Source organism: Elgaria multicarinata, chromosome 5 (genome assembly GCF_023053635.1).
Source record: "Elgaria multicarinata webbii isolate HBS135686 ecotype San Diego chromosome 5, rElgMul1.1.pri, whole genome shotgun sequence".
NCBI lineage: Eukaryota > Metazoa > Chordata > Lepidosauria > Squamata > Anguidae > Elgaria > Elgaria multicarinata.
The window spans coordinates 94,954,381-95,098,559 of record NC_086175.1 but is presented as its reverse complement, the minus strand read 5'-3'; the positions used below and the strand labels follow the sequence as shown (position 1 = coordinate 95,098,559).

Sequence of the window (144,179 nt, the reverse complement as noted above, 5' to 3'; positions counted from 1 at the left end):
CCAAATGTACCTATCAACTATGCACATCCTTGAATCAATTCATATTTTTGGTCCACATATCACATTGCAAGCTTGTACAGCCTTATTTATTATTATTACTTATTTATTTATTTATATAGCACCAACAATGTACTTGTTGGTACCTTCTACCACAGATTGTGTCCAAGTCCATGTTCAGTCCAAAAGATGTGAAATGGTTAAATCCAGAGCAAAACCATCATCTCATAGATCCCTACACTCTTGCTTTTTCCTCCATGCACATCTGCCTGGACTCTTCACCTATGAGTTTGTTGGGTTGACATGTAGAATCATAGAATGACAGAACAGTAGAGTTGGAAGGGGCCTGTAAGGCCACCGAGTCCAACCCCCTGCTCAATGCAGGAATCCACCTCAAAGCATACCTGACAGATGGTTGTCCAGCTGCCTCTTCAATGCCTGTAATGTAGGAGAGCCCATGACCTCCCTAGGTAATTGTACTGCCACAGCTGCATTACTTCCTCAGCCAATCAGAAATCTGAAGACAGGAAAAGCCATAGTAACACTTGGAGTACTTTTTGGGCATGGCCTAGAGATGGCTGCAGTCACCATGGAGATATTTTTTAATTACACATTTCTGGAGAAGCTAATGAATTATGACACTAGTGCCACCCTTTTGTTAAAAATGACTGGGCAAGATTGGACCTGGGCAGGATCTACACTACTAACAGTTTTGACAACTGTTGGGGCCCAGGACACACTGCATATACAGTTTTCAAAATGTTTTAAAAGTGCTTTAAAGCGCTTTAAAGCCGTAGTGTAGATTCCCCCAATGTTCCCCTTCTAGTCCAAGCCCATTGCATGGAGGGGATTGAGAACACACACACCCTGCCAACCCACTGATCTGCCCCACTGCTGACATCCCTGAAGGTCGCCTCTGAGATGCATAGAATCCTATGCCCATAGTCCCAAATAAGCAAATAAATAAATAAAACACAGTGTCAGTAATTCCCTAGTAACCAATCATGCAATTTTAGTCTACACTGGCTGTATTCATTTCATTTTCATTTAATTTAATTTGTATTCATTTCATGTTCATTTCATTTAATCCAGAAAATGTGCCCCAAACAGCTCACAATACCAGAGCGATACAAAAACAAGAATTCATGCTAATGCATCCATTGTAATAGTACATTATTGCAATAATAAGCAACCCTAATAAGTGATTTCACTAATACTAATATCATGACTTTTAAAATTAATTACAAAATAAGGAATATCAACAACTACAAGATAATATCAGTTATTATTTATCAGTAAAGTATAAGCCAGTGCCAAATAAAGCAAACCTTTGACATGACTTGAGGCATTACCAAACAATGTAACCTGCAACAGCTACCCCCAAACTACCAAGTGCAGGAAATAGGAAATAGATTTCTTACCACCTGCAACAGCTGATGTCTCCTGTGCCCCACTTTCTCATGGCTCCAACAGAGACAAGAATGGTGGTGGTATTTAGTCTTTCCCCCTGTTCTCTGGATGTTTCTACTACTTCTGGAGAACTTGTGGCAGCTGCAGATATATACCCAGCAACTCTAGAAAGCAGGTGTTTTCAATTTCCCCAGGCAGAACTCATCAAAGCCAACTTTCTCATTATGGTGCAGTTCTCAAGGCTCCAACATAGACGAGGTTGGTGATGGTGCACAATTCAATTGTGATGTTGCCATGTTGAGGTGCAGAGACACTCTCCTTACCATCCCCACCATGGACCAGATCAAGCGGAAAGTATCATCTAATCCAGTTGCATAATACATTGTTGGCATGGACCTGCAATGCCCTGTTCTGTGAGTGGGAGAGAAAATGTTCCTTTTTTTTACCCACACTCCTTTTTGCACTACCCTTCCTCTGGCCTTTTCTACTGCCACCAGATGGAAATCTCTTCTGTTCCCTGCTCCCATTCCTCTGGCAGCCTTCACGGAACTAGCCTTAACACTTGCTGAGTCTCGGGCATCTATTTTAGGTAGTGCGGAGCTTTGCTATTGAATTTGGGGTGGGTAACCAAAAAGGAGACCACAACATTTCAAATAACAAAATTTAAATGTTACTACAGAAACTGATAAAAGGAAAAAGTTATATGATCTGAATGGACAGACACATACTCACACACAACTAAAACTATATGAGAGCCAGGGTGATAAAATAACCAGGGATAAACACATCCAGCTAATCTAACTGGACTGTGTCCGTACATTGTCCAGGTTCTGTATCCATGCAATATCTTACTGTCTTAGGTCCAACTCTCTCAGTAAGTGTGCCAATTCCAGCAGCTCTGTTTCTTTCTTTCTTCTTGGACTCTGAACTTCTTTCCTTCCCAGTCTCACTTCTTCGTTCTGCTTCCCAGTCTCTCTCTCTTTAAACATTCTAACTAAACTTTTGACCTATAAACTATTAACTTTTTGGACATCCATTGGTACAACAGGATGTCTCCAACTTCTCCTCCCCACTGATACTTTGGAGGGTCCTCCAACCCTCTGGACCATATTTAGGGATGCATGGGTGTGTGTGAAAGGGGGAAGGGAAATCCATTCCACTAACGGATGACCAGCATTGGATCCAACCTATTGTATTGTAAAATCAAAGTAAATACAAAAAATGGAGGACAGTGCTGTTCGTCATGATTATATTGAGCATTGCATTGGCCCTTCAAAAGGAAAAAAAGCATTGACTAAGACAGTTTGCTGTGAAAACATTGTGGGAAGTCCTATGTGGAGAAAGCTAGTGGTTGTTCAAATTACAGAGTCACAAACTAGCACTGTGCCAATTTTTTTTATGTATTTCTTTTTGCCATTTGTTGGGTGGAGGAGTATAAAGAAATTGCCCCCAAAATTGTTGAAAGTGGTAAGAATTTCAGATAAATTTCTCGGGGTGCGGGTGCCAGTGCTTTCCTCACTGTAAGGGGGCAACGGGTGTGCGTGTGTGTGCACTTTTTGTTTTACAATTTTTAGTGGGTTGTTCTTTGCAGTTTCTCCTGCTGCTTGACCTTTCTGAAAAGCACCTCCCAGAGGTGCTTTTCAGAAAGAACACTTCCTCTCTTGGAGCTTTCCAGAGCTGCTGCCTGCTGAGTGCCTGAATAGCTCAGTAAGGAGGAGGTGTTGTTTGTTTGTTTTGAACAACAACAGCAAACCAAACCAAAAATGCCCGACTCAGTTTTCAGGCATTCAGTGGGCAGCAGCACTGGAAAGTAGGCATGTGCTCCGCTCCGATTAGAAGCGCAGAAGCAGGAGCGAATTGGCCTGCTCCGCCTTGCCCAGAGGCGGAGTAGAAGCGGACCACAGACCCCTAGAAGCAAGGTGAAGAGAAGCGCCCATTTTCGGAGCGCTCTGGTTTCCGCGGTCCGGTCCAATCGCCATCTTGAAACATTCCGCCCATAGGATTGCATTGCGGAAAAGAAAGGGGGATAACTGTGTTGTTTTTGAAGCTATCATTCTGAAAATTCTTGTGCTCAGAGAGTCGTGGATGGGGGTCATTTTGAGACTACTCTCAGCTCTCTGCATGGTGTGGGTCGCGCGCTAGAATTTTTTAAAAAACTGGCGGGAAATACCTTTTTCGAAGGGCTGAGGGGCAGAGTCAACTCCCGGTCATGATCACATGATCCCAAAGTTGGAGGAGGGGATAGGCAAAACGGGTAACTTGGGATTCTGGGAAACTTCTCTTTCTTAGTCTGAATGGACTTTTCCCAGTGTTTTTTAAAACAGTAGCCCCACCAAATGCACAAACACAACCTGAAATCATATACTAAGCCAATAATAAGAGATAGAAACACAGCACTGCTACCCACCCTAACTTTGGGGAACAACTGAAAAGATGTGGTGCAAGGGGATGAGCTCCCCTAGGGCATGCCATGTGGATGTGCCCCCACTCTCTCCTGTACTTGGGGGGCTATCACAGCTCTCCAAAGAGAGTAACCCGGTGGAGCAATGTCTATCATGAGTTGAAGTGAGCGTTCTACTTCTCTTAGTGGTGGAGCAATGTCTTTCATGAGCTGAACTGACAGCGTTGCTTCTTAAAAGACTGGTCAGTAGGACCAGTCAAATTGGCAGCTGCTTCCCCCTCCCCCGGGCACGTCCCCCTATTACTGGTAAAAGACAGATATAGCCTTTTTTAAAAAGTTCTTCTTCTTGTTTATTCAGCAACACTGCTGCTTTTAATTCCACCCCTCCTTTATTTATTTATTTATTTATTTATTCCATTTTATATGCATTAGTGGCTTATCCTTGGCTCACTTCCTTATGCCCCCAGAAATGTCTGCTGCCTGCCTGCCTTCCCTCCCTCCTCCCCTGCCCGCCTCGCAGGGATGTTGTGTGTGTCTGGCTTTGACTCAGGGGAGAAGTCCTTCTTGCGCTCAAGTTAGACTTTTGGAAGTTCCAAATCCATTTTTCAAGTGTGGAAGAAGATTTCATAGGTTTATCTGTACTCCCCAATTCATGGCATGTTGGGATTTCCTTTGAAATGGCCCCATTGAGATGTCTGCAGGTTTAAGCCCCGCCAAAAGACTGCCTTGAGTCTCAGCATGCGTGTGCACCCCTGGATAAGCTTTCATGGTGGCGAGTTTGAGATTTTTAACGTGCAAATTGACGGAGCTATGGAAAGGGGTGTGAATGGGGTGTTGGATTTTCATAAATTCCCCAAAAATCAGGGGATAATGGGACTGCCTTGAGTCTTGGCGTGCATATGTATCCCTGGACAAGCTATTATTGTGGCAAGTTTGAGATTTTTAATGTGCACATTGATGGCGCTATGGAAAGGGGTGTGAATGGGGTGTTGGATTTTCATAAATTCCCCAAAAATCAGGGGATGATGGGACTGCCTTGAGTGTTGGCGTGCATATGTATCCCTGGACAAGCTATCATGGCGGCGAGTTTGAGATTTTTAACGTGCAAATTGACGGAGCTATGGAAAGGGGTGTGAATGGGGTGCCCGATTTTCATAAATTCCCCCAAAATCAGGGGATGATGGGATTGCCTTGAGACTTGGTGTGCGTGTGTATACCCCTATGAGGTGTCATGGTGCCAAACGTGAGGTTTCTAACTTTCACAGAAAAAAAGTTGTATACTTTTTTAGCTTAATGCAAGCCTATGGGGGGGGGAAACGGAGCTCCGATCTGGATCCGGAGCTCCGAGCGGAGCGGAGCGAACATAGGCAGAGCGGGCCGATCCGCAAATCGCGTATCTGGAAGAGAAGCGGAGCGGGGGTCCGTGCACACCCCTACTGGAAAGCCCCAAGGGAGGAAGTCCTGGCTGAATCCTCTAGGGGGCTTTTCAGAAAGCTCAAGCAGCCGGAGGGGTGGTAGGACAGAAGGGGATAAATGGTAAAACCACCACCACCACCTTCAGCCACCTCCTGACAGTAAGGTAAGTCCTGAAGCCTTGCAACCTGAGAAAAATGCCCCCCTCTTTCCCAGGGAAACAAAGAAGTTGCGAAAGGGAAGTAGGCTTTTGGCACAACACTATCACAAACAATGTTCTTGTTGCCAAGAGGCAGATCTGAAGGTTTCTTCTAATTAGAATGAATGGGTTTCCTTTTCAATTTTCAGCTTACGGTCAGGACTTTCTTTGTGTTCAGAGAGAGGCCTGAAAACTCGTATGCACGGAATCAAATGAGGTCCTCCAGCAGAAAACCAACTTCAGCCAAGTCCACATAGTGCCCTGTTGCCAAAGCTCATTGGAAAGCTCTTTTTACTTTTTGCCCGGTGTGTCCATCCCTGTCTGGACATGCATGTTATGCTCATATTTTATTTGGGCGCGTGAAGAGCTTTGGCACACAAGGCGCAGTTTAACATGAAGCCACATTAGTACCTAGGAATAATATTTATCCCACTGAGATGCAAATTCGCTTGTCTAGCTGTTGGAAATACAAATTTAAGTTGTCCTTAATCACTACAGTGAATTCTGGGTATGTCTGTATAGCAGGTGGGCGGGGGTGGGGGGAGATTTCATGATGTGGCAAACAAAAAGATAGGGCTCAAATGGCCATATTGAAAGCAGCCCTCTAAGCTGCATTGGAACTGCCTGGGTTTATTCCTTTAATTGTTTCCTGATGCAATGAAGTTAGACAGGTTGTTCTCCTTCTGCTGCCCCATTTTAATCAAGCCAAAATGTCCACAAATCTCCTATTGTTTGCACAAACCTTATTAACAAACACATGCTCATTTCTGGACACTCATACTCTTGTCCGCAGGACTTCATGTTCAACTGGGAAATATTCCATTGGAAACAAGTGTATTATATCACCTAGAGTGCTTTTACAGATGAATCTTTCAAATGGAGTTTGCTTCAGTCATTTTATGCAAAGGTACATTTTACCTGGGCCAAGCTGTTTGTGTGCATTCCAAATACCTTTCCTCTGCAGAACAATGACCATACCCCCATCAAAGTTTATCATTGCATTACATTATCATTCCACCTTTTCACCAGGGACTTCAGAGTTGTGTGTAAGGTGCTCTAGCCAGCTATTTTATCCTCACAACAACCCTGTGAAGGAGGCTGGGCTAAGAAATGATGACTGGCCCATGACCTTCATGTCTAGCTGGGATTCAAATCGAGATATCCCAGGGCATAGTCCAGCATCTTAACTCAGCAGTGGGCAACCTACGGCCTTTGGCCTAACTTCAGACATGAGTGGTTCAGAGTTCTGGCAAGAGTGGTCCCTCTCTCCTGGCAGCTGACTGGGCATGAAAGAAGAGAGAGAAAGGGAAGGGAAGGAGAGAGAGGGAGAGAGACAGAAGGGGTTTCAGAGAGGGAGGAAAGGTGGTGGCAGAAAAGGAGAGAGAAATAGTGGTACTCTGGGCGGTTTACAAAAATTAAAACCATGCAAACCATTCAAAATATAAAACAAACAATATAAAAGCATAATATAAAGTACAACATAAAAGCACCACCAACAATAATATAGAATACAATATAAAAACACATCTTTCATGTGCCAGCGATGCTCAGAGAGATGCCCCTGTGACGTTTCTAAGCAGTTCATGGTGTAGTAACCCCATTATCTCAGGGGAGTTTTAAAATGCTCTTTCAGTGCACCTCAAGAGAGAAAATGATAGAGCAAAGATCCAATGTCCCCAGCCATCTGGTAATCAGAGGTTTAGTGTCTCTATGTCATGGATCAGCACCATTAACTATCATCCCCAGAGGATTCCAACCTCTTGTCTTCAGAAGAAGCTCCTGAGTCAATAGGAGAAGGCTCAGCAACAGAAAGAGATTTCAAGACTTCCATCTCCCAGTACTGACTTTTCCAAAGGAAGCCCAGGGGCAGCTGACCTGTGTCCAGAGGAGGCTGGATGACCGTCCTCAGACTCTGAGGACGCAGGTCATGAAAGGACTAGCATGCCACAACCACCCTCATGGCATTGCAACCTGAGATTTCTAAGATACACAAGGCCCCTTTAAGGATCAAGGTTTCAATATAGAAGCAGAACTAACCTGCCTATATGTCTTACTTAAGGTTCAGTCTTGTGCTGATCTTTGTTGGAGCAACATACTGACAATCCAATCTGGTTTCCACCCCCAGCACCACTTGGAGCTTTCTGTGGTGCTGATCTCTTCTTGCCTTGCTTTCTGAGAAATGTGATCCAACCTGATCCCTGCTCAAGGTCTGATCCCTGGCAGAATCCTGCAACCCAAGCTACATCACGGAGCCTCAACAGAGCCTCGGTCTGAAATGGTACACTCTAAAAAAATACAGATTCTGTTCTTAACTATTATGGCTAACAGCTATTGATAGCAGGGTGTTACTTTATGTATCACCCAAAAAAGAAGAAAGGTGTTACCTAAAAGAGGACACATTTGCATAACAGTTCCATATGCTGATGTATATGTATGTGTGCATATTTAGAAATAATGTACTGTGAGTTAAATAGAATACATCTCACCATAGTTGGGAAGACTGTGGCCCTGCCCAACCTTCTCTTGGTTCTTTATCTTTAAACTGAATTTGGACTGGATAGGCCTTTATTTCATTCACTTCATTCATTACATTTGTATACCACCCAATAACTGAAGCTCTGCACTGTAAGTAAAGCTTAAAATTTAAAAAAAATGCATTATACATAGTATAATTTCAAATATTTCAAATAAAAGAGAATCCCTTCAAACAAAAGATTATCCTCTGACAGCCCTTCCAATAATGGACTGTTCTCTATAAAGCAGGACACATGCCGATCCTAAATGACAGGCCTGTCTTCCATGAATTCCATCAAATCACCTAACAAAGTCATCAAAGTCATCATCCCATCTTGTGGCAATGAGTTGCTCAAGACGATTTGGCTTACTCTGTTTCAAAAAAGATAAAACAAGTAGAGTAAGGGGGTTGAGCAGCCAACAGAATGTTCCAAATTCTATGTTTCAGAGCACTTTTCTCACAAACAAATTACGATCGTGGCCATTTTCTCATTTGGTAAGTTGGTAAGTTGACAGATAACCAAGCGGAAGAGATTTAGGAACTAGATTCCTCAAAGTAATTAAGAGTATACTTTGAATGGCCTTAAGCCGATTCTAGAGTCTATATTCTGTGAGGGAAACTAACAAAAGTACTTTCATTACCATACAGTGACATTACCAAGCTTTAAAAGAGGCTTTCTTTCTTTCTTTTTAAACTGTGCTTCCTTTTAAAAGTAAGTCTTTGGGCGGATCTACACAGCGTCGTGAAGGCATCGTGAAGGCCGCCCCACCTTCTTCCGCCGAGCTCCCTGACCCGGGTGGCTCTTTCGCCGGCAGCAGGAGGCCGGCGGGGAGGTGGGCGGCGGCGGCGGCAGCAAGGATGCGCCGAGCTCGGAAACTTTTCCCCCCTTCCCCGAGAGGGGTGATGCGGGGCCGCCACCGCTGCCTTCTCCTCCGTCTCTTCTGCAGGCAGGATCTACACAAGGAGTTTCGGGGCGCCCTGCAGGCGCACGCAAGCACCTTCACGACACCTTCACGACGCTGTGTAGATCCTCTCTTGGAAAGTAAACAGTTATAGCTGTGATCACAATAAGCATGAGAGAAGATGTGTGCATATTTCCAAACAGGGCTTTCCTTCCCCTTTCCCAACAGCAATCCAGCTTCTTCCTTCCCTACCCCAGGCCTGGGTAACCTTTTCTTTCGGTTACCCAGTGAGTACGACCAAAGCCAGCAGTAGCCAAGAGTGAGTGAGGGTGCCTCTTCTCTCTCCCCTTCTTTCTTTCTGACACCCCCTTTTCCTTCTCCCTCTTTCTGACACCCTCTCTCTCTCTTTACCTTTTCTTCTCTCTTCTTAATATCCCAGTGGACTGCCAGGAGAGGGACAGATCAGTTTTGCCATTAGGTTGAGCTGATTGCTTGCAAAGGCCTTTTGAAATGTGTGGTGCAGGTTGGCCACTTCTGTGTTTTCATTACAGGCTGCAGTTAAATCTCATGAGAGTTTTCAAACGGTATTTCAGCGCCCCACAGGGAGGGAAGAAACGGGGTGGGTGGGTGTGTCTGTGTAGTCCCATGCACATACATAAAGGAGTTTGCAGAAATGTGGCTGATCTCTCAATTAAGCAACCAAATTTCCTTTACTTTTAAAGCTAAACTTAGAATAAACATGTGTTCATTTGCCAAAGGAAATGTTTTGTGACTCTCTAGAGGAAAATCAATAGTCCTACAGCAAATACAACACATCCCTTGTCTTCAAAATCTTTGTCATTTGCAATTTCTTTTTACAGTTCCCATGAGCCACATCCGCATTACCACCAGACACCCTACTAAGGGTTAGTCCATCTTGTCAATGGTCAGCTAGTGGGCATCTTCCTTTCATATAGTTCTGGAAGGACACACAGACAAGTGTCTTCATAGGAATATTTTTGTTAAAACTGCTTTATGCTACTCACCACGGTTCAAGCACATAGTGGCATTAATGTTAATCTCTGCAGATATTTGTGCCTCTCCCCTCCCTTCGGCCAGTCATAGGGAACAGCTCCAAGCTTTTCATTATGACCGCTCCATTTATATTTTCTCAGTGTGGTGTGAGCATGAGTGAGATAATTGCTCAACTCAGCAAGTTTCCAACCTTTGTGTTCTCAGACCTCAATAAAGTTGGATTTGAAACAGCTCTTGCCTCAGGCCACTGTCCCAGGGGGAATTCTGGGGTATCTTAAATGTCCCATTTCTCAGTATTTTTTTCCTTGCATATAGAACCTGTGCATGTGTGCTTCTCCCGGAAGGAGCTGAAATGCTTAGTGGACATCTTAAAAAGTATTTGGCCCCCCGTCTCTGTTTGATTCTTGAGTGAGCCTTTGATTGCACAACAATGCTGCATTAATTGTGGCATTTTGAAGAGAAGATGGTGATTAGGGACTTTGATTTTCAAATGACTTGATGTTAGAGTTGCAGCTTGTGACTGTAAAAATAGCTTGTCAGTGGGTGAAAGCTGGGGTGGCTTTAGACTGGGGTAGGAGACCTGTTGAGCTTTTGGTAGGTCATGGGTAAAGACTGGCAGGCTTTGGTTTAGGCAGGGCCTGAGTCTGAGCCATGTTTTGGTAGAAGAGAGGCAGGAGCTAGCAAATTTTGTTGCAGGATCACTGAGTCTGTTGGCTCAGGGTGTAAGTTCAATAGAAAACCCAAGCTCACAATACGCAGTTTATTCAATAAAATAGCAGATACTGAACCAGAAATGAAAGGGAGGAAGAAAAAGAAAGTATAAGTAATACAGGGCTGAGAGAAAATGCCCCCTACTTTCACAGCCCCATTACAGAATGAAAACCGAGGGGAGAGCATTTCATCCATTTAATTGAATTTGTTTGCCTGTTTTGTTTAAAGTTTTCTAGTCTGCCTTTCATCCAAACAAAAAAAAAAAAAAAAAAAGAATTCCAGGGTGGTGTACACACAAATGTTTCATACATATATATATACACACACATTTTAAAAAGATTGAAAGGCAGCAAGTTATGTAACTATACAAGTAGCAAAGGCAATACAATCAAATAAAATGCATGGGCAAATAAAAATGTCTTGACCTAGTGTCAAAAAGAGTGTGATGTTGGCACGAGCTACTTGGGATGCCATCACAAAAAAGGCCCTCTCCTTTGTACCTACATCTACATTTACTGATGGTACTTGGAGAAGGGCTTCATCTGATGATATTAATGCACGTTGTTTGAAGGATGGAGACAATTTTTAGTGTGGTGAGAGGAACTTACTGGATTCTTCAATCTCCATCAGTTGGCTTCCACCATTTTCTATATTCCAAAACATCCCATTCTAAGCAGTATTTGAGGAAGGGGGGGAGAGATGGAGGTGGGAATAGCAGCCTCAACTGGTGACCCAAATTTGGTCCAGATGTTTGAAGATCTGAAAGTAGCAGCCTTATCCATTGTGCCTGACAAAGAGTCTACATAAGCAGTGGCTGTGGAGTTTGTGTGGAATACAATAAATGGTTGTAGTCACCAAATTGGGACTGAGAGGCATGGGTCGTGCAGCTGATTAGAAGTGGGATCAGAGCTGATATGTAGGCTACAGACATAATATTGCACAGAAGCAAAGTACATAGTATTGCACAGAAGCAAAGTTAGAACTTGTGCGTCTTCTTCCAGCATATGGGAAGTCCAGGACACATGTCTCAGTGTCTGTATTTAGCAGATCTCTTTACCCCTTTCTTGTGGCAGACAGATGTGAGCAAATATAAGCCCTATTCAGGTATTCAAGAACTGTATAAATATAATATGTGATTTTCCAGCATCCTGGATTGTGTGGAGAACCTCCAGGGATTCAAGAGACTGTCCTCTTCAGACCATTGCCCTACACCAGTATAAAGTGATGAAAATACATGGTGAGGGGCAGGGATAGCATGTTACCTTCTCATGGGTTGATTCTACACAGATCTTGAATCTCTGAATAGGGCTATAATCTTGTTATTTGGTTCTGATTTTCCATGGGTTAGGGCCCAAGACCATGCTCTTACATATGTAGATGTAAAGGACAACACCACTACCTCACATATGAATCTGCCTATTCGCTAAGGTTGGTTGGTGAGCTTTATTATTTATTTGTTTGTACTATGTCTTTTTACCAAGAAAAATGGCAGTCAAGGTGACTTGAGCAGAAAGGTTGGTTGGTGGGGACATGTAAAATGGCCTTTTCTGTAGCATCCCTAAGAATGTGGAACTCCCTGCCCCAGGATACTTGTTTGACCCGTTCTCTGTCAGTCATTGTCGGCTAAAGACTTTGCTGTTCCAGCAAGCTTTTGATCTATTTGCTGGCTGACTCCATCTATTGGCCTCTGTTCTTCATCATTTTACCTGCTGCTTTTTTAGGCTTGGTTTTAAATTGTTCCAAGGCTTATTGTTTAGATTGCTTTGATGGTTCTCTTGCTTATTTGATGTGAGCTGACTTGAGGGTTTGTTTGCAAATAGAAAGTTGCAATAGAATGAAAATAAATCCATCCTACCCCATTTATTTATTTATTCATTCATTCATCCATCCATCCATTCATCTAGAACATTTCTTATCTGCTCAATAACTATTGTTCTCTGGGTTCATTATCCAATAGCGCTTCAGATGTTGGAAGCAAGGTCAGCCATACTAGTAAGTAGAGTGAGGCAGCTACCTCTGGCAGCAGTTGCTGAGACTGGGGAGCAGATGCAAGATGATGGATGACAGAGCTGTGTGTGCTACATGGATTGCTGTGACCCCCCCCCCCCCTAAGCTGCCAGGCTGTCCCCAGGTGTGGGGAAGGATTCTGTCCCATCACCAGGTTGAAATAAGATTCAACTCCTAAGCCAGTTAACTTCTGTATTTGGAGTGGGGCTGGGGAGGAAGAGGCCTTGCCCTTCAGTTCAGGCAGAAAAACATCTTGAGGCAGCCTTGGTGTGCCAGGGCTCCAGGCTGGATCAGGGCTCAACCTAAAGTGGCTCCCACCCAAACTCATTTTCTGTTGTCATCTTATTTATTTTGAAAGGAAGCGTAAAAGAGAGAGTAGACAAGGGAAGTGGTGGGGCATAGGGAGTGATATGAAGGAAGTTGATGGAGGGGAAAGAGAAAGAAGCTTGAATCTGGACATATATAGGAAAGAAAGAAAGAAAGAAAGAAAGAAAGAAAGAAAGAAAGAAAGAAAGAAAGAAAAGAAAACTGGATCCAATGTAGCAGAAGGATGGGTTTAAAGGTGACCCCAGAGTCTGAAAAGGTTGTAGGCTACTCCCTTACTTTATAAGCCTCCGAAACAAAGTTATTCTCAAGATTGCATTTCTCATGTGGTAGGCTGGCCTTTTGAAACTTTTATCAAAAGGTGAGTCGCTCTAACAGAGCCTTTTATTCTCCTAAATGCAGTAGCTTTCAGTGGGAAGAAAGCTTCCACATGATAAGGTCATCATTGCCTGAATTGGTAGCTAACGAGTTGTCTGTAATCACCATCTGTTATAATGAAAAGAGAGTGGAGTTGGTTGTATCCATCCTAAGCTAGTAAAAGCAAGGAAAAAATGCTGAATTTAGCCTAAACATTCTAGCGGAAGTAATCACAGTTTAGCTAATCTAGTCTGAGCAGGAAAAGGGAAGTGGCGGGCAAACATTCCATTCCTATTTGTTCTTGAATATTTATATTTGTCTGTTTTAAAGAAATATACTCCATCTTCTGCTCAAATTATCTCCAAGGCAGCTTACAACAGATTCTAAGAACACAAAGCAACTAACTTTGTTACCATATAACCAGGGGAGCCAATTTTGACTAGGAGTGTTGGAGAAATCCGTTTCAGGATGGAGTGCGACCTGCTTTACAAGGTTCAGCCTGTTGGACTTTGCTTCAGTTCCTGCTTTAGCGCCCAACTCAGTCTACTGTGAGTTTCACTCATGTTTTCTAGCAGGCACAAATTTCTGAGCAATCTGTGCAGATTCAGTTGTAATTTCCACACATTTGGCTGTAATTTACACAACTTGCTCAGAATTTTGTACAAATTACAGAACATGTAAAAATGTGCCAAAACAGTTCCTGGAGTTCAAAGAAAAGACCATAGTTCAGCTCACAAACACAAATTGAGCTGTACATGTTGCAGAACTCCATCAAGTTAAAAAAGAACTGGAATTCTCAGCAGCAGACATGCCTAATAGCAGCAGACATGCTCTGTTGGCCTTATATAAGAGATCTCCTAGCAGGCATTGGGCCTGTTCAGACGATGTGCTAACCATGGTTAGGCCACTAACCCTTTTGCAGCAAATGGTTAGTGAGCATGTTTAAACCTTGGTTATGTAACAACCATGGATAGGAATGGTTTACGTGACACGCTAAGTCATTGTTCACATGACAAGCTAAGCCATAATGTTTAGCTCAAAATGTTTAACCACCATAGCTTAGTGTGTTGTCTGATCAGGTCATTTGTGAGGCACCTAAAATTCTTAGGCAACTGCCAGTATCTCAGTACTCTGGTACACTGTTGATGCCACTCTTGCCCTCATTTTATTTTTCTGGCATAGTACTCCAAGTACCACCATCTGTCTCAGCTTTGACACCCTTTTAATTTTAATGCGCTTGACCTAGTGCCACTCTGGTGTATTATGGGATATTATAAGTGTGATTAGATCTAGGCACCCAGTGATGCTTGGAACATTACCACCACTGCAAGCTAAGCGTGCCTGGGCTCACCAACAGAAGAGGTGGCCCATGAGAACACACTTGGCCTACCTCCTCCTTAGAACTAGAGCTGGCTATGGTCTCCTAGGCTGTTATTTTGTCTAGCAGATGCAAAACAAACACCTCCCATCTTCCCCGTTCCTGTCTGCTCTGGAACCTCAATACCGCCAGCACATCTGGTACCCTGCCACCCATCTCTGGCCTTTTGGATCCTGTTGTGCAACCACTCTGCTGGACTGTTTGGATCACACCATTTGCCTCTGATCCTGTAGACTAATGTAGGATGGCTATGTAAGACATTGCCATGACCCATCAGTCTGGTGTTCCTGCCATTGCCACTGTTGTGGGGCCTGTGTTTAGCAACAGGAGTAATAGGTCTCCTCCAAGAACATTGCTGCTGGCTGGGAATTATGGGAGTTCTAGTCAAACACATGTGGGGAACACCAGTTTGGAAAGGCTACTTTTGGACAGATTATAAGCAGTGGTCCTATACACAGTGAAATGCACATTTTATTTTTTATTGAGCACATCCATATTTCACTTTTCTTCCATCATGGCCATCAAGGTAGCATACATGGGGTTCCCAACAGGCAGCTTCTCACCCAGGTATTGATCTGACCCACATCAGCTTAACTTCAGCAATGGGGATGCAACATGAATCCCCAGAACATGGGTTTTTTGTTTTTTTGTTTTTTTCTGCCAGCTCCCTTGGTTTTAATGGAACTTGAAGAAGCATTGAATTAAGGCTTTCAGAGGAGAGATTTCCAGGTGAACATGCCTCTGGAACATAATGTTCCTGAAGGTACTACCCTTAATACAAGACAATGGCTTCCACTTTTAACATCATGTCTAAAGCTGTTTGTTCAGGATCTTGTCCCAAAGTAAAGCAAAGATTTAACAACGTTTATCAGTCGTCATCCCCCGCTTTCAAAATCATATGTCAAAAATGCTTTTCTCCCTGATAGTAGCTTTTGTGTCTCAAGTAAATGCTGTTTTATTTAAGCATTATCGCTTTATCTGCTGTACTCTGCATAGCGGATTTCACATAAAAAGTGTCTCATTAATGATCTACTTTTCATGTCTGCACCAAAAGATTGGAAATTGTAAGATGGGAAAAGTCTTCAAGGAACTCAAAAACATCAAGGTGCAATAAAAACCATAAAGCTACTAAGTGAGTGTCTTGTTTTTTAAGGGAGAAAACAGAGCACTGGAGGATTTCCTTTCAAGTAAAACAACAACCTGTTTCTGTATCCTGTGCAGGGAGTTAATGGGAACTTGAAAGGTCAATTTAAAAAATTCTGATGTGGATCACTGTTTCAGTCTTGAAAGAAATCAGTTCAGAGTGCAAGCCCCACAGCACTTTGTCAGACAATTGATCATGTGATGACTGTGTGAGCATCCATATGATCTTCCGAAATTCAAGGCTGCTTGAAGGTCATTGCCTCAAAATGTTAGATCTTGTTTTGGCTGCAGCTGAAGCTCAGCAAGGTATGAAGCTCTTCTATGTTAAGGTAAACTATGACATGTAAGATCCTATGGCAGACTGATAAATGTAAGGAAAAGAATCAACAATAAATCCGACAGTGTTATAATGCCTTTATAACATAACTATGGTGTGATCACCACTGTGTACAGTTCTGGTCATCACATCCCAAAGAAAGATATTGTAGATAGGGATGGATAAGAAAGTCGCTCAGTTTGTTCCTTGATGTGAACTTATGTAATTTTGCACTTTTGAAACACTATGTGTTTCAACTCAATTATCTTTCGAAATTCACACTCTTCCAAACTTTGCATATCCAGTTCTCTCCATTTTTGTATGCCAAAACTACATATATCAGGGAGGCTAACATAAACAAATGCATTGTATTAGAAAAATGTGTATAATAGGCAAAAATGAATGCAAGCATGCATTACAAAAAAGCATGTATCAGGACAAATTGCACAAAAATGCTTATGAATTTTCATGAAAACTTAAAAATAAACAATTCTCAAAGTTTGGGAATCAGTGAACCTAAGCCTGGAGAAATTCCCAAAGTTCAAGATGAACCAAACATGAGATTCAAAAAATGAGAAACATCAAGAAAGCAAAATCGACAGACTGTTCAGAAAGGGGGAACCAAAATGATCAAGAGGTTGGAGAAATGCCCCAATGAGGAAAGGGTACAATGTTTGGTCTTTAGCTTAGGAAAAAGATGGATAAGGGAAAACATGATAGAAGCATGGTGTAGAGAAAATGGAGTCTGGAGTCATCCAATGAAGCTGAGCGGAGTGAGATTCAGGACAGAGAAAAAGAAGTACTTCTTCACACAGTGAAACTGGAATGAGCTTGGTATTATAAAGATATACTTTAATTATGATCCTGCATGTTCAGTGTCTCTATTTTAATAATCTAAGAATTAATTTGTTAATGAAATATGGTCAGGCAGGTATAGAAGTGTAGCTGAGGAAGTAGGGTAAAGGTAGTGTGAGGAACATTCTTTCTATAAAGAAAGTTTTTAATTAGGGGCCTGGGTGCTCAGTGACTGTTCTCATATCAAGTCTGAGGGATTAGTGCCGACAGGTTGGGCATACTGTATTTATTTTATGGCTCATGGGGGGATGCAAGTGAGATGCCAGTTCAGCCTCTTGTTTACTGCCCCCTTTGAGTGTGAACAATGGGTCACTGTCCTTGCGGTGGAAGACAAATTTAATGCTATTTTGCGTCCGTTATTGCCTATTTGTTACGCACTGCAATCATTTGGCAGAAGCTCAGCCTTCCATCTGTGAAATCGCTATTTGGCTGGCTGATGATTATGTGGCATGCAGCTTCATGGTTCTTTACGACTGCTAAATAGATGTGCTTCAGTATACGTTGCCTTATTCAGATTAGGCCTTTTGAATACTTACATACACACTGGTCTTTTCAGTGTGGAGTCTTTACTTTCCATCTTTGCACAGTCTCTGGCAAACATGTCCTGAGATGAGATGCCATTTAGGGTCATCGGGGGAAAATGTTAGCAACAAGAACTATTTCTACTGCTTGGATCACGGCAGGCCCTACCATTAGGCAGAGTGAAGCAGTCACCTCAGGTGGCACATGCTGGGACGTAGCAGCAAGGTGTGTGCCATGAGGCCTGCTGTTCACCCCCTAAGTTAGTTAGCTTGATGTCTAGCTAACATTCTCCAGCAGTGGAGAATGTTGTCCCAAGATCAGGATTGAAGAAAGATTCATGTGCCAATCTGGTTGGGGTTTGTATATGGAATAGGTGGAGGTGCCATCTTGTACTTTGACCCAGGCAGCCAATTGACTTGCACTGGCCCTAGCTTGGATCACCAAATTATGTTGCTCGTTGGATCCTGGATCTACATTCCATGGAGATAAGGGCTCCACTCACACAAGGTGCCTCTGCCCGATTTGGGGGGATTCCCCCCTCGCCCCCACAGCTCACCTCATTCTGCAGGGTCCCTTCTCTCTGTAGCATATGAAGGGGGCTGGAGAGGCAGTCGTAGCATTCCACCCCGAATGATGTGTGACCCCCTTGATTTTTTTTAAAAAAAAATCCTGTACTGTAATCAGGCATTTAAAAAGCCTCCATTGGTGCCCAATTGCTATGTGAAGAAGGAATTTTGGGGACACTTTATGTGTGAGAAATAGAAAGATGGGGAGGGATGTATTGACTGTGTAAAATGGATTCTGCATTTCATGGATTGCCATGTGCCTTTCATTCCATCAGCGGCTCCTTGGTGGAATTGGATATTTTCAAAATTCCTGAATTTGCACAAATCCACACTTGCAAAATGCACAGATATCTTCCAAAATACGCAAGTCTCCCCCCCCCAATTGAACACACACACACACTGAAAAAAAATGTGTATTCACATTTTTTAACCTATGGGGGAAATGCAAATTTGTGGCTTTTTTTAAAAAAAAAATACCGTTTTTAATATTTTTCTATGACTAAATTTGTATAAAATTTGAGAAAGTAAAAAATAAATAAATCCATGCAACTCTAGAATAATTGATCTGCTGCAGAATCCATGGGTCAGATTCATAGAAATCTGAACCCATTTGATTCCATTGTGGATTTCTCTAACATCACTAGTTGTGTGAGTGTGTGGTAAATTGTGTCTAGGGCCAGATCTACACTACTGCTTTAAAGCACTTTATAACAGTTTTGAAAACGGTATATGGAGTGTGTCCTGGGCCCCAACAGTTGTCAAAACTGATAAAATGTGCTTTAAAGCAGTAGTGCAGATCCTGCCTATGTAATCATGTTTGGGGAGGAGGACATACCAGCAGTAGGTGGCCGTGCCCACTGTGGGCATGTGACCTCTGACTTGTTTGCCCAATATACTCTCATAATGCCAGGCAGTCAATTTGGCTCTCAGGCTAAAAACAGTTTCCCACCCCTCATATAGAGCATTCCTGCATGCTCTCATTTCTGGATCACATTCACCACCAGGTCATCTGTGACAAACACAAAAACACATCACTGAAAATCTGACACCAACTTCCTTGTTTTGCAACCAAAACTACATGTTGGTGAACAGCTGAAGATCCAAAATGTTGAGAAATTTACCACATTACAAATCTATATACCCCGATCCATCTCAGGTTTATTCAGAAGTAAATCTCACTGATTTCAAAATGAGAGTTTCAAGTAGGTAAACTTGAGACTACAGTCTTAGCTACAATATACTTGCTTACTCTAGGGCAGAGTTGAATCCAAATGGCCCCTCAATTCTGTGGACCCATTTGTGGGACGCAAATGAAAGAGGGTAATTCAGGCAGAGTAAATTCTCCATCAGGTTCAGAGGGTGCCTCAGGTGCAAATTAAATGATACTTTAATGTGATTTTTCCCCCTTTGTTTTTGTGATGGCTGCGATTTCCCACTGGAATGATGGTACATTATGGGGAAAACAAAATGGCTGCTGGGCCACTGAAACAATAGCTCTGCTGTTGTTCCCACCTTCAGTGTTGCAAAGGAAAAGGAAAAAGAAGAACACACTCATGGCTATTGCTAATAATGAACTGGGGGGGGAATACAGTGTCCTCCCCAGTGGTTAATACTACATGCCCTGGAAAGTTCGGAGATAACTGTTGGGAGGGGAACTCAAATTTTGTCAAAAGTGCTCACTTTCAGCTCAATGCTCACCTGGGGAAACTGTTCCTGGAGCCATTCCTATCTATAGTAGGTTTCCACTAGAAGAGAGAGTCCATGATTCTAGCTCAGGAAATGCAGAGCTGTTGTCAAGACTGGGAAGCTCAGGATAAGCCCCCAATTTAGATTACCATGAACAAGTCTTAGAAGATCACTTTTTGTTCTCCAGCCAAATAGTTGGTTAAGTGGTTTGTAGCTATAACCTTGTCGTGAACTCTGTATCCCAGCTGGAATCTATTCTGTCCGTATGAGCTATGAGCGTGGTACGGGCATTTGCTTCAGGTTAAACCTGCTAGCAACATGAGACCCGCCATGCATCTGTTTTGCAGGAAGCCAGGCATGACCTCCCTTGCTGCTTGTCCTGGTGGGGAGATGTCAACAACAACTGTCAGAAACTGAAAATGTAGAGATGATTAAGGCCAAAGAAAATTTAAAAGTCTTGTTGCAACTGAAATCTGGAAAAATACATTCCAAAGTGGATACTGAATGTTTGGGACTGAATCACCCTGATAAAATTTTAATGGGGGTATTTTCAAATCCTTGAAATGAGTACAAGTCCACCTAGTGTGAAGGTGAAGGAAGCTATGCCATCAATTTATTGTCTGTCTGTTGGTTTCATAGAAAACCTTGCTTTTGATAACAGTTCTAATAACTGTGCTAGTTTATACTGCAAAATTCTGAACATGTATCGAGCTAAAAAAATAAGTGCAGATTTGTCTGAATGTGTAAACATGAATTTTCAAGGTAGGGTGGAAAGGAACCTTTTAAAGTTAAGCTCACCATTCTCTTAACATAAGAACTTTGCTGGATCAGTTCCCAGAGTTCATCTGGTCCAGTATTCTTTTTCCAGCATCAGCAAGCAAAGTGTCCCTGGAAACTCTGCTTTTATATATGACAGGCCTGGCATGTTTGAGGTTTAGATGACTTTGTATAATGTATAGATCTGTAACAAGCTGCAGAAATGAACTTTTTTGAAGTGTGCATTCAATAAAGACTTAACTACAAAACCAATATCAATAAGAAACCACTTCCGAAATTAAAATGTTCAGAAATGCATTCCTCTTACAGTGACTCCTACTAGATTCACATTTGAATATACACAGGGGGGGGGGGAATTAAAATCTGACTCTGTTTAAATCACTTCTGAAAGCTTCATTCTGACACCATGGGAAATACTAATACTACCAATAATACTGCTCTTAGGAGTTAGAAAAAACAATCCCATAGAAATAAATAAAGAGAAGCTCTATGACAGTTTTTAAAACTTGTAAACATTGTGAGAATATTAATCAAATTTCAGTAGCAGACAGAATGGCCAAAGCAGTTACTCTTGTGCCCATCCAAAATGTCACAGAGCCAATTTTTCTGATCATGATTCCATGATTATATGAGCTTCATCAGGTCTATGTCTATTTTTAGTCCACTTCAATTGCTGGTTAATACCTTTGAAGCCCTAAGAGATTCAGAACCAAAATACTTAAGAAGCACCTCCTCCTGAATGATTAGGGAGACCACCAGGTGAAATACTTTGCAGAGGATAGTCCTCCATTTTGGAGTACTGGCAGAGGACAGCCCTTTATTTGAAGATGAGTTATATTTGACGTCCTCTTCAAGTCTGGTTTAAAGTCAAAGAACCAGAAGGAGCCAGAGCATGGAGCTTGAAGTCGTCCCTCAGGTGTTAGCCCATGGACAGCAGATTGAGCTGGCACACAGGCCATCTGGCCAGTCTTCTCAAATACAATGAGATGTATTGTGTATCTATATAAATTATAGTAATTATTTTTAAGTTTGCTCCAATGTCTATAAATTCACACATGCAAAAGTTGTACAAATTGGGGGTCTCTTTCTGGGGTGATGAAATTCCTCATTGGGGGCAACATGTAAATAGTTGCCCTGTGTGTGATCTTGCTCCTATCCCCACTCAGGTCATCTGCTGAATGTCCCACCATTGTCAGAGGAATATTTGGTTGGTCAATAAGCAAAAGAGGGCCTTCTCCATAGTGGAATCCAGACTCTCGAGCACTTTATGCTGGGAGAATTTGCCAACTCTCTGATGCTTTTTAGACACCAAGCAAAGGTCATTTTGTTTAGTAGACTTGTGGCATGTTGGATTCCTGAGCTTTCCTACAAATCTGTCTCCTTTGTGAACTGCTCACATAGATCCATATCATAAAATATTTATAAGTTCTGTTACATTTTAAATTATATTGATTGCAAGTTGCCCTGGAGCATCTCCATTATGGGATGGAAGGGCAGTATATAAATGCTGAATTTCTTTCAGCCCAAAGGCCAAATTTCATTAGGGACCACAATTCCAGTGGTGGGTGGGCCAAAGGCAAAGAGGGAAAGGCAAAAATATGAATGCCTTCTAGCTTCACATTCTTCCTGCCAGCAACTAAGCCTTAGGAGAAGCATTTCAACATTTTAGAATGGGGAAAATGGCACAAAAGATCACCAAATGATTGGTGATCAAGAAAAGGGGGAACCCTAGAAGAGCCAGATTGTGACCTCAGGTTCTGTATCCATGATATCAATATTTGAAATAAATAAAGCTTTACACAATAAAGTGGATTTTCCCAGCTGGAAGTGGAGGGGAGGGAAATTAAGCATACAGCTCTCATGCACGCTCCTGTTCATTCAGGACTAGAATTAGAACTTTCTGACAGCTGCCTCCTATCCAATTTTAGTAGCCCACCTCTGAGTCAGTAATAAGAAAATTGACAGAAGCCCTGTCATGTTATAGTGCTTCATACATTCCCTTGTTTTGCAAATGTGGACATGCAGGCTCTGATGGATGCCTTTGCATGACTCCTCAGATTTTAATGGCTTCCTGTGAACCACTTCCAGGTGTGATCCCTCTCACCCATTTAGATGGATTCCCCCCCCCCCTAGACTTTTTCAGATTTTGCTATCTCCACATTTTTTCCCATTGACACACAGCCAGAGCTCACCCACCCACCCCCGCTTCCCCAGCGTTTGAAATATTCTACAAATATAAGATGTAAACAGGCACACGACAGATAGAAACAATATTCATCATGTCTCCAATTTCTCCTCCTTTCCTATCCCAGACTGCAACTCCATGTAGCACTAGACACTATTCCAAAGGATATCCTGATCTTGAGGAGTAGCTTTTAGGAGGGTGCAAGAAACTTCAGTAGGAAGGAGATGGCAGATAATCCCCACTGAGCAAGTAGACCTCTGTGCACAGTTCTTAGGATGCAAGGCATGGTTAACCTTCGAGAATGATGTTCAGTGCTGTGTATGTCCTGCACCTCAGTGAGATTGCTACAAAAGCTCAGAATTTCCCAGACACCTTGGCTGAACCCTCGGAATCTCAGATTTCATTTGATACTAGACATGTGTCTAATCCTGATTGAGGAAGATAAGCATGTATCAGGAAAACCACCAAAGTCAGAGGCTCAGACACTTGGTGAATGTGAAAACACACACCTGCCAACTTAGTTTGCATAAACATATTTGTATTATAGGATTTTGGTTTGCTAAGCACAGACATCTGGTTATCTTGCTACTGAAACATAGGTATTTCGAGGGAGTGGGGCTGCGCTCGATACATTCATCTATGATTATGGATTTGATTATGTTTCTTTATAAAGTTATATTAGTAGAGATAAGCAATTCCTAGACTGCCTTTTTTCATTAGCATGCAGATTAAAACTATGAAAGAAAATGGTCTTTTAAATTTTCTCGCTCTATAACAGCTTCACTTTTTCGTCCTTCTCCTTTGTCCCAAGCGCATGCATATATATTAAAGATAATTGCAGAGTGTTGCCTTAGTGGGTTGTCAAAGAGTTATGGTGTTGAATCAAAATTCTTGGAGCAGAACCTCAGTGGAAGCTCTTCTGTAAAAAAATAAATAAAACAAACACATCAAAACAAATGATATGCTGCAAATTTCCCTGCCCCCAAGAAACCTTACATCTCTGATCAGATACTTTAACCTGAAGTCCAAATAGCCCTTTAAAAAAATCACTTACTCTAACATGGGTAGCCCTGTCCCTGATATTTTGCTCATTACGTAGCCCACCCCTGCCAACCATCCATGCATACAGTGCAATATCTGGAGGAAAGGGCCTGTGCACATACAGCTACACATTCATAGGCCAAAACACAAGCCAGAAGCCCATGCTGTCTGGATTCCAATTCATGTGGGCATCTATGCATATACAGCTATGAGCCCTACATAATGTTCATGGCATCTGGAGTGGGGTTCTGGAGTACAGCCTGACTTGGATGTTAACGGAAGTGATGGTTTGAACTCCTGAATAGGACTGAAATGAATGTCTTCTTGACTTTAATTGTTGGCTGTAATTTAGTAGGTCTGTGCAGTGAGAGTTAGTTCTCAAGATGATTTGGGAGTAGTTTATCATGGGCAGTATCCAGTGGTGTGATTTCGCAAACTCAAATAGTGCTAGTGGAGCTCTCCTGAATCTTGCTGTTATGCAACTGCAATTGCACAAATGTAACTTTTGCAGGATACTGATCTTGCACATAGTCCAGAACCTAGTTTCCACTCAGACAATGTCATTTGCACTAGCAGAATTATATAGTTGGATACTGCCCTTACTGTATAATTGAGTATAACTAGTGGGTATCACTAGAAGTGGGTTAGGGTCTCTGCTTAGGTTGGACAAGTCCTTAACTCTACAGGAGCCTTCAGAATGGAATAGGAGCAATCTCTAGAACAAAACTTTAAATGGTTGAATGGGTCTTCAATGAGATGCTAAGAGTTGTAGTCCAACAGAACTGGAGGACAGCATGTTTGGGAAGATAGTCCTAGAGTGACAGCAAGTTTCAACCTCAGGGGACTTCTGAGTAATGATTTGTTAAGTCTAATAACGGAAAGGTCAGGTTCATGCATCATACTTACAACCAAATTAACAAAAACCAAGTGTATTTTAGATACCATTTTTATTCTTTGGCCTTTTCACTATTGCTATATTTTACTCTATACAAAAAGGCTTCACCCAGAATCAATGTAGTCACCAATTTGTTTGTAATCTAGCTTTCTCTAACCTGGTGGCCTCCAGATGTTTTGAATTCCAGTCATGTCAAAGAGGTTAAATTTCTCGATGTCCTAAATGACTGTGGCCTGGAACAGTTGGTCATGTAACCGAACAGAGGGGAGGCAACCCTGGACTTAATTCTAAGTGGTGCTGCTCAAGACCTAACACGAGATGTAAATATTGTTGAACCAATCGGTAACAGTGACCACAGTGCTATCAGATTCAATATATACTTAAGTGGGAAATTTCCCAGGAAATCCAACACATTTGCACTTGACTTCAAAGGAGGAAACTTTTCTAAAATGAGGGAAAGTTACATCAAATGGGATTGTTTAGCTTGGAAAAAAGGAGGCTAAGGGGAGACATGATAGAGGTGTACAAAATTATGCATGGTATGGAGAATATGGATAGGGAGACATTTTTCTCCCTCTCTCAATATACTAGAACCGGGGGTCATCCCATGAAGCTGATTGGTGGGAGATCCAGGACAAATTAAAAGGAAGTACTTCTTCACACAGCGCATAGTTAAATTATGGAACTCACTACCACAGGATGTAGTGATGGCCACCAATTTGTATGGCTTTAAAAGCGGGTTGGATAAATTCCTGGAGGCGAAGGCTATTAATGGCTACTAGCCCTGATGGTTGTGTGCTCTCTCCAGTATTCAAGGCAGTAAGCCTGTGTGCACCAGTAGCTGGGGAACATGGGTGGCAGGGTGCTGATGCACCATGTCCTACTTGTTGGTCCCTAGCCAATGGCTGATTGGCCACTGTGTGAACAGAGTGCTGGACTAGATGGACCCTTGGTTTGATCCAGCATGGCTGTTCTTATGTTCTTAATGACAACTCCCAGCATTCCTGACCATTGGCCATGCTTTGGGGGGCTGATGGGTGTTGAAGTCCAAAATATGGTGGGCAGCACTTTGAAGAAGGCTGTCCAATCCTTCCAGCATTGATGATTCATTTGAATTATTCCAGGAATGCCAGATAACTACCATTTTCAGATGGATGAAAAATACCTAGATACTTAATCCTTCCTCACCCTAGTTTGATTCATAATTAGGGCCAGTTAACCAAGGTATCCCCATCCCCAAAATCAGACAATATTTTTGTTTATTCAATGCCCAATTTCATGTCAAATCAGGAGCACAACAGGATCTGATCCAGTGGAGGCTGGTGTCTCCTATATCAGTGGGCTGAGAATCTATTCTGTATTTTAGTTAGAACTAGTCAGAATTCTATTTTAGAGGTAGAGTTCAACACCTTGGAATGCTCCTTTAGAGTTCTGGCTGGTTCTGACTAAAATCCATAATGTATTCACAGAGCCACCAGCCTCCAGTGGTCTGATCCTTCCCCCCAAAGCCCATAAGCAAGGGCTGACAAGAGGTGAAGTCCAAAACAACTGAAGGGAACCATGTTGGGGAAATCTACACTAGCTTAAGTATACCATGTATTCTTTCCTTTTTCTCCTTACTGTAATGTATGATCAAATTGTTAAAGAGCCTGACAGACACCCTAAGACATTACCTTCTTGGCTTACTTGTTGACCCTTCTCTTTGACAACTGCCCATTGAGTGCAAGCCTGCAAAGGATCATCTTTGCTCCAACCTTGTGACAGGGCTAGAGCAAGAAGCATGACTCAGTGCCAGCTGGGAATTATTTCAAATACTGACAACCCACCCTGTCTGCTAGTTTCGAAGGATAAATCTTGTGCTATTCGAAATATGCCTTCCAGCACAAAGAGATCTCTTTGCAATCACACTGCTGTTCTCAGAGGAGATTTTACACTAGATAAAGAGGTATTTTAAATGCATTAGGAGTAAGATATATTATAGGCTATTGTGACTTTTGTTGTATTCACAGATATTTGTGTCAGCAAAATAGTCATGACTCTGACCATGAACGCCTCTTTAATGGTTCAGAATGTTTTTCATGCTCAATTTATAAAGACTAGAGCATAGAATTCATCCTGTATTGGCTGTATCTGCCAGACTCATTTTATTTTACTTTTAATAATAAAAAAAGGATCTAAAAAGTTTCTAGTAGAAGGATCAAATATGTATATTTAACGCTGTCACAACACATCTAAAAATTATTGAGAACTAGGATTATGAGTTCTAAGGCAGTGATCTTCAAGTTCTGTTTTGGTATAATGACAAGCACCACCCTCGATGCCAACATAGGAGAAGAGCCAACTAGGCCAGGAGGGTCAATGACACAGATGGAGGAGACACTAGACCTGGGCCTGAGCCTCTTAACAAGTAAGGCTCCCCTGCCCCTGAGACCTACAGGGACTGCAACCCTCAATCTGGAGTCCACCAAGGAGCCTTAGCATCATCAACCCCTAGGGACTCTCACTCCCTTGGGGGCCATTTACCAACTCAGCAGGAAACAGCAGAAAGACAACAGAGTGCTAGGTCTGCCCCTTTAAGGTTCTCCCCTCCTGAACAAAGGGGTGGGGCCTGGGATGGGCAATCTGTCACCAGGAGGATATAAAGGCTCAAAATCCAGCCACTGTCAGAACTAGGTCTCTAGTCTCTGTCCAAAGTACAGAAAGACCTGCCTCATTAACCACCTTTGTCCTCTGAGATTTTGATCTTGGATGTGGCTCTTCCTTGCTATTTGTTTCCTGCTTTCTCCAGCAGCCCTAGAGTGCCTCTAGGGCACGTTGGGGCTTCCCTTTTCATTTGTGTGGTTATTCTTATCAGACAACTGAACAACTAGAAATTTTGAAGGACAATAGCCAGATGGATGGGATTGGAGGAGTTGAATCTCAGCACAGGCCTTACATTCATGGGCTGTGTGGACAGCTTTGAATGAATGCACAAAGAGCCACTGGGTGTGGCCCAGATTCTCCTGCTTCCACATAATCATTCACATTTTGTTTGAAAAGAGCTAAAGGGAAGCACACTCTTGCTTCAGCCATCAGCCTGAGGACTGAGGGACGCTGGTAGGCTTCACGCCCTGCCTCCCAGGAATAACATTAAGCCAAGAAGGAGAGTAACCTGGCCCTGTCCATAGGCCAGAGAAAGAGCAGCTTTCACTATCTAGCTCTCACTATCTGCCAGAAAGAACATTTGACTCCAAATGCATATAGTTCTGGGACTGTAAATCCCATCCTTTGGCCAAAGGAACAAGAGTCACCAATTGCAATTCAAGAAAGCACACCAGGAAGGGAAGATCAGCCTGGCCTGAAGTGCATCTAAATGCCTGCTTATAGCTCACAACCTTGTTTTGGCCTTGAAGAACTGATCTTCCTCCTCTTCCTTCCCCCCACTCCCCTTCCCTTATATGACTTGTCTTTTTAGTTTGTAAGCCTGGTGGCAAGGCATGACATCCGTCCCTCCTTTTCCCAGGCTTTAACCCATTATCCCCTCACACCTAGGACAACAAGCCCAAGGAATGGGTCACCACTGCCAATTCAGCTGTACACACACTAACCTGGCTAACTACTACCCCACCTCAGTCAGCACCAAAAGTGTGCCAAAGTGATCACTGTTACTAATTTTTGTTGGTTTGGAGAAGTGGGTACTGGCTGTAAAGTGCTATTGCGCACATTCAGGAGACACCTTAAACCATGGCTTTAACCATGGTGAATAAGGCTACTTGCTTTATTCACCATGGTTAAAGCCATGGTTTAAGGTGTCTTCTGAACACAGCCAGGCTTTCTGGCTTAACCACCATGGTTAAAGCTGTGGTTTAAGGTGTCTTCTGAACAGGGCCATTGTATGCAGTAGCAAAAACAGAGACCAAGCTGGCACATGGATTTAACTAAATAACACAAAATCAATGTTTATTGTAGACAAGATGATGTTTCAGTGATATAGATGTTATAACTATTTACTTGGATGATTAATAAATAACGTAAACCCACCTCATTACACCCCTCTTAATCCTCCCTCAAAACAAACTTCAACAAACTCCAAAACCTATCCCTCCAAATTCTGTCCTTTCAGTCAGTTGAAGTCTCAGCCGATACCAAATTTATTTTTTTTAAAAAATCACATTCCTTATTTTGAAGCTATTTGTAACCCTGCCTCCACCTTCTTTTCCAATCCTTCTCATTATATTCCCACCAGCAAACTCTGCTCTTCCAACTCTAATCACCCCCAACCAGCTGAAGTTCACCTGCTCCCATAAATGACTGCCCGTTCTCTCAATGTCAGACGGCCTCCCTGAATGTGTATCTGTGGTACTTCTCTCCTTTCCTTCAAACTCATCTTTTCCACATGCCTTTGGTTTATCCTCTTAATCCTTACTCCCAGCTGCAGCCATTTTTAAATATGTGTGAAAGTATTTGCGTACATTCTACCTGCCCTGCCCTTGTCTCTCCCTCTGTCCTTCTTTTGTTTCCCTACTGTCTCTGGGTGCATCCAGTGACAGAGCAGCAGATGTCTGCTCATACAATAGGACTTCCCCCCTCCACCCCTCCTCGGCATACCCCCCCCCCCAAAGTCTGCTCCAGAGGGTTCCCAATCCTCTGGAGCAGATTTGGGAGTATGCAAGAGGGATGCAAGGGGGAGGAGAAATACGTTCCACCAGTGGTTTCCATTCTGCTAGTGGGCGGATAGCATTGGAAACAACCCTGTTATTTATAGTAAGCTTCTCAGGAGCAGGGCCCATCTAGGTTCTCTGTATAATTCTGTTAGGCAGAGCACCCCAAACTTTTTGGAGCCATGGGTATATTTGGGAATTTGAGAAACTGCTATTGGCACCACCACAAAATGGCTTCCATGGAGGATATGGCTAGTCACATAATGGCTGCTATGGGGGGGCTGGCTCATAAAGAGATGGGTCAGGAGAAAAATAGGCAAAATGCTGGGGGGGGAGGGGGAGATGGAAAGAGTTGCTTCTTCCAGTCCTCTTCTGTCCACACAACCTTTCCCCCTTTGTTCTCTCTCTCTCGCTCTCCCCACTCCCAGCCTCTAGCCTTGCTATACCTCTCCCTCAACCCCTTTCCTCACTATTTCTCTGCCTTTCCCAGCCCTAGCTACCTTCTTTCTCTGCTTTCCTAGCCCCCAGCCTTGCTCTTTTTCTCCCCTCTAGCCCTTTGCCTTGCTGTCTCTTCCTGCCCACTGAATTTATGGTCAGTTTTCTATTCAGGAACAGGGAGGAGAGAACCTGGTGCTCTAACTTGTATAGAAGGGGACAGGAAATGAGCTTTTCCAGTGCTGTACTGGGCAACTTGAACACTGATGCTGTGGGGGGCGGATGATGATGATGATGATATGCCTAGAGAAAAGTGGCTGCCCACAAAATTGAGCTGGGATTGGGGCAGATTTAATGAAAAGGGTTGGGGGGTGAAAATACAAGTTTAGCCATTTTTGTTTTCATTGTTTTAATTATGTTTAAGTGGATATTTTAAAATGTTTTTAATTAATTTATATTTATTGACTCACCTCAAAGTGAGGTTTAAATGGTGAATAAGGATCATTTTGGTACAAAGCTGAAGGTAATACAAGAGACAAACAAAGCCACCTTCAAATATGGCAAAACTCCTTGGCAGGGAACTTAACTAAACACTTAATCTTCTTAGGGGTAATCACATTACCATTATTTAGAGTTTTAAATTAAGATTATGTTTCAGTTTAAACATGACACATAGATGCCCTGTGCATGCAGGAGGTCAGATCACATCACCACAATGAAACCTTCCAACCTCTTGCCCTATGCATCTATGATAAATAGTTTCTTAATTAAGGAGCAATTTTTTGAGAGACACCAATTGAGATCCAAAAAGCCACACGTGGAATTCTGCATACACAAGAGGAGTTTTCCAGCCTCCCATCTCACATAGGACCACTTCATTACCTAACAACAAACCTGGGTTTGCCATTGTGTTGTTGTTTAATGTTGCTTTAACATAGTATTGTAGATTTCCATTTTTTAATGTATACTATCCAGAGAACAATTTTTAGATGAAAGTGTGGTTTATACATTGCCAGCTGCCCAACAAATGTACCTGCATGGTACACATGTTCCCAAACAGCTAATAGTCTCATTCACACTTTACATTGTTAAAGTTTCAGTATACCCCAAGAAATATAATGTGTGAAAAGGCATCAGTTCAAACTAGAAAAATTCAAGATGGACTAAAATTATTCAAATTGTTAAGACTCCAACTTGCAGTCTGCTGTGGACTAGCATCCCCAGGCCACGTGAAGTCTGCAGACTTCCAGATTGTTGTTATTATTGTTGTTGTTATTTTACTTTCTCAACATTTATGCAAATAAATTCACAGGAAAATATGCAAGTTTCTGCTGGGACATATACCATGCTGAGACATATGCCAAGCTGGAGCATGTTCAGAGGAGGGCAATGAGAATGATCAGGGGTCTGGAAGCAAAGTCTTATAAGGAGAAACTGAAAGAACTGGGCATGTTTAGCTTGGAGAAGAGAAGACTGAGGAGAGACATGATAGCACTCTTCAAATACTTGAAAGTAGGGATGTGCTCCGCTCCGATTAGAAGCGTAGAAGCAGAAGCGAATTGGCCTGCTCTGCCTTGCCCAGAGGCAGAGTAGAAGCGGACCGGGGACCCCTAGAAGCAAGGCAAAGAGAAGCGCCCATTTTTGGAGCACTTCTCTTTCCGCGGACCGATCCGATCGCCATTTTGAAACATTTCGCCCATAGGATTGCATTGTGGAAAAGAAAAGGGGATAACTGTGTTGTTTTTGAAGCTATCCTTCTGAAACTTCTTGTGCTTAGAGAGTCATGGCTGGGGGTCATTTTGAGCCTACTCTCAGCTCTCTGCGTGGTGCGGTTCGCTTGCTAGAATTTTTTAAAAAGTAGGGTAAAGGCGGGAAAAAGATTACCTTTTCGAAGGGCTGAGGGGCAGAGTCAACTCCCGGTCATGATCACATGATCCCAAAGTTGGAGGAGGGGATAGGCAAAACGGGTAACTTGGGATTCTGGGAACTTCTCTTTCTTAGTTTGAACGGACTTTTCCCAGTGTTTTTTAAAACAGTAGCCCCACCAAATGCACAAACACAACCTGAAATTATATACTAAGCCAATAATAAGAGATAGAAACACAGCACTGCTACCCACCCTAACTTTGGGGAACAACTGAATAGATGTGGTGCAAGGGGATGAGCTCCCCTAGGGCATGTGGACGTGCCCTCACTCTCTCCTGTACTTGGAGGGCCATCAGAACCTTCCAAAGAGAGTAACCCGGTGGAGCAACGCTTATCATGAGTTGAAGTGAGAGCTTTGCTTCTTAAAAGACTGGTTCTTAGACAGGACCAGTTAAATTGGCCAATGATTCCCCATCTGGGCACGTCCACCCACCCACCCTTATTACTGGTAAAAGACAGATATCGCCTTTTTAAAAAAGTTCTTCTTGTTGTTTATTCAGCAACACTGCTGCTTTTAATTCCACCCCTCCTTTGTTTGTGTGTTTATTTATTTATTTATTCCATTTTATATGCATTACTGGCTTATCCTTGGCTTACTTCCTTATGCCCCCAGAAATGTCTGCTGCCTGCCTGCCTCCCTCCCTCCTCCCCTGCCCACCTCGCAGGGATGTTGTGTGTGTCTGGCTTTGACTCAGGGGAGAAGTCCTTCCTGCGCTCACTTAGAGTTTTGGAAGTTCGAAATCCATTTTTCAAGTGTGGAAGAAGATTCATTTAGGTTGATCTCTACTCCCCAATTCATGGCATGTTGGGATTTCCTTTGAAATGGCCCCATTGAGCTGTCTGCAGGTTTAAGCCCCGCCAAAAAACAGGGGATGATGGGATTGCCTTGTACCTTGGCATGATTGTGGGTCTAGATGGCATCTGTGAGTGTGCCCACTTCCCTTTTTTTATCTGTCCAAATTTCAGAGAACAGTCCACGTCTGCAAATGGGGTGCCCGATTTTCATAAATTCCCCAAAAATCAGGGGATGATGGGACTGCCTTGAGTCTGGGCGTGCATGTGTATCCCTGGATAAACTATCATGGTGGCGAGTTTGAGGTTTTTAACATGCACATTGACGGAGCTATGGAAAGGGGTGTGAATGGGGTGCCCAATTTTCATAAATTCCCCCAAAATCAGGGGATGATGGGATTGCCTTGAGTCTGGGCGTGCGTGTGTATACCTCCATGAGGTGTCATGGTGCCAAACTTGAGGTTTCTAACTTTCACAGAAAAAATGTTGTATACTTTTTTAGCTTAATGCAAGCCTATGGGGGGGGGGGGGAAACGGAGCTCCGATCCGGATCTGGAGCTCCGCAGCGGTACGGAGCTGACATAGGCGGAGCGGGGGCAGAGCGAAGTGGCCCGATCCGCAAATCGTGGATCTGGAAGAGAAGCGGAGCGGGGGGTCCGTGCACACGCCTACTTGAAAGGTTGTCACACAGTGGAGGACCAGGATCTCTTCTCGATCATCCCAGAGTGCAGGACATCGAGTAATGGGCTCAGGTTACAGAAAGCAAGATTCTGGCTGGACATCAGGAAAAACTTCCTGACTGTTAAAGCAGTAGGACAATGGAACCAATTACCTAGGGAGGTCATGGGCTCTCCCACACTGAGGCATTGAAGAGGCACCTAGACAGCCATCTGCCAGGGATTCTTTAAGGTGGATTCCAGCATTGAGCAGGGGGATGGACTCAATGGCCTTATAGGCCCCTTCCAACTCTACTATCCTATGATCCTAAATATACATAAGGGAAAAAAAACACTTTTGCAGAAGAACAAAAACATCTTTGGGGGGGGACTTTGGGGGTGGGGTAGACACCCAAAAACAGTTCCATGAGTACAGAAGCAATGCTGATTGACTTTTAAGAACGGGAAAAACTGAACATTAGGTGGGAGGAAAGATGGAATAGAGTCAGTTAAAATGTGTCATTTTAATTGATTGATTTTTACTGTTATTCATATTCTTGTTTTTATTTTGTTAATGTTTTATTGTTTTAAATTGCTGTACACTGCTTTGATCTCTCTCTCTCTCTCTCTCTCTCTCTCTCTCTCTCTCTCTCTCTCTCTCTCTCTTAGCAGATAAGGTGATATGTGAGATAGATAGATGATAGATAGATAGATAGATAGATAGATAGATAGATAGATGCACCAGGGTGTCCACTCCCCTGGCCCACAGCATACCCTCCAAAACAGCACAATGAGGATTGAGGATGCTCAGTGGGTATATAATTCTGACTAGCTCTTACAGCAGAAAACTGGGGGAAGTTGTACAATGGAATTAAGTGTCTGGAACCCTGAACAAAAGATGTCCATGCTGCAATATTTGGTTACAGGGCTTAATCTGTAGGCTTTGAATTTTCATCTGTACACGAATCATTTTAGTACCACCTCAAACACACTGCCTATAAGTCCTTCAGTTTTATATGAATGACACCCTTTAGAATACAATATAAATGACCTTCCCAAGCATAGATAAAACAAATTACAAGATTTGTATTGACCCAGTAAGTGTAAAATACAAATCTAAAACCCATTTGTGGCAATGATCTTGTAAGTAGTGTCAAATTCCATTCTCTATGCAGGCTAACATGTAAAATGTATTTGCCAGAGTTTATTGGCAAACAGAAATCACACATAACTGGATATCTCTGTTTAGGCTCAAGATCACTTTGTTCTAATTACAACTGATTTATCAGTTCACTTCAGGAAAGGCTCCAGCACACTTTAGTACAGTACAGTTGTTTTCATCTTACAACATAAAAATATGTCCTGTACAAGAAACTCTCCTCAATGAAGAAAAAAATAGCTATTGTATGTCAACAATGAACCATCTGTTACATGCCCAAAGAGATTAGCCAATCAAAGCAACACATTTTCAAAATCCAGGGGAAAATGTTATTTATTACAGTACATTAATACAATTTTGTTCTCTAATATTGTCTATTGAAAGTGTTCATAAGTTATGAGAACAATATTTGAGGAAGAGCACCATTACATTTCAAGAGTTATTGCTTATTTTAATGAGGGTTTGTTTTATTAACAGGAGCAAACACAAATTTTCCAGTATTGTCATGTGAGTTATACTAGCCATATGCCTAGGAGGAAAATTCTTGGGCTATGTTCCCATTTCAGTATTTTGCCATGTTTCCACTGGGCTACTCCAGAGATGGCAAGAATTGTAGAAGTCCTAAACCACAGGCTTTTCCAGACCCTCTGATCCTCCTCCACTGGAAACAATGATACAGTGCTAAAATTCACCACATATTTGGTGCTTTTACCTCAGTCAATGGCAAATGTTTTGAGGAAAATCTTCAACTACAGCATGGGAACTACAGAGCTGTACAGCAAACAGAACATGGATGAAACGAGAAGGATCTTGGAATTGTTGTAGATCACAAGCTGAATATGAGCTAACAGTGCGATATGGCTGCAAAAAAGGCAAATGCTGTTTTGGGCTGCATTAATAGAAGTATAGCTTCCAAATCGTGTGAGGTACTGGTTTCTCTATATTGGGCCCTGGTTAGGCCTCATCTAGAGTATTGTGTCCAGTTCTGGGCACCACACTTCAAGAAGAATGCAGACAAGCTGGAGCGTGTTCAGAGGAGGGCAACCAGGATGATCAGGGTTCTGGAAACAAAGCCCTATGAAGAGAGACTGAATGAACTGGGCATGTTTAGCCTGGAAAAGAGATGATTGAGGGGAGACATAGGCATTTTTGTGCATCTTTCTCCTAATATATGCATTTTTGTATGCCACTTTGCCTAACATACACATTTTTGCAAAGAATTTCACCCAATATAATGCATTTTGTGCATTACCTCCACTAACGTGTGCACTTTTCTCCACATTTTCCCCAAATACACCCATTTTGTATGCATGTTGTTGTTGCTGTTGTTGATGATAGAGAGCTACATTAAACAATTTGGAAAAATGTGGCTATTGAAGGAGAACTGTGCTTCACTGCACAGATCAGTTTGGGAAGTGTACATTAGGTAGTTTCACATTAAAATGTGAACTGAGGAAATTTCTCCCCCTGACCATTTGGCATCTATACTGTGAATGCTGCATAAGAGGCAGCTTGAATCTTGGGCCAGTAGGAGGGGGGAAGGACTTAATATGCAATACATGCTTTACTAGCAAAGGGTTCCAGGTTCAATCCCTGATATCAAAGAGGCCTCAGGAAGAAGGAAAGACCTTTGCTCGAGTCCCTGGGAAGCCACTTCCAGTTAAAATAGACAGTAGCAGTAAAGGCTGGAGGCTCCATTCGGTGGAACAGTGAATCCACTCCAGGTTTCAGTCAGAACCAGTCAGAATTCTAACAGAGCTGTCCAAGGTGCTACTGCTCTAGACAGTAGTGAGCTCAAAGAACCAAGATTTGGTTTCAGAATAAGGGACCTTCATATGTTCAAGCACAGCAATCTCTTGACAAGTGGTTTCAAACCAAGCGTTGTCCACCCAATGTTAAATGATGTGCTAAAACACTGAAAGTTCTTTCCCCCCTCCTTTTGTACTCTTATTATCTCACATAGACAAAATCTGAAACACTCTGATGGACAGCTGTGATTTCAGAACTTCTGAGCGATCCTAAGCCCTGTCAGGCTCAAGCTGGAAGGGGAGAAGAGCGCATGGGGGGTGTTTTTAACTTCCACCACCACACAAGCATACACCTCCGTGGAATTTTGCAGATGAAAAACAATCCCCTCTAATTGCAAGCAACGGTCTAAATGTTCCCCCACGTTGAGGATGCGGTGATGGACTGTGCAGCCCACCCACTGGCATACCCCAGTATGCCTCTTTCCCTCCTCCCCAAAGGTGGAGTTCTGACCTTGGAGAAGAAGCCACCACAGAGGTTTCTGCAGTGGCTGGGACGGACCCCTCTGAAACTGCCTCTCTACCTTCAGAGAAGGAAATCCACCATATCCTATAGCTCATGGTGGATAAAGCTGTCAACAGCTACTAGTCCTGATAGTTAGGATGCGATGTCCAGTGTCAGAGGTAGTGTTCCTATGTACACCAGTTGCTATGTACATTCCTGTCCTCCGTGTGGGTTTGCCATGGGCAACTGTTTGGCTACTGTGTGAACAAAATGCTGGATTAAATGGGCCATGGTCTGATGCACCAGGGCTCTTCTTATGTTCTGATAGCCCCTGGGACACCCTCCAAAGGACCATAGGACTGCTCTGTTAAGGAGATTTTTGCAGTTCAGCCTTTTAAACACAACCTTTTTTCATCTGTCTGGTTTGATGAGGGGGGAACAGACATGTTTTATTCCTTTTTTTAAAAATGCATTGCTGAGGGTTGATGCATTACCACAAGTACGTAATCCTTTCTGCAGGCTAAAAGACTGTCAATAGGCTGCTTCATAAAATAATGAATGTTTGCAATAATAATTTCATGGGTTGGCTGCAAGTTAATAGCCTTTATTTCCAGTGTAAGTTCCTGAGAGGTAGCCTTGTAAACCATGTTTTATATTATATATCTAAAATGTATTATGTTAACAACGCTACTTATTTTCTGGTTTGATGAACATGTTGTAGTTTTACTATGCCTGTGTACAGCAAACACAAGGAGGGATATTGAACAAATGCACAGCATATTTTAACAGCCCTTTTAGAAATGATCTTAATGAAGGGGGAATTCTCTTCCATATGATCTCCTTATCAATCTGTCTAATTTGCATCCCACCATTCCTTCAAGCTGTTCTGAACATGGGGTTGGAGCCAGAGAAAGATATTCAGTCCCACCAAAATCAGTTGGTTTTGACCAACTTATCCCATTAATTGCAAAAGAACTGAGATATGATTAATGTCTTCAGGATCCAAGCCATGGTGTGGGTGGCCTTTTTCCTATTTAGTTTCTGCTGAGAAAAACTGATTGGTACAAGATGAGCACTGAATGTAAGCATTTTATAGTGTAATCCTATGCATGTCTACTCAGAGGTTAGTTCAATGGGACTTACTCCCAGGTAAGTCTGCATAGCTTTTCAGCATGCTTTATTTATTTATTATATTTCAATCCTACTTTTTAACTAGAATCTTTAAAGTGGCTTACAACATTTACGAGATGGAAAGGAAATCAATCCTTTGGTTCGGTTTTATTGTTTACAATGAATGGACCCGGCTTCACATGGGTTTGGAATTGCCTTTGGGTTGATACGAAAAGCCTTCCAGCAAAGTTGAACCCATTGTGCCTGCCCCATCTGAGTGAAGGCATGCCTACTGGCACCCATAGGCACAGTTCCTGTCATGGTCCACCCCTATAGCCCCCTGAGAGAGGGATCTGTTCACTTCACACGCCCTTGCATGCAGCTGCCCCACAGCAGAGGGGAGTGGGAAGGCCTATAACTCACCCTGGCTTCAAGCTGTGCTTGTTCTTTTTGTTATACTTTAAAATGTTTTTGTTTGAATATTTGGGATTTTATTTTATTTATTAACATGTCTAAAAAACATGAAAAGCATGGATGTATGGTTAAAATACACTTGCTGCAATGCTTAATCATGATGCGCAGTTTGGTTGAAATTGATTAAATGGTACTGAAGCAGTACATCTTTTTTTTAAATGATTTGCTGCTTTTTTGGTTCAAGATGGTAGTCAAAATTTTGACTATGCCTAAAACCATCCCAGATATGGGTAGAAAAAATCCTAAAAGTTTCATAAAAATCAGATGTGTGGTTTTCAAGCTCCCTTTTAATTATATAGATAATATTCAAACCACTCCAGTGCAACCATTTGCATCTGCCTTATAAAATCTGGTATAGAACTTAGCTAGTGCCATTTAAAAACTAGCAACTCTTCTCAAAATCTTTATGTCCTTATTAAAAAGCAAGGCGTCTATCTTCTGACAAACTGACCAGTTAGTTCCATGTTTTAGAGCAAGTCAGCAAGATATTACTCTTTAATACCTTACATCACTGAAGAATTCAACAAATAATGAGGAAGACCCTCAAACTCATCTGACTCACAATGTCAGAAAAGCAAAGGATGCATTAAAAATATGGACGTTTTGAAATGAAATAAAACCAAACCACCCCAGGACAGAAGCTTTTGCGTCCATCCCTCTCTCTCCTGTTCCTTCCCATAGGAAAGCTTGTAGTGGTGTGGTGGGAAGAAGATGGCCTAGCAGAAGCAGGCGCCTCCGCCTTCTACACCCACCTTACCATCCCTCCTGCTATTCTTCCAACAGGGCAACTGATGTGGTGGGGGAAGAGTCAATTCAGGCGGAACAGGACATACTGATACTTTTGCCAGCTTTCGACTCTCCCCTGGAAATTAAAATTAAACACACACACCACACACAGACACACACAGGAGTTTCATTAGGATGTGTTCTGCTTTAGGTCATTCCCTGCTGCACTGTTGGCAGGGGTCACAGGTTATAGTGATGCCAGGATGCTAGGTGAATCCGTGATGGAGGCGAGAATGAGCAGCCCCATGTTTTGTTTGAGGCTCGTTCTTTTTTTGAGTAACATTTGGGTAACATCCTCCTCAGCAGGGTAGCAGTAAATTTCTAAGTGCAGGTGCTCATCATGACAGCCCCCATAGCCACGCCCCCAAAAAGGGTTCAGGCAGCTATGTTAATCTAAATCAACAAACTAGTCCTAGTACTTTTACCTCTGCCAGGCCTTTTGTAAAGTGAATGGGTCTTCATTGCCCATTCAAGACCAAGCTGCCACAAAATACTTCGCATTATAACAAGGAACAATACATTGTTGTGGGGAAAACTCATTTGCCCCATCTACTACAAGAACTGCTGCTAAGCTCAGAGGGAACAGAGAATTCTGAGGAGGGTTGGGGTTATTATTATTTATTTATTTATTTATTTATTTATTTATTTATTTAGCACCATCAATGTACATGGTGCTGTACAGATTACACAGTAAATAGCAAGACCCTGCCGCATAGGCTTACAATCTAATAAAGTTGTAGTAAACAATAAGGAGGGAAAGAGAATGCAAACAGGCACAGGGAAGTGTAAACAGGCACCGGGTAGGGTGAAGCTGACAGTATAGGGTCAGAACAAACTCAATATTTAAAAGCTATAGGGAAAAGAAAAGTTAGCAGATGATGTCAGCATCCCTGCTGATAAAAATCCCTGCTGACAAAAAATAAATGGTGGGCCTCCGTCACTGCAGTCCTGGCCCCACTACAACACTGGTCCTCCTGTTCGGAGTGCAGATTTTAATCTGGCGCTCTCTTTTCCAACTCCGCTCTTCATTATTGCATCACTCGGATAATTCCATAGTGATCAACCTTAGCAGAAGAGCCCTAGCTTTTTACTAGGGATAATATAGTGTCCGTCCCCATCCCCCCCCCCTTTCATTCGCTCTGTATTGCTTCCTTTGTTTCTCTCTTTGTATGGTTTTTGCTGGTGCACTGGTGTGCCCACGTATGTGCAGGCGCGAGTGAGATTCAGAAATAAATGGTGGCCAAGCTGTCAGATCTAAAGCCCCACCAATTAATCACCCCTATATATTCACAGATCAGGCACAGCACATATAACAACAGATCAATTTTCTTTCACACTACCTACCAGTGTGACTGAATCATGACCTGCAAAGGCTGTTTTCAAGGGAGATGGTATCATTCATTTTCTATGTTTACTTCATTGTTAACCCCCCTGACAAAACTGTCAGAAAAGATAACAAATTGGTGTGGGGGAATGTATTTAATTAATTAATTAATATTTCTACTCCCCACCCCCACACCATCCCACCTGGAGAGCTCAGAATGAGTGACAAGGCTAAAATGAACCAGTACAATAATTAAACAAATGAAATACCTCTTCAATACACAGCAGCACTATCTTGAATTAAAAATGTCCCCTTATTTGCTTAACTTTTCTAATTCAAGTCAGCATAACCCCAAAAGCCTTTTGTCACTTTGGGAATGTATTTGGGGGAGGCACTTCCACAGTTTCTAAAGGGAACACATCTGTACTGCAAAATGGGTAAAAGGCACCACAGACTATAAGAGCAAATTGCTTAAGAACGTAAGAAGACCCTAATCCAGCATCCTGTTCTCTCAGGGGCCAACCACATGACTACTGAATCAAGTATCCCACTGAAATCAATGGTTAAAAAGTGCCATCGAATTTAATGCTGTTGGGGTGTCCCTATGCATTTATCAGTTACCTAACTGCAATGGTGCGGTTAGGTAATTTTAGAACCTGGTCCTAATGGTCATATGATTGTCCATGTATATTGACATTTCTCTTCTCCCCATCACCACCTCCATTTTATTCTTTACAAATGCTTCTACCTTACTGATATTTTAGACGGGTGGGACCTTTTTCTAGTCATGATATAGATAGACAGACAGACAGACAGATATGGTATTCTGAGATTGAGCAGTTTCATTTTTTTAGACTGTCTTAAATCATAGCATTACCATGACTCCAGGGGGAAAAATGGAGTTTGCTTCTGCTGGCCTGATGCTTAACATATTTACCTTATGCACTATTTTATTTTATTTTTAAGAAAAGAAGTATGTATTTTAAAAGTAAAAATAATAAAATGAGCATGCACAGATATATGTGGTCGCTGCTGAAAATAAAATGATTTTTTAAAAGAAAAAAGAAAAAGAAGAAGAAAGGGTGGGAGGAAGGATGGTGCAGCAACCAGTGGGAAAGATTCTAGGTTGTGGGCTTCCAAGTTAACAGAGCCCAGAGCCTATTTGCTACTGGCCCCATCACCTCCCATTCTCTGAGTGGTCATTTGGGGGGCCCTGGACTGTGGGTCACTGAAGCCTGGCCCCAAAGTCCAGCCCTAGCTACACCACTGTGTGCTATGCCTGTGTGTGTGGCTTCTGAACCTAGGTGACCAAGCAAAGCTAACTACTCTTATGGCACAACTAATAGGGCTAGGAGATGGTTAGCATATCTTACTAACCATCAAGAAATGCTGAGCCTAGAGCCAGGAACCCAGAGCTCTGTGCCCATCTTCCCCAGCAGTGAGCCACTAGGACTACTCTCTGGCACATTTCCTTGACAGCAAAGCTTCTGTGGTCCACTGGAACCATTTGCTTACTGGATTGGTCCCCTGAGGCTGTCTATGGGCTCTCCTTAACAGGAATGGTTATAAAGGGCTTCTATTTAGGATGATACTCTTGGGGAGCAATTTGTCTTCCTGGCTCTGAATTGTTCTGACTCCAGCTCTTGGTTCCTGGCTCCTGGCTCCAAGTTCATAGCTGCCTATGGCTCAGTCCTAACACTATTGAGGTGGTATTATTCCACTGTCTTTCCTGGCTTCCCATAAAACCAAGAGCTGCACATATTGTTTTAACACTAAGAATGAAAATGGTATTTCTTTAGAATTGGTCCACACAGTGCTATACAGTCAATACCTTGAATCTCCAACCCAACAAGAGATGATTAAGGAAAGAGGTGTAAAACAGGGAAACTTAATTTTTTGAAATGCAGGTGTGTTTTTCCTTAAAGCTGTACATCTTACGTTAGCACTTATTGAAGCAGAAAGGCAGAAACATAACCTTTTTTGTTTCAGTCTTTTCAATAAACACAAAGCACTATTTTTTACTTTTCTGCATTAGATGAAATGGTGGGGGTGTAGGCTATCACAAATTGTTGGGAATATACTTGAATGGCAGTTTTATACAAAAATGACATACTGGGAGAATTAGTTCTGTTTAACAACATACTTTCTGCCACCCCAGTCCAGCAATTATTTGCAAGTAAGAGCTTGATGAACATATTCAGTTCCCTTACCTACAAGGGGTTTCCCATTTGCTTCATTGGATGGGATATCTCTGCAAGCACAAAAAGATGCATACATGGAGCTTCTTTTGCCATAAAAGTGAATGGGGTGATCTACTTTTGCTAAATTTCCATCTATGTGTCTCGCATGAAAAGGGCAACAACAAAAATCTCATAAAGCTGAAGCGAATCCCCTATAAATGTTTACAAATTTGGGGTAGTTAGCTTTTTCAGAAAGGAGTACAGAGGGACATGACAAGGGTGTATACAGTTATGCATGGTGTGCAAAAAAATGAATAGGGAGACATTTTTCTCCCTCTCTCACAATACTAGAACCTGGCATCATCCAGCTGAATGGTGAGAGATTCAGGAAAGATAAAGGGAAGTACTTCTTCACACAGTGCATAGTTAAACTGTGGAAGGCACTGCTAGAAGTCGTAGTGATGGCTATCAACTTGGATAGCTTTAAAATGGGATTAGACAAATTCATGGGGAAGGCTATCAACAGCTACTAGTATTGTTCTCAATACCAGTTGCTGGGACCACAAACCAGAGGATGCTTTGGCACTCATGTCTTGCTTATGGGCTTCCCATAATCTGGTTTGCCACTGTGGCAATAGAATCCTGGACTAAGCAGACTTTGATGTGATCTAACACAGCTTTTTTTATGTTATTGTGCTCTCTTACACATTGGAGTGCAGAGGGAATAGTCAAACATGCCATAAATGAAAACGTCTATAGAGAAAGAAGCCAGACTCTACAGATCTCTGAATTTTCTCCATTGGGAAATTTCAGAGGTCCCTTTTCCAGTCCAGTGATCCAGTCTAGTCTACCATTGCTAGTTCTCCCTCTGGTCCACCATGAAGCTCCACTCCCACCGAGCCCTGATGGGTTCCTGGGCCTCCTAGTGCTACCGTGGCAGCCCCATGGCTGAGCAGCCATAGACTCAAGCCACTCCCTTTCTTACCACCAGGAATGTGTGACCCATGTCTTTGACCGCCAGTATGTAAGGAGCAATATTTAGGCTTTGCTTCTTTCACCTGCCAACGCATCTTGTGTGTTTCACTTTTTGAGCAGAGTGACCAAATTTAAGATTATAAGGAAGAAGGTACATACAGAAAAAATGACCAGTGGAGAAACAGACTGGAGCTAGATCACAGGGAAAGTTTCAATAAATCCTATGCAAAGCTTCAGTGAAAATGTTGCAATGAATAATTGAAGATTATTGCTGACGTTCAGGCTGTGAAGGTTGTTCTTGCTTATCTAGCCAAAACACCACCACCCATACGCAAGGAGGAGATATCCCCCAAGGTTTGCAGAAGTACAGGGGGGAAAACTCTAATGGGAGGACTCCAAAAGCAGCCCAAATGTGGACTGAGCTTGCCAAGTGGCCATGGAATGCTAGCTCACTGTTGTGGAGATGAATAGAAAACTGAGTGGGCAAATAGAATGGAGTATCACAGAAGAGGGCATGGCTGACTGACTGACTGAAACCGTGAATGGATTACGATGGTGGCCCTATTAAGAGGGCTCTCTGGATGCCGCTCTGCCACTGCCACCACACTCCCCTCCCCCCCCCCGCCCCCCGGCACTCTGACCTGTGCCCTTTGAAAATAAAACTCTTCACTGTGCAACCACCAGCTTCTCTGATTATGGCAGCCAGCCGCTGCTGCTGCTGCACCACCATGCTGGAACCAGGAGCTTCTGGTCCAGCATGGCAGCGTCAGTAAAAAGAAAAGAAAAAAAGCGCACATGTGCATGCTAATGTACATGTGCAGAGATTTTCTGCATAATATATTTTGTTTATTATCATTGTTATTATGGCTATATGGATTCTCCCCTCTCTCCCATTATCTTAAAATGACTTGATTATTTGGTTCTCTGTAGAATGGGAGTTGTCGCTGGAACAGAAGAATGTGGGTCCAAAGGAGTACTTGGGGCTTGTGTGATCCCCCCCCCACCTTTGCATGTTTTGTGCCACATTATTTAGTGCTTGTGCAGTGTGTAGTAGAAGAGTTTTGCTACTTGGTGAGACAAGGGGGACCTGCAATAGAATGTTGCAGTGTAGAGTGGTTCTGTTCCAGTGGAGGCCAGTGGCTAGTTTGACAGTGGGGCAGAGGGTGAATCAGCACAAGTGGTCACAAGACGTGGACCCAAGGGGATCAGAGAGCAGACTTTGAATCTCTGACAGATAGCAGCCCCTCCCACAGAAAGGGAAAACTATCCTATCATTTCTCTGGTTTTAAAGCTTTGGATTGAGGTTCCTATGTCAAACCCCTTTTATAAATTTGTTTCAGAGAATACTAGAAGGTGATTATATTTATAGCTGGGCTACTGCCTCAAGTTTGCTGATTTGTGGAGATTCGCTAACTTTTTTAATTGGTGCAATTAGTCCTCCCACCCACCCTCAGCAATCAGATGTAGATTCAAAGACACTGAAATGTATTATCTCAACCAAGAAAGTAGTGAATTCTTGAATATATCAAAGAACAGGTCTCTGATCCTTGCTGTGAATCTTCTTTTCCCTGCATCCCGTTCCCCCCGCCCCACCACACACACAGACATACACATCATGAAATGGTACCTCTAATTGCATTACCATTGAAGTTAAGATTCATACTGGAGGGAATTCATGGTTTTGATTATTGACAGCTCATTTGTAAGTGCAGCCAAGTCACAATGGACAATGTTGTCCCTGCTTTTCCAATATGCAGGCAAGGGGTAGTTCAAACCATGTGTTAGATTAAAGAATGGTTTATTTTTAAGATGAGATATAATCTGTTTTTTCCACGTGAGAGTAAATGGTTAGTCTTCATTAAAAAGATGAAATGGTCACAATACAGAATTCTACACATGCAGCTTTCATCCATAACACAATTAAAATTCTTCAGCAAACAACTAAGCTATGCATTCAATTTGTCTATTCTGATCCACAACATTTCCAAATGGTGCCAACACTCGGAACATTTTAATCAAGCCTTCCTAAATCTAAGACACAGCCCTAAGGCAAGAGATAGCCGGAGTGCAAAAGGGAAAGTCATTCGAAGGGTGCAACTGCTACAACACCAGCAACAGAATACCCCTAGCAATCATCTATGGCTCTCAACAGAAAGTCCTGCAATGCATCCTAAAGGAGACAAAGCCTGTCTAAGAATGATCCAGCTTCAGGAAGATTATTTCTGGTAGATGTAATGAGTGTGAGACAGCAGAACAGGAATGGATTCAAAAGTATGTTTTTCTCAGTCTGAACAGGGAACTATGTTTCTTCTCACATTATCAAAACAAGTGAAAGCACCCCAACAAATTCCCAGGTATCCAAGACCTTGTCAGACCATTTTGAATCCCTCATGTCAAAAGCCGTGATGAGTAAAATCAACTTGGCAGGGCTCTCATCCCGTATGCTATTATCTAGTGATGATGATGATGATGAGTTATTACATTTATATCCCGTCTTTTTTCCTCCAAGGAACCCAAGGTGATGTACATAATCCTTCTCCTATCCATGTTCCAGACCAACACCATAGCCACTACACCACCGGCACTATTATCTAGTGATCTAGCAAGTGCCAAATCAATTGTGAAACAAAGGCTGTTGGACATAGATTTACAAGACCTCCAGACTGCTGTTCGGGGTCCATGCTCCCCATAGTCCTTGGGCTTACCAGACACTTTTTGCAAAGATGGGATGCCCAATCTGCATTGGTTAACAATTCTCAAATACAGGAGAGCATTCTCATTAGCTAGACTTAACGTTCTTCCCTCTAAACTTTTAGATGGCAGATATAACAAAATCCCATTGCTCAACAGATACTGTCCTTGCAATAATACCAAGGTGGAAACCATACTGCTTACTGTTTTGTAGTTTTATCAAGGGTCTAGGAATGATCTTCTGAATCCCATTTTACAGTCTTTTCCCGATCACCCTACCAAATTCTTAACAACCCTATTACTTCAGAGCTCAGAGAAGTCAATTACCGAGCAAGTGGCCAAATTTTTGAACTTGGCTATTAGTATTAGACCGTCTGTGACTACTTGTCTGTTTAAAAGAGAAATGAACACATTGTCTTTTGTACGTAACTTATTTGGTGAGTCGGAATGGTCTATTGACTTCAATAAAGATTTGTTGTTGTAAAAAAAAGGGGGGAAGTGAAAGCATTCCTGGTTTTGTGCCCTGACATCCCTGATGTACAGTTCATAGCATTTGTGGATGCAAATGTCCCTTTAAAGCAGGGTTGTTGAACCTCACACTTGCAGGCCAAATCTGATAGCCAAAACCCCTGGCCCTATCTGCCAATTATTTGGTATTTTCCTGGATGTTGCACCTTTCCTCCTCTCCACCCCCCCCCCATTTTAAAAGGATGAAATGCCTCTCTTAAAGTTTAGTTACTGACAGCAAGAGCTATAAGCTAAAGCATGCTGGTATTTCAGCCCCAGCTTTTTTCCTTTGAGCCTTGCTCACCACTGGAATCCAGCTCCCCCACCCCGGAGCTTCTCTGAAATTTAATTCAGCCCCCTGCTGAAAGACCTGCAACATCCTCCATTTAAACATCCTCAGTCTAAAAACTGAGGAGGACTGAGCTGAGCATAAACACGTCATTTCTCTGACTTTCCCCACAATACCATCCTAGCATCGGAGGAAGGAGATAGATGCCTGCAAAAGCTGGTGCTCTTTCAATCAAATCTTTTCATTTTGTCTCAAAGGTGCAACGGGACTCTTAATTTTCCTTCTGCATTATGATGAGCGGCAGCGTTTTTCAAGCCTCTGCCATGCCTGCTGAATTACAAACATTTTGGTGACCCTGCAGACGGGTTGTAAAGAGGTGTGACTGGAATAGGGGCTTGACAACTAGCTGGTACCTTTGCAGTGTCCTATAGAAGTTATCGAAGCATGACACGTCAGGTTATTCTGGCCTCTACCTGGGGCCCTAAAAAGCTTCCAGGACTCAGAGCTCCTGAATAAGGAGCAGAAGTCAATCATACATGACTGCAACTGACACTTGGAGAGGAGTTGAGACTAGCGTGCATAATGAGCCTTTGTTCCGGTGGGTTTCTAGAAAGCCTGCTGGGACAGTATTTGTCCCCTCCACACAGTTGAAGAGCTCTTGTTTTCTTTACCTCCTGGTATTTCTGACTCAGTGATTTGTATTCTGTAGAGTGAGATTGACAGAAATCTTATTTGACAGGTGCGAGAGAGGACGTGCGCTTTTCTTGAGTTTAAAATAAATCCTACATGCTCTGTTTGGGAGGTGCTATTGGCTTTGGCCTGGGAGAGATACTTCCCTAACGTTGCCAAAGTGTAATGTGAAACATGGGGGTTAAGCCATTTTTTAATCTATCTTAATTGTGGGTATGTTGCAAAGGTGCAAACTCTTTAATGAAGTACCAGGAAGACACAATGGTGGATGGTTCTATCCCCCACTTTTTAAAAAGTAAATAAATGCTTGGTTGTTGTTTTTATTAATACAGAAAGAAAGCAGCAGAAAACAAAGGTAGGAGTTGGTGGAAGGACATCAAAATGTGCTTTCAGTAAAAGTATAATAATATACATGTCTGCTTTGCAGATGGAGTGGAGATATTCTCTGAAAATTGACATGTACAGCAAGTTTTATTGCCCAGCTCAGAGGCTTACACCCTGTTCCCATTATTAAGGGGGTGGTTTGTCCAGTGGAGGTTGGTGGCTCCAATGTCAGTGGGGTGGTGAATCTGCTCCGGGTTTCAGTCAGAACCACACCTGGGACATGTCCTTTAGAGTTCTGACTGAAATCCAGAGAGGATTCACTACCCCGCTGGCATTAGAGCCACCAGCCTCCACTGGTTTGTCACTTTCCACCACTGTATCATATGGCATAGGCATTCCATGTGGAGACCAATAGGCACAAAGGTTGAAATTGGTGTCTGGAATTCCCCCCCCCAATCAAAAGCAGGGGGAGAATCTAGTGATTCAGCCATCTATGTAGAAAATAGAGCTGTGTACCACCTCAGGCTGAATCCCTGGATGCGAGATGGTATCAGCTTGGCCTGAGGCATCATGAAGCTGAAGCAGATTGACACTGAATCCTCAGGGTGCCTTGGACTGATTCAGAGCGGTGCTGGGGTGCTCCTCCCACCCACCCATGCATATGTGACAGTCCATTGGACTCACCAGACTCACCTCCCCGCCCTCCCCGGTCACCTCCCACTGCCCCCGCCACCGAAACTTGCCTGTAAACTGCATCCTCTTCCCAGAGAGCCGAGCCACGATTTAAAGTTAAGGTCACAGCGGCTCTCTGTTTTTACTATGGCCACAAACTATAGGGGCCGTAAAGGACGATTCCCCTTTATGTGCGCCGTAGGTTGTGGCCAGAGATATAGTAAAAACAGAGAGCTGCCGTAATCTGAACTTTAAAACGTGACACAAATCTTTGAGAGAAGGACGTGATTTACAGATATGTCCTGGCTGTGGCAGCTCTGGGTTGGGGGTGGGGAGGGAGCTAGAAGTGGGGAATGGGGAGTCAAGAGTCCCATGGACTCCTGGTCTGCCTGGCACCTGGCACCAAGGAACCTGCAAAGCCAAGTCGCTTTGGAGGGTCCAAATCTCACTTCAGCGCTGAAGCAAGTTGGGCACACCCCCCCAAAGCACCCTGAGTTGAATCAGGGCCTGTTTGGAGGCTCCAAAATGGCCTCTGAGGTGAGTCGGGAGGGCTGTGCACAGCCCTAGTAGAAAGCCCACATAAGTGACATTGCTAAGCCTGGCCCCAAGGGGCTTTGACCCCGATTTTATTTACCAAAGCAGCAGAACTATTTCCCAGAGCACTGAATGTCCCCTGATGCTAATGGATAGCCTGTATGCTGGCCAACCCAGTCTCCTCACCCCACCCCACCCGCCCACCAAAATTCCCTCTCCCCCCTCTCTGAGGCTGTTTTCTGTGCCCACTGCAAGGAGCTATGTCTCTGACCTCAAATGGGGGACTCTAAACAATCCTATGCCCCCTCAGATGTTGTCTAGGGGCCATGAGATTGCTCCCTCCATTGCTGAAGCAGATTTGTGTCCTAAGGGCCCTGAATGTTTAGGTGCTTAACAATGCGCCAGCCCACATCATGCATTATGGGTGTGATGGAGGGGGTGTGGCCATCTACAAGTCCCTTCCCCCAAAACACAGACTGTGGAACCAGTAGGAATCTGAACTGGCCACAGACTCGGCAATAAAAAACAACACAATTAGTAGGTGAAATAAGTCGCAACGAGATGGAAACTTCTTTGGAACTCAGGCGAAAACCAGCTGAAAGGGAAGGACAAGAACATTTTGGCTGAGTGCATTTGGATGGGTATAAAGAAGAAAAGATGCTTTTTGATTGGGCTGTGGAAAAAACCAGGTCAAGAGACTGAAGATAATAATCTCCATATTTTACTTCATTATCAAGAAAGAAAGATAGAGGCCCCGTTCGGAAGACACCTTAAACCATGGCTTTAACCGTGGTGAATAAGGCTTTTTGTATTATTTTGTAAACTGCCCAGAGAGCTTCAGCTATGGGGCAGTATATAAATGCAATAAATAAATAAATAAATAATAAACACAGCCTGGCTTTCTGGCTTAAGCACCATGGTTCAAGCAATGGTTTAAGTTGTCTTCTGAACAGGGCCATTATGAAAATATACCATGCAGTGATGCTGTTCTGTACTGCAGGGAATTAATATGCACAAGAAGAGCTTAGAAGGTACAGATACAACTGCAAAAACATGATGTACCAAAGAAAAGTAAGCTAAGATGAGCCAGAGAAGGAAACCACACTAGTTCCCAACATGTTTAAGAAGTTTAATTCAGGGTTTATCTAAAACTTTGAACTGTGCTAGAGGCAGAATTATTGCTATGCAAAGCACCTGTGATTGTAACCCTTATACTGCTTGGAACATGATCATTTATTTCAGTGCCAATAACCCCACCAGGCTGGCAGAACCAAAAGCCAGCCATTGAAATTAATAAGAATGTCATTGGTATCAGAGACATATTTAAAGAAATCAGCCTCCTACTTCCTGAGAGTTGGTACATCTCATAGACTGCGAAAGTCAGCCAAGTCAAATCCAGGTCAAAATGCTTGTTTATCCATTCAACTTATTATATTTGGAGTGGGGTGGGGGCGTTCAAACCTCTTTCAGCCTGAGGGTCAAATTCAATTTTGGGGAAGATCTTGGGGTCCACACTCCAGTGGTAGGTGGGGCCAAAGCCAAAAAGAGCATGGTTAAAAATACCACCATATTGCCCCTTAAAGCTCCTACTGCCGGTAACTAAGCCTTAGGAGAGGCATTTCAACCTTTTAGAATGGGGGTGGGCTAGGGCTGGTGGAAGACATTTTGCTGCTAGAGGTGAAGAACAAGATGATGTCCCCCTCCCATCCCACGTAAAAAAGCCAGCTGATGCATCTGCCTTCAGCACTGATGATGGGACAGCATCCTGCACTCACCTGAAGGCACCAGGCTAACTTCAGAGGTGCAGAGCAGGCCGCACGGTCTTTCCTGCAGCACCTTGCTGCTGCCTCCCAGTGTCAGCTGCCAGTGCCTGAGGCAACTGCTTCACTCTGCCTAATGATAGGGCCAGCCTTGAGACGGGCATGCACAAAAGCTGGGAAACACCAAAGGATTGGTGATTGGGGGAAAGGGGTCCTGGCCTGGGGGGTAGGGGCAGACTGAGATTAGACCCCAAGGCCTGAGGTTCTGCACTCCCATACTAGATGAAGATGGATCTCTCTCTCTCTCTCTCTCTCTCTCTCTCTCTCAGCCTAAACTTATGGCATGATTGTGGGAACACATAAGATAGGATTGATACTCTCTACCTATAAAGCTGAAAGTATGCATGCAGATTGGGATGTCTGGAAATGTTAGAAACTTGAAATTTGGCATGCTGATAGGACTGGCTGTGCAAGGTACTAGAAAAATCTAGAAAAGTATAATTTAATTTAAAAAAACCATAAGCTTATGCCTACAACTCCCAGCATGCCTTACTGGCCTTTGATGGCCATTGTGAGTGCACAGCCAGGCGGGCGCTGCATGCCTTTCACAAGCCAGTCTCCTAAGGTCAGTCTTCAGCAGTCAACCCAATTCTACATCAAAGGCACCCCATCCTGCTATTGCTGTTTTTTCAGAATTTGCCTTCAACCCAAAGGGTGTGTGTGGCCTTGGCCCTTAAGAGGGAGGGAGTGGAGCCCCTCTGTGCATGCCCAGAAACACCCCATATGCTGCGGTGGCACAGCACTGGAAAATGCCCCCCCCCCCCCCCGGGCAGGCCTCCTCCCTCTCTTGTCAAGGCAACAAGCGTCAGGGTCTGTCCTCCGGCTGCATGCCGATGACATCGTCACCAGTCTGAGGGAGTCCACAGTGGAGAATGGGAGCCAGCCAGGTGGCCAAGCAGCTGCCACCACCGCAGCAGCAGGAGGATGAGAGCGGTGAGGAGGACAAGGATGAGCAGCAGCTGGTGAGGAGCCCGGGTGCCGTGGTGAGGGGTGACTCGGTTGCTGGGATATTGTGGATGTGTACCCCGGGGCTCTTTCTCCCCAACCCTCCCTCTCCTTAAAGAAGAATAAGTAACAGAGATATTTCTTATTTAACAAATAAATATGCTGAACCTTATTCAGGGACCCGAGCAACGCCAGGAATATCAGCTAGTCAGCTTCTATATTGAAAAGGGACAGAGAAATTGAATAAAGATAAATGCAAGGAAGTGCAAACAGGAAATTGAATTTGACTGATGAAATTACATTTTATTTATATAGCCCTGTGGATAGCAAATCTTTACCCATCTAAGTAGACATTTGAGTAAACATCTGAAATTTTCCAGAAAGAGTCAATTAAAATCCAAAATCTCAACACCACTACTACAAAGATATTATTGGTGCACAAAGGGGTTAGCTCTTCTATTCTGAATGAGGCTTGGAAGGATGGTCATAAAAAGCACAACCCACACTTCTTCTCTTGCTGCTTCTCTGGGACATTTGGAACAGTTCCCCGTTTCCCTGTATATGAAATTTCTAGCATACTTTTTTATTCAACTGCTGTATGAGACTCCTAAGCCTACACCAAAATGATTTCAAAATTACAAATGAAGCTGCATGGAGCTGCAATTCTTTGAAATGAGACACACAGAATGGACTTTTGTGGAGTTGTTTGCTATATGGTATTAATGAGATTGGCAAAGCAGTTTGTCCCTTTAATATTAAAAGCCCCACCCAGGTGTTTGTCTGAATGCAGGAGAGTTTAAAGTGTGTCCTCGGGTGGAGATGAGCACACTGGTCCCAGCCCCTCTGTCTCCAGCATGCGACAGACCTGCCGCTTCCATTCAGACCTTGTTGTATTGAACCGGCAAAGTTTGAAAGGGAGGTTTACTTGTGTTGGCTTGAATGTGAGTAGAACCCTGAGTGATCACAGACCGTGCCTTGTCAGGCAATGAAACAGTGTCCTTCACTGCACCTGAGAGCAGCAGGCTAACCTGGGGACAGCAGGCTAGGAGGATGCATGGCACACATCTCTCTACCCTCCAAATTCTCACTGCTTTTCCCTGCCGCCCTAAGGCAGCTGACTCACTCACCCTAATGGTAGGGCAGGCCCTGGACGTTTACTAAAACTGCCCCCACAGTGCACAGCCATTCAAGGTAACCTCCACAGAGATGATGTTTTAGGCTGAAATGGAATTTCATGACCTTTGAACCACATTCAAACCACTATTCTGGCAGGCAAGCAGGCATCCTGCCTAATTATACATAAACTAATCCCGGTGATTACAGGCAGAATTACATATATGAAAGTGTGTGCAGTGTTGTAACCATGGTAGCGTAATAGGTGATCTCTCAAGTAAATTATCCTACCCTTTGACTAAATAATACCGCTCTCTCCCCTGGCACTTAATACATAAAAAGGGATCTTAAGAGCAAAGGACATGTACATCACTGCATTTTTGACAGGTTGACAGGTCGTTGGCATCATCTGCACATCTATTCCCAATTGACTTCTCCAGACAAGCCAGCTGTACTCCGTGCTGATGGATAACCCTTCTTCAAAGTTTGTGCTCTGTTTGCTCAGACTTGTAAGATATAAGATGCCCTCTTTTAAGTCTGTGTGCTCAGTGCTCTTTATTTCCTTCATGATGTTTTATGAATTTCTTGTGTTTTGGATCTAGATTAGGGTCTGAGCTGCTACCTTAGTCCTCCCTAAGCAGGGAAGGTCTCCACCTCTCCACCTCCACCTTCTCAGATGTCTCTGCCAAGGTCTTTTCCAAGGTGAAAGTCTTTTGGATTACTTGACATCTTCACATTCCCAACTGTGCTATCAATAACTCTCTCCTGCTCTCTCTGTACTATGCCACGGGATTTTCATTTCCACCTCCAACAGATGCTAGAAAGTAATACATACCCTCAGATTCTTGCTCCTAAACCAAATTGCTACTGATACCTTCCATTCAATTACAGAGAAAAACGTTAACTTCGGAAAACAAACGGTCCAAATCTTGAGCTCAGCATGATGTCATCAGCTACACAAACAATAAAAACAAATTCTAGTAAAGATATATTTTCAAAAAGTGGAAAATGATAAGAATGGGCAAAGTAATGCGTCCAGTTCTGGGCTTCACAATTCAAGAAGGACGCAGACAAGATGGAAAGTGTTCAGAGGAGGGCAACCAGGATGATCAGGGGTCTGGAAACAAAGCCCTATGAAGAGATACTGAAACAACAGGGCATGTTTAGCCTGAGGAAGAGAAGATTGAGGGGAGACATGATAGCACTCTTCAAATACTAAAGGTTGTCACACAGAGCAGGGCCAGGATCTCTTCTCGATCCTCCCAGAGTGCAGGACACGGAATAAAGGGCTCAAGTTACAGGAAGCCAGATTCCAGCTGGACATCGGGGAAAACTTCCTGACTGTTAGAGCAGTATGATAATGGAAGCAGTTACCTAGGGAGGTTGTGGGCTCTCCCACACTAGAGGCATTCAAGAGGCAGCTGGACAACCATCTGTCAGGGATGCTTTAGGGTGGATTCCTGCATTAAGCAGGAGGTTGGACTCGATGGCCTTGTAGGCCCCTTCCAACTCTGCTATTCTATGATTCTATGATTCTAAAACAACTTTAAACTTTGTATACTTGTTTTAATGATTACTGTTTTTAGCTTTTGTAAACTGCCCAAAGAGCTTCGGCTATGGGGCTGTATATAAATGCAATAAATGCAATAAACAAACAAACAAAACCCCACCACAATCCCACACCATATTTTCATATTAATTCTCTCATAACTCATGCTAACTTTGCACAAATCAAGCACTTTGGTTATATTTTCAGTATTTTGTTTTAGCCACTTGAGCATCTTGTAATAATTCATGTCTAAAAGGTGCTATAAAATTGAACTTTTCTCAACAGAACCTTTCCAGAGACTGAATAAAATGGACTGTCCTTCAATGTCTCCTACAGCCATTTGTGCTCAGTTGCTGCTTTTAAGACTATTAGGGGATGTTATTTTACCACATGCATTATTTAAAGGTTCTATAGTACACTTCTTTTATGCGAGGAGCTGAAAGGAACATCCAAAACTATCATAGAATTTACAATTCGGGTTAAGTAGGAAGCTACACTGATACAGAGCTAACGTGGAATACAAAATGAATTTATATTGAAATTTCATTTATGGAGCTAAGATCATGGTTGTTCCATTGTTTGGGTTATTCATTCCATTATATGCCAGTGGGCAGAGTACTTAAACTACAAACAAGGAGGAAAACTGAACAAAAGACTTGATTGATTATTGATTGATTGATTGATTATATACTCACTAGAGATGTAAAATTTCCAGAAATTTTGAAGCCATGGAAAAAACTCGGGTTTTTTCCCCTGTCTTTTTTTTAGGGAAAAACGGAATTTTTCAGAAAAATTGAAATAATGCAGTATTAGTACTTTTTACAGATTGAAAGTCACTTTGTTAATTTAGGAACATAAAATGTAATTATGTCCAAGTTGGTTTGGCATAATATTATTACATTTGGTATATTAAAAGTAGTGTATTCAAACAATTATTACAAATTTAATTTACTTTTTTATTTTTTTTGGTAACAAATGGAGCCACAAGCTCCTGAACTGTAAGGAGCACCTGAACTGTAAGGAACCTCTTTGGTTCTGCCAGTTTATGAAGAGCAGGCAAAAAATAATTTTAAAAAAACAACAGAAGAAACCACCAACATTAGTAACAAAGAAAATTATTTATGTCTCCGCTAGTCCTCCAGTGTCAAGACATAAAGCACCCATTCCCATAAAAAGAACTGTGAAAAAAGCATGAAATTTAATCAGACTCATTTTCTGACCTACAGCTATCACTATTAGTTTCAGTCTCTGCTTCAGTGGCAGTGCCCCCTAGAGGCAGAAATGCATCTTGCTCTTGCATTTGAGAGTTGTAGTCTCAGTTTACAACCTAGGACTTGCTTGTCTTTGATGCACAGAAATTGTAATAATCTGATCCTGTACAGTTTTTAGAAATCATTTGGAGAAGTAAATATCTGAACACCTTGTCTTAAACATTTTATTCATCATGCTAAAATAAAACATCTCGTAATCCGTTTTTTCTTCATTTTTTTCAATTTTCTCAATTTTGGGGGGAAAGCCCAAAAAAGCCTTTGGGGGAAAACAGGGGGGGGGACTTTTTTTTTTCTGAATTTTTCCAGGTTTTTTCCCAGGTTTAGAAAAGGGAATTTCAGCAGGCGTCAATTGTATGCATGCAGCACCCGGTGAAATTCCCTCTTCATCACAACAGTTAAAGCTTCAGGAGCCCTACAGCTTTATCATATACTATTGTACCTGGTCACTCTAGTGTAGCAGAGAGCATGCTCCGTATGGACCTATGGCCTGGTTGGAATCCACCTGGAGAAAAGCCTTCAGTGTGGACCACCTCTTTCTATGTAACTCCCTGCCTTTGTTGTTTCCATCACCTTCTGAAAACATATTTATTTGAGGAAGCTTTCCTTGACTGACGAGCAACAGTTTTTATCAGAATTCTGTTTTATTTTGGGGGGGTTTTAAAAAAGAAAAATGCCGTTTTATTTATTTATTATCTTATCGTTGTATCTTTTATTGTTCACTGCTCCAGAATCTGTCTAGATGTGGAGCGACATATAAATGTTGTAAATAAATAAATAAATGGTATTGATGGTCCTGAAAAGGTATGTCTGTTTGAATATAATGTTCCTAATTCAGCACATAATTAAGCATGCTTGTATGGTGGGATTCAGGTATAATTAACCATGTGCTGGATGCTGACCATGGTTTCTACACACTTCCACAGCCATGCTTTTTAGCCATATTTCATTCATATAGTTCTCATTCACAGGGCCTTTTGCCACTGCCTGATGCTCCAAATGATTCCAATCAGCTTAGCTGTCTTTGGAATTAAAAAAATAGACAACTTTTAATAGTCTCCATTATGGCAAGCAGTAGATTATTTGGTATGAGTGTAACTTATATTATAACAAAGACGATTATAAGCATTAGACAATATAAAACTTTGGGTTTCATAGGAAATGAAATCTTTTAATTAATTTACTCAGAACGTTACACCTTAGGGCTCTTAATAATCTTTCAGGGGAGCAGATTACAGCACTCACTGGTGAGTTTGTGAGCCCTGCAGGAACGAAGAAATTCAGATTTTAACACTTGTTTGTGATCCAACTGTGAAGCAATTCCTGCCATATATTCCAAACGCAATGGTGCAGTAGTAAGAGTGTTAGCAATAATTCAAAAAGAGTTTCCGTCAGTACATATGAGTTGCAGAAATAATGAATTGCAATATTAGTTAGAATTGTGTTATTCTTTATTATAGAACAGCTACTCAGAGGAAGACTATTTAGTCTCAACCTTTCCCCTAAAGGAGGATCCTGAATTACATGTACTTCAGACATTACCTTCCAATTCTCCTTTTTCTCTAACACTTCAGAAGCAGAGACTCCCTGGAGTCTGGAATCATAAGGGTCTGCCTCATTTGCCAACAGCAAGACAATGAGGGAGCAGTGGTATAGTGGTACATTCTGTGGTGCAGGCACTCGTCATGACAGTCCCCATGGTGCCCCAAGCAGAGCCCAAATATTAAACTAAAATTATCCATGGTGTGCAGAAAGCAGATAGAGATCATCCTTTCTCCTGTCATAATACTAGAATCCGGGGTCATCCCATGAAGGTCAATGGTGGAAGATTCCGGACAGAAAAAAGGAACTATGTGTTCACACAGTGCATAGTTAAACTATGGAATTCACCACTACAAGATGACCCCCAATTTAGATGGCTTTGAAAGGGGATTGGACAAATTCACAAAGAAGAAGGTTATCGATGGATACTGGTCTTGATAGCTCTCTATATTTTCTAGGAGATAGTATGCCTCTGAATACCAATTGCTGGGGGAAATGACTGGGAGGGTGCTATTGCAGTCATGTCCTACTGGGGCCTCCCTGAAGGCATCTAGTCAGCTACTGAGGGAACAGAATGCTGGACTAGATAGGCCTTGGGTCTGATCCAGCAGGGCTCTTGTGTCTAATGCTTATATTGCACTGGGCCAGCCAGTGTGAAGTAGCAAGATTCCACTCCCCCTACCCCCACATACAGTAGAATGTGAAGAATCCCTTCTATCTTTTTAAAAGAAATAACGTATTTCCAGTTTATACTTGCCCTTTTCACTGCTGTAATATAATATCAATATCTAATGTAAAAGGAGCCCATACGGAGCTAATCTCTGTGAAGCAGCTGCTTCTGAAAAAGACCAATTACTCTTATATTTGCCTTATTTGATACTTCTGTATTTTAAAGATTGTTCACCAAGGTGCTTGTGGCCCTTTAATAAAAGTTTAAAACATGTGGGAAAATGCCAATAGTAATTGGTAAGAGGAGTTATACATACTCCATAATTAGTGTCAGCAGGGAAGGGCGAGTGTCACACACATAATAGTCATTCTTGGCTTTAGTCCACAATTGCAGGAGCAGTGTTTTGGAGGGCTGCAGAAGTTGCATATGGATAAAGAGCTGGAACTGAACTCTGTGTGTGTTGCCTGCAGAATGGTGGACCTGGTGAAGGTGAGGCAAGTGATGGGTTTCTCTGGACCGGAGAAGCAGAAGCGGATTGGGGTGCTTCACCTCCCCATAAGGTGGAGGCGAAGAGGATTGGGGGAGCAGTGGAGCGCCGCGGAGCGGATCGAGGTGAAGGCGGATCCTTCGCCTCGATCCGGAGCTCCGCAAAAAAGGTAAGAGGGGTTTACTTGGTCCTGCCGCGGCTGCCGCCACCCATGCGGCGACGGCGGCAGAGCCAGGTAAGGGGGAGGGGGGTCTTATCTGGTCTGTCGCAGCCCGTCGCTGGCTTCACTAGAGCCCGCAGTTCAACCCGGAAGTGTAGGCCGCAAGCGGGGCCTACAGTTCCTGTTTGAGTCCTTGGGCTCAGTTGAAGCAGCTGCGGGACCGCGGACAGATGCAGGTAAGGGGGAGGAGGGAGGGGGTTACCTGGCACTGCCCCCCGCCGTTGTGGAGCTCTGATTTGGAGCCGGAGCTCCGCAGCGGAGCGGAGTGGACCCTAGGCAGATTGAGGCGGGGTGGAGCAGACCCAATCCACAATTTGTGGATCGGGAGTGGAGCGGATCAGGTGGTCCATGCACAGCCCTAGTTTCCAGTCTCACCTTCCCAAAATGTTCATTTTAAAGCCAATCGGTTTTATGCTTTGCAAAGCGCAAGCTGAGCTTTCAAGATAGTGATGCCAGTGGCTCTCCTGTGTTTGATTGTTTCAGACAAAGCCCTATTCAGGTGTTATGCCTGAAGAGGGTATATAAATGCATGTAAAGGGTGCAGGGCCATGCATGCTAGCCCACCCACAACAGCCCCAGCCCTCCCCTCCCTGTTCTTGACTTTGTCAGGCTGAGTACCAGGATCTGAAAAGGGTAGCCACCAAAATTTTATATATTTATATCACCAAAAAACAGGAAATGCATCACCCAAAAAGAGGAGAAAAAGGGGGCAGTGATTTGCATACAATTTGCATATGATAATTTATAGACATAGATGGCAATTTAAAAATAATTATTACTTTAATACAGTACATCTCACCATACTGCAAAGTGCCTCCATCTTGTCTGGGTTGAGTCTTGGTTTGTTGGCCTTCATCCAGTCCCTTACCATGCCCAAGCACTGATTCAGATAAGCCACTGCCTCATCTGGATTTGAGGGAAAAGAGAGGTAGAGCTTGTTCCCTGGCCCAGAGTGTAGCAGCCACAAACCACTTGTAAAAGTCCCATTGAATGACACTGAGAAGATGAAATGCTGATGGAAAATAATTCTCTTTGCCACCCTCATCGCCGTGGAGTAGGCTTGATAATGAGCTCTAACCTGTATTCAGTCAGACTTGGTACAGGTTTCCTTCTACCTGAGCTTCATTGCCCTCAGCTCAGGTGTATACCAAGGAGCTGGCTATATTCTATTCAGAGGGAGAGGGCGCTTGGGCGTGATCGTGTCAACAGCCCAATTCACCTCTGCATGCTACACAGTGACATGGAATTTATCAGGAGCACCAGCCATACCAGCAGAAAAATCCCCCAGAGCCCTCTAGAAACCATCAGAATCTATTAGCCTCTGGGCTGGACCATTTTAATAAGTCCCCCACCCTTGCAGAGGGGAAAGTCTGCTGAGAGTCTAAACCTGAAAAGGAAGTGATCAGACATGACAAAAAGATTGGTGTTAATTCTCCGCACTTTCAGAACACCATCCTCCTGCCCAGTCAAGAAGACCAGATCAAGCTTGTGTCCTTTACATGTGTTGGGTTGATGACATGTTGAGACAGCCCATGGTTGCTATGGCAGCCATGAAGTCCTGAACTGCCCTGGATACAGCAGCCTCAGCATGGAATTTGAGACACACACACACCCAGAACCTTCATCCTAGCGATCCTCAACACCAAATCTGAGACCACCTCCATCAGCTAAGGCATGGGCAATGGAGTGGGTGGTACACCAGCAGAATCCCTATTCTGTCCTGTGTACCCAGCACAAAGTACAAATACCCAAGATTCACACTCAAATGAACAGGAATCCTAAAGAGGGGGATTGTATTCCTATAAACCATCGCAACCCCACCCCTCCATGATCCTCAAGTCAGTGTTGGTGCTGCACCAGGGACCCAGAAGGTCACAGCTGCAAAAGCATAAGCCCTCCAAGTTCCACCACCCAGGTCTCAATAATAAATACTAGGTGGGGTCCCACATCCACAATCAAATCATGGATGAGGGGAAATTTGTTTTGAACTGACCTGGCATGGTCTCCTTTCATTTTGTTTTCAGGGTTGACTGAATTAGGAGGAGGCATTTTGAGGTAAACCCCTAAAATGAAATGGATGGAGAAGGGGTGAATCAGTTTGGGGAAGGGCAGGAGACCTATACACACTTTTTAAAAAAGCAAATGCCATCCAAATCGCCCCTCTTTTTTTGGCGGGTGGGAGAGATGATACAATTCCTCTGTTTTGGCAATGTGCATGCGGCCACCCTAGAGCCATTTCAGCCTACTCCTGAAATGGTTCTAGGGTGCCGACAGTGCATTTGTGTGTCAGCAGTGCTTTTCCTGGAAAAGGTTTCTTGAAATGCATGTGGTAGTTTGTGCAAATTCAGATTTTTAAAAAACATTGAAATAAGCAGGCTCAACTCAAAGCAAGTAACAAAATGATTCCCTGAACAGCAGGGGAATAAGTCAGGATGTTTACATGAATGAAAACTTTCTTGGCATACCTGTTAGAAAAGTATTCCACCGTAATCTGCCTTCCCTAATACTATTCATACAGCCAGTATTAACCTCTTTAATCTTATCATGGTTCTTAATGTGTAAAGGGAGCCTCCAATGGAGTTATAGGTCTGGAAAGAATTTTAAGCTCAGCACTGCCTGAAACAGGAACACAGAAAGTAGAAACAAAAGGTTTTATCACCACTATTCAAGATTATATGAAATTGCTACTAATAACTATGAGAGCAATTCTTTACAGGTTTACTCAGAAGTAAGTCCCACTAAGTTCAATGTGGATTACTCCCAGCCAAAGATATATAAGAAAGTTCAAACATTTTAGAAAATGCAAATAAATTAAAAATGTTAGAACTTGTAACAGCTTACAGATCTGTCTTATTCATAACATAATATCTTGACAACCACCATCAAGTTGCAAAAATCATAGGCTGCCTGCTAGAAAAGCAGAAGTAAACAATCCAGAACCATCCCAATTGCTGCAAATACAGTTCAGAATAATAATCACAACTTCCATTATAACAGATTAAACACAGGGGTGTCCATCGCTAGATAATCCAGTTCTTTTTTTGGCTCAATGGAATTCTGCAGCATGTACGACTTGCTTTGTATCCGCATACTGAGCTGTGGGCTGTTTCCTGAACTCAGGGACATTTTTTGTGCATTTTAGAGTGGGGTGGAATGATCTCAATTTGCGAATTTTTTGAGCAATTTGTGGAAATTATGACTGTAATTTGCACAAACCGCTCAGAAAATTTGCACAAATTGCAGAGCCTTCCCAGCAAAAATGCACAAAATCCCTTTAAAAAATCCATGAACTGCACCAACTAGCTGCAGATTGAGTCAGGCGCCATAGTGGGAAATGAAACAAAGTCCAGGGGGTCAAGCCTATGAGAGCTTGTCAAACTGCATCTCCAAATGGATTTCTCTGACACCCCTAATCTTACAATAATAGACCAAACATAATCATGATCAACAACAACAACAACAATTTATAAAACCACACAACTATGATAGATATTGCAGTATCCTTCACACACAATTGCAGGGTGGAATCACAATGGAGTGTGTAAAAACAAACCATCTAGTCCAGCATTCTGTTCAAATAGTGGCCAAACGGCTGTTGACTAGGAACCCATGAGCAGGACACGAGTGCAACACTCTCCCACCCGTGTTCTCCATCAACTGCTGTATATAGGCTTACTGCCTCTGCTACTGGAGGCAGCACATAGCCATCAGGACTAGCAGCTATTGATAGCCACCGCCTCCTCCAGGAATTTATCCAACCCCCTTTTAAAACCCTCCAAATAGGTGGCCATCACACCCTGTGTGAAGAAGTACTTCTTTTTATCTGTCCTGATTCTCCCACCAATCAGCTTCATGGGATGACCCCAGGTTCTAGTATTTTGAGAGAAAGCCAAGACAATTCAAATAGCCTTCTTCTCAATAACAATTATGGTTTTCCTGCTGTTCTTGAAAGAGAAATGGGTCTTCTCATCTCTGATGCTGCCACTTCCAAAAGCCCAAGAGGTTCCATAGTGGAGTAATAATAAATTCAGATTTACTTCTGTCACTTTAAAATTGTATCACCCCTAATTGTATTTATTCAATAAGAACACTTCCAGTTTTCCTGCCAGACATAGATAATGTGTTGCAAATGATGGAATACATCTATTTTGATGGAATAGTACATTAGTTAGATAGTGATAGCATGAAATAGTACACTCCATAACTTAAACCCTATTCAGGCATTAGATATATGAGTAAAATAAATGTGTGCAGAAGGTAAGCACACTAGTCCAGCCCCCTCCTCACGTGTTTCTGTCACCCTCTGCTCATGGAGGGCAACTTTCTGAAGAGATCTTCCTGTATCCATAGGGAGTGTACACACAATCCGGAGCACTGGAAAAATCAGTTATCTGATCATGTGAAGAACCTCCAGGGATACATGAGGCTCTTCTCTTCTTAAAGTCACCATTCATGAGTAGAGAATGATGGAAATACATGTGGAAGGAGCAGGACTAGTGCATTCCGCCTCATCATGTATTACTTTCACTCAGATACAGAAAGCCTGAACAGAGCTTTAGTCACACCATGATCTAAAATGGGTTCCAGCAGCAGCAGTACCACCATTTTCTTTTCTTTTATTAAATGGCATAGCTAAGAGAGAGGGAGTAGATGGGGGGTCAGAAGTAAAAATGGGGAAAGAAGAGTGGAGGAAAATGAGAGGGTGAAAGAAAATGGACATACAAGATAAATAATTAAAACTGGATCCCGCCTTGTCCCCCATGTTATTTAACATTACCAATGAACCGCTGTGAGAGGTTGTCCAGAGTTTTGGGGTTTGGGGCCACCAGCATCCCAAGTCTGAAAAAGATGAAGTCTACTTTTTCACAGTCCTGCTATGAATCAGAATCCCCCTTTCTCTAGCATGTGCCAGCAATTTCCCTGCAATTCACTCTTTATGGAGTCTGGATGACAGGGGAGAGCAATATGCTTTTCATTCCGCATTTTGTGTGTGCCCAAAGGGCAAGGCATGAAATGTAACGTAAGACACAGTTGTGGTGTAACAGAGAGACGATAACAGCATAAAATTATAGACTGCTCATAGCTCAAATATCCAAGAGAGCAGTTAGAATTATTAAGGATGTAGCCTTCATACTATATCAGTAGAGTTTTAGAGCTGACTTTATAAGAAAGTTTATAAGAAGAGGTTTCCCCTTCCATTTCTAATGCTAGGTGATTTATTTGTTTGTTTTTGTTTATTGAGTATATAGCTAGCTTTTTAAACATAGGTCATTTATGTTAAAAAGTTGCTGACATTTGCTGAATATTGTTAACACATTTATGAACATGCATATACCCTTTATCGGATATCTTAGCCACTGTATTGTTTCTTCCAAGCTCCCACCTCTTTATATTGCGGTGTGTATAATTAGTGCTTAAATTAGGATCAGATCTAAAATGTAGTCATTCAGTGCTGCTTTAATCTCAAACCTCCACAATTTTTACTGCCATTAACATTCCTGTTCCTCTTTTAATGCCTTTGCTTGATCACATCATAGCTTTTCTGTGAGCACTGCAGTTATGTTAACATGATAATGGGTTCAATTTGAGGGCTTTTCAAATTATATACTTCGGAATCTTGAGAATATGGTGACATTTCAATCATTGTTAGGCTTTGAGATGGAAACCGGGCTCAAAGCTTGTAATACCCCTAAGGGCACAATCCTATTACTTCTGCCCTCGATAATTGTAAGCCTCTGAACTCCTGATCATCCAGTGCAGTGTGGGAGGAGTGGAGGACTTTGCAGTTTTGCTAGACTGTCTTTTTCAGAAGGGGAGAGAAGTAGGCTGGAGATGCCTCAGGATAATGAATATCCTGGCCTCTGCTGCCTCTTTCCCTCTCCGCTCCCTGGAATGTCTCCTTTATTTCCTCTCCAAAGTTGTGTCTCCTATGGATGGAAAGGGGCTTGGAATATGGATTCCCCACTCTGAGGTCAGAACATTGTCCTTGATATTAGATCTGCGAATCCAAAATATCCTATGCACCCCCCAAGACACTATCTAGGAGCCATTAGGATTGCTCCCTTAGATACTTATCTTAATGAGCTATAGTGAAGTGCAGTAGACCACTGGATCTTTTTCAATTTCAATGTATGTTAGAGTGCCGCTCCAGTCTACATTACACTGCACATAAAACACCTGTTCCTTTGGGTTGTTTTTTCTCTAACAGAAAGACACACAGTACAGGACCATCTGTCTTTCTGCTGTTGTCTGGGCATGTCACGCATATTTGCTGTGTGTGCTACATGCCCGCCCCCCCCCCCCCGAGCTGCAGGTTGTCTACCTGTGATGTAGATCAATGTTATCAAACCACTTTCAGCTCTCAGAGGTCACATTCCAGTGGTGGGTAGGTCCAAAAATACACAAAATCCAGGATGCCACCAAATGATGGAAAGGGGTTGGGCCAGAAGGAAGGGGCATGGCTATCTGGGAAACCCCAGAAGGCCAGATTAGTACCACAAGTGGCTGGATCAGCCTGAGGTTCAACAGCCCTTATGTAGATGTTGAATGTAGAATCTTCAGACCAATTGCTCTGTCATTCCTCTATTGTCATTTCAGGGTATCTGCAAGTACCAGCATCTCTAGTGAGAAAATGAATGCAGGGCTGCAGAATACCTTTTCTTAAAATTTTAAGAAGGCTACTGGTAATCAGACTAGACAATACTGAGCCAGATGAACCAATGGTCTGACCTAGAGTAATTCAGCTTTCTGTCTGTGAAAAAATGATAGAAAAAATGATTAATGTTAAAACCATGCAGCTAATTCCCAACATCCCACTTTCATGAGCACAGAAGCCAGGTTCAGATACCATTCCCCCTCATTGGTTTGCTGAACAATGTCTTGGCAATAGGGAGGACCACAGAGACTTGTGCACTCTTTCCTCCCCTTCTTTTCCTGGTTTGCTTGAAGCAAAGTTTGCCATGATGGCATGACTGGTAGGAATCTTAGGATGCAGTCCTATGCATGTTTAGACAGGAAAAAAGTCCTACATCTCCCAGTATTCCTGAGCAACCATGTTGGGGGACATTGGGAGTTGTAGGGCTTTTTCTGTCTAAACATGTATAAAATTGTGTACTTAGTTACTACCGTGGCAAACTATGACTACCTGAGAGCCTTCGCCTTTACCAACCTGCCCTATCACTGAGGTTATCTAAGGGCATGTTCATGGTGGATCCACATGGACTTGTGGTCTGATTAGAGTCCACCAGGAGAAGAGCCTTTAGTGTGGTGGCCCCCTTTCTATGGAATTCCCTGCCTTTGCAGGTCAGACAGGTGCCAACATTGCATATCTTCCACCACCTCCTGAAAACATTGTTTCAGGAGGCTTTCCTTAAATGACTGGCTGCAGTTTTACCAGAACTAGGGTTTTATCAGACAATCATAACTTTAAATATCGTTTTATTCTTTTACTCTATTTGTTGTTCATTGTTCTGAAATCTTTTGGATGTGAAGCAGTATATAAATATTGTAAATGAATAAAGGAAGCCAGGAAAAAGAGGGAGGCAGCTCCAAGGAGTGCTGTGGGGGGGATGTAGCCTGCAAACTGATAGGGCACTCCCAGTCATTAGGTAATCTGATAGTGTAAAAAACTGATATGGCCAAAATGTTGGCATTTTTAGCCACTCACTTCAGAGTAGAAATAGATCTATACCCTGAGCTCCAATTATATGTTAATCAGTTGTCATTATTAAGTAATAAAGAATGCTCTAAGGAAGGGATGGGGATCCTTAGCCCTGGATTGGGGAGGAATCTGGCCCTCCAGGATTTCTAGATGGCCAAACCCCCTTTCCCGCAACTACAGACCATTTGGTGGTTTCCTGTTTTTTGTGGAGTCTTTTCCCATTCTAAAAGGTTGAAAAGCCTCTTCTAAGTTTTTGACCCTGTTCAGATGACATGCTAAGTCATGCTGGTTAAACATTTTGAGCTAAACATTATGGCTTAGCATGCCACGTGAAACATTCCAAACCCTAGTGGCTACATAACTCCGGTTTAAACATGCACACTAACCATTTTCTGCAAAAGGGTTAGGGGCCTAACCATGGCTTAACGTGTTGTCTGAACAGGCCCATTGGCAGTAAGAGCTTTAATCTACAATATGCTTGTGTTTTTTGTGTGTTTGGCCCTACCACTTTTTGTCTTCAGTTCCAACCCCTTTGCCTTTGGCCCTGTGTCAATATTCCTGCTGAGGATCATAGTTTAAGAGCACAAGCTAGGTTACAGTCAATTTAAGAGCCATTGCTAGGTTCTAGTTACACATTTTTCAAATTCCACACAGAGACATAACTGTCTCGCAATACTGCACTCCAAAACAATAACTTGCTATCTTGCTTTTATATCTTTGCTCTTAAATCTTCATAGATATGCATATGCACGAACATGAAAAGACATCTACATATTTAATACTTTTGTATAAATAGCTGCATGTCATTAGCTGAAATTAATGCCTGTGGCCTTTTCATGTATAAAACACTCACGCTGTGCATCATTGTAAAGCCTTGCACATATTTCACACATATTTAGGGGTGGGTGGTAGGTGGAAAGCCTTCTGTTTAGTTGCAGAAGACAGACCATTTGGTAGCGGACAATAGTAGTGCCATATTGCTAAAACTGCCTGTTTCCTTTCATTATAAGGATGCACAGCTTCAAAATTCTTCCATTTGTTTTTTAAAGTTTCTTGATTTGTCTCTATCCCCATTTCTTTGAATTGCACCCGTTCATTACTTATTCAATGTGACACCCAGCTGAGCTTCTGCTGTCCGTAACTTCTGTGTTTTTCTTCCACATAGCGTGACTTTTTCAAGTGTTTTATTAGCTTCCCAGATCATCAAACTCCCCTAATGTTAGCTAATAGGACAAAGGGTCCCCGTTTCATAGGCCATTATAAAAGGCGCAGACACATCCCAACTGCTATCTAAACTAATAAAACAGATTTCTTCAGCCTTTCCAAATGTTTTGGACCACAACTCCTGCATGTCCAATGGGCAGGGATAATGGGGGGTCATAACATCTAGGGACAACCAGGTTGGGGAAGGCTTTTATACAGCTTTCCACTTCCAGAATCTCTCTCTCTCTCTCTCTCTCTCTCTCTTTCCATCCTCCCTGTTATCTTTCTGTGACCTGTACAGACTCTTCTAAATGCAGCTTACCACTCTGTCAATATTAGTGCTCTCCCTGTGACCTCTCTGTGAACTATACACAGCATTATATCAACTGCAAAGCAACTGAGAACTAGCAGCTTAATGAACAATCCATTTTTCGCTTTGTTTTCACTGGTCAAATTCCCATTCGTTTTTTTTTATTATTATAAAAATGAATGAGGGCTCATTTGTTTTGTTTTCATTCATTCTTAAAACGAACCCCTAGAAGGCACATTTCCTATGCACTGATTTAAGGCAAGATTCAAGAAGACTACCCCCAAAGACTACCTACCGTATTTCTTCGATTCTAAGACGCCATCGATTGTAAGACGCACACTAATTTCAGTACCACCAACAGAAAAAAAGCTTTGATTCTAAGGAATAATAAATGACCTGCGATTCTAAGACGCACCCCGTTTGTAGAGATGTTTATATGGGGGGGGAAAGTGCGTCTTAGAATCGAAGAAATACAGTATTTCTCTTTTTTTAACCTATCTAGAAAAGAGGAAAACAAGGTATCTGGTTTATTGCATATTCCATGCCTGGGATTCCAGGAAGTGCAAACTGGGTACATTCTGATAAAAAATGAACTGAGACTAATTTCTCATAATCTCTACAAGGAACAGATCAGTTCAGAGCACCTGCAAGACCTTATTTATTACTAAACTTAGGACTGGTTCACACACTTGCAGTGCTGCTGCTGAATTCATACCATGGAATCATCCTTAGACTTGAGTGAACCTGTGTAAGATCATCTTGAGTGCAATAAAATTGCAGGTTGTCGCTACAAAGAACTGCAAAAAGTCTGAAATCTCAGGGGTTTCAAAAGGTGCTTGTGAGATTATTGCTGTCCTGTGTTTGGGCTTCTAGGAATTACTATCTGAACAGGCAGGAGGATGCTCAAACCAGAGTACATTCACATCGAACAAATTCAGCAGCGCTGCTCCATGTGTGATCCTTGATTGGAAGCCAGAATTTATTCCTCACTCCCTACTGATGGGCCATGGATGGGAAATCCTGTAGGATGGAGAAATGAGCTGGAACTTACTGCCAGGCCTTGAACCCAGACTTTCTGACTCTACAACTGCTTAGAACTGATTACAACAGATTTCTCCAGTCAGGCACTGTACAGATGTTCTGGACTATAGCTTCCATCAGCCTCAGCCAGCATGACAAATGGCATGGGAAGATGGGAGTTGTAGTCCAAAACATAAGGAGGGTACCTGGTTTAAGATGGCTGGATTACAGCCCCAATATAGAGACTGCACCTGAACAGAGAGCCCCCTACAGGTTGGGCAGAAGGAAGGGCATCCTCCTTGTTCTTGCAGTCCCTGGGCTGCCTTTAGCACCATCTTTTGATGTGTGCCTTGTGAGATATAACAACTGGACTGGACTAACAGGAGTAAATATTCATAGATAGGGTTATTTGCACATAGTCACCCCGTTTATCCTTGTATCTTTCCCCTAATTGTTTTTGTTCTGATCTTTACAGGTGCAGCCTTCAAACATTCATAGATGCATTTGCTGTGAAGGTATTTTAACTGTTGGATATTTCTATGGAGTTTTCAATTGAATTGCATGGTAAATAGAGGTACTCACTGGGAGCCTTGCTAGACCAGGCGTTAGCGCAGTATGAGGCCCGGTTTACCTCCTGTGCATCCAGATGACGCACAGGGGAATCTGGGGTCAGGCCGCACTGAAGCTTGCCTTAAGCTGGCATAAGCGAAGTCACTTATGGCCAGGCTTTTCCACAGCCCCGGCCTGAGGCCGGGGCTGCAGAACGTCTAGCAGGGTCCATGGCTTTTTGCGACTACTTGCTTACTTGCGAGTAGCTGGGAAAAGCCACGGACTGGGCACAGCGCTCATTTGAGCGCTGTGCCCATCGGGCCAGGGGGGATCCCGGGGGGGGGGGAGAGAGGGGCAGGGGGAAGGCCGGACATCGGCGATGGCGGGGGGGGGGAAGACGGGGATCGGCCTGGCAAGGGGGGGGAAGACGGGGATCGGCCTGGTGGGGGGGGAGATCGGGGATCAGCCTGGCAAGAGGGGGAAAGACGGGGATCGGCCTGGCAACGGGGGGGGGAGACGGGGATCGGCCTGGCAACGGGGGGGAAGATCGGGAACGGGATCAGGGATGGCGGATGGGGGGAGGACGAGCGAGCAGGCAGGGGGGGAATCAGGGGCAGGGAGAGCGGTGGGGGCTTTATTTTTGCAAAAAAAAACCACTTACCTTCTCTGGCGGGGCTCCAGCGCACATGGTCCTTTAACAACAACAAAAATGGCCGACGCTACGGGGCTTCCCATTGCCCCGTCGCGTCGGGCATGTAGAAGCTGGTGACGGTGCACGCTAGTTCTAGCGCGCCATCGCCCCTCCTCCCTGCTGGCTTATCCGGCAGGTCTAGCAAGACCCATAGTATCTAGCATGGTATGAAAATGGTTTTAAAAATCCTGCTTGCTCAATGCATAGTACCATTTCCCCCATTCTTACTGTTTTTTTGTCCTCCAACTAGATATGATCTTTTTCATGTATGATGTATGAATTATTGCGTTATAGTCTGTTATACTTTCAGTCTTTCTCCCCCTCCCTCATCTCTCTCTGTGTCTATACAGAGAGAGAGAGAGTGTCTGCCAGAGGCAAAAGGAAGTTATAAGTTCTTTCTTTTTCTTTTTAATAAGTCACTTATATTACAAAACTGAAGCGAGTACCAAAGTCATTTTGAAGCAATATTTAACCATCACTCCAAAGGCATCAAAGTGAGAAAATCAGTTAAGGCTGATCCTCTAACTTGAATTCACAGTGAAAGAAAATAAACACCAGATGCTTGGGGGGTGGACGTGAATATACGGAATTAAAATTATACACACTATTACACAACAACTACTGCTGTGTTGAGCCCAGAAGATGCAGCGCTGACTTGCTCAAATGAAAATGAACAAACACCAAAGGTTTTAATGAAATACAATATTAAGGATAGAATTCCCAAAATATTTACAAGTGCAAAGCCCCATCTGAAAACAACCAGAAGTTTCTGAAATTATCAAAACATTGGAGGACACCACAAACAGAGGTGCACTGGCCCTATTTGTGAACACCAGCAGTGGGTGGGGAAGTGTGTCATCACAAGCCAATGTATAATGGCTGTTTACTCTGGGAGGCCTGAGGGCCTACTGGACTAGACCCAGTTTTCCAAAGCTGGTAAGAAAGGTCCACAGTGATTGATAAGGAGTGAGTTGATTGGTTCTAGGTTATGATTCATTGGTTTTCTCCATCTTCCCATGCAAAGAGGCCTGTGCCTTGCATTGACTATTATTAATTGATTGATTGATTGATTAATTAATTATATTTACATCCCACCATTTTTCCTCCTGCAAGGAACCTAAAGTGGCTTACATAGTCCTCCTTATCCTCTCAATTATATCCTCACAAAAACCCTTTGAGGTAGGTTAGGCTGAGAGCCAGTGACTGGTCCAAAGTTACCCAGTGAGCTTCATGGCCGTGTGGCGACTAGAAGTTAGATCTCCTGAGTCTCAGTCCAATGTTCTAATCACAACACTAGTACATTCTGGACCCCTGCTAGAGCCAGCCAAAGACATTTTGCTGCAAAACAGCAAATGCATCTACACACATGCACACACACACACACACACACACACACACACACACATATGTTAAGGTGCATATAATACCCAAGGCCAACCAAGTTAAGGCCCCTGAGACAGAGAATCAAACAAACATCTTATCTCCTCCCTGACAGTAAAATTATTAATTAAATAACTAACAATTTGTTTACTTTTCATGAGACTTAGAATCAGCTGTCTGAGGCGCCTGTCTAGGCTGGCCATATCCCCTGCCATAGACTATCCTTACTTTGTTCTCAGCTGTGCGACACATTATTTAAGATAATGTTTAGATTCTCCTCAGCTCTCAGGGTGGCTTACAAAAATAAAACTGTAAACCAATAAGCAGTAAAATATGTCAAAATAGTGCAGATACCACCAGTATAAGACTCAAGAAACTAACATTTCTGGGCTAATAAAAATTGTTTTTCACTGGACACAGATGGTATCCTTCCATATAAAATTGCTGATCTTTTAACCAAACTATGCATAACGTCCCTAAGATCAGACTGGAAGATGTCCAATGTAACAGCAATTTTTAAAAAGGGATCTAGGATTTTATTTAAAAGGCATCCAGTTAGCTTAACGTCTGTTTCGGGAAAACTGGTTGAAAGCATTATTAAAGATAAAATTAGCAAGCATATAGAAGGACAAGGCCTGCTGAAAAAGAATCAACATGGCTTCTGCAAAGGTAAGTTCTGTCTCATCAAGTTTTTAGGGTTCTTTGACAGTATCAATAAACATGTAAACAGGGGTGATCCAGCAGACATTGTTTACTTGACTTCCAAAGGGGTTCTGACAGAGTCCCTCACCATAGACTCCTGAGCAAATGTAGAAGTCATGGAATAAGAGGAGAGATGCTGTTACAGATCAGTAACTGGTTAATGAAGAGAAAGCAAAAGAGTAAGAATAAATGGTGAGTTCTCCCAATGGAGGGCTGTAAACAGTGGGGTCCCACAGGGATCGGTATTAGGACCAATGCTTTTCAACTTGTTCATAAATGATCTCAAATTAGGAATGAGCACTGAAGTGTCCAAGTTTGCTGACAATACCAAATCATTTAGGGTTCTTTAATACAAAAAGGGATTGTGAGGAGCTCCAAAAGGATCTCTCCAAACTGAGAGAATGGACATCGAAATTGCAAATGTGGTTCAGCATACGCAAGTTTAAAGTGATGTATGCTAGCTCATCCCAGAAAGAGATCTTGGGATTGTGGTGGACAGCTTGATGAAAACGTCAATCCAGCATGTGGCTGCTGTAAAAACTCCATGTTAGGCATTATTAGAAAAGGAACTGAGAATAAAACTGCCAATATCATACTGCCTTTATACAAATCTATGGTGCAATGACAGTTCGAAAACTGTGTGCAATTCTGGTCAACACACACACTCACATATAGCAGAGTTGGAAAACGTGTATGATCAAGGGGCTGGAGTATCTTCCCTATGAGGGAAGATTACAACAGTTGGGATTGTTTAGCTTAGAAAAAGGCAAGTAAGGGGAGACCTGATAGTGGTGTACAACATTATGCATAGTGTGGAGAATGTGGATAGGGAGACATTTTTCTCCCTCTCTCACAATACTAGAACCCGGTATCATCACATGAAGCTGATTGGTAGGAGATTCAGGACAGATATGGAAGTACTTCTTTGCACAGTACATAGTTAAAGTGTGGAATCTGCTACCATAGGATGTTACCGATTTGGATTGTTTTAAAAGGGGGCTAAAAAATTCTTAGCGGAAAAAGGTAACAATGGCTACTAGTCCTGATGGCTATGTGCTACGGTCAGCCAGTATCAGAGGCTGTAAGCCTATGTACACCAGTTGCTGTGGAAATATGGGTGGAAGGGTGCTGTTGCACGTGTGTCCTGCTTGTGGGTTCCTGGGTGGCAGCTGTTTGGCTGCTTGTGTACCCTTGGTCTTATCCAGCATGGCTCTACTACCTGGTACTAAAAAGACAGGGCCAATTAAAAAAGGGGGGGGTGTTCAGCTGGCACGGGGTGGGGGGAAAAGTTGATGCAAAACAATTTCAGGGATGGAATTTCACAGGAGGGTTGCCACAATTGTAAAGGCCCTGACTCTGTCCACTACCTACCAGTGTGGGCATGGAACTTGAATTAGGGCACAACTCAATCCCCTTAGGGCATAACTCTCTAGGCATGTTTAGAATAGAGCTGAATCATTTGTTTATCTGGAATGTGTAGAGTGGTTCTTCCAATAATAGTTTACCAAAGTGGAAGGGAATACAGCAACTGTGGCAGCTAAGAAACTAGACCACAATCAATAGCTCTGAAACCCATTTCATCTGAATTAGTTTTAAAAATCCACACCTGTGTAGGATGCATACTTAGCAAGTTACTGGGTGGGAAGGAAAAGCCCTGACATAGGAAACTAGTAACTACGGAGTAATTCCAATTTGCAGCTACCCCGTGGCCTGTAACGTAGGTTACAGTCTGAAATCACTAGGAATCTCCCTAGCACTTCACACCACACACTCCTTTCCTGTAGCGCTGAACACTCCACCTTTTGCCCTTCAAGCACAGCATGTTTCAAACAGGCAGGAAGAAATGATGTCGTTTGGCCTTAAGCAGCTCCTGTTAGGAGGCTTTTTTTTCTTTGACTATCTACAGCTCCTTTATGTTCTCTACCCAAGTTCAAGTCAGAATTTTGACAAAATTGCCTAGAGTTGCAAAATCTGGCACGTTTCAGACAAAGAGCCCTGCAGCAATTAGATACCCCAGCTAGGAAGCTGATGAGCAGGGCACATAAGCAACACCCCTCTCCGATCGTCTGTCCCAGGCATCTGATACCGACTGTTCAATGATATACTAACTACCAGTGTGGTGTAGTGGCTAAGGTGTTGGAGTGGGAGTCAGGAGTTCCTGGTTCTAGTCCCCACTCAGCCATGGAAACCCACTAGATAACTTTGGGCCAGTCACATACTCTCAGCCCAACCTACCTAACAGGGTTGTTGTTATGAGGATAACATGGAGAGGAAGAGGATTATATACGCTGCCTTGGGTTCCTTGGAGGGAAAAAGGCGGGATATAAATGTAAATAATAATACCACCTCTGACTTGGAGGTTCTACTTGGAGTTCATGTCTAGTAGCCATTAATAGACCTATCACCAGTAGTGTAGTGATAAATTTTGAAGTGCAGGCACTTCGTCATGACGGTCCCCACAGCCATGCCTCAAGGAAAGTTTAAAAATGTAGGCTGTTGTGTTGATCCATATCTATCCCTGTGCATGTATGAAAATCTACCCACCCACCCCAGCTACTATGAGGATTGCAGCTAAGCTCAGACGGATCAGGGAAGTCTGAAGGGGGTGGCAGATGACAGGGGCAGTGGTAAAAAGGTCTCTGTGCTTGACCCTGCAAGTCCTGGCTCCACTACAACACTACCAATCCTCCATAAAATTAGACTTGTGGCAGTTTTTAAAGCTGCAATCTAAAGCACACCTACTAGGAAATATAACTGAATCAATGGAAATCCAGTAAAACATGTTAGAAACTGAACTAGAAATGAGGTAGAAGCACTTAAAACACAAGTGCACCACATTGCACAGACAACATTTAATAAGAACACCATACTATGTAGGCAGACACACAATACAAGCAATGATCCCAGTCCTGAAAACACACTTACTGGGCATCTTGCTTTCACTCTCTGGTAGTCTACCAGGCAAGTGTTTCCAGTATGTTCTAAAAGGTCTTTGGGATTAAGGTCTCAACAGGCACAGTGAACTATTTATTTATTGTGCTCAAACTGATAAACATCACATTTAAAACCCAAATTGCACCAAAATAGTTATGCAATTTAAAATCAGGTGGTAATTTGTTAACTTTAATACTGAATTCACAATTCATGGCAATTAAGCTAAGTTTGTCTCCTTGATTAGGAACGTCATCCTTATTTACTGTAACATAATAAAACCACACATTAAAAAGTACCATTATAAGTTGCTTTAATGCTAAAGATTTGCTTTCAATCTTCTCTGCATCTGCATCCAAAGTAAGAACATCAACAGTTGTCTTACATTGGCAATGGAGTCAGTGTTGCAGAATCCAACTCTCCTAAGATGTGCTAGCATCATCTCAGTGCCACATGCAAGACTTGTTCATAAACATCTTTCCATCATCCCTTCATCTCCAAGCCCATTATTTGCTAAAGCGATCTGATAGGCTAAGAGGATTGGGAACGTGATATGCTGGCTTTTCACTGATGCCAGTTCTAATCTCTTTCCAGTTGTGACAGCTAATGAAGCTTGTTTCCATCCCACATCTTGAACGGAGAGTACAAAATGAGTTTTTCTGTGGTCTTATTGGTAGAGGGCAAATGACCACATCATTAAAAAAAAAAAAAGACTACAGGAAGGGGCACTAATTGAGCCTCAAATTAGCGAAGGAAAGTACTACCTGTTTTCCCTTTGCAGGCGAAGGTTGAAATAGATGGATGGGGAAGCGTGCACTATCACTACTACCTCTATTATTATCTACACCGCCTGACCCCCACCCTCCTTTCTGTTAAGTAGATACAGAACATGCAACTGCTGCAGTTGGCAAGCTGGTATCTTTCACTAGCAATTACGTGTGCAGATAAACAAGCATTTAATGATCCAGTAATTGGTTGTCTCATCTAACTTTATCAGGTTGACTGTATCCTTTGCCCTTTCTTTCCAGGGTGTGTGTCCTTTTTCATCCACGACCGAAAACACTATAATTCCACTTTTTCCCCCTTCTTCTTCCTTGCCAGCTTCTACTAGCAACAAATTCCAAGGAGGAGAAAAAGAAATCCTACTGGTGTGAACGGTCGCCTGCTGCGTTAAGCACTCCTGACCTCAGGTGATTATTTGAAGCCGTGTCACGACTGGACCATCGCGATGAAGAGGAGCGCTCGCTTGTTTGGCTTTTGTTTGTTTGTTGCTGATGAGTGGTGTAAACCCCCTCTCTTCTTTTTCCCTCTTGCCGTGTTTGTAGTACTCTGCACGTGCTTCTTTTAGCTTGTCGGGGTGGGTGGGGGGAAAGCACGAGGATCCTTGAAGGTCCTGGCCTGAAAGGAGAAGGAGCGGGGCTGGCAAAGGTGCGCGGCAGCAAGCCAAGCCTTACTTTCCACCACACAGGACGGGCTTAATGACACCAGGAGTAAATTAAGACAGAAGATAAGGGCAGGAAAACGAAAGAAAGATGGATAAGAGAAATGAGGGTGAGGAAAGAGAAATCGATCACGCTGAGAAACCGAGGGACGGAGAAAGAGAAAACACTACAAAAGCAGCGCCCACAAAATTCAAAGTGCAAGAAATACGGAGAAAAAGAGAATGAGATGCAGAGATTCTTCCCTCCCAACCCTCCTCTGGGCTGTCGCAAGTGGGGAAGGGGTGGGGGAGGAGCGGAACGTACCAATAACGCTCAGAAAGGGGGGGAGGCGTCGTGACTTAACTCTCTCTCTCTCGCACTCCCAAGATGTCCAGCTTCTCAGGGGCGGGGTCGCGTCACCCAGACCAGGGACAGTGCTTTGGAGGAAGGTCCTTCCGGAGGGCGGGGGAGCGGAGGGCGGTGAGCTAGCGTGCGTGTGGGAAGAGGGGGGGGAGACTGCCTCGGCTCCCCTTCTCGGACTCGGGATGGTGCGTCCCGTTCCTTTGGAGGGAGGGGCGGCGGGCGCGGCGCCTCCCCACACAGTGACACACGGACCCGGCGCTGGGAAGAGAAGGAGGAGGCTGCGGAGGGAGCGCTCGGGAGTCGTAGCGGCGGCTGGGAGCGGAGCCCAGCCTCCAGCATGGCCGGGTTCACTGAGGCGGCGGTTCCGCCACCCGCTCCTCCCGGCCGCCACTTTCCCCCCGCTTTCCCGTCGACCCGGCGTTGCTGCTGCCGCCGCCCGGCTCTGCCCGCCCTGCCCGGCTTGCTGTCGCTGGGCTTGCTCCTTTCGCGTGTCTGCTGCGGTGAGTCGCCGAGAAACTTTCTTTTTCCTTTCGGGAAGGGGGCGGCGGCGGCGGCCACCGGACCAAACCAGTTCCCGCCCCTGTCCGAGCGAGCGCGGGCCGCTGAGGGAGCCAGCCAGCCAGCCAAGGAGAAGCGGCGGGCGGGACTTCGGAGGAAACTTTTTCGCGGCCGCTCGATGGGAGAACTTTGTGTCTGGAAAGGGGGCGGCGGCGGTGGGCCCGCTGAAAGCGAGAGTCCCCGGGCGGCGGAGGCGCGAGGAGGGAAGAAAACGCCTCCCGTCTGCCCTCACGAGGGGCCGAAATGAAAGGGCGAACCGAGAGAGGGAGGGAGGGCCGCTCGCGGCCCACCACCCAATTTATTTATTTTGGGAGCGCGGTAAAAGGGTCGTTTTATGCTTGTTAATTTTTTATCCACTCGCACAACTGACGGCGTTGAGGTGAGGCGTAGGGGGCGGCAACGGCGGCGTCTCGGCTGGGCTGGCCGGGCATTCTTGAGGGGGCTTTTTGTGAGGGGGTCGAATGGCTGGAGGAGGAGGAGGAAGAGGCGGGTTGTGGGGCTGGGAGGCGCCGAGAATTAGGGGTGTGCGAGGTGCGTGGGAAGGCTCAAGTTGCGTGTTTTGTATTTCTCTTCGTGTCAGTCTTCTGCCTCGCTTCATCCCCCAAACTTGGTTCTTAAGAGACAAAATAGCAGCAGAAAGGCAACTAGAAATAAATGGGCTGCAGCAGTTTCGAGGCTGTTACTCCTTGGTTAGTTTTTATTGTTTCGTGCTTTATTAGCATCGGCATCGCCAGAGAGGCGTGATCAGTGTCTTCGTCGGCAGCCTCTGCTGGCGTCTCGTAGCGCGCAGCCCTTTCTCCGGGCTGGTGCCTCCGCCGCGCATCTCTCTTGGAAGCGCTGCTGCGCCCGGCGTGCAGGGCGGGAGGCGGCGAGGTTGTGTCCGCCCGCCCGCCGGCCGCCGCGCCGCCTTGTTGTGGTTTGTTGTCGGCGCTGTTGCTGGGAGTTGGGGAGCTGTTGGGATTCCACTTGTCACTTGGAGCCGCCGCCGAGACCGTTACGTCCAGCATTCTGGGCGGCTGTGATGGGCAGGGCTGGCTGGAGGCTGCGTTTGCTGTCTCCGCTCTGTCTAGGTTGATGACGGGGCAGCCGTGATTTGTGGGGAGGACAGGCGGATGTCATTATGTAGCTGGCCGCCGCCCTTTTAAATACACCATGTCCCAGTCCCCCGCACCCTTTTCGGGGCTGGGAGGAGGAGAAACCCCTGACTCCAAAAACAACTGGTTAGAATTGGCAAATAGCCAGTTTGATGTTGAGCAGCAGGTGCTGAAGCAAATGCTAATACGTGTGTGGCAATCTTCGAGCTGTTCATTTTCAGAGTCTGCTCGGTTTTACCGATTAGTTCTATCATTATTTCTTTCTCCACCCCCTTCCTTCCTTCCTTCCTTCCTTCCTTCCTTCACAAACCTAAGAATCTTGTCAATTGATGCAAGTGGATTTACACAGAAAGGGAATTTTTTGCTATGTTAGTGAATGCAAAGAAAGAGCTGATGGAAATCTGAGAAATAAACATAGTTGGGATGGACTGAAGCTGGGTTAGTGTAAAAGAGTGGTTGCTGGAAATAACACCTTGGGGTTATTGGCTTCAGCATGTGAGTTTACTACTTTTTGTCTCATCTGTTCCTGTGCAAGCTTACTCAGAAGTATGCACTGAGTTAATTTGTGCTTATTTATTTATTCCATTTCATAACTACCTTTCAAGATCATAGTCTTCCTCAGGTGGCCTACAGCATAAAAACAATACAAGAATACTAATAAAATAGTATCAAATTTAAACAGGTTTAAATAAAAACAGTTCCAATAAAACACAAATATCCTTAAAATATCCTTCAGCAGTGAATAACGTACATGTTTTTTCATTAAAGGCCAGGGAGAACAGATGAGTTTACTCCCAAGTATGCCTGCATATGTGGGCACTTGCCTTCCCCCAATTTGTAGTGCCCTGGAGTTGGGGTATGAAAGGGAGGTAGGAAATCCCTGTCTATAAGGTGTTAAGTAGGGATGATGAGTGAGCATGGGTTTAAAAGAGACAGAAAACTACTAGGAGTGGGAGTTCGATGGCGGCACTACGATTCTAGTCCAAGAGGTGGGAGGAATGGATTTATTGCTTTTATTGCTTCCACATCTTCCTTAAATAGTAATGATTGTGATCTGGAGGACCAGATCAAGGCAGATTTTGAAGGGAAGTGTTAATAAGCCGTCCTCCGCATGATAGAAAGCCAGCACATGGTCAGAGAACAGGGGATCAACTTCCACATCTGCTGTTGCTCTTGAGTCTTTCCAGAGTTCGATTTCTCCTGTTAAAATGATCGTACTGAACAAGCTTGACAAATCATGACCTAGTAGTGGGGTGGGGGTGGGGAGTTGAGACCAGAAAAAGGATTAAGTTATAATGCAATTTCTAAAGCGTTGTCATTGACTATGCACAAACTTGTAATTGATTTGCAAGTTTTGAAAAGCTTTTGTTGGATCTCGTATAGATTCATTCCTTGGACTGTCAGAAAAGTTTGTCTTAGATCTAGTGTAGATCCCTTCTTGAACTGTTGATGCCTATTAGAGCTTTATGACATACAGGGGATCTTTTTTTTGTGTGTGTGAACCCTATTCTGTGTTGTAGCACAAGACAGAGATAGCTGGAGAAACAAATTTATTGTGGCATGTTGTGTTGTGTCCAAACATTTCAAAGCACTTGGAGGAGAGTAATATCTGACGTGCACTGAGGAGTAGGAACTTCCTGTATAGAGTCTTCGGAGGAAGAAATGGCTTGAAACGTGTACAGTTTACAAACTTGGAAGCATCCAGGATCATTCTCCATATATTTTGCATGGTATTTCATACCCCAGATGCTAACATATATGTATAGTGAACCACCTAGAGAGCTTTGACTATTGGGCGTATAGTAATGTAATAACTTAACACATAAATAGTGGTGTTGCAGGCTTGTTGCTACACATCTTCATTCACACATACATAACTTTCAAATTCTAAGACCAATGTGGGTCTAAAGGGGGACTTTAACCAGAGTTGCAATGCACACACAGCAGATTCATGCACTATGCTGTTAAAAATGTGCTACTTCTAAAATGGGGAAATTGAACATGTGCTTAAGCTAAAGTTCAAAAACATAGGTTTTAGCTTTACAATTTCCCCCCTCAAAATGCACATATGCACAAGACATTACCCACCGACCCACCCCTGGTTAGTATAACCACCCGGCTCATCCCCTGCTCATCTACTAGTATACTAGTTTCAGTAGGCTTAATTAAGAGACAAGCATTTGGGGAAATTTGCATTCATCAGATAACAAGAGGAAGGTAGAAATCAGCACTTGCCAAATAAGGAGATTGTGGTGTTTTGGGAATGGCAGAGCAAGGGATTGGAAGAATACGTGACAAAGGGAGCTTGGATCCTCGTGACAATAGTGGGGTGGGGGCAGTAACTGATAGATTTAGGAGGAATGGAAAAGAAATAGAGCAGGAGTGGGTAGAATTACATGACTTAATAGGAAGGGAACCCAAGTGTCTTCATTGCTTGGTTGGTTGCCAAAAGTTAGAAAAAAGTTGTGGGCACAGAGTAACCTCAGGTTTCTCAGCTTTTGGTTACAAATTCAAAAACTGAACAAAAGCTACAAGTTGTTTGTCCTTGTTAAGAACATAAGTGCCATGCTGGATCAGACCGAAGGCTCCATCTAGTGCAGCACTCTGTTCACACAGTGGCCAAACAGCTGTTGACCAGAGACCAGAAAGCAGGACATAGTGCAACAGCATCCTCCCACCCGTGGTAGTGAGTTCCATAATTTAACTATGCATTGTGTGAAGAAGTGCTTCCTTTTGTTTGTCCTGAATTTCCCACCAATCAGCTTCATGGGATGACCCTGGGTTCTAGAATTTTGAAAGAGGGAGAAAAATGTCTCCCTATCCATATTCTCCACATCATGCATAAGTTTGTACACCTCTATCATGTCTCCCCTTTGCCTCCTTTTTTTCAAGCTAAACAATCCCAGCTGTACTAACCTCCCTCATAGGGGAGATGCTCCAGCTCCTTAATCATTTTAGTTACCCCTTTCTGCACTTTTTCCAGCTCTATAATATCTTTTTTTAGGTGTAGTGACCGGAACTGTACACAGTAATCTAAGTGAGGTCGCACCATAGATTTGTATAAAGGCAGTGTGATACTGGCAGTTTTATTCTCAATTCCTTTTCTTATAATGCCTAACATGGAGTTTGCCTTCTTTAAAGCTGCTGCACACTGGATTGACATTTTCATCGAGCTGTCCACCACAACCCCAAGATCTCTTTCTTGTTTGGTCACCACTAGCTCAGATCCCATAAGGTTATACTTGAAGTTAGGTTTTTTTGCCCCAACATGCATCACTTTACACTTGCTTACATTGAACCGCATCTGCCATTTGAATGCCCACTCTCCCAGCTTGGAGAGATCCCTTTGGAGTTTTTCACAATCGCTTTGTGCTTTAACAACCTTAAATAATTTGATGTCATCTGCAAACTTGGCCACTTCACTGCTCACTCCTAATTCCAGATCATTTATGAACAAGTTGAAAAGAATTGGTCCCAATACCGATCCCTGTGGGACCCCACTATTTACTTCCCTCCATCGGGAGAATTTACCATTTATTCCTACCTCTGCTGAGTTTCTGATCCATTAGAGGGCCTCTCCTCTTATTCCATGACTGCTAAGTTTGTTCAGGAGTTTTTGGTGAGGGACTTTATCAAAAGCCTTTTTAAAGTCCAAGTAAACAGTGTCCACCAGATCACCCCTGTCTAGATGTTTGTCAACACTCAAAGAATTCTAATAGTTTAGAGAGACAGGACTTGCCTTTGTGGAAACTGTGTTGATTCTTCTACAACAGGACATGCCCTTCTATATGCTTACTAATTTTCTCTTTAATAATGCTTTAAATCAATTTACCTGCAATGGATGTCAAGCTAACTGGCCTGTAATTACCCTGGCAACAGGTTGTATCATATTGCCCACAGACATTGAAAAGTGAGGCTTCCGGATAGGTGATGATGGGGAAATGAAACAGAGCCATAGTTATTATTAGGGACCTGGAGCTACCACAATTTGATTTAAAAATAGATTCAGATAGAGATCTTTGCTAATAAAGTTCAAAAATTGTGTGTTCAGATAGAGACTTTTTGGTAGCTGCTTTCCTTTATCCTGGGCTCACTTGTTCACTAGTTTACTTGGACTCAAAGCTAACAGTTTACATGGAGGTTACAATGACCTTGCATGGCTTTGCAGGTCAACTGCATTCCTGCACATATAGAACCTGATTTTGAGACTTAATGGCCACCTTACCAGGATTGAAAAAGCTTTCTTTCTGGGTAAGAGATCTCTTTGGCCCACCACAGCAATAAGGTGGTTAAGGTTACTTTTCCCTTTATGAATTTACATTTAGCTAGCTATACGAAGTAGCATAGTACAATATTCAAAACAAAAAGTGTAATCAAGAGTGCTCAAGTAGTGCTTGACCTTGCTGACCTGTATGGAAGATGGAGATGCTTCAGGATTGGGCCATTTTCCACACCAAGGCTTCTAATTGCCCAATTCAGAGGTGCCTTCATGGGTTAGTTGGGTGGGTAGTGGCTCCTGTGTGTCTGTAGTTGTCCCAAACCTTACTAACAACAGGCTGTGCTTTCCAGAACCAAAAATGGATTATTGAGCCACAGTGTCGCTAACTGTTTGAATTGAAACAACTTCCTAAGTAAGGAAAAAGTTCAAGAACCACATGCCTGTTTCAATAGGAACATTCCAAGAATATTCTGAGCGTAGCAGCCGGCTAACAATTAATTGGATATATGATGAAAAATAGTTTCGTGTGGGAATTCCAATTAAGGGATGACCTTTGGCAGATAAGTAGTCCTCCCTGATTAGGTTTTGCCAAAATTTCTCACAGTGCATTCAAGTTGCAGCATGACTCTTACGGCACAATTTTTGAAGCGCGCTGTACCTCATAAAATGTGGCACATTTAGTGAACGTGGTGTAAAATCTCGTCTTCGTGGTCAAGTAACAAATAGGCATGTTAGCATGACTGTCAGATTGTAATTAATCTGCAGAGACAGATATGGCATTTTATGCTTTACACCTTTCATACATAGCTGGAATTCAGAAAGAGATACAGAAAACACTGAAGGAAAATATTAAACCTTTCTATCCATCACTAATAGTCAGTTGTCTGGTAGAAATATATCCCAATATTTTATGCTCTAATGTAACTTCTGCGTTTAAATAGTTGCTATCTCTTGTGTAGTTGTCTGTATCTTCAGAGAACTTTTTGTCTTCGTCTTTGGTTTCAATTTCATTGGCATAAAGTATATACAACTAGTTTTCCAACCAAAATTAATTAATCTTTGACACTGTGTATGCTTGTTTCCATAGAAATGTTTGGGAAGAAGCTAGAAGTACATGGGCAAGCACGAATCTGGATATAAGACAGAGGAGTTTGTCAATAGTTATCAATAATTTCATTGAATTCCACAAGAAAGATCCAGGACAAATAAAAGGAAGTACTTCTTCACACAGTGCATAGTTAAATTATGGAACTCACTACCACAAGATGTGGTGATGGCCACCAATTTGGATGGCTTTAAAAGGGGGTTGGATAAATTCCTGGAGGCGAAAGCTCTAAGTGGCTACTAGCCCTGACGGTTGTGTGCTATCTCCAGTATTCAAGGCAGTAAGCAGTAAGCCTTTGTTGCTGGGAAACATGGGTGGGAGGGTGCTGTTGCACCATGTCCTGCTTGTTGGTCCCTAGCCGATGGCTGGTTGGCCACTGTGTGAACAGAGTACTGGACTAGATGGACCCTTGGTCTGATCCAGCATGACACTTCTTATGTTCTTAAGAAAGCATATCTGTCATTTTATCTGGCTGACCATGGGATATTTCTTCCTTATTAATGCTAGAAACACATAAAATAAGGTACAATATCCTGGTTAAAAAGAAAATCAATCTTAAGTTCTTCAGCTCAGTAAAATTGCTTGCTTTTGAGCCTTAGATTATTTAAAATGTTTGCCTAATTTAGCTGGAGCAGCCCCACTACAGTTTGGGGGTTTCTTGATTAAATGAAATGTTGGGATGCTAGTCAGATGCCATCAATGAATGCTCATGAAGTCAAGAATACCTCCTTAATGTCCATCCCTGGCAAAATAAGAGTGAGACATACTTGCATTGCAGTAGCCCATGCACACACGCATGTAGCTTCAGTTTTGAGCATGTTTACATATCCATTCATGTACGCACTTTGTGCATCTGTGCTTTCTGCTGTGTAAGTACTTAGAACTGTATCCCTTGCAGAGAAAAGTTTCTGTTAACTACTATAACTGCAGGCATCTCTGCGCAGGAACCGAGAGTGCAAATAATAAACACAATGTTAAATTATTTGTTCTAATTTTGTGTTGAGTTCCTTGAAGGGCACTGCTGTGTATGTAGAAGACTGCAACTTTAGAACAGAACCAATTGTCACTGTTTTCAACTAAGTTGATGTATTTAACTATGAAGAATTAGGGAGAGACAAATTCACACTTTTGAGCTTCAGATGGCAACTGTACTTAGCAAAGTCTTTTACCACCAGTTTTAGCTTGTACATTAGCTGTAATCATTACTGGCAAAATCAAACCATACAACAATCAGTCACGCCCTAGAAACCTATAGATTACTACTGTAATATTCAGTATGAGGACCTGCCCTTAAAAAGAGTTTAGAAAAATGCTACTCTCAGGTAACTGTGTCAAGTTGCATCATCAGACAATATTACTCCAGTCCTGTTTGATCTGTGCTGGTGCCTTTGTTTCTGGCCTTAATTTAAGGAGATGGTTTTTATAGTTAAAGCTCTAAACATCTTTGGACCTGGATATCTTAAAGAACATCTTCTTCTACATGTACCCCTGCATGATCTGTTCAACATATGATGCCTTTCTCCAGGTGCTTTTGCCAAATAAAGTCTGGCAGGATCTTGTTGGCAGTGCCATCAAGCATATATAGTGTCATGATGCTACAGCCTTAGTTCTGTAAAGCTTTTGACTAATGATACTGTTTGATGTGATTAATTGTTATCAGATGTTACTATGGGATTGAATATAGATATGCTTCCTTGTAGTTTCTGTTGTATGACATTTTTATTTTGTGAGCTGCTTTGATTTTATTAATGCTAAATAAAAGATATATATAGAGAGATATATAATATTGGAATTTTGGCTGTCAAATGTCAACAAAAGCTGCTAAAAGATCATCAGCTTGGTGTTCTGTATTTTGCAACTTTCATTTTTTTATTTAAATTATTTATATAATACTTTATAATCAGTGGTTTATATACTATATATACTAGCAATAAAACACACTAAATATATATCAAATGCAAACACAACATTAAAATCTGTATGAAACAGACCGTGCAATTAAAATACTGATCAATTATAAAATACCTTCTGAAGTAAAGTTTTTCAGCACCATCTAAAAATGGGAAGGGTGGTAATTCTTTTGTATTTCCAGAGGAGAGAATTCCACAACTGCAATTCCCCCATTCCTGGTAGCTATCAATTGAATTATGTGCAGAAGACAGGTCCAAAAAGCTTGACCTGCAGACTTAAGGCTCACACAGGCTTGTATGGGTGAAGGTGGTCCTTTAGATAATTTAGTCCTAGGCCAGTTGCTGTTTTAAAGGTTAATAAAGGAATTTTAAATTGAGTCTAGTTAATTTTTATTTTTGCATTTTAAGTGTATTTGGCCCTGTTCAGAAGACACTTTAAACCACGGCGAATAAGGTCTTTTGGCCTATTCACCGTAGTTAAAGCCATGGTTTAAGGTGTCTTCTGAACAGGGCCATTTTTTGATATGGTCTGACTGTGTTGCTCATATTGTATTCTGGTTGCCAAGTTTTGTACCAACTGCAATTTTCAAACTAAAGGCAGCCTTATCTTGAAGGATAACGAAAGAGGACATTTGAGGATGAGGAAAGGGGATGTTTGAGTGGAAGAGGACAATACCAGAGAGGCCAGGGTAGTTACCCTGAACATCTTCTTGCCTTCTTCCCTCCCCTCCAAAGTGTCCTCACTAAAAAGCCTATCCAATGAAATCTGCAGGATGGGAGGACAGGGAGGCGAAGATCATCTACACCCCACCTATCACCCTGAGTTGGATGATGGGATGTGTCCAATATCAGGGGCTTGCAATCACCAAGGCTGCAGTCAATAAGATTGTGCCCTAATTCTTTCAAATAATATCAACTGATAAATCTATTCAGCTGATAATCCCTGTGTTATTGTTTGTTACTGTTAGCATTTTTATATTACCTGATGAAATTCAATAAAAAGTATGGACATGGGTGCAAACTTTTCAAAGACTGCTAAAATGACTCTCCAAATGCAAGGATTCAATCAAGCTGATAGTCGCTACTTAGATGCCAGAGAGGTTTTCAGTTGCTATGGTGAAGTTCTATGGTATATGCTGTCAGAATTACTCAGCTTTATTTTTTACATCTAATTCTCTCAACTTTTAAGTGTTTCCAACCATAGTCATGTAAATTTCATATTTAATATGACAAAATACTGCTTCCATTGAGATCAAACTAAATAGTTCTTGTTCATAATACGTCCTGGGGCCTATGTACATCATCTTTTATGTTTTGTACACACAGGAAGTTTGGATGAGTTAAGTGTTGTTAAACATGAATGCATTTTCCTTATAAGAACTGCTTCAAGATTGGTGTTAGCTTGATCAGAGAATTTATTGCATTTAGCTTCAGTGGACAGTTTAGGACAAAAAAATTATCTCAAGCTACAGATTGTTTTAATGTTCAGTGATGCAAGAGAGGATAAGGCCTTTTTTTAAATGCCTTATCAGAGCAGTTGAGCAGCAGTTCTGGGCAATGCGCTAGTCTTCTAGGAGGATTACTAGATCTTCTGTAGGTGCAAAATCAGGAGATTTACCAAACCTGTGGTGAGCTACATTTGGCTACAAGTTATTATGAGGTAGTCTAAATTATTAGCTGAACTAATTTAGAACATGAATTAGAAATGGCTTTGTTTTAGCCATACTTTCTTGTACTAGCCATGTTTTCTTTTAGTATTAATTTAGAATCTTCAGTACTCATTATAAATTTTGTGCACTTAATAAGGCAAGAACATTTTTGACAGTGGAATAGCTATGAACACAATGCTGCATTAACAGCAATCTTATACATGTCTACTCAGAAGGAAGTCTCTTTGAATTTAATAGAGCTTGCTCCAAGGAAACTGGATATAGAAATGATCATCACTGTTTTTCAAGCAGGAGCAACTTTGGCTACAGGTACCAATGCTAATATCACTTGGGAGCTTTTCCTAGGCCATGAGGGGGCATTACCTACTCCCCCTCAGACAAGTGGCAATTGTGTGCACTGGAGTTGGCTGAAAGCCTCTTCCCCATCCCCTTCCACATCATCCAAGCAAGGCCTCAATTAGTCACAAAGTCACCAGGCAGGCAAATTCCAGGCTCACTTGGTGCTTCGATTGGGATGGATCTTTTTATCAACACTGAGGCCGTAGCTAGACCAGGCCTATATCCCGGGATCATCCCTGTGCATCCAGATGACACACACGGGATCCCAGGAGCAGGCAGGGATGACCCCCTCCATTTGCCTGAGATAATCCGTAGGGCTAGCTAAGGCCTGAGAGAGTGCTCTGCGGTACTCTCAGCAAGTATTAAAAATATGTTAAATAATAAATAAAACTATGATGGGAGTAAACAGCTACTGCAAAGAGAAAGGGAGGGAGGTGGAGAGCCATACTTGAGGTGAATGGAAACTGCTAGTGCTCCTCAGACCTTGTAGTGAAGAATACAGGATATTTGATTGCAGCCAAAGACAACAATTCATTTTAATTGTTTGCCTGGTCTAAGTAGTAATTGCCAATGGACAAGTGTGTGGCAGCCAGCATATAGGGTAGGGAAAAAATCACTGTTTTATGTTATTTCATGGAAATGTTCCCATTTCTAAAAATGCATTGTTCAATAACAATTAATTTTTGTGAACCGCCTAGAGAACTTCAGCTATTGGGTGGTAAAAAAAATCAATCAATAAATAAATAGGAACATAATGACTGGATGATGTAACTGTTAGACTGGACAGTCAAAGTTATATTAACTTTTCTTTAGTTGACTATCCCTTGGAAACATGTATGCATATATAATCAATATTCATAACACTCTGAGCCTAGGCTCCACTGGTTTCCACAGATTTGGGGAGAATGTCTCCTCCCCTACAGAAAAGCCTTTGAAACGGGAGTGCCTGTCAGGAAGAGCGGGTGGAGCACCCTACAACAAAACCAAGAACTGGGCAAAGCGACAGAGGGCGATACACTCACCTTGTCCTTTTCAGAATCCCGAGATGGGTTGCTATGCTCGGTCTCCGCTCTGACAGACGGCACGGGCAGGGACGAAGTGATGCAAAGTCACCTAGCTCTGTTGTGCTCCCAGGGCGTGGCTCCACTGCACAGATCCCACTGCTAACACCAGATTGTCAGGGAAATTCCCTGGTCCGGTAAGAAGGAAGCGAAGTCCAAGCAAGTCCCGATACAAAAGCTTTGTCCCATATTTTTCCCCACTCTCGCAAAAATCCCGAGGTGTGTAGCTGGTGTGCCCTCCCCTCACGAAGCTGTTCCTGTTCCTCATGAGTAGCAGGGCTCAGTGAACAGGCAACCAGTTGTGCGGAGTGAGCTCATGAGGGGGAGAGCATTGTTGACACGTACTGAATGGGTCACGAGGTCTTTCAGTGCCAGGTGTCTGTGTTTTTTAAAAAATAACCTTAGGGCAGGATCGTAACTCTACTCTTGTAGAATCAGAAGTCGTAATATATATATATATATATATATATCACCCCAGATCAGCTCTCCTTAAATTGCGGGCAAACTTGCTGGCCTGTGCCCCATGAGAGACAATCATTGGAGCAGAAAACTTTGTGATCATCCCTCCCCTCTCTTGAAAGGGCTCTAGTTGTAGATGAGCCCCAAGTCTCATAAAAATGAATAAATAGCTAGGCCACACTTTCACACATTTAATTACCTACCAATCAAACATGGACGTTCCTTTCAGTTTTTCCTCTCTTGAGCCTAACTACTAGCTCTTGCTTTTTGAAAGTTCTGGGCTTTGCCATAATTCAGTGGTAGAGCACACAATTTGCATGCAGAAAGTCCCATGTTCAACCTACCTGGAATCATGCAAGGATCCTGCCTGAAACCCTGGAGAGCTGCTGCTAATCGGTGTTGATCATACTAGGGTATATGGACCTGTGGTATAACTCAGTGTAAGACATCTTCCTATGTTTATCATACTAAAGTGATGTGCAAATGCATAAACTGGATAGAATCGTTGTTTTGTGCTTTTGTAGTGGTGGAATTGGGCCAAGCAAAGCAGGACAGAGAGACAATATTGGAAAGGACAGTCAGAAGCAGAGTGGAAAGTAAAATGTTATAGTTAGAGATATAAAGTTTCTGGAAATTTTGAGCCCATGGGGTAAAAATACTTTCCCCTTGTGTGGTGTTGTTATTTGGGACAGGGAAATGGAAGTTTAGGGGAAATTGAAAATTAAGTAATGCTTATTCTTTTAGTGCTCTTTACATATATAAAGTCACTGTGTTGATTTATGACAGCCAGTCCTATCCTCGTGCCCCCCAGATATTTTGCACTTCATCTCCCATCAGCCTCAGGCAGCATGGCCAATGGTCAAGAATACTGGGCATTGTAGTCCAAGACATCTAGAAGGAATCAGGTGGGGCCTGCTTTATGTATAGTTTAGTTTGCTTATAAAATTGTGATATTTTAAAACTTTTAAAAGTAAACTCGGTGAATTTGTAATTATTGTCAGAATAACTATACTTTTACATGTAGTGTTCCAAATATTTACTTTCAAGAATTCACAATGGTGATACCACTGAAATGTTTAACATAAATGTCTATCAGTAAAAAATATTTTAGATCAATAATTTCAATAAGGAATGAAAGAAATAATTATGGTGGGAATCTTACAAAGAGGATTTAAAACAATATTTCCCCCCATGGCTTCATTGTTCCCAGACATTTTATATCTTTAGGTGTTTGGGTTTTTTTATAAAAGTGTTCTTATTACGTAGTTTTTAGAAATAATTTTGGCAGGAGTAAAGGCTGGGTAATAATATATAAACACTTTGTCTTAAAATATTTCACAATCCAAAGCTGTTCAATTTCTCCAATTATTTAAAAATAAAAATCAGTCTTCAGAAAAATGGAAAAGTGCTGTTTTCCTCTGACTTTTTCTGAGTTTTTTTTCCCTGGGCCTTCCCATCTCTAATTATAGTAGAGACACAGCATCCAGTTCGTATATATCCCCACATTTTTGCCACAGAAAAATTGTTATGGCTTTTTGACGTAAGAGAGGGCCCTATCTGGGAATATATCGTTCTTGATTATGTAAAATGCTGTGTTGAGTTGTAAATACATGTTTTTTTAATGATCAGATTTGTACCATTGTTTAAGAAATATGTGAAATGGCAGACTTGATTTAAATCAATTATTTAAATCAGGGTTTTCTCTTGGTGATTTAAATCATTGAGTGAAAACCATCTATCCTGTGTGCTGTTGTTCTCTTCACTAAATTACCCTCTTTTCATCTTCACTCCAAGCTTCTTGTACTTTCAGATGTTTCCACAGTCTTGCTCCTCTAGATCTGCTCTCTTTTTCCTATTATTCCTTGAACCCTTTTCTCTACAGGTACCAGTCTTTTAATTATGTCTAAGATTACCTTCCTCATTTCTTGCATCCCTTTCCATTTGCATTTCTCTATCACTGGAATGCCTTTCCTCCTGACTCTCTTTCTGTTTTCACATTCAGCACAACAATGGTGAGAGTTGCTTATGCTCTGGTGACCTTCCTCCCCCACTACAGTTCTTCATGTATTTCAAAGAATGTGAGCGTGAATATGAGAACTGCCTGCCTCTTTTCATGATGTGCTCAGAAGCACTCTGGCACAATAGGCTAGCCTTCCCCAGAGTTGTGCCCTCCAGATATTTTGGACTACAACTCCAATCAGCATAGTCACTCTAGTCAGGGAAGTGTTATTGGCAAATGCATGGGATCAACAAGGAGTTTTACATGTTTGCAAGAAATCTACCTTGAAAGAGGAAATGACAATTAAGAGAAAAGCTCTTGCTCAGTTCTCAATTTTTAAAACATTTGTTCAGTTCTAGGAAGTAAGGCTTTTTTATCATGAAATTTTATTTTATTTTGAAATAAATGTAAAACAAATAAAGGCAGCCAAAAGAACATAGTAATATAAGAAAATCACTTAAAGGAAACAAAGAAATTCAGTTATTATAATTCTTAGTCAATCACCAATATGCTTATGGAATATGTACAGTATAACAGCCTAAGTAAGCAGAGGCCACCAGTGAGGGAGGAAGCAGCAGCCAGGCACCTCTCCAGCGTGCCTGGGTCCAGCCCCAGCTGAGAGCCCCCTCCCTCCTGCTACCAACTGTCTCTGCAGAAGCCACCAGTGAGGGAGGAAGCAGCAGCCAGGCATCTCTCCACCGTGCCTGGGTCCAGCTCCAGCTGAGAGCCCCCTCCCTCCTGCTACCAACTGTCTCTGGAGAGGCCACCAGTGAGGGAGGAAGCAGCAGCCAGGCACCTCTCCACCGTGCCTGGGTCCAGCCCCAGCTGAGAGCCCCCTCCCTCCTGCTACCAACTGTCTCTGCAGAAGCCACCAGTGAGGGAGGAAGCAGCAGCCAGGCACCTCCGCTGTGCCTGGGTCCAGCTCCAGCTGAGAGCCCCCTCCCTCCTGCTGTCAACTGTCAACTGTAACTGCTGAACTTTGCAACTAAGATTGTAGTGCCTGAATTTGCTTTCCTTTCCCCCCTCCTCCTCCTCCCTCCCAATCCCCTTTCTTTTTGTGTCATGTCTTTTAGATTGTAAGCCTGTGGGCAGGGACTGTCAAGAAATACTTTTGTAAGCTGCCATGAGAGCCTTTTTTGGCTGAATGGCGGCATAAAAACCCTTAAATAAATAAATAAATAAATAAGAGCTCACTATCTAATGAAAGAATGAAATTGCAAGTTATACAGCATATATAAGGAATGTTTGTTACTTTATTTATTTTTTTGCATTTCTATACCACCCAGTAGCCAAAGCTGTCTGGGCAATTCACAATGACAAAAATAATAAAATACAGCATAAGATACACTTTAAAAGCTTAAAACTACAACATAAATAGAAATAAAAACCAAAATAAAACCTAGCAGCAATGCAAATATTTAAAATACAATAACAAATTTAAAATAGAAACTTAAAGACTATAATCCCTGGAGAAATAAGATCTTTATCTGGCACCAGAAAAAGTACAGCGTAGGCACCAGGTGGACCTCTCTGGGAAGCTCATTTCACAACTGGGTGCTACTATAGAAATAGCTCTCTTCTTAGTAGCCATTCACTTAACTTCTTTTAGCGGGGGCTCTTTGCAGGTATATATGGGAGCAGACTATCTGTACTGTATTAGAAAAGAATATATAGGCAATGATACTGGGTTGGAATTTGATCAAAAGTTTGAAAGCTTCCATATAAGAAAGAATGATGCCATAGCTATTCTAAAATTACGATTCCTTACTTGCTGAGTAAGCTTATACATAGGCATAGTCTTCCAAATTTAATCAGCCCAGCACTGTTTAGTTGGTTGCTTTGGAGACTTCCAGTTATGCACTATACATGATTTTGCAGCTATATAAATTTACTTAAGAAGGTCTTTATGCAGGAAGGTTTGTTGAAGGAGACAAGGAAAGAGAAAAACATGTCAGGCATGATTCTCTGCTAATCTTTCTTGTAGTATAGGGCTGTGCAACTTGTAGCCCTCCCATGTTTTGGCATACAACTCCCATCATTGTTAGCCAGCATGGGCAATGGTGAGGGATAATGGCAGTTGTAGGCCAGTATATCGGGAGGGCCATGTGTTATAGGGCAGTGCACAGCCCCCCGACTCACTTCTGAGGCCGTTTTGGAGCCTCTGAAATGGCCCTTCATTGGGCGCTTCAGGTGTGTGTGTGTCTGCCTTGGTGCTGAAGCGACATTTGGCCACCCTGAATCGACTTAGCCTTGCAGGTTCCTGGGTGCCAGCCATGTGGCCGACACCCAGGAAAGCCAGCCTCAATGCTGACCAGGAGTCCATGGGACTCCCCATTCCCCGCTCGCAGCCCCTTTGCCCTCCTTCCAGCCTCCTCGGCCCTTTCCCCCTCCCCCCAATCCAGAGCTGCCACTGCTGGGACTTACTGTTAAGTTGCGTCCTCCTCCCAGAGAGCTGAGACGTAGTTTATTTATTTATTTATATTTATTTATTTATTTATTACATTTCTATACCGCCCAATAGCCGGAGCTCTATTAAGCCGGAGTTAAAGTTAAGGTCATGCTGGCTCTCTGTTTTTACTATATTTATGGCCGCAAACTATGGCAGCCATAAAGAAGAATGGCCCTTTATAGCTGCTGTAGGTTTTTTAGCCATAGATATAGCAAAAACAGAGAGCTGCTATGACCTTAACTTTAACTCATGGTTCTTCTTTCTGGAAGGAGGACATGATTTACAGGTAAGCCGCGGTGGCGGTGGCAGGAGGTGACAGGGGAGGGAAAGGGAAGTGAGTCTAATGGACTCACCTGGACTCATGGCTGGCCTTGCTCTGGCTTTCCCAGGTGGCGGCGGCTTAGCACCACTCCGAATTAGCCTGAGTTTTCGGTGCTGATCTGCTTCAGCCTTGGGGTGCCTTGGGCTGACCCGGTACCACCTTGGCTTGGATTCGGGGATTCGGCCTGAGGCAGTGTACACCATAATGTGTTCCCTATGTAAACTGTCCATAGAACCTCGGCTATGGGGGGTACACAAATGTAATAAATAATAATAATTCTCCACCCCAGAATGTAGTGGGTTGTTGCTGTTGAGAAGGATGCATAATTCCTGACTTAAGACAGAGAGAAAGATCAACTGTACAAAAGTCAGCTTCAAGTTCTCTTTTCAAACTCTTTTTCTGACTGTTAAAAGCTGTTTAGGAGAGTTTTATAGTAGGTGGGAAGAGATGCAGAAATTAGTAATACATTTAGCTTTTCTGGCTTCCAGTTGCTCCAGCCCATGGAAAGCCCAACTTGAGCACCTCAAGAGTCAGTCACATCCAGTCATTCAGGAGGTTAGCACTTGAGAACTATCTCAAACTGTTTATAAGTATTTGGAAGCTGTATCTTTTTAAAAGAACTTTTCTTCACACACACCTCAGTTCATAAAGGCCCCCCAAAATCATAAAGTGGTGGTTTCTGGATTGGTATAATATAAAAAAATCATTCTCTTTATTTGTATACAGATCAAACCTGAATAGAAGTATAGTTTAACCAGGGGTCTAAAGATTACGATTGTACTTTGTAGCCAAGGGTTTCCACTAGCCAGCAGTGAAGTCCACTCCCACAGTGACAGGACAGAAGTATTAAATGAATTTATCAGTATGCATTATCTGAAGTAGCCTTCCCCAACCCAGTGCCCTCCAGATGTAGTTCAACAGAATTTCTATCATTTCTACCCAACATGACCATTGGAGTCCAGTATATCTGGAGAGCAACAGATTGGGTAATCTGATGTTTTCTTTGATTCATGCTTTATCAATGTTGATATTACAATTCATTCTACAGCTTTTGACAGTTTTTTCCCCTTTCAAATTTTGAGGCCAGTTTTCTCTGTCCCCGCCCTTAATTTTTTTATATACAAGTTTAGGTATTAAACAATATTTACACTGCTGTTTTCTGATACAACCAAAAATTTGGCAGAAGTATGGATTTTGGAGAGAAAGCTGTTAATCTAAGACATTTTAGTTAAGTAAGACAGTTAAACAAAAATTGAACGAGTGGCTTGTTTCTTTCAAGGGGGAGTCCTGTGGCATCTTAGGACACAACTTTTTTGTGGTATGAGTTTTAATAGATCTGTGTCTAATGTTCTCATGCAGTTATTTGCAGCTAGGGAACTTTTTAAAAAGTAATGCACATAATGCATTCAGGAATGCTGAGCATTGTAATCTGAAACATCTGGAAGGTACCAGGTTGGGGAAGGCTCTTTAGCTATATTATGTACAACTTGGTTTCCTCACAAAGCTATCATTATACTTAAAAACTTTTAAAAGTAAATTTCTGTTTATTGTCTGAATAAATTATATTTTAAAATTTAATATGCTAAGCATGATAATTTGATGAGGAAATGAAGATGTACATAACATATTTTAAGTTTCTGTTTAATTTCTGACCAAAGGGAATATCAAGAAGTAGTCCCTGAAACATCTGAGTTATCATAGAAGCCAGAAAAAGCAAGAAGGACTAGAGCATGGGTTCTCAACAAAGGGGGAATTTTAGGGTTCCAGGGAGGGAATTGGGACCACTATTCAGCAAAATATGATGTCCTGTAGATTATGTCTTCCAACACATGTTATTAAAAACGTCCCAGAAAATGTCATGTCATCTGCAAAACCAAGGCCTTTGCTCTCTCTTCCCTCCCTCCCTCGCAATCCTAGAAGTTTCAAGCTTCCCATTTAACGCAAAGCATGGGAGTTGAGAATGTAAAGTTGCGTTGCCACTTTAAATGGGACTAATATAGAAAAAAATAAAAGATTTTCAATATTATATGCATATTATTTGGAATGCACCTTTGAGTTAGACTATTTTAGGAAGGGGGGAATTATATTCTGAACAATGGTGAAAGGGGGGAATGGAGCAAAAAAGGTTGAGAACCACTGGACTAGAGGCAAAGGACAACTGGTATACAGCTTTTCCTGAGGCTGTCTTTACAGCTCTGGGTTGGCACCACCTCCTTCTCAAACCCTGCACTTTTCCTCTCCTGGGATGGCATCAGGTAATCCCAATGCCGAGGAGGGAGCACAGGGTTTCTGGGTGGCCATTTGGGTACCAAAGCCACTCTCGTCCTCTTCCTTGTGGAAGGCGACCAATTACCAGTCGCCTTCCACCAGCCACCGCCTCTGGATTTGCCCTGTCAGACGGCAGAGGCACCATATTGATCTTGCTTCATTTGACACAGCATTGCAAGGAAGCCACTGCAAGGCTTTCCACGGTATAGATAGCCCCCCAATTTGTAAGGAAATTTAGGAAAATTCCTAAACCTGTTCTTGTTTGAGGGGTGAAGCTTAGGGAAATATGATTTGAAGGAAAAGCTATCAAAATTTTACTTAGCTGGGAAAGACTCAACTGAGGAATGGTAAGCAACCATATTTAATTTAAAAACCGTTACGTAATCTCAACTTATTATTTGACATTTTATTCACTTTTGTTAATTCCCATTAATTAACAACTTACTTTTTGTTTTGTTTTTTAAAGTTATCTCTGGTCATAGTAGTAGCACTATGTGTCCCATACCTACAGTATAGGAACCAGGCTACTGAGTTCCTCTTGGGTAGAGAGGATTCATTCTAGAGGCAGTTGTTAAAAGATTTTTTTAATAGCTGAGGCCACATTCCTTAATGATGAGGTCTAATTGAGAACTGTATTAAAAACTGTGGCAGTGAGTTCTATAGACCAAAGCCTCAAAGTTATTTTTTTTTAAAGGAAGAAGTGTAGTGGGATAACTCACATGCTGTTATGTTGCATCTGGTGACAATGGTGGGATAACCCACAGTGGAGTTTTTTCATATGTGAGTTTTATATTAGAATTACATTAACTTACTGCTACAGCATATAACCAGAAAAAAACCTGAAACAAAAGACTCTGTAGAACAAACCCTGAATTCTCAAGAATGCACATGTTGGGAAACGGAGCATGACTTGGAACATCCCCAAATGTCAGTAAAAGATACGTTAGATCAGTGGTCTTCAACTTGTCCAAGCCTGAGACCTACCTCGGACTTCCGCTTTCACAATTTTCTCCATGCCCAAAATGGCAGCAACAGCTTTGCCACAACCCATCTGGACTGATCTCGCAACCCACTTTAGTATTGCAACCCACCAGTTGAAGACCACTGCATTGGTTCCATAATTTTAATAAAGAATGGATGAAATAACTAATCCGGAAATCTTACAGAGATAATTAAAGCAAACACTTTCCCCATGGCTTCATTATTTTCAGTGATTTTACATCTCTAGTCTCTCTGTAAAAATTTTCTTATTACATCATTTTTATAAATCATTTAGTGAAGGCTGAGTAACAATATATAAACACGTCTTAAATTTTAAAAGACAATATTTTGTAATCCAAAGCTGTTAAATTTATCCTTTTTTTTTTTTTTTTTTGGTGGTGGTGGGAAACATTGTCCTTGTGTATGGTGGGGGGGGGAATAAGTTGTTTTTTCCTAATTTATCAGCTTTTTTTCCTGGGCCTTCACATCTCTACTGGGGTGTTAAAGAATCAGCAGGGGGTATAAGCACTAGGATACCACCCCTGTCTCTTTTCATTTTGGTAGCTTGATTCCTAACTTTCCTACCACGGAGACCCCTAATAGACAATTTGGAAGAAACATTCCATGTTGGTCCCATGTGGTTGTGGTTGCTGATGTTGCTACAGCTGGATGTGGAACATCTCTGATGATATAGCAGATTGCCTAACTCTTTAGTATTACCCTCACTATGATAATAGAAAATGCTGACTTAGATCAAGAGTTTGCTGCCTCTGCCCATTTGTCTCCAACTCCCCCTTCTAATGCCACATACGAGGCCTTTCCTGAGGATCCTTTTCTGAGGCTTTTGTGGGGGTGGGTACAGCAAACTCTGGATCCAACCCCATAATAACAAAAATCTTCTGAAATATATTTTAAGTTTTTAAGTGAAAGTGAAGTTCTGGTAAATAATACAATGTGATCTTAGGGTTCACCGTTGCCAACTGATAGATGGTAGTGTTCTTTCGATTAGATTAGAAATGGAGTAAGATGTGCATTTATTAAGCAGGAACAAGACAATTGCCTTTCTTTTGTGCACCTGGAAATTGCATGCTGTGCTCTTATGTGTTTGGAAAACATGCTAGTTTCTGGGCCAGTGCTACTGCATAAATGGTAGACTGTCCTGTGGCAGAACAGAACCAGGTTTGCAGTGGGAAACAGTTCCTCTACCACATTTAACTTAAAATTCTGCCCCCCCCCCCCCACTCCACAGTCATTATTTTGAAAGAGGTTATTCTCTGAACATGGAGAAGTGCCTCTATACATGTGTGCAGACTACATGTGCTGAGCAAGCATGGTAACATGTACAAATGTCATCCTCTACTATAACAGTTCTAGCAAATAGTTATTAAAATTGCAAATAGATTTAAGAAACAAACTAAGTAGTGGCTATAATAGGAGGCAAATTTGTACAATAATAAAATACACATTTTCCTATAGGAACTATACTTGTGTGGTACAGCTCAACTAATACTTTGTTCTTTTTTCTATTTTCTCTCTTCTTCAGGTGCCTTAGCTGGACCAGTAGTTGATCCACATGTGAGAGCAGTATGGGGGAAGAACGTTACACTGAAATGCATAATTGATATAAACGAAACATTAACACAAATTACGTGGGAGAAGATACACGGGAAGAGTGCACAGACTATTGCTGTTCATCATCCTGAATATGGATTTTCTGTTCAAGGAGAATATCAAGGAAGAGTATCACTCAAAAACACCTCTCTTACTGATGCATCAATCATCCTAACCAATGTTACCTTCTCTGATTCTGGAGAATATGTATGCAAAGCAGTTACATTCCCTCTAGGAAATTCACAGTCATCAACAACTGTAGCTGTATTGGGTATGCTTATTTTCTGTTTATTGTGCTAACATTTCACCACTTTTTTTTTTTTTAAAAAAAAACAATATTAAACTGGTTGGATTCGAATCAGGCTTGCCCATCCATGATCAGAAGGGCTTCTTTAATTCATGGAGTGAATTGGGACCAAGCAGAAGCTCCCTCCTGTAAGAAGAGAGTGCTGATTCCCTTCATACCTCCTTCCTCCTTTGCTGTCTCCCATGCTTGTCCAGAGGCTCCCATGACCATACAGGAAAGATTTTGGGGCATATTGGTGTAGGGAGTCAGGAGGGAGATGGTAAAAATCGCCTTTAGAAGCATTTACTTCACAGAGAATGAAGTAGAGTTTCCATGAAACTCTAGATCCAGGCCTTGTCTCTCTTTGTCATTGTGTTTTAATTATTGGGGATGGGGTTGTTCAAGTTATACTCATGGGACTGAGAGCTCATCTATTTCTAATATTTGCCAGGATGACAGCTGTTTTGTTTTACCCTGGGATGTTCACTTTCAAGAGCAATTTCTTATCTGTTCCTCTGTTCAGTCTTTGTAGGTTAGAACAGCACAAAGATGATTCAGAGGAGTGGGGTTGAATTCCAATCCGACTGCAATAAGCTGAATTTGGTTGGATTTTCACAGTTGTATATCCACATCTTAGGTGAAGGTGAAAAGGTCCTGACATTAGCTTGGTGATGTCAAATCTTCTTCAATTTGTGATAGTGACTTGAGCTTGCTTTGTATCTTGGAGCTTGGATGGGCCCTGACCTTTCTATAGCTGTAGGCGGAGTATACCTTTGGCTCAGTTGCTAAAAGTATTGCCTAAGCAGTTGTACAATCTTGGCGGAGTTATATAACATTGTCCATTTTTGTGATATGGGAATAATTTTAAAAGTTGAAGGTGGCCTGCAGTTCATTCCTGAACGCAAATAACATTTTGCTTCTGAAAAAAGTCAGTCAAAATTGCAAATTATAGCTGTTCTAAAGACCCTAAAATGTCTTCCAGAAAGAACAGCATTGAATGGCAGTGTAACCTAGAAGAATTCACTAATGTCCAGTGTAAACTGTTTTTGTACCCTAAAACATGCCACAGGACATGGCAATATTCAAGCGTATCATGGCAATCTTAGAATATTGCCAGCAGATGCATCAGACTGTTCCCTGTATCCATTTAAATTGTGTTATCTGTACTTGTGGGCTTGTTCTATATAATTGATAATATTACTCAGTTTGTAATGTTCTTGCAGAGGAGCCTGTACTTGAGTTCTGAGATCAACTTGCTTTATAACAATATTACCTCAGTATTTTACATACTCTGGATAAGAATTGCTTACCAATCTGTGATTTGCCATTACTTGTTGGCATTCTATAAAATACATATGGTCACCAGGGGGAGCATGAGCTTATGGTTTCCTTCGTGAATAGATGTTGTGGTCTCCGTAAAACTTATTTCAGACTTTCTTTATTATGTCTTTGAGTTACATGTTCATGATAGTGTCCGGAAATGGAATATTAAGCTTGGATGTACTATGAATTGCTGAATGACTGTGGTGCCATGGCAATAGCACTGTAGCTTTGTTTTTAAAGATTTGATGAGAGAAATTTTATCCTAGATATTCTGTGACATGCTTCAAAAGAGCTCTAGGAAAAAATAGTATTAATAAAAATTATTTACCTTGAGAGTAGCTAACATGCTACATTAAAATCTGGCATATACCATACTCTGCATATCCCCAAATTCCTGTCTGTCCCTATCCTATTTTAACATGTCTGACTAACCATTAAACTGTTTATACTTCCTACACCTGTGCTATGTAATAACTCAGTTTTAGCCCCTTAAATTTATCTTTACATTCACTCCCCTAAAATTACTAGCAGACAACTTCCCCGTGTTGGCCTTTCCATATCTAGTTAGTGAACCTGTTTACTGTAGATAGCTTTTGACTGTTTTTTTTTTTGCTTGCTAAGCTACAAGAAGTGTATCCTTGTATGTCTTTTTTTTGTCCACATAAAGAAATGTCATTATGTGCATTATGTTATGAATTAATATGGAATTGGTTCTTGTCATTGGTTTGCAAAAAGTAAGGTGATCATTTAGTTCAAATTAAGCACTTTCTTCCTTTGCTGCTGCTTCTTTTCCTTCATGTGCTGCAATAAGAACACACTAATTCTCTTGGCAAGGAACTTGCGCTTTATCTTCACAATCATGTCCACAGCATGCTGAATAATGTTATTATATTACTGTGATAACACTTATGGATTGCGCCGATACTTTTGGCCACAGTAATGATTGCACCCTTGTAGATCCATCCTTATTTTCTTCAGAGAATACCACATTTGCAAAAGTGTCTAAAATATTGAATAGATCTTTGTTCAGTAAATGATGGCTGCCACAAAGGCTTTGATGATTACAGCATGTAACTATTGAAATTGCATTTAGAAAATATTACTTAAGTCATAACTCTGTGGTGGACATGTTCAAGATTGCTATCTGTGTGTATTTCTGTTCTTTCTTTTTTAAAAAAGCTGTCAACTTCCTTTTGTTGCAGATGTAGTAAGATTAGTTACTTGTATTGAATCCCTTTGTCTATAGAAGTTAGAATTTTATATCATGATTATTTCTGGTAACCCAAAGGAAGCTTCTCAAAGCTGTAATATGCATTTTTGTTGTTGCAAGTGAAAATCTGATTCCCAAAAAAACAGGGATACAGTGAAGTGGTTGTACAATTAAATAAACTAGGAGTGTTCACTGGCTACGAGGTTCAGTTCAGACCCCAATTCAGTGGCCACCTGCTTTAACTCAAATTGAATCTCAGTTCAGAGATCCAGATTGTATCTCCCATTGACTAACATTGGAAATCAAATAGCTATAAAATATTTCTCTTTGTCATAATTGGATGAAATTTGCAAGTGTAGTAGTCCCTTCTGAGGGGATCAAGACTGACAGGTTTCAGATGAATAGGTGCACGGAGCTTTTCGCAAGAACAGTTTGGGGGTTTTCAGAAAAAGGTTGCCCTTATCCCCCTACATTTGTGTGAGCAATTGATAAGAAATGACATAGCATAGAGGTGGCACTCTCTAAGAAATCTGCAAAACATTGAGATAGATGCAGTGTTTTTTGTAGAACGAGAGTGTTCAATCTTGGAGGGGGGTGGCAAGTGATTCACTTCCCCTTGACTTCCTCCATAGAGTTTTCTGTATGAAAATAGCATATGCCATAGATGCAAAATTTCAGAAGGATTGGGGTTGGGACTAGGGAGTTATGATGAATGAAAAACAGTTTCAGACTTTTCTGTTTTGCACTCAGTTGGCACCAAAGTTATGTAAAGCACACTAGGACTGGGGTGATCATGGATGTGGAACATACAGTGGTTGCAGAGTCAAAATAACTTGAACATCCAGCAATTTTTCAAGCAGGAACTCAATGCTACACCCTCCCAGGTCCCATAGAGTACCAAACCTCTTTTAATGTCCCTGTTCCTGGGAGAGAGTACTAGCCATGAGCACTGAACATTGGATCCATCCTGTGACATATTACTTGAATAGCCCTCTCCCAGTGAAGTAGGATTGGAAAGTCCTGGTAAAACCATTCACTGTGATTTGAAGCTAGTTTAGCCAGTCACAAAATTATACCCCACCTCTCCCTCCCCATTTCCCCAAATTATTGTTTTTCTTATATGGAGAGCTTGGGGAGAAATGTATCGTTGTCTCTTACTTTCTTTCCCTACAAAACCTGAATCTTCAGAAGTGTTCAGGTTTGGATTCAGCCCACTTTGGAGGAGCTCCATTTATTTAGTTAGTTAGTTATTGCATTTATATCCCACCTTTTTTCCTCCAAGGAACCCAAGGCAGCATACATAAACCTCCTCTCCATTTTATCCTCACAACAACCACCCTGTGAGGTGGGTTGGGCTGAGAGTTTGTGACTGGCCCAAAGTCACCCAGTGGGTTTCCATGGCCATGTGGGGACTAGAACTCCTGACTCCCAGTCCAACACGTTAGGCACTAAACCGGCTCTCTGAATCTGTCCAAACAGCCTAGTTCAATTCAGGATTCGGTTGAATCTGAAGCACACCTCTATATAAACCATAATCTTTTAAAGAGAATTTATAGCAAGTATCAAGGCTTGCCTGCCAACCACCATTCTAGAGGATGTAAGGGAGGCTATATCATACTGTGAACCAATATTCAATCTCTTTGTTTAAAGCTACTTCGAATCACAGTTCCCCATGGATTTAAAGTCTGTAAGGAGAACCCAAAATTTGGAACTAATTTTGAGAGTTTCTACAACTGCTAAACAACTAGGTGGCTTACACTCTGTTACTTTAGATACAACCCAGATAGTCTGGCTTCTAACTGGTTCCCCAATAGGTTGCCAACCTGACATAAATTAAATCAGTAATTGTTTCCATCCACAGCTCAGCTTTAAATAAGCTGGAGTGGATTTTGAAACCCTAAGAACATACAGAGAAAACTTTTGAACTCTTTTCAATTTTGGTGAGGTCCCTGTGTCCCCAAATTCCTGCACCGAATGTTATTATTATTATTATTAATTTATTTATATAGCACCATCAATGTACATGGTGCTGTACAGAGTAAAACGATAAAATAGCAAAACCCTTTGCTTTAAAAAAGCAAATTGAGCATATTGGCCAGGGTATATGACATTCAGCAATCGAATTAGGGATTGCACACAGGCGACTGATTTCAGTTCAGTTTTCTCTATTTGTTATTCCCAGGATCCTGTAGCTGAAAAAAATTATGCTAATATAACTGTATTTATTTATTTATTGCATTTATATCCCACCCCATAACCAAAGTTCTCTGGGCGTTTTACAAAAGTTAAAAACGGTAAACATTTAAAAATATATATTCAAAGTTTAAAAACATAAAAAGCATAATTTTACCTGTGTAATTTTACCTGTTCTAGCTCTTTAGATTTGACAAGCCAACTATGCATGTTTTCTTTTTACCAAAGCCTACTACTTTAGGTTTAGCATTATTGATGACTAAATCATTTTCTGAACACTAAGAGCTGAACTGTTTTAGCAATCTTCTCAAACCGACTTGAGATGTTGAAAGTAAAATCATTCCATCCTTATCGAGTAATATGTTAACTGTTCTGTTTAGAATTCTAAGTATGTGATTATTCTGATTACGCAGGAATACAGCAAAATCATTTAAATAAAAATTAAAAAGAAATGGTGCTAATATGCAGTCTTGCTGGACTCCCTTGTGTGACAGGGTTGTGTCTGTAAGCGCTAGACTTGATCCTGCTCTGACCTTCATGGAAGTTTCTGAATAGAGAGTTTTCATTAAAAACAAGAGTTTCAAATCTATATTTAATATGTTGTCCCAAAGACAGATTCTATTTATAGAATCAAAGATTGCACTTAAATCAATAAAAGCAGCAAAAGGTTGTCCACCTTTTGCTGAGTACATCCTTTCCTAAAACTAGCCTGCTCTTCTGCTCATATGGAATTTTCATCTGCCCAGTCCTCTACTTTTGACAAAAGAAACTTAGCATAGATTTTGGCTGGAATATCAATCAAACTAATTGGTCTGTAGTACCTTGTATCCTGCCGATTGCAGCCTTTTGATATATGCCCAGTGTTATTTATATTGGTGAATAGTCCTGCTAATAGTGAAGCCCGCTATTCTGTATTCTTCCAGAAACTAAAGGCCAGAAATACGCTGAATTTGTCCTTGTTGTTGCCAGTTCAAGATGGACCCAGAATTTTATCTGAATGTCTGTTCTCTTAACTGCAATTTTTTTTTATCATTTTGCCTCAGGTTCAGCATAATACTTTAAGCTTCTGGGTGATGTGACACTTGCGATCTTCTTGTCTGTGTTCTCAATAGCCTTCTCAATGAGTCATATTCTTTATCAAACCATAAGGTCTTCATAGGCTTAGTATCCTTTGAACTTATATTAGTTGTTAAGAAAGGTTTCAAATTATCAAATATGGATAGATATGCATGTAGAACTGAGTTAGCATCAGATGCAGTCCTAACATATATGTTAGCCTAAATAAATTTAGGCCAGCATTATCTTCACATCTCTGGATTTCCAATAATTCAGTTCTACAGGGATATCCAAACGGTTCTGCAACTAATCACAGTGATGAGCTCAGTCTGACATTAAAATCACCTAATAGAATCACCAAGACTTTTGGGAACTCCATACTCTGCTCTTCCAATACTTGTTCCAAGTGCAGCCATATCTCTGATGAATAAGATTACTAGATACTGTTACCATGATTAATGCTCTATCTTCAATCTTAAACTTTATCACCAAGACATTAGGAATTAAATCTGCAGTATTAATCCGTCGTCTCCCCATCCCAATTCTTCTTTAATGAGGATGGCTAAACCCCCTATAGGTCTGCCCCTACTTATTTTTTTTCTGTGCTCATTTAACGCATGCTGAATATCAGTAACTCATCTGTTGCAACAAGCCACACTTGTTGCAATAATATCAGTGTATATTTAAATAAATATTTCATCAACTCAGTATCCTGGGCCTCTACCCTTCTAGCCTGCTATATTCCATGTACCAAGAGACTCATAGGAATGCTTGTAAGCATTCATTTTTGGCTTCAAAGAAACCCTCCTTTGATTTTCTCCTGTTGATAAATACACGGTGTGGCTTTTCAGTTTTGATCCTGCTGTTTGAGCCGCCAATTTATAAAACCTAGGTTTATAATCTGCACCTCAGATAGCTCTTCCTCCTCCTCCAGATGTTTGATTGCATCAATTGTGAGACTCATAGAATCATAGAATAGTAGAGTTGGAAGGGGTCTATAAGGCCATCGAGTCCAACCCCCTGCTTATTGCAGGAATCTACCTTAAAGCATACCCGACAGATGGCTAACCAGCTGCCTCTTGAAGCCTCTAGTGTGGGAGAGCCCACGACCTCCTTAGGCAATTGGTTCCATTGTCATACTGCTCTAACAGTCAGGAGGTTTTTCTTGATGTCCAGCCAGAATCTGGCTTCCTGTAACTTGAGCCCATTATTCCGTGCCCTGCACCTCTGGGATGATCGAGAAGAGATCCTGGCCCTCCTCTGTGTGACAACCTTTCAAGTATTTGAAGAGTGCTATCATGTCTCCCCTCAGTCTTCTCTTCTCAAGACTAAACATGGCCAGTTCTTTCAGTCTCTCCTCATAGGGGTTTGTTTCCAGACCCCTGATCATCCTCGTTGCCCTCCTCTGAACCCCCTTCCAGCTTGTCTGCATCCTTCTTAAAGTGTGGTGCCCAAAACTGGATGCAGTACTCAAGATGAGGCCTAACCAGTGCCGAATAGAGGGGAACCAGTACCTCACACGATTTGGAAGCTATACGTAATGCAGCCCAAAATAGCATTTGCTTTTTTTGCAGCCACATCACACTGTTGGCTCATATTCAGCTTGTGATCTACAACGATTCCAAGATCCTTTTCATTTGTAGTATTGCTGAGCCAAGTATCCCTCATCTTTAAACTGCATTTTACTATGCACATACCTGAAGAAACCTATTTTGTTGCTTTTAGCATCCCTCACTAGCCTCAGCTTATTCTCAGCTTTAGCCTTCCTGATGTCATTCCTGCACTTCTGTGCTACCTGTCTGTACTCTTCTTTTGTGGCCTGGCCTTCCCAACATCTTTAAATTCTTACGTTTAAAATTCATTTGGGCAGGCCTGCCAGAAGAGACTAGTCTTTATGACTGTCTTAAACTCGGGAAAAGTGTTAAGGCAACGGATCTCCTCCGGCAGGCCATTCCAAAGCCTGGGGATGGCAGAAGAAAAGGTCCTCTGGGTAATAGTTGTCAGCCTAGCTGTGGCTGACTGGAGTAAACCCTTCCCAGAGGACCTGAGTGTGTGGGGCAGATTTTACGGGAGAAGGCAGTCCCGCAAGTAACCATGTAGGGCTTTAAAGGTAATAACCAACACTTTATACTTCACCCGGAAAGTGATTTTAAAGTTGGTGTAATATGGTCACCCCTAGGTGTACCAGTGACCAAGATGGCAGAAGCTTGTTAGCTTCTGGTTCAGATAGAATCATCCCTAGCGTGAGGTCAATAATATTTCATGGGTACATGGTGGAAATAATTCCTAAGCAAACAGTGCAACATGATGGCCAGTTAATGAGACCAAAGGGTCATAGAGAAAAATGCATGCACAACAGACATTTAGAGAGAGACATTATATATATATATATCTCCAGGCTTCCCCAACTTGGTGCCATCCGGATCTTTCAAACTAAAACATCCAGGATTCCCAACAATTGGCCAGGCTGGCTGGGGCTGAGGGCACCAGGTTAATACTAGAAGCCTCCAAGCCAAGATAAAATCCTTGGTTTTAGCTAAGAACATAGTATAGTGGGTATGGATATGCTTCTCACCTAAAACGTTTCTACTATCCTTTCAAGCATTCTTGGCCTGTGGGACTTGGGCCAAATATTCCCTTCATTACTGTCAGCCGGTCTTTCTGACAAGGCACAGGGATGGGTACATGCAGAACAGCATGTTGCCCTTTGCAGCTACCCCTTAAAGGAGGGTCTGAAGCCTATTTATTTATTTTAAATAAATAAATAAATGTTGGCAGACTGGGGAGGGGTAGATCTCTTGGAGAACAGAAGCTGCATTGCTCCAGTCTGGAAGCTGGCCCCATGAAGAAGTTTAAGGTGCAGGCTAAGTAAAGTGGACAGTTTTTACATTTTGTTTAGCTTTTTTAGTGTATCCTCTGTCTGCTTCCTTACCCTATTTGTCCTGTTAATCTGTTAATAAACAATTGGGTTCTTGCTGTGTAATTTGGAGGTGACTAAACAGACCTAAAGGAGGGCTAGACACGTTGGAAGTGCTACACAGAGTAAGATCTGTATTTATAAGAGGGTGGTAAGAATAAAGCAGTCCCCACCCCAAGAAAATTGTTACAGTGGGCATAAAGAAAACCTGATGGAATGGAAAGAACCAATAGGGATATCTCTGGATATAAATTCTATAGGAAAGACAGGTAAAGGCTTGCTTGAGATGACGATGTTCTCTACATTAAAGGTGATATAGTGTAAAAACAAAAGTAGAACACACAAAAGGCTCAGACTTTTCCACGAAATCTCTGTACATGAACAATACCAGGCCCAAAAAGGAATTAATACTGGGGGCATGTTGTTGTCCCCCTCACCAAAATAGCAAGGGAGATATTGAGATGGAGAAAGAAATCAGGCATCCAAAGCAGGAAGTGTTGAAGTAATAGGTGAGTTCAACAACCCTCACATGGATTGGTGTTCTGGTCATGACAAAGAGATAAATTTCTAAGCATACTAGATGGTTGTGCCCTAGAACAGTTGGTAATAGAAATGACCAGAGGTGAGCAACTCTGGACTTAATCCTAAATGTGAACCGCCGGTTTTTTGTGAACCGCCCAGAGAGCTTCGGCTATTGGGCGGTATAAAAATGCAATAAATAAATAAATAAATAAATAAATATGGTGCCCAGGACTTTGTGCAAGATGTGAGTCTAATTGAACCAGCTGGAAACAACAGCCATAATACAATCTAATGTAATAGATATGCAAGTAGAGAATTAACGTATTAATAACATTAAGCCAAAGGTGTGTATATATATATATATATATATATATATATATATATATATTTAAAAGTTAGATTACATCAAAAACAGGAAGCCAGCTAAGGAGGTGGTTAAATGATGGCTTTTGAAAAGGTCTTACTTTTTAGAGTTCTTTGAGAGTGAACATGTGGATAAGAGTGATCCAGTAGATATTACTTGACATCCCAAACGCTTTTGACAAAGCCCCTCATCAAGGACTCCAGAGCAGTCATGGAATAAGAAGAGAGGTGCTCTTATGGATAGGTAACTGGTAAAAGAGCAGAAAGTAAGCAGAGAGTAAGAGTAAATGGTCATTTCTCACAGTAAAGAGGCGTAAACAATGGGGTATTTGAAGGACCAGTGCTTTTTAACTTGTTCATACATGATCTGGAGTTCAGAATGAGCACTGAAGTGTCCAAAGTGTGCTAAGGACACCAAAATATTTAAGGCAGCTAAAATAAAAAGTGGATTGTAAAGAGCTCCAAAAGAATATCTCCAGACTGGGGCATGAGTCATCAAAATGGTAAAATCCATCCATTTATTTATTTATTTATTACATTTATATACCACCCCATAGCCGAAGCTCTGTGGGCGGTTTACAAAAGTTTTAAACAGTAAACATTAAAAATATAAAAAAATTAAAACCATCAAAAACAACAGTATAAAAACAATGTAAATATGTATGAAGTGATTCACATTGGGGCAAAGAAGCCTAACCTCAAGTTGACACAGATGGTATCTGAGCTTGTGGTGACTGATCAAGGAGAAAAGGATTGTCATGTTGTGGTGGATCAGTGTGGAGCGGCTGTGAAAGAAAGCAAATTCCATGTTGGGAATAATTAGGAAAGGAACTGAAAATAAAACTGCCAATATCATTGTGGCTTTATACAAAGCTACGGTGCAATCACAGTTGGAATACAATGTAAAATTCTAGTCACCAGAATTCAAAAACGATATCATAGAGCTAAAAAATATGCAGAAAAAGGCAATAAAAATGATCAAGCAACTGGAGCAGCTCCCCCATTGAGAAGGATTACAACGTTTGGGAATGTTGTATATGTTACTAAACTGTTGCCTACTAGAAAATACTCTTGTTAGACATATTTTGCTCTTTCAGTTTTTTAAAAAAATAAGTGTATAACTTTAAACAACTGTAGATGTATCGAGCCTGAACTATTATTTTCTTCTAAACTGCTTTTGTTTGTTTGTTCTGAAAGCATAAATTGTTCATACTTATAAAATATTTTGTAATCTGAATTTAATGCAGTTTGTTTTCTGTAAATAGGAGTGTAGTACTCTGAGAAATGACTTGCAATATTTACTTTGGCAATAGCTTTAATTACTCTGTAAACAATAATAGTTTTTTCTTGACATTAATAAAGTTTATCTTCCAATATTGTCATAGAAAGATACATTCTATTTTTTTAAACATAAACCTGCTTTATTTATACAAGTAAAGGTGGTTCTGAACTGCTCTGTAGCTAAGAAACAATATCCCTATTTGTTTGTGCATATCTGAGAAGAATTATTGGAGGAAGTGAACTGGAACAGCTTTCTTTGGAAATAAAAGTTCAGATCACTTCATATATTTGCAAGGCAATATTCATACTTCTCTAGATTGTTAAACAAACTAAAGTCAGACGCATTTATTTCCTGATGCTGGAAGCCCCTCTGGAAATGTTATTTGGATAAGTTTGTTACAATTATTGATGATGTTTTTATTTTATTTTTCTGTAGTTGAACCAATTGTGAGCCTAACAAAGGGACCAAATGCTTTAATAGATGGTGCCAATCAGACAGTTGCAGCTATTTGCACAGCAGCCACTGGAAAACCAGCTGCAGAGGTTGTCTGGGAAGGTGGCCTCGGTGAAATGGAATCCACTTCAACTGCATATCCAAATGAAACTGTGACAGTGGAGAGTCTATACAAGGTTGTCCCCACCAGGTTTGCTAGAGGAAGACGTATCACTTGTGTTGTGAAACATCCAGCTTTGGAGAAGGAGATAAGGATGCTTTATGTGCTGGATATTCAGTGTAAGTTGTTATATTCTCTATATCAGAGGTAGACAACCTGATGCCCTCTAGGTGTCAGCATGGCCAGTGATCAAGGATTATGGGAGTTGTAGTCTAAAACATTGGGAAGGCGCCAGGTTGCCTACCCCTACTCTATGTCCTCATCACTTTTTCCTCTATCAAACATTTCAAATTGCAAATGCTACGATATTGTTCTGGTATAAAGTATTCTTGTTTTTGGCTTTTAGATACATTCAAATGGCTCTGAAAGTTCATTGCAAATATTGGTTTACATTTGGCTTTGTGAAAGTACAGTTAGAAAAAATTAATAACCTGTGTATTGCCTACTATCTTTTAAAATGAGTATTAGGTTGCATATTCACTTGCTGTGCTTCTCTATAAATACTTTAGTATGACCATGTACATGATCATTTGTGCTGTCCCAACAAATGGAATAGAATAAATAACGAGTGAGTTTTAAAATAAAGTTTTGCCCTGGTGCCTTGTAATTATTAGTTTACATAAAGTAGGTGTCCAGTTCTTGGAATTTGGAATGCTTGGCAGGGAGCACACTACAGTACATGCTATCACCTTCTCCCTTGAAATGTTCTGACCATTAGGCAAATGGTACAGGATTATCTGTTGTGATCTGTAACATAATATTTAGCATTCTTAAGAAATGAAGCGGTATAACTAACTAAAGCTGCAGAAGGGGCTCTAACCAAAGAGTGTAATAGTTTCCTTCCCCACTTTCAGTGAGCCAAATTTCATGTAAATGTCTCTTCCCACTTTTTCCAGAAAGCCTGCTTGGAGTGTGATAGGAGCTGTGACTAATTCTGTTGGTAACTCTGATGTTAGCAAATGCTGTTCAAGGCCTTTTGTCATTTAGAGTTGCTCTATTGAAGCTCTGAATGTTTGAGGATTTCATTTGCTCTGTATTCAGAGGCAAACTGACCTATTCACACCTCTCAAACTCACATGCACTTCAGAACACAGCTATCCTGATTCTTCACATTTGTGATACAGTTTTTGGGTTTAGCATACCAAAATGCATACAAAAAAGTTATATTTTACAATGAATACATGTGAAACTGACAGAGACTGAAAATAGTGTGATCCATCATCCATCCCTAATTGATGCCTGCTGGTATTGCAGACTGTACTGTAACTTCCATCTAAACAATGAATCAGCATAAATGAATTCAGTATTTTCGTCAGCATCAGTTTTTGAGAGTTAGCATCAACAGAAGTTTTTATATTCAAGCTGTTAGTCAATCAACATACAACTTTGGGACCATCTTTTTGGAAATCCAAACATGATTGTAAATGTATTTTTGAGATTATTCACTTAAAATGTCCATCTAGGTATGTAAATCACTAAATTGATTTGGGTCTGTGAAATAACAATTAGTTCTAAATAAATAGTGGTGTACTGGAGCCAGATCTTGCCAGAATGCAGCACCTGCACTTTTTTTTTTTAATTAGCAAGGACATTGATGCCATCTCCCCCACTTCTCAAAATTCATTGTTCTCTGTGAGCTTAGCTGCAATTCTCAAAGTAGCTGGGGGGAATTTTCCCAACAATATATTTTTCTGTGTTGTGTAACGCAAAAGTATTTTGAGGTGGTTTGGTCTTGAAAGAGCAATTTGGACCCATTAGCTTTGCAAAAGACCTGCTCCTTGTGGAAACCTGTCAACACAGTTGCCTGAATTTTTGGGCTTTCCTTGAGGGCATGGCTATGGGGATTGTCATGATAAGTGCCTGCACTTCAAAATTTACCACTATAACACTGTCAGAAAACAGCAGAAGTCTTATCCTGTCTGTTTTGCTCAATGAGGCATTGTAGCAAGAATTCTGCTTCATAAAAAATGAAGAAATGTTTGGGCATGAGGCCTGATTCTGCTTGCTGCTCTCTATCTTCTCTCCCTCCCATCCAACTGCTAGCATGGCATCCCACTTTAAATGTTAGTTTATGTGAGACCAAGCAGACTCTTGGTAAAGGGGAAAGAGAAACTCACATGGAATTCGGCTTCCTGGAAGTAGGGATAGAAACTCTCACAAGGGGTGAGGAAGCAGAAAAGAAATAAAAACGTAACAGGATATAAGGGACTGAATAGAAAGAAAAATATTCAGCAGTCTCATCAGTAAGGTCATATAATTGCAGAGGTGAGGGGATGACCCTTTTTTTTAATATGTGCTTATCCTGGAGAGTAATGCCTGCTAGTAATGTGTGTAGAACCTGCATAATTAGCTAGTGAAAGTCCATTAATTTTGTGGACTGCATTAGAGATTTTAACAAATGAAATATTTTCGTTGATTTTTAAACCCTCAATATAGATGCATTTCTGAAATATTGAACTAAGTGCAATCATTTAATAGACACAAGCTACCACTGCTACTCACTGTTATAAGTGAGTAAAAAAGTACTCATTGTTAAAAGTGTTAAGAAAAAGATGGCCTTTAGTTTCTGGCTTTATTGATTAAAATTGACCAGCACCAATTAATTAAGGGATCAAAGGATGAATCTTCTGAAGCCCTAATTATAAATGATGAGCAGAATCACTCCAGCTTCACTGTACTTCTATCTGAGTCTGCCATTCCACTTGGCCCAAGTTCTGAGATTTATCAATGAATTTAGAATGGCTTCTGTAATTCACTCCAAAACCACCTTCCTGCTTGTATCAAAGATAATCTCCAGCATTCCGGGGGTGCCATATAATCTCATGTGACAGTCTCAGATGCAGGTAGGAAGAAATAATTTCCCCCCCTTTCCCTCATTGGATTACATCTCTGCTGCTGTGTTTGGATGAAGGAAAGTTAAAGAAAAGAGAATTATCCTGTCAGGAAGATGACTTAGACTTTCCCATGCATCTGAAGCAGACAGAAGATAGTTCTGTCAGAAGATAGCAGACAGAAAATTAAAACCACCATCGTGCTTACATCTCGGTTTCAGGGGAACATTTAACTTGGTCCGCAAGCAGTGCTACTCCCTTTCATATGATGCATGTATCATTTTTTTCTCCCCCCCCCCCCGATGGGAGAACTTAACACAAAGAAGCAAGCAACATAAGGATGACTTTAAAAACACACATCAGTACTCCAAAGCCAAGAGTAGTAGGTAAAAGAAAATTGCTTCCTAACAGTGGAGATTTCCAATTATTTCCAAATTTCCCTGGAACCCACTGAAAAGCAGTAGGTCTGGATCTTTTTCCCATCTGGAAGCCATGGTTCTACCCCAGATTATGGAAAAGGTTTAGTTTTCTGCCACCCATATGAATCTTTGGCATAATAGCTCTCTTTGTAGTGTGTTTTTATAATTGCTCTTACGGTGCAAAGCAATTACTTACTTCTTGGAAACAGTACATGCTTTTTGTCAGAATACATAATTTCCTTGCTTTTGTACCTCTTAGTTCAGCTGCTTTATTGTCCATATATTCTAAAAAAAATTTTTTTTAGTAAATAAATTTGTTGTAGCAGTGTCTAAGTTTGTTATGAAGTTGAGGCTGTCATTGTATTACAGTCTAGTAATAAAGGGCAGTATCCAAAGCATCAGTTGTGTTGGTCCTAGCAGGAATTACCACTAACACAACGGGAAGCTAACATGGCAGCACAGCACTCATATCTGCTACTGTAAGGCAGCGCTGGATAGTGCCCAATGTGTAATTTTAGCATTATTTAAAATAACCCTTTAAAGCCTGTTAAGTATAAAGCCCCTGGTAATAACTGAGCAGCTGATAGAAAATACACCGAAACTTAACACTGAAACTTGATATACAGTCGTGTGAAAAAGAAAGTACACCCTCTTGGAATTGTATGATTTTACATATCAGGACATAATAACAATAATCTGTTCCTTAGCAGGTCTAAAAAGTAGGTAAATACAACCTCAGATGAATAACAACACATGATATATTACACTGTGTCATGATTTATTTAACAGAAATAATGCCAAAATGGAGAAGCCATGTGTGAAAAAGTAAGTACACCCTTACTGCTTCCATAGGAATTAAGATGCTAAGTAGCAGACAGGTGCTGCTAATCAAATGCCCGTGATTAATTGATCATCAGCAAGTATGACCACCTCTATAAAAGTCGAAGTTTTTTTTTACTTTGCTGGTCTGGAGCATTCAGGTGTGTGTTAACACAATGCCAAGGAGAAAAGACATCATCAATGATCAGAGAAGCAATTGCTGCTGCCCATCAATCTGGGAAGGGTTATAAGGCCATTTCCAAACAATTTAAAGTCCATCATTCTACAGTGAGAAAGATGATTCAAAAGTGGAAAACATTCAAGACAGTTGCCAATCTTCCCAGGAGAGGATGTCCCAGCAAAATCACCCCAAAGTCAGACTATGCAATGCTCAGAGAAATTGCAAAAAACCCAAGAGTTACATCTCAGACTCTACAGGCCTCAGTGAGCATGTTAAATGTTAAAGTTCATGACAGTACAATTAGAAAAAGACTGAACAAGTATGGTTTGTTTGGAAGGGTTGCCAGGAGAAAGCCTCTTCTCTCTAAAAAGAACGTGGCAGCACGGCTTAGGTTTGCAAAGTTGCAACTGAACAAACTACAAGACTTCTGGAACGATGTCCTTTGGACAGACAAGACCAAAGTGGAGAAGTTTGGCCATAATGCACAGCGCCACGTTTGGTGAAAACCAAACACAGCATATAAGCACAAACACCTCATACCAACTGTCAAGCACGGTGGTGGAGGGATGATGATTTGGGCTTGTTTTGCAGCCGCAGGACCTGGGAACCTTGCAGTCATTGAGTCGACCATGAACTCCTCTGTATACCAAAGTATTATAGAGTCAAATGTGAGGCCATCTGTCTGACAGCGAAAGCTTTGCCGAAATTGGGTCATGCAACAGGACAATGATCCCAAGCACACCAGCAAATCTACAACAGAATGGCTGAAAAAGAAAAGAGTCAAGGTGTTGCAATGGCCCAGTCAAAGTCCAGATTGAAATGCTGTAGCGGAACTGTGCATAAGAGAGCTGTGCATAAACAAATGCCCTCAAACCTCAATGAACTGAAGCATCATTGTAAAGAAGGGTGGGCCAAAATTCCTCCACAACAATGTGAGAGACTGATAAAGTCATACAGAAAACGATCAAGATATTGCTGCTAAAGGTGGTTCTACAAGCTATTAAATCATAAGGTGTACTTACTTTTTGACACATGGTTTCTCCATTTTGGCTTTATTTCTGTTAAATAAAACATGACACGGTATAATATGTCATGTGTTGTTCATCTGAGGTTATATTTATCTAATTTTTAGACCTGCTAAGGAACAAATGATTGTTATTATGTCCTGATAATGTAAAATCATACAATTCCAAGAGGGTGTACTTTCTTTTTCACACGACTGTATAGTGTTGAGGGGTAGGAAATAGGCTTCTATATGTGTATCCATCATTAAAATGTATTGAAATACATCCAAACAGGTTCTTTGTGCACATTTCCCCAGACTGAATCACAGCTTTCTGGATATTTAAGCTGCATTTTTAAAAGAACAGCATTTTGGGGAATGTGAAAAAGTGGGAATGTTGATAAGCATTTCTCCCCTCAAGTCCTCCATCCTTTGAGAAGGCAGTTGTGACTTGCAACAGGTCTTTCCCATATTCTGATACAGGTGCTATGCCTCTAGTCTCTCTTAAATTATTATATGATTAATTGTTCTGTCATGTTTATAGTGTAATGATATGGCTTCCTCCAGAAATGCCTTAAATCGGATTACCTGTACTGTGACAATGTTAAAAAGACACTTGCACATAACTAAATGTCTGCTATTCATGTCTGAATCTTCTTGTCATTGTTAACAATATACCGTCTAAGTCATATCTAATAAATAAGCTAATAACCACTTAAGTCTATGTATAACTTAACTTTTTGATATGTCAAATCCCCAAAATCAGGTCTGGAACTTGAAATACAGAGCATTATGTTATTGTTGACTGCACAATGTCTTTGAATAAAGACCAGTTTTCTAGGGTGGTGGAGTGTTTGTGTGTGAAATAATTAAAGGGGTTGCATGGCAATGATATTTTGATCCACTTGGAGTGAGATGGAGTGGAAGGAGGGCACCCACATGGATCAAGGCAAAACTTTAAATCTCACCTGTCGAAGTGCTCAAGATTACCCAGTTTGTGAAGTGACACCAAGAATTTAAAGTGTCACCCCAATCACTGGTATCCTTTCCTTCTTAGTGCACCACTCCCCAAGTTCACAGCACCCCGTTTTCATATCAAAGTGCACACCACTCCTTTTTTCTCTCCCAAGGGGAGTAATTGCTTCTACTTTGACAGCTGTCAAAATAGAAGTGGTTACAGTGATCCATAGAGAAAAGGGGAATGGCGTCTCGGGCACCCTTAAAAAATGTTGCTGGAGACTTGAGCAAGTGGTGATTCCTAGCAGGACACTCCCAAGGTTCAGAGCAACACATTGAACGCTGAGGATTTCCTTGCTAGGGGGGTGATCTATACCCCATATCTCCACCAGTCAACTGTCAAGACTGACAAAACAGCCTTGCTACAGTTTAGCCTTGACATACAAGGCATGTTTGACATACAGCGGAACAGCCTATTCAAGCCCCTATATTTTGGATACCCGCGGTTGCGCAAATGCACAACTGTGAATAACCAATTTTTTAAAAAATAAAAATAAAGGAGCACATAAAATGGTGCCGGGAAAATGCCAATAAAATAAAATCCTTGCCCCATATTTGCACATCTATTTTTAGAGGACTCCAACTGTGATCAGGATTCCTGTCAGAGGAGGGATAGGGGCTTGGTGGCAGACAAAATGGGTTCTGCCACCAGGACCCAAGGGGGAAGTGTGTGGTGGTGGGGACCCAACACAGTGTGGTGATGTGCCCGATTGTCTGGCGGGTGCAGCAACCACATACTGTAGGTTCACAAAAAACAACCCACAGTGCATGGCTAGTTATCCGCAATGGGTTAGTGTATCATGTGAACGCACCCAGTGAATCCAGATTCTTTGCACTCTGTAGATCAATATAAGCAGCTAGCCACAGAAGGTGAAATACCAGTTATATTGTGGATATTATTGTTTTGGTGTTATAAAAAACTTTTTAAAATGGCGTCTAAAGGTGCCTCAGGGATTTTTTTTTTACTTTTGGTTTGAGGATTCAGCACTCTTTCTTGTATGGTAAACTGACATATATGTATGTATGTACGTTGTAGATTCCCCCGAAGTTACAGTAACTGGGTATGATGGAAACTGGTATATTGGAAGAGAGAATGTTTTACTCAGGTGTAATGCTGATGCAAATCCGCTACCAATGGAGTTTACATGGAGTCGGTAAGTTCTTACCTAAATAAATCTGATACTGTTCAAAAGTGGTGTTCATTTAAAAAACAACCCTTGGAATACGTTTTTAAATCTCAGAATCTTAATTTCTTAAACACTACTTATAAATTTTACCTACCAGTCTATGAAACTCAGGAATGTAGAACCGTTAGCCCTCCAGATGTTTCTAGATTATAACTCCCATGACCATTAGCCATGCAGTCTGCAGTTGATGGGAGTTGGAATTTAACAAGATCAGGAAAGCTAGATATTCCTCACTTCTGTTGTATATAACTTATTTTGTGAAGCTATGGAATTATCAGAATATGAGGTGGTAGATATTAATTTATAAGGCTTAAGAAAAAGGATTGGACCAATACAAGAAGAATAGATTATTCCAGCGTACTCCAACCTGGTTCTCTAAAGATGTTTTAGATAACAACTTTCAGTATTCCTGACTATTGGCCATGCTAGCTGGAGTTGATGGGAGAGAACCAGGTTGGGGAAGGCTGTGTTATTCAGTGGTTAAACCATAATGCCACCTTTGTGTTCAGAAGTAATATACCTCTAATATTACATCTGGACATTTGTTTGAAACAAAGCATAGCTGTTTCAATCTCCCAGAAATATCTGACTGACCACTGTGCAGAAAAGAATTCTAGATTATATGTCCCCTTGGTCTGATCCAGCAAAACAAATGTTATAAGCAGCATAACTGTCAAAATTGAAAGATGATATTTGAAATGAAACACTGATTCTCAGTGAGAGATGAAAATCATTGCCTTATCTACATAGGCTAACAGCATTAGATGAATGTATAGTTTGGGTAATTTACGAATAAGTTAAAATAATTACATGTTTTTGATAAGCAATATTTAAGCTATCAAGTTGAATGTATTAACAAATATAGCTGGCTTTAGAAGAAATCATAGCACTTTTCAATCAGTGATCAATTCATTTTGTTTTTGTAAAATAGATTCAAATACGGTTCTTAAATTTCTGCAAAGCTTCTAGAGGTTTGTTGGGTCAGTTAACAAATTGTGAAGTTAAGTGTTAAACACAAATGCTGCTATTGATTAACTTTGGTGACAATTGAGAGTATTTCCACAGTCTAATATTGTGAGCTATAAATATACAATACTGTAGAATGTTTAATAAAGTCTTTGAATAAAAAAAACCTCCTCTGTTGATATTATGCCCACTGCAAGTTAACAGCTGCTTTGTAAATATCTTTTAAAGAATAAATTTGCAGTTAATAAATGCAGTTTCATCTTGAATCTATTGGCTCTAAATGGATTTGTCTTGCAATTTAATTTAAAGTTAAAATACTTGCTGAAATATATGTGTATTTACAGCACAATCCTATATATATCTAGACAGAAGTAAGTGCCCTTGTCTTCAAAGGCTTACTCCCAGGTAAGTGTGTATAGGATTGCACTATTAGGATAGTATGCTACTTGACACTGCCAGTAACCTAAATTACGTTGCACTAGCATAAGCGACTTCTAGCTCAACACCAATAGCATTTGTTAATGTGACGGGATTTCTGGGGTTGCTTACACTAGTGCAACATAATTTACATTAATAGTAGTGTTCAATATGGTACTGCCCATTATGTAGTAGTGACATTGATATACGACTGTATATCAATCAAATATAGCAATGTAGGATGTTTTGTTAACAGTACATTGCTATGCTTGTGTACTCAGAGGTAAGTCCTGCTGTGTTTAATGGAGCTTGCTCCCAGGTAAGTAAGTGAGTGTAGGATTACAGCATAAATGTATCTCAGTGTCAGGATGGGGCTGAGGCTCCATGGTTTGGTTTCAGATACTGAGTCAGACTCAGAGGCAGAACTTGAAGAAGCCCAACCAATACAGAGCACTGGGGAGGAAATTCCCCAAGGATCTCAGTAGTCAGGGAGGAATCTTCCCAGGAGCTTATCAAACAGGAGGCCCAGGTCCAGAAACTGTCTTCCTCCACCCCCAGAAACTCAGCCTTTGTTAGAGGGGGAGGGAGCATCAGAGTCCTTCACAGATGGAGTTGAGAGGAGGTGGGAGGTGGTCCACCAGACTAGTTGCATGTCATAAGTTGGGTCAAGAGGACCCTCCTTGAAGGGCATGGCAGGAAATTGTCCATTTAGTTGATAGGCAACTGCCTTGCTTTGTTTGGCTAATTAGGCTTAGAGGATAGCTCCTGGCCTTCACAGTCACTACAGGTGTGGAGAGGGTGTGTGTGTTTACTGAATAAAGACAGTGGATTGCATAGCAAATATCTCTGCCTCACATTTTGGTGGGAGAGCTTGGAAGGTATTAGACCAAGGTATTAAAGGAAGTTATTTTGGATGCTGGCTGTAGTTACCTATGCATTTCTATATTATCTGTCCAATTTCAGAAGTTTTTTTTTAACAGCTGCAGTTTTAGCTTCTGTATTAAGATAGAACTTGAGTTGAGAAGCACTGTTCATAAGTAACAGTTGATGATATGATAGGAACCTTTTGAAATTCCACTCACTACTATTGTGTAACCATTAGGCAGTTGACACTGCTTTCCTGCAGGTCTATCCTACATTTCATCCTTTCCCTGTAGCCAGACAGTTGCCATTTTCATTTACATCAAATAAATACTGATGAGGACCAGATCTTTATTAATAGTTGGATCAGAAATCAGGTGGTACGTGCCACCTTTATGTACTATTTAACATACGAAAAAAGAAAATATAATGGAATGCCTAGGGAAGGTCTTACATTATTCTTTCTTGTGCTGTATTGTGGTCAAGAGACACTATATTATTTATGATAATAATATAAACAATTCCATCTTATTAAACATTGTTCAGTAGTACATATCAGAATTTAATTTACATTTCGTATTCCAGTTTGCATAAAAAATGTTAGTACCTAGGAATAAGATTTTGTAATCTTTTGGTCTAGCCTCTGCTTTATAGTTCTTTTTACATGTTCATGATGTTTACAAGTGCAATCAAGTCACTAAATGCGGGGAGAATGGGATTTCTCAGGTACAACTAATTGAGGGATACCAAACAATATTTCAGAGAATTAGTTATTCCTGACTGCATAACAGTTATAATGTTGGAGTCAGTACCCAGCACCGAACAGCAACATCCAGGACCCCAATGTCTTGGCATAGCACACCAGTGTGGATCTTGGCCTATGAGCCACCCTTTTCAATTACCCACAATGCCCTGGAGCAATGATACATTGGGCTCATAGACACTTACCATTATCACCAGGTAAACCTATGACTCTTGGCCTACTGAAGTAGAAAGGAGCTTAACAGTGGGCACTCCGTCAAAGGCATTTTCCAAGCAAGCACCCAGTGCTAAACTCACAGGCTCCAGCAAACCTTTTAACGTTCCTGCTCCTTGGAGAGAAAACTAGTTACAGTTCGAATAGCTTTCCCCCAATGCACTGAGCAAAGACCCCTGGCAAAAACCATTTGCTGTGATTCGAAGCTTGTGGCACCTTGTTATTTCCCCTACATGTGGAGCTGCACCTACCAGTTGCACAACTGGGATTATTCTAATTATCCTAATTACCTGCATGTCATTTGACATCAGCATGCAGCATGGATGTAGTGCATTTTCACCCTCACTTTGACCAAGGGTGAAAATGAACTACATTGGTGCAGCATGCTGGGTTTGGATCACGTGACAACCTGTGACAAGGAATGAGTAATCAGGATAATTGTGGTCGTTTGACTAGCACGCGTGGGGGAGTGGAAACAACCCATGTTGCATTGTTACCCCTGCTGATCATCTGAACCCAGACTTCATCTGTGTTTTTGTGTCACTCCAAATCCCAAACTTTCAAGAGTGTTCAGATTTGGATTTAGTCTGCTTCAGAGGAGCCCTGATTCAATTCAGAAATTTTTGAAGTCCAAATCAGCATTTTTTGGTTTGGCTGAATCCCATGTGCACCTCTAATTTCTGGTATACAGATAATCTGGAGGTACAAGCAAGGCTTTGCCCAGCATGCATTTTAATGTTTCTCCAGTGTATAATGTACTTAATAATTTTCTCGTAATGTGGATTGTTTTAATATATTTAACTTAATACAAATTGTTTTTCAAGTGACTAGTGATGAGAATTTAATCTATATTCATTAGATTAAGAACATAACAATATAAGAAGTGCCATGCTGGATCAGACCAAGGGTCCATCTAGTCCAGCACTCTGTTCATACAATGGCCAACCAGCCATCGGCCAGGGACCAAAAAGCAGGACGTAGTGCAACAGCACCCTCCCACCCATGTTCCCCAGCAACTGGTGTACACAGGCTTACTGCCTCGAATACTGGAGAACACAACTATCAGGGCTAGTAGCCATTGATAGCCTTTGCCTCCAGGAATTTATCCAACCCTCTTTTAAAGCCATCCAAATTGGTGGCCATCACTACATCCTGTGGTAGTGAGTTCCATAATTTAACTATGCGCTGTGTGAAGAAGTACTTCCTTTTATTTGTCCTGGAACTCCCACCAATCAGCGTCATGGGATGACCCCTGGTTCTAGTATTTTGAGAGGGATAAAAATGTCTCCCTATCCACATTCTCCACATCATGCATAATTTTGTACACCTCTATCATGTCTCCCCTTAGCCTCTTTTTTTCCAAGCTAAACAATCCCAGCTGTTGTAACCTTCCCTCATAGGGGAGATGCTCCAGCCCCTTAATCATTTTAGTTGCCATTTTCTGCACTTTTCCAGCACATAATATCCTTTTTTAGGTGTGGTGACCAGAATTGTACACAGTATTCTAAATGTGGTTCCGCCATAGATTTGTATAACGGCAGTATGATACTTTCAGTTTTATTCTCAATTCCTTTTCTTATAATGCCTAACATGGAGTTTGCTTTCTTTACACAGGGTGGACATTTTCTTTTCTTTCTTTTTTTTATAAATTTTTATTAGACTACTAAATAAAAACAAACGAATATAACAATTTAATATACCATACATAGAAAAAAAAATCAAATACATAACAGATTACTTGAATATATAAATGTTAACATATAATACTTTATCCATAACATAATCCAACATAATCCAACAAGTGCTCCCCCTTCCATTCGGGATCATTCCTGTTTCCAAAATCTTAACGCCTCTTCTGATGGTGGTTTCCCACTTCCCTTAGAAAACACAAATATTAGGAACTGTTTCCAAATTTCATCAAATTTGTTCGTTTTTGCTATACCTCTTCTTACTTTAATGTTACATGTCAATTTATCATTGATAGCAATATCCCATACTTCTTTATACCATTCTTCAATACAATAATCACCTTGAATCTACCAGTTCCTAGCTAGAATTAACCTTGCTGCAGTCAGCAAATTTGTTATCAATTCCTTAATTTCTTTTTTACACTTTAAATCTTCAAATAGTGAAAGTAATGCTACTCTTGGTGTCTCTTCTATCTTCATTCCAACAATTTCTTCAATCTCAGAGAACACCATCTTCCACAATTTTTGCGCAAATTTGCATTCCCACCACATATGTAAATACGTTTCTTTTTCCCCACAACCTCTCCAACACTTTGCTGAGTGCTGCTTGTTTATCTTGTTTAATCTAACCGGGGTTAGGTACCACCTCCATATGATTTTATAATAATTCTCTTTTATTCTCACTGACATATTTCTTAACACTCTTTGTCTCCATAATCCTTCCCAACTCTGTTTTCCTATTTGTACCTTCAAATCTGTCTCCCACACCAATTTTCCTGAGTTGTCCATCAACCCTTTCTCGAGCAATATTCTATATATTTCACTCGTTAAACCTTTTATTACTTTACTTTCTCCCTTATCAATTTCTTTTTTAGCAATTAGTTCCTCAAACTTCGACAACTCTCTACAATCTCCATTTTCTCTTATCCAGTTTTTGGTCCATTGTTCCAATTGCCAATAGTTTAACCAGGTTAGTTTTTTGTCTTTTAAAACCTCTTCCAACTCCCCACGTGTATTCATCCCTCTCAACCATTCCCTTAATTTCATTTTATTTTTCTCTATTAAAACTTAATCTACTCTTTAAATTCTCAGGGAAATTCTTTAACAATATTACCGGTGATAAAGGAGAGATACTCGAAAGTAACTCCCCTTTATATTTTGTGTTTTTATGTGTGTGAATTTGAGTTTGAGAGCACAAGGGATCTAAAAGAATATCAACAAAGTGAACATGGTTAAGAATATAAGGATAACAACACTTAATGTCAAAGGTCTGGGAGCAGTCGTGAAAAGGAGGAGAATTGAGCAACTGTTGAATAGAGAAGGATCTGACATTTTTTTGCAGGAAACTCATCAAGTTAAGGATGGTGTAAATGAAATTCGTTTGAAATGGTCAATCTATTATGAAAAGTCATTAGGGACTTCAAAAAAAATGGAGTGGCCATTTTGATTTCTAAAAGAAGTGGATTCAATTTGGAGAATATGAAAAAAGATGGGAAAGGTAGATACCTTTTGATTAAAGGTCAAATTGAAGGTAAAGCATATACGCTGGTTAATGTTTATGCCCCAAATGAGAGACATAGAGAATTTTATAAAGAATTATTTAAAGAAATAGAAGAATTCAAAGAAGGATATGTGATTTTAGCTGGAGATTTCAATATGGTTATGGATAATAGATTGGACAGGTCGAACCCCACTAGTGTTGAAAAGAGGAACAATATTACTATTTTAAATAAATTGATAAAAGAAAAAGACTTTGTTGATGGGTGGCGATTACTTAGAGGGGCGGAGCCTGGATTTACATATTATTCTCCAGTTCATAAATCTTATTCTAGGATAGATCATGTTTTTGTCTCTAAGGAATTAGCAACTAAGGTTTGTAGAATGGAATTGGGGGTAATCAAGGTAACAGATCATGCACTGGTAAGTTTAGATTTCACAGTTAGAAAGGACTATAGAGAAGTGTTTAGGTGGAAGCTGAATACAAAGATTTTTAAATATAATAAAGTGGTGGAGAAAATGCAAAAGGAATTGTCAGAAACTTGGGAAAATAATGAAAAGGGAGGAACGGCAATGACAGTTGTTTGGGATACCATGAAGGTGGTAACAAGGGGGATTTGTATCAGGGAAACGTGTAATTTAAAGCAACAGGTTGCAATCCAGGAAAAGTTAGAGGAAGAGATCAAGAATTTGGAGAAAGAATATTGGCAATCTAAAAATAAACATAAATTAATAGAATTACAAGCCAAGAAAAAAGTGTTAGAGAATATAAACTTAGAGGAAGTTCAGAAAAATTTAATTTATATGAAAAGAGAGTATTTTGAAAATAGTAATAAAAACTCTAAGATGCTTGCTAGACTCACACAAAAGGAAAAGGCGAAGAATTGGATAGGTATAGTGAAAGAGGGAATTATTGTCATACAATGAAGGGTAAAATAAAAATTTTCAAGGAATTTTATCAAGAACTATATAAGGAAAAAGCCACTCAGAAGAAGATGGAAGTTTATATGGAAAAGTATATAAGGAAGGGATTGGAAATAGAACATAAAGAGCTAATGGAAAGGAGTATATCTCAAAGAGAAATTGAAGAAGCTATAGAGAATTTGAAAGCGGGTAAATCGCCCGGGGTAGACGGTCTAGGACCGGAATATTATAAAAAATTTAAAACGTTTTTGGTACCAAAATTATTGAAGCTATATAATGCTATAATAGAAGGAGAGAGGATCCCAGAATCATGGGAACATTTGTTAATAATTTTAATTTCAAAGTCAGAAAAGGATCTGACTGTCCCTGATTAGTATAGACCCATTTCATTAATAAACCAAGATGCAAAAATCTTTTCAACTATTTTAGCAAAACGATTAAATAAATTTATAGCTAATTATATAGGGGAAGATCAATGTGGATTTGTAGTAGGTAGACAAATGCCTAGTGGGTTGAGAGTTTTAAATGTAATACAGGAGGTAAAAAAGACGGGAATATTAGGGTTGGATATTTTTAAGGCCTTCGATTGTGTGAGCTGGCAAGCATTAAAGATGGTCTTAAATAGAATGGGATTTGGAAATAAATTTAAAGCTATAATTGATCAATTATACTCTCAAAATACAGCCTTAGTGGTAATAAACGATGGATTTACTAATAAAATACGACTGGCCAGAGGAACAAGACAAGGATGCCCACTCTCGCCTGTCCTGTTTGTACTGGTTATGGAACTATTGGCAAATGTAATAAGAGATGATGGGGAGAAAGAAGGGATAGGTAGTATTAAAAAAATAAAATTGTATATGTTTGCGGATGATACTTTGTTAACTATTAAAAACCCAGTTGGAAAGATGGGAAGAATTAAACAGCATTTGAAAGAATTTGAAGAAATTACTGGATTAAGAATAAATTGGTCAAAATCAGAGTTGATGTTATTTAATTATACTAAAAAGGAGGAGAAGGATTGGGAAGGAAAAGAAATGGAAACGAGAATTAAAGAACAGATTAAATATTTGGGAATTAGAATTACAAAAAAATCTAGAGAATTTAGAGAAGGAAAATTTAAGTAGTTTAAAAAAAGAGATATTAGATAAATTGAAAAAATATAAAAGGTTGAATTTATCATGGTTTGGAAGAATAGCATTAATAAAAATGAAAATTTTAGCAAAGATCAATTTTGTTTTTAGGATGCTACCAATAAAAATCTCAGAATTAGAGTTAAAAAGTTGGAAGAATGTTATAAATAATTATTGTAATTGGGATAAGAAAGTGAGTGTAAATAAAAATAATTGGTATCTAAGCCAAAGAAAGGGAGGTTTGGGTCTCCCAAATATTAATCTATATTATGTAGCCAATAGGTTAAGGCATATTGCAGAAGCAATTTTAGGAGTAGGAGATTTAGAATGGATGGAAGATAAAACTAAAAATAATATAGATTTGAATCTGGAAAATGTATTTTTTAGGGAAGGAGGTAAAAAATGGGTTGAAAGTATAGGTAATCCTCTTTTAAAGTTCCCAGGGTGGACATTTTCATCGAGCTGTCCACCACAACCCCAAGATCTATTTCTTGTTTGGTCACCGCCAGCTCAGATCCCATTAGGTTATACTTGCAGTTGGGTTTTTTTGCCCCAACATGCATTACCTAACACTTGCTTACATTGAACCGCATCTGCCATTTGGATGCCCACTCTCCCAGCTTGGAGAGATCACTTTGGAGCTCTTCACAATCCCTTTGTGCTTTTTAATAACCTTAAATAATTTGATGTTGTCTGCAAACTTGGCCACTTCACTGCTCACTCCTAATTCCAGATCATTTATGAATAAGTTGAAAAGGATTGGTCCCAATACCGATCCCTGTGGGACCCCACTATTTACTTCCTTCCATTGGGAGTATTGACCATTTATTCCTACTATCTGTTTTCTGTTCTCTAACCAGTTACTGATCCATAAGAGGACCTCTCCTCTTATTCCATGACTGCTAAGTTTGTTCAGGAGTCTTTGGTGGGGGACTTTATCAAAAGCCTCTTGGAAGTCCAAGTAAATAATGTCCACCGGATTACCCCTGTCTACATGTTTGAGGAGGTCCACATTTTCATATTTGAGTTCTTTGAGAACTCTAGGATGGATACCATCTGGGCCTGGTGATTTATTTGCTTTCTATTTGTCAATAAGCTGGAGAACTTCATCTTTTGTCACCACTATTTGCCTCAGTTCCTCAGACTCCGTTCCTGAAAACATCCATTCAAGTACAGGCATCTGCCCTGTATCCTGTGCAGTGAACATCGATGCAAGGAATTCATTCAGCTTCTCTGCAATTTCCTTGTCCTCCTTTAGTACTCCCTTAACTCCATTGTCATCCAACAGTCCAACTGCTTCCCTAGCTGGTTTCCTGCTTCTGATATATTTAAAGAATTCTTTATTGTTGGACTTGATATTATTAGCAATGTGCTCCTCAAAATGCTTTTTTGCATCTCTTATTGTTTGCTTCCATCTCCTTTGTGCCAGCTTGTGCTCCCTTTTATTTTCCTCACTTGGGCAAGACTTCCAATTTTTAAGGAAGCCCTCTTTTCTACAATAGCTTCTTTGACACTGCTTGTTAACCGGAGACCTCTTGGACGTGGTGCTACCTTTCCTAACCTGTGGAATAGTAAGCTCCTTGCATTTTCCAAGAATTTAACCCTCTTTATCCCCCCTTTCAACTTTCTTTTCACTATCTCTGCTGCTGCTGAAGAGGGGATTGGATGCATGGGCACTGAGTTCAGTATGTTGTGCATCTCAGCAATGGGCAGAATCTAATGAGGCATTTACACCTCCACCGATTCTCTTGAACCCTGCAGATTCTGTTGCTCAAGGGGTGGGTCCCACCAATTCTGTTGCACTTAAGAAACAGTGATTTATTGCTTCCCAGGAAAAGCCCTGAAACAAGCGGAAAGACTTGTTCCTCGAATAAGCAGGTTGTGTGAACTTCTTACGCAAGCTCCTCCAACCTGTGCTTTTGCTTGTTTCTAGTTGCCCCAGAAGTACTAAATCTTCCTTCTGAAAGTGGTGAGCCCTGCTTGCAGACAGGAATTAGCAGAGCATAAGAGAATGGCAGAGGCATAAGCGCCCTGTTGGATTCCGCTTAGGATTTTAAAAGATGAGCTGTTATGGCTGTAAAGATAATTCTTATGCCTATGACATACGTAGCAGGATTTTAGTGGTCAAAATTTGAGATTAAGTTTGCCTAGCCTCATGATTCCTATCAATTGCCTATTCTGGAACATTCCTCTGGAAACAGATTTGGAGAACTTTTATCCCACTGAGACATTGTGGAAATGAACTTACTTTCATTCTACATAGGGAAAAAACTCTTAGTATTTCAAATAAAATCTTACTGTCAGCACACTCAAACTGCCTCTAATTTTTTTATAATTTAGGTTGGATGGACATTGGCCTGAAGGTTTACAGCCTTTAAACAATACTCTGCATTTCATCAGACCATTAACCATCAATTATACTGGAACTTATGTTTGTAAAGTGGCCAATTCACTTGGCCAAAGAAGTGATGAAAAGACTATCTACATATCAGGTAAGTTCTTTGTTTTGTATTTTCTCATCATTCTGTCAGAAATGTAATCATCATAGTAGTATAGTTATGGTTTTCTTTTAGCTATTAGCTTTTGAGAGACCAACTTTCAGGTTTCTCCTACATTTTGTGAAATACAACTTCTGTGTTCATGCTAAATGACATCTGCTTTGCATTAGCAAAAAATATAGGAATATATCTTCACACAATGCTGACTGAAATCCGGCTTTTGACTTTGTAGTAGCCCGTGCAACTAGACTTTGGGTCAACTTTAAGAATACAAAAGTGTGCTCACTATAAGTGGACAAAGCTTTGCCACTTGTATGGATGATTGTCGTGACATACCCATAATCTAGTATGATACCTGAAAGTTGCACTTACTATGGCACAGCTACAATTGAAAACAAAAGCTGAGACACTAATTTTAGCACTGAGTAGGAGTGACTCCATGTCTAGATACTCATCATTTAAGATTCTGGTGTTAATTTTCCCTACTAAGTAGAGAAGCTGGTGTAACATAGCTAAGAAACTGAGGATGCAATCTTATGCATGTTTGGACAAAAAGAAGTCCTGCAACTCCCAGTAATCCCCACTCTGCATTACTGGTTGGGGGATGCTGAGAATTGTAGGTCTTCTTTCTGTCTAAACATGATTGTACCTTGAGATATGAATCTGAAGGATTTCAACCAGGGATTCACTCTGCCATTAATTTAACTGGTAGCCTTAGGCAAGCCTTAGGTCCCTTTCAACTTCAGCCCCACCATCTGTAATGGGGTTGTTGTAATAATAAAAAGATAATGTATAGAATGTGCTTTGAACAGTCCAAAATACTATGTAAATTGCAAAGTTTACTTGTAGTAATACATAGGTTCCAAACCATGAGCACAACATGGTTCTCTCCATCACTTTGCAGCCCATCCTTATTTGCTTTTGGCATCATTAAGTAGAATCTACATAATAAAGGATAGCTGAAAGGAATTATGTGCTGAGTTCTTCCCTTCAGCATGAGATGGAAACAACACTAATGTAGTAGCTGCTTCTCTTCCTCCCTATTTTGAACGAAGCCCCACTCGTTCATACATACCAAAGATATATCTATTTTAGCATCCTATTTCACACAGTGGCCAATCAGATGCTTCTAACTTCAGGGCAAGCTACAGTGTATTTTCAGGCTGAGTGAGTGATTTCAGCTATTCATAATGACTGAGCCTTTTCAGTAGTGGTGTCCCAATTTTGGATTACTCTCCCGGGGAGGCTTGCCAGGCACTTACCTTGATGTCATTTTGTTGAACAAAAATCTTTTCCCCCAGGCCTTTTAATCTAACCTACATTTTCCTTTTTGATTTCTTTAGATTTGGTGGTCTTAATATATTACGTGTTTATAATGTGTTTCTGATTTTTGTATTGTGAATTTATTTGATGAGTAGAAGAGATACGCCTAAATAAATAAATATTATGTGAAATCATGAAGAAATCCTTAAACTGATATTGAGACTAGAACGCTGTTATATATGCAAAGTTATACACACACACACAAGTATGGTAATGGTTCTATTAATCTTTTTTCTTAAAGGCATTAATAAGATAAAGTATTACACTTTGTAGGTTTCTAATAGGATTGAAATTTCAGTTAATTTAAATTGTTTGCATCACAAATCTGTTACTTTACTGAATAGTAAACCTCCTTCAAAATAAATGTATTGTTGAACATTCTTTTATGTTAAGCAAGGTCAAGCTGCTCAGGGCAGGGTATGAAATCAAATAATAAATAAAATAAATACTATTAAGGCATAATGCTATTTAAGAAGATGAAGGCAAAGAATGGATATTATGGTATGAAGAAAGAATATGGAACTTGTATAGTGGTTTGTTGTGTGGTGGCTAGTTGTGTTGTGTGTTGTTTAATGTTGAAATAGATTTGAGAGGAGTCTCCAGTTTAAATTTCCATTCTGCAGTGAAGCTCACTAGGTGACTTTGGCTCAGTCTAAGAGTCTGCCTAGCTTGGCTCACGGGTTTGTTAGAATAAAAATGTGTGTGCCGCCTTGATGTCCTTGGAAGAAGGGAGGCATAAAACAAAAATTAAAAAAACATTATGTGATTAGCATATTCCTGGAATGCTCAAAATGCTTTGCATGGTCAGAATGCCTTGTGTGTGTTTTTCTTCCTTTTCTGTCTACACCCTAGTTTTAAGTGTGACATGGATTTTTTTAATAATCAGTTTTGAATTTGTTTTATATCTATACATCAGTTCTCCTTGTATATTTACACAGAATAAATCTTACAGATAAAATGTGTATAGTAAACATATATTTATTTTGCTGTTCATTTAATTTAGGGATTAGGAAAGAGTAAAGTAAAGCTATTTTAACAGATGTTAATGAAATGATATGTAGAGTCTCACAATATAAAACATTGGTTCAGTTGTGTTGAGAGTTCAAGTGTTCAGGGAAGAAGAAAAGTTCTGCATTGGTAGGATTGAAGGAGAAAATTAAGGGAATGGGGTAACATGAAAATTAGGAAAACAGAGTTGAAGAAGGCTTAAAGGGAAGCTGATGATAGAACATTTCACGGGGATAATAATATGTTGCAGCAGCAACAACAAAAAGTATTGTGGCACCTTAAAAACTGATAAATTTATTTTGGACAAGCTTTCATGGACTAGAGCCCATCAGATACTTGGTTGGCATGTGTCATACACATAGGCATTGAAAGAAAAAAATTGGGCCCCAAATCAGTAATGGAACATGGAGGAAGACGAGTTTTAGATAGGTTGGCTTTCCTGTTTTCATTACACTCTTCAAATTACCAGCCTTTCTATGAGCCACTCCAGAGTAGCCCATGAATTTTAGGTGCTATAATTTCCATGCCCTATGGTATCAGATTCTGATGTGACCTAGGAAAGAAAGAGGGAGTAAAGGAAGAGGAGGAAGCCACCAAGCCATTCTACTGCTGTAACCAGTTTTGTATGCATCAGCCTGTGCATGAAAAAAATCAACAGCTGCTCCCCCAGTAATAGAGTGCATGGACAGAAGATCCACTAACTTCCTAACAAGGTGTATGGCTTGGCGGGTAGCCAGTAGAACAAATGGGAGATGGAGAAAAATGCTTCCTGCCCTCCTAGTTAGACAGCACACATCAATCTAATTAAAAAGTTCCATTTTCAAGGCATTGATAGCAGTGTATGTGTGTGGCCCAGATTTTTGTAGACTGGTGATAATTTTATTTTGGAAAATAGTAGAAGCTGCATTCTTTTTTCAACTATAAGATGATGTGGGAATCAGTGGACTTCATTCTCTTCTTTTTTAAAAAAAAAACAAAAAACACTAAACATTATTACTCTATATCCATACATTCATCTATGTAGAATCTCTGTTTAAAAGTTCCTCTGTTTTCTCTCTTGTTCATTTAATGTACTTGAATATATACATACATAAAGAAATTAATAAATCACCTGATGGAAGTGAATAAATATGTCATGCATTCAAGTGACATAAACCTAACAACAATAGTGTTCTGTAAAATTATTTGAGTTAATTTTTTAACTTGGTAAGCAAGGCATTACAAAAACTGCAAATTATAAAATTATAGTTACTGTCTAAGGCAATTGGGGTTAATTGACTAATTCAAAATATAGCCAACTCAAATAAATCATAACAACGATTAAAATGACTTGGATTGTATTTGTATATAAATTGAGCTAACTCATTCTAGATTTTGTCTTGCCTACTCAGCTAATGATCTCTTTAAAGGAGTAGCATAAATGTTACACTAAAGTTTCATTAACTGCTTCCTCTAATTGATTATATTTCAGGTTGCTATATGATTAAATCTAGCTGCCCAAAATAGATACTTTTATTTTAAATTCTTCAAACCGGGTCTCTCCTAATCTTTTCACTTTTATATTATTTTGGAAACACCTGATATAACACTTGATATTTATTATATATAATCACTAGCTTGACTCTCCAGAGAGCATCAGCGCGCTAGTATTTTATTGCTCAGTATCATAAAGTTCTTCATACACATAGGGGCAGCTGCTGAGGTTTTCCAGGTGCCAAGCCAACCAGGAGTCCATTGGATTCCCCCCCAGTTGCTCCCCCTGTCCGTGCCCCCCCTCACTTGCCCACAGGACTTACCTGAGGCCTCTGCATGTGCTGGTGAGCCACCCAGACTTCTCTACACTAAACCAGTCCAGAGAGGAGGCCGGATGGCTCGGTGGTGTGCACAGATGCCTCAGGTAAGTCCTGTGGGCAGAGGGCAGCAGCTAGCCATTGGGCTGAATCGGCCCATAGTGATTCAGCTGCTTCAGCAATTATATGTTTTAATGCCAGCTGTATCAGCTGTGTTTATCGTGTTGCTTACCAATGCAACCAAAGTTCTTGTCATAGCTTGGAACCTCCAGTGTGCTATGCATTGCTATAGGGTTTTATATAGATAGCAAATAGCAAGATTTCAAAAAGCTACTGTAGGCATGCTCAGTGGCTTTGGGGCATGACCAGTGGAATGTTTTGCTCTTTCTTCTGCAGACTCATGGGCCATATTAACACAGTTTCAATGCAGTTGCCAAGTGGCATTGAGAGGAAACTGCTGTTTGATATGTACAAGTAAAAAATCTCTTGTGTACTTAAAACTAGTTTGCATTTTCTTTGGATCCAGGCTACTGGTATATTATCCAGATATACAGGTATGGGCAACTGATGGCCTTCCAGGTGTTTCAGCTTACAACTGCCAGCATAGCCAATGGTGAGGGCTTGTGAATCTGGAGGCTACAAATTGCCCACCCCTGACATACAACTAAGAGTTTCAAATTCCCAGAAGTAAACTTAGCCATAGTCCGCTCCTGAGCAGTAAAGACTGATTCCCAGTAAAGGCTGTATGTCCTGCTCAATCTTTAAATACACATGCTCCATTACAAATAAAACTGTAACTGCAGCACCAAATGTTAGAAGGCTCACTAGGTGCTTTTTACACAGTTTCCAGAAATCAAATGGTTTTGAAATGAGACACTAATTACTTCTGTTTTGATTTGCTTCACTGGTTTGGTTTAGTTTTTTAAAACCTATTGGAGTCAAATGTTTCTCCAGTACTAGTAAGAAATTCAGAAGCACTGAAATGTATAACAAACTTGTTATTTTTAAGTCTTAACTACCAAATTGAATCATACCACCACATTTTGGGGGCAGAGGTTAAAATCATATTTGGCTAACTTTGGCATGCAACCTATAGTTTTTCATTCTTTAACAATGTGCCAAAATTATGTTATCTATTATTTCTTTCACTCATTTGTTCTTAAGTCTGACTTGGAAAATAAAGATTGTACTTCTCAGCTGATAGAATTAATCAATATTTGCTCTAAAACAGCATGGAAACAATTTTATTGTTAGAGTAAACTATTCTTTATAAGCTGTCCAAAAGCTGTACATTACTATTAAGTGTGTTCTTTCTACCAAAAGAACTGAAAAATCTTGAAATTAAGTGAAGAATGAAAAACTATGTTAAAGTACACTTACTTACTCATCAACTGTGCTTTCTTATCAGCTTTTAACTAAATTAGTTTGCATTGACATTCTCTGCCTTTTCTGTGTCTTGTGTATCTCTTTGCTCTTTCATTAGATCCTCCTACTACTACCACCTCATCACCCACGATTCCATGGCTTCCTTCAACTGATGGCATCACAGGTTTAACAACTCAGCCAATACTAAGGCTTTTCCCAACATCACCATGGCCAGCAATGCAGGAAGACAATTGGGGCACCATCATCGGTAGTGCAGTGGGCGGGGCTCTTTTCCTGATACTTGTATGTGTCTTGGTTGGAGTTATCTGGTATAGGAGAAGAAGGACGTTCCGTGGTGACTACTTCGCTAAGAACTACATTCCACCATCAGATATGCAAAAGGAGTCCCAAATAGATACCCTCCAGGTAGAGGATGTGGATTCTTATCCTGACAGTGTGAAAAAGGAAATAAAACATCCAATGAACAGTCATATAACTAAAGACTACTTGGGAGAAACTGAAAAAACAGACTGGAACAAAGTAGACACTATTAACAGGTACCAGGACAGGTATGAAAGACCAATGGATTACTATGAAGGTGGAACACTGGGAATGAAATACTTGGGTGATGAATGTTACGATGAAAATGAAGATGACTTAGTTTCACATGTAGATGGCTCTGTAATATCCCGAAAGGAGTGGTATGTGTAATGACCACTTTCAAGTTTTGACTATACATAAAGCTCCTTCATTAGCTGATCACTTTCAGATTGTTTATACTTTTTCTTGAGGAACAAGCTTTTTGAAGTTGATTTTCAAGCTTTTTATATTCTAACTTGACAAATGAAATGTAAAAACCTCATTTAAATGTATTGAAGCTGCTTTATGATTTTTTTCCCCAATGCTGTACTACTGTCTTTCACAAGATTCAAATTTTAATATAGTGCTTTATTTGGCCTATAGCACAAGATAAGAACAAAGTGCTAAGTGGAAAAAATGAAATCGTTATAAAAAGTTTGAAATGAAGCAACTGTCTTTCCTTGTGACTATACATTTATGATCAAAAATTATCTTAATAGAACTTTTTGACCTGTAAGTCTACTAAAAGGTAATATGAAACGGATTCAAAAACAGAGCTGATCTAAGGCACGTTTTGTTTACAAAAAGTAATATTTGTGATATGAAATATTCTGATGGCACAGTTTTTCAAAGCTTTATTTTTAGGTTTTCTGCACAGAATTTAATACCTCTACATTTTTTGAGCCTTGCCATAATTAGATACTGTAGCGGGTGGTACCTTTTGCAGTTGACTTGTTGCACTGAACCTGCTGCAGTGGACTTTTCATTGAACAAATCTTACAAATTAACAGGAACACTATATTTTTACACTGCATTTTATTTCCAAGCACTGGAATATTAGATTCCAAACACTTTAGTTGTGTTTCCAGAAGAGTCCCTTCTAGAAGATTGATTATATATTGCTTCAGTAAACATGGCTTACCCTTACCTAAAAGGAAAAAGTAACATTCAGGAAATGCTAGGTTTCCCTAAGCACTTTACAGAATGTTCATTAAGCACACAAAGAGGAATGCATTAAGCTGAAACCCAGATGCAACTTATATAGGCCTTAGCTAGACCTAAGGTTTATCCCGGGGTCGTCCCTGCCTGCTCCCGGGATATCTGTGTGTCATTTACATGAACAGGGATGACCCCGGGACGATCCCGGGATAAACCTTAAGTCTAGTTAAGGCCATAGTTGAATCAAGATGCATTTTAAGAAATAAACATTTGACTTCTCACAGAATTTGGTGGTGTTACAAGAAGTATGTGGGCTGTATAAAGAAATGTTGACTAAAGAACAAGGGAACTTTAAATGCAAGACTAACCTTATTCATTATGCTAATCTGTGTTTTGTAAGCACATGTCACTGGAAAACAATGCCTATTTTGAGAGAGAGAAAGATGAAGTATTTGTGACAAGACCAGTATAGATGTCCACTGAAACAGAAATATACTAGCTAATGGTATAGCTGCTATGAGGCATTTTGAGACATTTTTGCAGCTTGAAAAGAAATAGTGGTACAGAAAAACTTTATACTAAAGTAAATAGTTGATTAAATTTAAAAAAATACAAAAAAAAGGTTTTTGTTTCCCTTAAGGTAAGAAATGGGACAGCTGTGCTGTTTTAAAAACACATTACACACATTGGTTAAAAAATGATTGTATCTGGTCGTGCAGAGAATGCAGCACAACCAATAGGATCTCAACAGTAGTTTAAACCATACTTGCTTAGAAGCAAGTCCCACCAAAGTCTGTGGAGACTTTCTTCTAATTAAACATGTTCAAAGCTGAATAGTGCGTGTTTCAACAAGTTGAAGAATGTTGGGGTTTTTTTTAAGGCGTATAAAATATTAGATGAATTTAGCAGTGTGAATACACACAAGAGTAATGCCATTTGGCTATTTCCCAATATGTATCTTGAAGTGATATGAGCACATTACAAAAAGATCTACAGTATTTTAGAGCTTTTCAGTGAGTACAGTATCTTTATTAAGGTGCAGTTTTGACGGCACACTGTGACTTGGTTGCTATGTCTTCAAAAATGTGACTGCAGTTTAGTATTTATAAATACATGAAACTGATTTTCTACACATTATCACATTGATAATTCAAGTGGTAACATTGTTTTACTTGACCAAAGTGTCCCTTCAGTGCATTTGGAAGTAAAATTATTAAACCATGCTTGTCTGTGAACTCAAGTGAGTTTCTATAATTACTTTGTGGATCTGATTCATCACTAGCTGAAGTGCTTAATTCAGTTAACTTTTGATCAGGCCTTAAGCTAACAGCAAGTCCTAAATTGTGTGATTTTTTTTGTTTTGTTTTTGTTTGTTTTTAAAGATTGTGGTCTTAGGAACATCTACATTGTAATCTATAGTGGCATATTTTCTGTAAGCCCTCTAAAAACTTCCTTGTAACACTCAAATCTAGAAGGAATTACCTAATATTCTGTGTTCTTTATTATAAATTTGTTAAATTTATCAAGAGTTTTACAGTTGAATATGAAGAGGTTCATAATAGATTTAAGATGTTCCGTGTTGCAGTGTTTCTTACTAATGTATGTTTGGTGTAAATAGAGAATTGGTTGTAAGTATGAATAGCTATTGTGTGAAATAAATCTTTTGTTAAATTAATTTCTTGAATGCAGGTTATATGCATAAATAAGTGAAAGGCATATAAAATGAAATAAATACTAACGTTCTGTTGAATGAGTGGATGTAGTCTAGAAAATGAGACCACTGAATATGGAAAAAAATAGTACTTCTGTATAGTATATGAAGTATTAAGTGTATTTTGGTACAGTTGAAATTTTATGTAGATGGCTTACTGGTCAACATGGCTGATTGTCATTAAGGACAGGCTGTGTTTTAAACTAAACTCTCCTACAAACAACTTACATAGTAACTGCATACATAATTCAGAGTCTAGTTAAGTTGCAGATAAAGCATTAAGGTTACTTCTTAAGTTTACATATAATAAGTTTTGCCTGCTGTTTTGCTTGAAGTGGTCAAAGGTGTTAGTTTATCAACTTTTGTCTATTGTTTTCAGACTTTATCTATAAACATGTCACAAAAACTTAAGAACATAAGTAGAACTCTGCTGGATCAGACAAAATAGAAGCCTGCTGGACCTATGGCCCGATTGGCATCCACCAGGAGAAGAGCCTTTAGTGTAGTGGCCCCTTCTTTGTGGAACTCCCTGTTTCTGGCAGTCAGGCAGGTGCCAATAGTAGGCTGCTTCCGGCACCTCCTGAAAACAACTCTATTTCAAGAAGCCTTCTCCAACTGACTAGCCACTTTTTTCTGGTCCTTTATTTTGAATTGAACAATTCTAATTTTCAATCTTGTTTCTTTTTACTCTTTATACCTATGTTCACCACTCTGAAATCTTTTTTTTTAAGATATTGAGCGGTATAGAATTTTTTTAAATAAATAAAACGTCAACATAGTCCAACATTCTATTCCTTTAGTGGTCACAACCGCCCCAGAAGCCCACAAACAGGACATGAGCATTATAGCATTCTCTTTATTTTTCCCCAGCAACTGGTATTGAGATATACTGCCTCCAATACTGGAAATAATGTATAGCCATCATGAGTAGGAGCCACTGATAGTTTTATCCTCTTGAGAGTTTATCTAATCTCCTTTTAAAGATATCCAAGTTGGCAGCCATCAGTTACCTTGTGGTAGCAAATTGTTAATTGGTCTTGTTTTCAAATGACTATGCTTACAAGTAGGATGTGAGAGTCCCTCAACAAATAGTATCTAGGCACTGGATAAAAATGGATAGCACCAAGATTTTTGTAGTAATATTTCTAAAAGCATCTAGAAATCTTTTACAGCTGTAGCTGGCAGTATGCTTTAGTGTTAATGGAGGAGATATTTAAAAAGAGGTAGATCTTCTCATTAAGGATGCTAGTGAAATTCTACCACCCAAATTTCCCCTTTGATTTAGGGTGTGAGTACTACTCTGCCTTTGTAAAAGACACTCTTCAAATACTTGAAAGGTTGTCACACAGAGGAGGGCCAGGATCTCTTCTCAATCATCCCAGAGTGCAGGACACAGAATAATGGACTCAAGTTACAGGAAGCCAGATTCCGGCTGGACATCAGGAAAAACTTCCTGACTGTTACAGCAGTACGACAATGGAACCAGTTACCCAGGGAGGTTGTGGGCTCTCCCACACTAGAGGCATTCGAGAGGCAGCTGGACAACCATCTGTCAAGTATGCTTTAAGGTGGATTCCTGCATTGAGCAGGGGGTTGGACTCGATGGCCTTATAGGCCCCTTCCAACTCTACTATTCTAAGATTTTATGAATACAAGGAAATGCATGGGCTGAATTGTATAATTGTCCATTAGATTATCTTTGTAGCAGTGTCCATTTTATCACCAAGTAAACACTGGTTTCAAAATTGCTCTACAGCATGAATAGCATACTTTGAAACATGCATTCTTTATTACCTAGTCAGTTAGTTTGATTCTCATAAATGAATACAAAAACAGCATAACGATAAAACACCTGTTACAGACTACTAGCTGAAGCTTTCTAAGAAGCCGTAGAATTGTATCAGGTGGGGACAAAATAGTACCTAGCTATATTCTGAGGAGTCACCTGTGTGTATGTGTGTGGTGAAAGTATACTAGTCTATTTTGTCAGTATAGCAAAATAGATGTATATTTTGGGTGTTGTGATGTGTAACCATTGATTCACCTACACAGATCTGGGGCTGCTTACAGGAAATCACTCTATGAATTATTCTTTACATTCTGTTTTATTGAATATTGTTGAATTAGCTTGAGTGTCATTATTCAGTCATAAACCTCCAGACAGTCATTCGTTATTAGTCATTATTTATTGCACTTATCCCCCATTCCTTTTCAAAAGAGCTGAGTTTGCATCTTGCAAGTGATTCCCAGGCAGTATCCCATTCAGGCACTTTCCAGAGCCAGATCTGCTAGCATCAGTGGTACAATTGCTTCATGTGCCTTCCGTCTATCCATATATGGGGTGCTAAACTGCTCAGTGATAGCATTCTGTATTTTTCAGGTTTTAAATTATGTTCAATGTATAATAAAGCACAAACTTACATCAAGACTTACATTAAGTAAGTTGTGCTGAATGATGAGTAGATAAGCGGATTAGAAAGAACATCTAGAACAGATGAGGGCACACCATACTTTATAATAAATATGAAAACCAACTAGATGTTTCTGGAGGAATGCAATGGTATTAATACTTAGACACATACCCACACACACACCATCAGCTTACTTTTATCTGTTTCAGTTCCCTTAAAAGCATTTGGTCTTCCATTAGCCTTGGCTAATTTGTCTCATTGGTTTCAATGCAAATTGAAGCCAAACCATATGATAATCGTGTAGCTTGTCCCTGATACTTCTTTATTGATGGTCAGGGGACATCTTTATCTGCAGGATGAAAAGCAATTGGAGTGAAAACTCCAATTGAAAACTCCCAGATAGTGATGGGTTAAGAAGCTCCCCAGCCCCACTTTCTGCTGCTTTGGATTGCATCCTCTACAGCTGCATTTTCTAAAAGTAAAAAACAAAAAACTGGGACACAACTGTTCTGTTTTGTTTGACCCTTAGTTATGACTAACATTTTAGCTGGATTGCCGCCTTGGTCTACAATCCTCCAAAGACTTCATCCTCTTTCCCTTAGTTATGCTGCGAAAATTCTTAACCTTTCAAAGTAAGATTTTACTAGAATGTTGCTTCCACTCTTAAAGCAGTCCAATGCTTTTTATTTGGCAATATTCTAATTCAGTAAAGCAAAGGTAGAGTATGCACCGGAATGTTCTCAGATATAGCAGAGACAGAAAAAACTAATGAATTCTAAAGGCACTTTCAATAAATTCTGAAAGCAATGTGTAAGTCATTCTAATGTATTTAGGCAATCTTCTGAGCATGTGGGTAATTAGTTTCATGTAAAAACGTAACTCTCATAGATTTGTCATGGCGGTCCAGTTGTGTCACAATAAAGCAAAAGTTGTGACTATCCACGTACTTTGTACAGTTCCCAACTTTGTTCCTATGTTATTGGAAAATGCTAAAGCTCTTCAAAGATTTACAGGACTGCAGCTTGATATGTTTTATGGAAAATAAACCTATGTCTACTACTTTGTATGAAAAATATAGATTGTACATAAATCTGTTAGAAAAACTAGATTAATTCAATGAACATAAATAACATAGTGATCTATCTCAGGGATATTGAATAAGCAAATGTTTTGGTAAGTACAACTTCAGTAACTTACGTTTTTGCATTCTCAAAGCTTTAGAATAACTGTTTCCAAAACAGACTGACTTTCAATAAAACTTTCTTTCATTTTTGTATGTCCTGCCTATGCATAATCTGAAAAATCATTCCACTCACAGATCAAAGTACAAAGCTTTTGCTATGCTAAAAATACTTTTGCAGAAATTGTTAGAAGCAATTCTCTCAAACTCTTAATATGTTGTGCACTAGAAATTGAAAAGTATTTTCTTGTAAACATATTTTGCCTTCCCTGTTCTTCAGCTTTGGCACGTTTAAATCTGTGTATTCAAGCTGTAGCTCATGCCATCCTTTTTAGTGTTATGTAGCTGTTGATGACTCACGTGTACTAGAGATACTAAATTGTAGATTCTACAAAATATGTAGCATCCAACTACATTTTTGCTTCCAAAACTTGAGAGGTGTTTCAATAACATTGCTGGAAATCATAATGCATGCTGACTTACATTTCAGATGTTCCACTTAAGCAGTCATCATCAGTAGCTGTAGCTGGGGCTGTAATAGGAGCAGTACTTGCTCTCTTTATCATTACCATCTTTGTGACAGTATTGCTGACTCCCAGAAAGAAAAGGTCCTGTTACCTGGATAAAATGTAAGTTTTGTTTTTGTTTTGCTTTAAAGTAAATAAAGTCCTTGCTTTGTAAAATTGTGAAGCCCTATCTGGTACAAGTGTTCTTTTTCCCTTTTCTCCCGAGTTCCTTCTGTACTAATGTGTTTTGCGGCACAATGCCTGAAGTGATAATATAAAATGTCAACATATGTCACTCTAAAAATATACACCTAATATAAGGATCTTGCTTTCAACAGAAATCAAGGAATATTTCTGGGTCTCCGTAAGCAAACCAATTACAACATAAAGTTTGGCTTTCGTATTTCTGGTGCAAATGTTGATGGGAGCTGGAAAAAAGTTCTAAAAATAGTATTATGCTTTCATTGTACACTACAGGCTTAAAAAATCATAGTGCCTCTCTTAATTGTCCAATAGTTTCTTATTTTCTAAATCTACCATTTTGTGTCTGACATCAACAGTGATGCTGATTTATACCCCTTGTGTGTGTCAAAGGTTCATTGGACATTTTGTCTTTCTTACTCCTGAAGCACAAGATGGATTGACTGATTTTGTCCCTAAGACTTTACATGAATACAATCCACTGCACATAACCATAGCTCCAGTTCACATGAGTGTGAGTGACAAAGGTTCCACGTAATGAGAAGCTTCCAGGTATCTGTAAGCAGCAAGCAGCTTCAATAGTTGCTACAGCCACATATAGAAAGTTCTGTTTCAGCATTCATCATTGTTGGATCACCCTTCTTCCAGCAGCATATCTTCTCCTCATAGAACAAGGACCAAGCAACTGAGCCATTGTGGCATCACTGAGAAAGATTAGGGGGAGATCTCAGCAGGTGGCTACAGCAACTATTAGAACTGCTGGCTACTATAATCATGCAGTCTTACTATATGGACTCCTTCCCAGACTGAGATGAGTTGGGGAAATATTTAATTAATAGAACCAATTTTATATCCTGAGTTACTTAAAAGTCTTGAAAATAAGTCTGGTAGCATTATTTCTAATGTAAAGGAATGAAGTAAAATCATCCTTTTCCAGATTTCGTGAATTGTTCCATTTATATGATGCACATTGCTTGTGTTTCTGCAGGTTATGGAGGATGTATCTGTTGAGGTGTTTGGACTGATGTTTGTTATACTATTTGAGACTAGTTTTGGCAGAGTGGGATAGTTCCATTGTGAAATTAGTGTGAAATTGCACTGTCCTTTATGACAGAGGAAGTATCAAATATATTTGTTCATAATTCTAATGCTCTAAACTTGATTCATTCATCTTGTCAGTGGTGGTTACTAAACTGCAAGTTTTCTAATGCAGGATTGATCTTCCACCAACACACAAGCCTCCATCTTCGTATGAGGAAAGAGCTCGCTCCCTGTCTCAGAAAGAAATAATTATTCCAGTAAGTTATTGATCTATCATGATACTTCCAAAGAAAAGGATATATGCCTACAGAATATCTCCTAAAAGGAATGAATGTATTGTTCATATGTGGGTATAATTTCACCAATTAGTTGACCAAGTATATTCCCACCAGTCGAATTGCCAATCTTTGTTCGAAGCACCACACTGTGTTTCACCTCCCTGTGAGTGGACTGCAAAAGACGGACATGAGCTTCTCCCATGGTGTTTTAAGGACCAATGCTCACTTCCTATTATACATTTGGGTACAGATGCTAGGGTGTAAAAATGCATCTTCCTCTTGTCAAGTTGGAAGGCATGTGTCTCTTAAAATATTGGGAAGTAGTAACTGGGGAAGGTTTTCAGGGTGGGAACTGTCTTCCCCCCAAGATTCACTGTGAGAACAACAGTAGAACAGCAGCAAAGATTGTTGTTGGTATTGGTGTTAAAAAGGAGAAAAAAACCCTTTGCCAAGTCATCATTATGGTAAAATCATGTTCCTGCCCCCCGCCCTAATTCTTCCATTCCCCCTCCACAGAAGATTAATCCAATTTTGGTAGGCATTTTTGCCCCACCTCCCTAAAGTAATGATCCAGCACTAGTTATTATGGACCTACCATTGTAACTGGCTTTTCAGTTTCTAGGCCAAATATAGCCAATTGCCTGTTCCACAGAGGATGAACCAGGACCACTCATGCTTGCTATTTTTAGAGCGTAGTGAACTCATTCCTCCACCCCCAGATTCCATAGTCTGTATCCTTATTAGCCAA

The 144,179-nt window shown here is 41.0% G+C and overlaps 1 protein-coding gene across 1 annotated transcript; it reads left to right on the top strand.

Moving 5' to 3' along the window:
- Positions 1-77,209: 77,209 nt before the first annotated feature.
- LOC134399628 (nectin-3-like) lies at positions 77,210-135,611 on the top strand. Its single transcript, XM_063127712.1, has 6 exons — positions 77,210-77,372; positions 98,850-99,188; positions 110,505-110,801; positions 117,989-118,106; positions 128,942-129,093; positions 134,704-135,611. Exons 1-6 carry the CDS (start codon positions 77,210-77,212, stop codon positions 135,294-135,296), a joined length of 1,662 nt encoding a protein of 553 aa, XP_062983782.1. The 3' UTR covers positions 135,297-135,611.
- The last annotated feature ends 8,568 nt before the right edge of the window (positions 135,612-144,179 follow it).

Bases quoted from the DNA above. Each gene is read 5' to 3' on its own strand.
- LOC134399628 (XM_063127712.1), top strand. From the start codon at position 77,210: ATGGCCGGGTTCACTGAGGCGGCGGTTCCGCCACCCGCTCCTCCCGGC. The intron at 99,189-110,504 runs GTATGCTTATTT...ATTTTTCTGTAG, and splicing joins AACAACTGTAGCTGTATTGG to TTGAACCAATTGTGAGCCTA. The intron at 129,094-134,703 runs GTAAGTTCTTTG...CTCTTTCATTAG, and splicing joins AAAGACTATCTACATATCAG to ATCCTCCTACTACTACCACC.